Genomic DNA, 115,490 nt, shown 5'->3' with positions numbered 1-115,490 from the left:
GTGTAGCTACATCAGTTAACTATCAGTTACATATAAAACACGTTTTAGAAAGGAATGCACAATATGAACACATACATTGCATATGAAACAACTGAAAATTGAAAGAAAAAAAATGCAATTAATTAAATTGAATTCTACAACAAGATTATATATTAAACATAATTTAAACAACATAATTCAATAACGTAAAACGACATAATAAAACACATACAAGATCATATGGTATGTCCATGCAAATCTTGATTTCTTCGTAGGTTCCGAACCGAATCAAACTTCCCTGGATATCTTGGAAAGATTTGACCAAAGAAGTGTTCAACTTTGATCAGTCTTTTAGAACTGTCTTGACCAAATTCAAGAACATGGTTCCCACGTCGTTGTCGTTCTTGAGCTTCATGTGAGTGAACTAGACGCTTACATATAAGTTGGTCGATGAACGTCGATACTCAACACTGTCTACCCACCTTGTGTCTCTGAGATTGAGTCGACGGTTAATTTGGTCCAACTGATCCTTCAAGCAAGACAATATGACATCAACCCGAACCCTAAACTACATGTAAACTTGGTGCATATATCTACTGAAAATATGTTCATAATTTTGAGGTTGATTTGTTGGAGTTTCGAAGGAGTTCGGTTTGTGTTTATGTGTTTTTCAATATGCGGAATATGTTGTTTTGTTCTCATATATGACCAAAATGTAATTACAGTTAATTGTCGTTGATGAACGAAAGATTAACAATTGGATACCAACGAACAATAGTTAACTATGTTGATGGTAAAATGGTCAGTTTACGATGCTTGAGAGCAAACCGAAAATTCCAAAGAGTAATTTGCATAGATAAATAGGTTTCGCAACCCAATAAATAAATGGTCTTGTTAACTAGTGCCCTGGAAGTTAAATATGGAAAGCTTTTATTGGAAACAACAACTGTTTGACTTTTAAAAAGTTGAATATTCACTTTTTCACAATTCTCAATACAATCTTTCTAATTTTGTGTTCTTAACTAGTCCTCCGATGGTACTAGTTAACATTTCCCATAAATAAATACTACGCTAGAATGATATGAAAACGCTTCAGAAACAAAAAGCAAAGCCAACTGTAGGATTTTTTACTTTTTTTAGGAATACGATTTTGAGCCAAAAAATACGAATAAATTCTATTTTGACGAAAAATAATACGAAAAGTTTTTCTTATAGGAAAAAATACAAAAACAAAAAATTGAAGGAAAAAAAAAATATAAAAAGGTAACATTAATTTGTCTAGGAGAATTTAATTAAAAATCAAATGGTGCCATAAATCCCGAAATTACCCGACTATAATTATTTTGGTGCAACTCGTTAAAAATGATATATTGATTTCATTGTTAATAATCACATTTTCACACTACCAAAAAAATAAACACGATTTCCCTTTTGACACGAAATATTTGATTAGAAGCAAAATATACAACAGTTATTATACATTCCACACACGGAATCTTTCTTTCAACTTTTTAGTTTCCTTCAAAATTACTCAAAAAGTCATTTTCATTAGAAAATTTTCACTAAAGAGCTTGAACACATAATTAAATCTAGACGGCACCGTTTGGAGTGTTATTGGGGTCTCTCTAGTGAGTGGTCCACTTAATTATTTTTTTGACATAAGTCCACTTAATATTTTAGAAGTTTACCATTTTTTTTGGTAAAACATATGATTTCTTTTCTTATTTCTAATGATATATGCTTGTTGTAACCAAAATAATAATAATAATGATATATGCTTGTGAGGTAGAATTATAGTCATGTCCTTAAGATAGTGTTTTTTTTCCTTTAATTATAGTCATTTGTTATCAACACATTTTTTCGGATCATGTTCCAATTGTGTTGTGTGACATGCAACTTAATTGGGGATCTCATCCATCTCACTTTGAAGACATGGTAACTAGATTATAGAGTTGTTAGAGTCTTGGGAGTATTTTTTGTGGGTAATGCAAAAAGCTCATTCCTTTACATATTGGATTGTAATCCTTCCTTTGTAACTCAACTCTAATTTATCAATTAACCAATGATGTTTTAATTCATATTGCATTCCATTTTATTTCCATGTGTTAAGCTCAGTATGAGCTAAACTAATTTTATGGTTGAGACATGATGATGTTATGAATATGTCAGCTTGAGTTTGGTCATTACATACTTAAACTTCTTTTAAACAAGTTTTGAAAATGCTAATCTTTGAAGTAAAACTTGGTCAACTTTATTTTATTGTCAAGTTCCTTTAGATCAAAAGAGGATGGGAATGAAACTATTTGTTTAATGAGATATGTTTTTAGTCTTGAGAGAGATAAATATGTTGAAAGGCTAAAAATTGAGTTTAATATTGTTTCATGGTTAACTTGACGGTCACGAATTTCGAGAGACAGTACCCTTAAGTAAATGATGATGATTGTATTGAAAACCCCTTTGATCACTTGTCTCCAAGAAAGTTGTACAAAGTTGTAACTTTCCATTACTTTACATACGTCATGTTCTTAACGTTCTTAACAACACTTTTATCTCTGAGATTTACAAGTACATTACAACTTAAACTTTACTTTCATTGTTAAATCATTGAATGATTTATTTTATTTTTGCACAAACAAGTTTTTTCGTTGAAAATCTTCAGAAAGTAACATCGCCCCAATCCATATGCGTTCAATCTTTTTATAATATAACTTGAGATAATATATAATTGCACTAGTTTATGTGTTGACAAATATACTATTTTAACACACATCATTGGTCAAAAGCAGGAATAAGAATAATGTTATTCCAAGCTTATCTATTAATGATGCAAGGGTAGAATAGGTGAAAGAAGATAAAAGTGACGTCTTTCATAACTTTAAAATGAATTTCAAGAAGAGAAATTTGTGTAGGCCTTTGCTATTTTCAATGCCTATACATAGTTGGAGCTTGTTAACTCATTAGTTTACCTTGGAGGGAAAAAAACAATCAGTCTAGGATTGTGACACCTTTAAAAGAATTTTGGGAAATGCTTATATAAGATTTCTTGAAGTTTTTAAATGATTTTGACGACAATGGAAAATTGGTGTGAGGATTAAATAGTACTTTTATAGCTTGATTAAAAAAAAAAAAATCCCAATCTTCATCAAATTTTAGACCTATATCTTTACTCTGTTGTGTGTATAATATTCTTTCAAAATGTTTGGCCAACATATTAAAAAAACTTATTGGCAAGGTGGTGTCGGAACTCAATCTTAGAAGGGCCTTGATTGCAAATGAGGTTGTAGGCAATGCTAAGAAGAAGAAAAGAGAGTTAATTATGTGTAAAGTTGATTTTGAAAAAAACTTATAATTTTGTTGATTGGTCTTACCTTTCTCGAAAAGAACAGTGATATTTGTACATTTATTTAATGACAATTTTGTTTTTATCTCTTTTGATTGATCAAAAACAATGGAGAGAGAAAAAGGAAGAGAAAATATAACAACATCATGTGAGTATGAGAGAGAAAGTTGTAAAAAATTTGTAGCAAAATGATTGTACAAATATCATTTCTCCTATGAGAATGATGAATTTTCCATCTAAATGGAGGTGTTGGATGTATGAATAGTTAAGTACAACCACATCACCCCCTTCTTGCCAATGGCAGCCCGATTGACAAATTTTTTATGGGATCCTTTTTCCCCTTTTATGTTCCTCCTTGAAGTTAAAGGATTTAAATCTTTATTTTCGTAGGTGATCGAGTTGGAAAAGTTTTGTGGATTTTAAGTGGGAAAGAGAGATTTTTTCAAAGTTACTCACCTTAAATTCGCATATGATACATTAATCATTGGTAAAAAAAAGTTGTAGTATCTGTATCATAAAAGACAATATTTTACTTTTTGAGTTGTTTTTCTGATAGAAGGTAAATTTTTACAAAAGTATGTTTGTTCATGTTAATATCAAGTCATATTGGTTACATGAGGCAACCTTTATGTTGAATTTCAAAGTGGGGTCCTTACCTTCAAATATTCGGAGCTGCCAATTCTTAATAATCCTAGTAAATTATTCTTTTAGAATATTGTGGTTGCTCAATTTGTCAAAACCTTTTGATGGGTGTTCGTCTAATCTTCTTGAAATAAACTCTTTGCCGGTATACTTTATCTTTTATTTTTAAAGCTCATTCAGATACCATTCTTTAAATAAAGTCTCCTTTTAAATCATTTTTGTGGGGTGGGAGTGAAGAGGCTCGTAAAATTCATTGGGTTCATTTGAACAAAGTGTCTTTACATAAAGAGAAAAGAGGTTTACATGTGAGGAATTTAATTTAATTTTTTTTTTTTAATTTAGCTCTTTTAGGGAAGGGGTTGATAAGGGCAAAAGTTATTATGCATAAGTCATTTCCTTATGCACCATGCATAAACACTTCACAACCATCATATTTTCTTCACACTTTCACAGTCTGATCGCACACACGCCTCCGAAGCCTTGCTCGCTCGCTCCGACCTGATTTTCACCCTTGTTCACCGCTCCAACGTGATTTATCCGGCGAGGTTGCACGGATTTCTCCAGCGACATTCCTTTCCTCCTCCAAAACTGCTGGAAACCATTAAGTACATCTAATAGTTTTGGAGTACAACTCACATAAACCATTTCTTTCCTCCTCCTCCAATTGTGTCAGTCCAAAACTGAATGATGACAATGGCTCTAGGTCCTTAGTATTTTTACCTGTTGGAAACCATTAAGTGCATCTAATGGTTTTGGAGTACAACTCACAGAAACCATTTCTGAATTTATGCAGGGTGCATACGGATTTCCTTATGCACCATAACCGCACCCGTTGATAAGTGTCAAATTACTGTAATTTTTCTATCACTTATCGACTTGTTTGCAAGTAATCTAGTATAAAACTCCCATTTATATGTAAATATAGTTTATATTACAAAATCATGCCAAAAAACTATTATGTTCTATTTTCCATACCTTTTTGTAGGTTTTTGACATGATTACAATGGAACATAACAATGCGATGCAAATACACTCGCTGGAAGCCAAGCCAAAGCATCTCAAAGGAATTTGAGTAAATCTTGGTTCCATAGGTGAGTTGTAGCGAAGTGAAAGCAAGCCAAAACAGAGAGTTCCAAGGAGCAGCAAGAGCAACTAGCTATATGGAGCTGAGCCTCAAATTTATAAGGGCCTCAAATATTTTTAAGGGTGTGAGTATAAGTGTTGGGGTGTAGGGTAAAGTTTTCTTTTATTATAATGGTAGATAGACCCAAATCAAACACTTACTATTTGATAAAAAAAAGAGTAAATGAACATTTTAGGGCCAACCCAACCCACACACATCCAAAAACCACAACAAAACAAAAAATTAAAACCAAAATGACGTTTATTTTAAATTTATAATTGTTTAAAATACCACTAATTATTTTAACAAGGATCCACTTTAATATTGGAGCAGTGCCTCTAATTTGATTGAGATGATCGTCCCAAAGAGAAATGTCAAAGTCAATTTGTTAGGCGAGCAACAATTCGTTAGACAAACAAAGACATTTTTAGAAAATATCAACGGAGAACTAAATTTTCCTTCCAAAGGAGAAAGCTCGATTCGATAGGCGAGCAACAGTTCGTTAGACAAACTAATGCATTTTTACATTTCAGAAACACTGTAAATAGGCTGCGTAATCAAAATATTTAGCTATCACTTATATTATACCACTTTTAGAGAAAGGAATAGAGAGAGAGAAAGGCGTGAGCAACACCATAAGAGGGCTAGGGAGATTGGATTCAAGCTTGTTGATGTTTCTCCAACATTTATCAATCTTTATTTGTTAGTTATGCTCTCTATGGTAAATGAACTCTATTTTTTGTTAGGATTAGATGTAGATAGTTAGGGTTCTATGTAGAACTTGTAATCTGGCTTGTTGTATATGATTTTTGCATTCAATATAATATTTAGTTTAAATCTATTCTTAATGCTTATGTGGACGAGCACTCTACAAATGAAATTTTGATTTAGTATGAGTGAAGAATCGACTTATTATCTAAAGGATCCGGTTTACAATCTGTATAGGTACTAATACTCTAGATATAATGATTAGGTCTATATCGGAAGTCAGTTGGTTCAACGGATCTCACATCGTCATATTATAATGGAGGCGTATGATGAGGGATAGGTTGAGTTATATCTGAAGCATAAAAAGTATACAATCGATTAACAAGAACCAATAGATAATAACAAACTATATATCCAAATGTAATCCCAACACAACTTTCTCTAAACTTGTCATATTTTACTTGCGATCCTGCTACCAAAACAACTTTTACAAACTTAATTTAGAATTTCTTTGAATTTTAGAAATATCAAAAACTATGAGGAGTCTCTGTGGTTTGATACGATTTATTTATGATAAAATCAACATAATACTTACTGTTGTACGAGGATAGATAAAAGCGTGTTTTTCAAATGGCGTCGTTTCCTAGGACTGCTTCAAATTAGTTTTGATATTGCTGGTTTACAATTTTTTGAAGTTGTACAATATTTGTTTCTCTACTAAATGCTTTACACGAAGCTAGTTCGGTGAGCAAAAAAATAGAACTTGTAAAAATTATTAGTTTAGTTTTACTTCTGTTATTCATCATATAACACACTTGGATACTAATTATTGGTATGGTTGCTTGATTGTCTTTGTATGGGAGGCAAGACACCTTCGAGTCAACTGCTTTTTGATCCCGATATATTGGAAGGACAAAAAGGAATAACATGAACCAAACAAGGAGAAGGAATAAATGAGCCCTTCAATAATCAGCAACAATCAATATTTCCAAGAAATACGAACACCAGAGATGAACAACAATCTAAGGAGGTTCGCTCGATCAGCAAAACCTTGAAACAATCAAAGGCATACGAAGATCAAGATAGGAGTCATTCAACTCTTGAACTCAAATCCATTCATCGGAATAGACCGTGAAGATCGCATTAATCACCTTGTGAAGTTTTATAAAATCTTCCAAAGTCCATGAGCATTAGAAGGCGTAGAAGGAAACTTGTATTTGAGGTTATTCCCTCATTCTCTCATTGAATGCGCCAAAGACCGGTACTTGGATCAACAAACAACATCTTTGACAAGTTGGAACACTTTGGAAGATAAATTTATCAAAAGATTATTTCCACGTAGCAGAATTCATGATGCTAATACACCAATCATTGTTTTTACTTAAGGTTCCAATGAAACACTCTCCGAGGAACATGAACGATTCAAATTAATGCTCTTAAAATGCCTTGTCCATGGATTTGATGACATCACTCAAATCCATATCTTCCAAAATGGTCTTCAGCGACAACATCACTCGTGTCAAAGAGTTCAACTAATTCCATCAAGATCATATAATCTATGGCCGTCAAATGATCAAAAGTTAGAGTATAGCCAAGGTGATCATACAAAGAAGCCGACATTCTGGAGCTCGATACCAATGATGCTATATTCGCACAATGCATGATTCTACCCAGCACTATAGAAAAATTAACCAAATAGATCGCAAAGACTCCACTACAACTCAAAAATATTCAAAAGAAGAAATCTAAGCAAGTTTTGAAATGTGATATATGCTCTAAGTCTAAGTAATTTAATTTTCACTTGTTTTAGGGTCATTTGTCTGTTTTGCATTGTATCTGCTGATATTTTGATGTGTTTCTGGAACATAGGATGTAAAAAGAAAAAATGAAAAAAAAAATGAAAAGAAAGAAATCATGACTGACGTAATAAACCTAATAATCTTTGGCAATTTTTCTGCACATGGAAGACTTTTCTGCTAAAGAATTAAACTATAAAAATACGTTGAAACACTCATTATAAGAAAAAAACCTAGGTACCATAATTTACATATAGTTTCAGAACCCTTATTTTCGAGAGAAATTCAATTTCAGTTTGGCTTTAACCTTTTTGAATTCATGCTAGCTACCGCATAATATAGAACCTTGAGAACTTTTTACAATTATTTTAATCAATTCCAATTCTTGTTAGTTTTCAATGCCCTGTCAATTCATTCCCAATCCCATTAATTCCATTGCTGCCGTGCCTTTACATATAAGCAATGTTCCATAAATCGAGTGTTAACTCATTGAGTTTATCGAGTTTACGTTTTTAGGTACCAAAATCGTGTCAACTCGGAGGTAAACTCAATTTCTGGTAAAATCGAAATGTTTGACGAATTTGACTCGAGTTAACTCGGTCAAACTTGGGTAAAATTGAGTTAACTTGTGAAGCTTGCCTTTTGGATGGTTTAGACTTACGAGACTTATGATTTTGCAAGTTTATTTTGTATTTTGATGTTTAGTTGAATATAATGCTTTATTTTGGTGGTTGAAAACCTTTAAAATTTAGTCATATTTTGCACGATTGGACTATTTACAATATTATATTAGTTTACATATGCCATGTAAATAATAAATTTTATTTAATTTTAATTTTAGGTAAATTCGTACGAGTTCTCGACTCAAGTTTACCTGGGCAAAACGAATTGTGGTAAACTCTCGAGTTATAAAACGTATAACTTAATGAATCGGTTACTCTGATGCACCAATTCTACTCTAGTAATTATATTATTAGTTAGTTGTTTGCTTCCATGTTCGATAATTTTATTGCTGATTGAGTTCGGTTGTTGCTGCGTATTTGCCTTGGTGGTGTTGTCTTTGTTTTCATAATCTTGGTCAATGCCTGCCGTGGCTTATTTCTTCTTTATTTAAAGTTTCAAACTTTTTACAGGTTCGATCCTTTCGTTATTTATTTGTTTTCTCTTTAATATGAATTCAGCAGAAGTAAATTTAGTGCATAATTTAATTATGAGTGAGTAGTCTAAATTGAATCCAAAACGAAAGGAACGTTGTACCAACAAACCTCATGTAACCGCACACCTCTTTTTTTAGCGAGGATAGAAAGCATTTGTTTTGAAAATTTTGTTGTGCACCTTAAAAAGCTAGAGACACTAATATATCGTTTACGCGTCGAACGAGCGGAACGAAAACGATATCCAACTTAAAAAATTTGAATTTTTAATTGAAAAGGTTAAAGCAAAAACATTTTTTTTTCTTTTAATTAAGAATTTATTGAATCAAAAAAAGAGATTTATTAAACTTTTAACTATACACTACAAAGTTACGTGCCTAAATAGAGTCTCTTGTTTAATATTTTTTTACAAAAGTTTTATTTTTCTTGTATAAATTAATTTAGCGCAAAGTTACGTGAGTGGCGAAGGTCAACGGAAACCATCATTTTGGTCTCTATCATTCATATATTTAATTAAAATCAATATTTTTTATGCGCGAAACCCAACTATTTTGAATTTTGCCCTAGATGAACATAGAAACAACAAAAAACGGTACTTATTATACTTATTAAATTGATCTCTTGTGATACAAGACTTTTTATACTAAAACCGACGTAGTCGTACACTTGCAGCTTATCAACTATTAAGCACGTTCCACCCTAGGTTAACGAAAAGCAGAATAATAATTCAATACCTAGTCAAGGGTAAATAACTAAAAAAACATTTTTGCGACTAATTAAAAAATAAATTTGTTTAATCCAAAAAGAAAATTGAAAAATAGTTGCCATCAACATGACTAACTTACTTGAGATAAAGTCAGAATGAAAAAGTTCAGCAATAAAAACCAGAATATAATTCCCTTAACAAAAAAAAAAACAGAATATATGGTAACTATGATCTTAGGACGGACTCTCCACCATCTCCTTCGCCGCCTCCATGCCCTCCTCCGCCATGATGATCGCCATGTCAATGACCTTCATCCTCTCCTTGATTTTCAGCTTTAGAGACTTGGGCACCATTATTCTTAGTCTCTTTTACTTTTGAGGCACCTTGAATATCATGCAGCTCGCGAAGCTTTTTTATTCTTGAAGCAAAGTCTTCATTGCTTGTGCTTGTGTTGTGATTTGACACAAAGTTCTAGGGTATATATACACACAAGTGATATACTAAACTTTCGTAACAAAGTAACAAACCAAACAAATGGGATCAACTTCTAAATTAAATTGTTGTGAATCCCCGAGCCTCCAAGGACCGGATCGAACCACACCAATACAAAGAATAATGATGTGTGGAGCGACGGAGAGTGATAACCACCAAACAAAGCTTATTGAGCAAGCAAGAAACAACAAAACACCACCTAAATCCAATCTAGGAAACAAGTGTGAAACAAAGCAACTAAACACAAGATAAACAAAGGAGAGGGAAGAAGAAAACAATAAACACAAAGAGATTGGTCACCCAGTTCGGTCCAAACTTGACCTACTCTGGAGGAGAGTTTGTACTCTCCAATCCACTATCAAATGAGTTCTTTACAAAAGGGATACAAGAGGTTACAAGAAATTAGCTTGACAATGTTCACTATGAACAAACCCTAATTTCTACCCCTTTCCTAATCTCACCAAGACACTCAATGATTCTCTCTACAAGGTGTTTCCCATGTTTTCAACCCAAGAGATACTCTAATCAAAGAACCCTAAACCCTAGAGCTTCCCCTTTGATTTCCCAAGTCTCTCTCTTCCAACCTCTTGCCTTCAAATCTGCACAAGAACACTTAAGTACTAGTCTTCCTCTGTTCCAATCGTGTCACGATTTTCCCAATCGTGTCACGATTTGCGTCCGTCCCAAGGAACGACCAGTCCTTATCAAGGATACTTAACGAGCAAGTTTCACGATCGTGTCACGATTTTCCCAAATCGTGTCACGAATTTGCACCCTGCAACCCTAGCTCACGGCACCTCCAATCGTGTCACGATTCCAAAATCGTGGCACGATTTCCCTGTTCTTCCAAACCACAAATTTGAAGACAATCTCAACATTTCTCCACCTTGACTTCTAATTTGGTGATGATGCCACTTTAACCATCAACCACCCCTTTTCTTTTTTCCCTTGCATCCAACTCTACACCAAGTTGCTCCACAAGTCTTCACCAAACCATCTTCAACTACGGAACGTCTCCCGCCTCCTTGAAGATCACCTTGCATCCGATCACCTTTGGTCTTTTAGGCAATCACACAAGCCACCCCAAACATTCTTCAAACCCCGGAATACCTTCCGTCCTCATGAAGAATTCACATGCTCACCACTAGAGCATAAACTCCCAAAGCCCCCATAGCCGTACCATTCCCGGTGTCATCAACTCCACCTCAAGTTGAGCTTTCGCTACCTCAACTTCCAAATGAGTACTTCCACTATGCTTCCGCCTTGCCACTCCACCTCAAAGGTTGATCACGAGTATTGTTACCACCGCCTCTCCAGACTAACCATGAGTATTCTCACCACCGCCTCTCCAGGCTGACGTTGAGTGTTTAACGTCTCTCCAGACGAACCACACTGTCTACAAGGAATCAATACCAAGGTGAGAACCCTCACCTTCACCTTCCTCCCAACAACTCACCGTCAAAGCACCCACATCTCCATACTCCTCGGACACAACTTGCGCGGAGCTATCATCTTCCTCCGGACAATCCCTCTTGAAGTGTCCCAACTTGTGACACTTAAAGCACTTATACTTATCCTTGTTTCCGCTCTTTGAGCTTCCCCGGCTGCCTCTACCTCCACCATTTCCTTTTGACACACTAAGGCCTTCACTGTTTTCATCCGCTCTCAAGTCCTTGGACTTGGTCAACTCCTTGGTTCTTAAAGCCGCTTGAACTTCTTCCAAGGTGACAGTGCCTTCTTTGCCATAGAGCATGGTATCCTTAAAGGATTCAAATGACCTCGGTAGTGCGCACAACAAGAGTATAGCCTTGTCTTCGTCCTCAAGTTGCACCTCAATGTTCTCCAAATCGTCGAGGATCTTGTTGAACTCCGCCAATTGCTCCATCACGGTCTTTGACTCCACCATCTTGAATGAGTAGAGTTGTTGCTTAAGGAATTGCCTATGAGCCAACGACTTGTTGGTCATATACAACGATTCCAACTTAGACCATATCGATGCCGCGGTTGGTTCCTTCGCGACATCCCTCAAAACTTTGTCCCCGAGGCACAAGACAATGGCGCTCCTCGCCTTGTCCACCATCTCGGTCTTCTCCTCTTGTGACATGGTGTCCGGCAAACCACCTTCACCCTTCAAAGCTTTCTCACACTTTTGTTGAATCAACACCGCTTGCATCTTCACCTTCCACAACCCAAAATCGTTGAGCCCGGTGAACTTCTCAATATCCCACTTTGAACCCATGGTACACACTAAACCAAATCACTACCGTTGCCCCACGGTGGGCGCCAATTGTTGTGAATCCCCGAGCCTCCAAGGACCGGATCGAACCACACCAATACAAAGAATAATGATGTGTGGAGCGACGGAGAGTGGTAACCACCAAACAAAGCTTATTGAGCAAGCAAGAAACAACAAAACACCACCTAGATCCAATCTAGGAAACAAGTGTGAAACAAAGCAACTAAACACAAGATAAACAAAGGAGAGGGAAGAAGAAAACAATAAACACAAAGAGATTGGTCACCCAGTTCGGTCCAAACTTGACCTACTCTGGAGGAGAGTTTGTACTCTCCAATCCACTATCAAATGAGTTCTTTACAAAAGGGATACAAGAGGTTATGAGAAATTAGCTTGACAATGTTCACTATGAACAAACCCTAATTTCTACCCCTTTCCCAATCTCACCAAGACACTCAATGATTCTCTCTACAAGGTGTTTCCCATGTTTTCAACCCAAGAGATACTCTAATCAAAGAACCCTAAACCCTAGAGCTTCCCCTTTGATTTCCCAAGTCTCTCTCTTCCAACCTCTTGCCTTCAAATCTGCACAAGAACACTTAAGTACTAGTCTTCCTCTGTTCCAATCGTGTCACGATTTTCCCAATCGTGTCACGATTTGCGTCCGTCCCAAGGAACGACCAGTCCTTATCAAGGATACTTAACGAGCAAGTTTCACGATCGTGTCACGATTTTCCCAAATCGTGTCACGAATTTGCACCCTGTAACCCTAGCTCACAGCACCTCCAATCGTGTCACGATTCCAAAATCGTGGCACGATTTCCCTGTTCTTCCAAACCACAAATTTGAAGACAATCTCAACATAAATTGTATTGTTAATTTGAACTTTTAATATAATAAGATTATAGTCCCACACAAGTGATATACACTATCGTAACAAAATTCTATTTTTTTGTTAAGGCGTAAAAAAATTGTATTTTTTTTTTGGGGAAAATTGTATTTTTAATTTGAATTTTTATTATAAAATTTTGTTTCGAATTTAAAGGACCACAAGAGTCTGACATCTCAAATCTTTATGGTATCCATCTCACTTTACTGCTTGCAGCTTTTCTATTTATTTATTTTAGGCAGTGTTTATAACTATTTTTTGGAAGTTTTTCACTAAAATAAAGAAGCTAATTTCTGGAAGAAAAATGAGATATGGTTTATTTTTAACAAAAAAAAAATAAAGTATAATTAGAAGTAGATAGTGGATAAGCTAGTCCCCTTAATAAAAGAAAGAAGGATAAGTACGCCCTCTGTTTCTTTTTAAATTTCCTTCTTTTTTTATTTTCAATGTAGATAGGATCTTAAAAAAAAAAAAACGCAAATAGATAATATAAAAATTAACAATTAGAACTATATTTCCGATAATTAAGGAGCATATTTCGAATTAGTTATTAATTGTATTTTTTGGCTGAAAGAAAAAAGAAATTGGCTACAAGAATTTTTAACTAACAATTTATTAATCTGTATATATTTAAATTTGAAAAATAGGATTTCCCGAATTTGTTGACTGGTAAATTAAAATAAAGATTTTTTTCTTAACAGGCAAGTATCTCTAAAGAAGATAAGAATTCGATCTAAGCTTTAGTGTTTTCCTATATATAGAAACAATATATATTGTATCCCAAACAAATTGAACCGAACTCGAAAACCCTAAACCATTCTAATTTCTTCTTTGAACCTTGCCCTAAAGAATTGATTGTTAATTCTTCTTTAAACCTTGCCCTAAAGAATTAGCTCAACCATGGAAACCTTCATCAACCTAGATGTGAGTCCTGTCACCGAACCAATCTTATCTAAGTCACAAGACATTTCTTGTCTAAGAAATTGCTTCTATGTTGATTTTGATTTCACCAACATAGTTGTGTCCGATGTCGAAACTACAATCAACAAAGGTTTCTTGATTCCTTGTGAAATCTTATGTAATAGTACGGAAGAGAATCATAAGACTGCCTTGTACAATATTTTTGGTTGCGTCCCTCCTAACGTATTAGATGAGATTCTACATAGTGTGGAAGAATGTGCTAGACAAATGGTTGCGAATAAAGATGAAAGTTGTGACATATTGGAGATGGATCTATGGGTTTATGTTACCACAAGACCAATAAATTGAAGAGGAAGAAGATGATAATAGTCAAAGACAGCCAATTCTGGGTTTGTTGGAGAAATTGGAAATTGGTCATGCTTCTTCATAAGAGATATCTAGCTTTGTGTTTTCTAATTGGTATTGTAATCCTCTTGTATGTTTAAAAAGCATATAAAGATTTATTTTGTAAGGGTTTGAGTACCCCCTTGTACTCATTGTTTAATACCAGAGCAAACAACTATTGTAGTTTTTCTTTCAAAAAAAGGAAAGAAAGTATTGTAGTTTCTGAAAGTATAACATGTTACATTCGTTCTTAATTTAAACAAAAAACCAGATTTTTTTTTTTTTGAAACAAGACAAAAACCCAACTAAAAGTTCTACTTTTCAATTTATTAATCCCATATTTATGTGTACATGGACCAACATGAATGATAGCATAATTATGGGTACATGGACCAACATGAATGATAGCATGAATTTCTTCCCCTTAAATTTCTTCTCCATTATTTATCTCTTCAACCTTATAGTGAGTGGTTTTATATGAACCACATTGTTGGACTCTTATTGCCTTCTGAGTAAAAATTTATCACTATATGCTCCATTTGCTTGCGAATAATAATGATATTTGTACAATTATTTCATGATAACTTTTACGACAATTTTCTTTTGCTCTTTTTATGTTTTTTGATAAAATAATTTTTAAAAAAAAATAATTTTTATGTTTATTTCTCCACTCCTCATGTCATAATACAACATATGATTGTTGCTGCTTGGGATACCAACAAAAACATGGCCTTCCTTATGGCATGATGCTTACCAAGATCTTTCACAAGTTTGAGGTCCCTCTCGAAGGTGAAGAATTCATTTTTGAGGTTTCAAAATTAACCCCAAAAAATATTAGTCACATGAAAACCGAACTCATTCAGCTAAAAGATGGTTTTGCTACATCTTTAACCAAATCTCAAAGTCCTCCATCAGAACGTCCACCGAACGTTCGCCATGGCCAGAATGTTCTCGGCTACTTCATCCAGTGTTAGAGGAACATCAGGAACTTCTGGCTGAGTTTGGAAATCATCACACTGCCTCCTTCAATGATGTTTAGACAACTGAGGTGTTAAAAAGCATTACCTCAAAAAATTCTCCACCCACAAAATTTTCAAAATCCAGTTATCTTTTCATGTCACTACCTCAAACAAATTATTCATCTATATATGTTTAATGATGACTCTGTAAGTCAAATCTTTGCTTCTATGCCTAGATTTGATTCTTCAGTTAAAATCACAAACATATAATTTTATAAATAATATTATAAAAAAGATATTGTGAATAATTTAAACACATTAGTACAATAAAAAGAGCAGACAAACGGGCGCAAAGAGCTGTATAGAGAATAGTAGTAACATACTTATTTAGTTGAGATATTTATGACACATAAAAATAAAGCAATTTTGAAAAATAGAGAGTAATTTGAAATTTATTAAAAAATAGTGGATAAGATAAAAGTAATATATGTGGTTTGTTGATATTTATATGTCAAATAAAAACACAGTTTTGAAAAATATAAAGTTATTATAAATCTATACTATATATAAAATACAATGAGTTTGGGAGTAAGATCAAAGTAATATGTTCAGTTAGTTGAGATATTTATGCCACATAAAAAAAATCAATTTCGAAAAATAAAAATTGATTAGAAATTAATTAAAAAATTAAATAAAATTTGTAGTGGATATAATTAAAATAATATATGTAGTTTGTTGAGATATTTATGTCAAATAAAGTCTTTGTGAGCTTGGTTTAGTTGGTAAGGACACCACCAAATTTATGTCAAATAAAGAATGAGTTTTAGAAAAGAGAAAGTTGTTATAGAAATTACTAAATACATAAACGAAATATTAAGTATTTAAGATCAAAGTAATATTTCTAATTAGTTGAGATTATGCAAAATAAAAAAACAATTTTGGAAAATAGAAATTTATTAGAAATTAATCAAAAAAGAAATGAAATATTTAATGGATAAGATCAATGGAATAAATGTTTATACCACTTCAAAATATCATGTTTTAATTTAAATAAGAAAAAAATTCAAATATACACATAAAAAGATTTTTTTTTGCACCCATAAAAAAGATTTTATCAATAAAAAAAAGGAAACTAAATCAAGAGAAGATCTTGACGGTTAATAAAAAAAAGATAAACTCATAAAATATCTTTTTTGCTTGGCCCTATATATATAGAACAAGAACAATATTATCTGAAACAAATTGAACCAAACTCATAAATCAGTATAATATTTTCTTAGTACTTTGCGATAGCTCATCCATGGATCGGTCCTTCTTCAGCCTAAGTGTGAGTCCTGTCCATGGAGCAATCTTATATAATCCACAAGACATTACTTTTTTGACGGGTTGCTTCTTGATTGATTTTAATTTCACTCACGTAATTTTACCTCCAGAACATGATGCGACAAACAATTTGTCCAACTTTACGATTAGAATCAACAAAGTCTTGGCGATTCCTATTGAAATCTTATGTAATTGCATGTATGTTGTACATAACACCATCGTGTACGACATTTTTTCTTTTCTTCCAACTAATATATTACATATGATTCTACCAAATATGGAAGAATGTGCTCGACAAATAGTCGCACGCAACAATGAAGGACGTGACATATTAGAGATGAATATGTCACTTCATGTTGACACAATATCAGAGATGAATATGTCGGACGCAGAAATGGTAGAAGAGGAAGAAGACGATTATATAAGTCCAGATGATAATGGCCAACAAGTCCAACAAATTATGGGTTTGTTGGAAAATTTAGAAAATAATTGTCCTTCTCGTGACTTTGGAGAGCAGTGTTCAATTTGTTTGGAGGAGTTTTGTACTAAGTCAGAACTTGCTTATACAAAATGCTCACATGTCTTTCATAAAGAATGTATTGTTCCATGGATTCAGGAATGCGTCAACAATTCATCTTCTTACTCTTGTCCATTGTGTAGAAGTTATATAATATGAACAATGAAGGAATTACTTGTTTTTTTAGGGGATTGTTAATTATGTTGCACTCTTGTTCTTTAGAGTATATAGTCTTCATTTGTGAACTTTTATAATAGAATTGGTTTTTCTTTTTGACAATTTTAATAATAGAATTAGTTTTTTTTTTTTTTTTTGACAAATTATAATAGAATTAGTTGCTAATAGCTTTTCTGCTTTATGTTTATGTTTACTAGCGAAAAGAAGTACATCATGTGCTCGTCTTTCCGTTTTTTTATTGCGCTAACACATATAGGTTGACGAAGGACCGATCCATGACACCAACAATATAACAAAAAATATAATTTATAGTTTTTTTTAATGACACCAACAACAATCATCACCATAGAAAAAATTGTTTAAGGATGTAATTGGGATAATGAAAAAGTAAGTATAAATATATTCATCTAGTTTGTTAAACTTTTTAAATGATAAAGAAAAAAAAGAAATATATATATATATATATATATATATATATATATATATATATATATTGTTATATTTTTAATATTTAAATTTATTCTTATCAATTTGTTACATGTGTTATTTGTGTTGAAAATTGAGGGTATTTTTGGAAAGGAAAAAGTCAGCCTAAAAATGCCGAAGGAGGTAGTTATATATATATATATATATATATATATATATATATATATATATATATATATAGGATCCATGGATTCGTTGACACCAAATCTTAAACGTTCATTTCTTTTAATCTAGGGTCAATAATTATTCATCAAAATCTTAACGTGGGCATTTAGTATTTCATATCTCCTTTATTAAAAATCCTCTCGTTTCCTAAACAAACCTAAGCATACAACTAACGCTTCTCATGTCTTCGTTCTTTCGTTCTTATGCTATCTATGATTTTCATTCATCTCCTTCACCACTAGGTGCACTTGTAGGGACATTTCATCAGTCTAATGATGCTTTTAGAAATTAAAAATCCTCTATTCAATTAATGATGGAGTTGAATTGAAAAATATATTGAAATACATATGTTTAACCTAATATCTTTTTACAAATCTAATCTATATGTTTAACCTAATATCTTTTTACAAATCTAATCTCTGCAATCCATCATTCCATCTATCCTTAGATATTCCAAAACAATTAGCTTTTTGTTTTATTTTGAGGGAAAACAATATGTTCTTTCTCCCAAATATAATAATGTTGCACTCCAATAACTAACAAAAGAAACAAAGCTCGTGAATGAATGAAATCGACAATCAAAATTTGTATGTACAATTATTTTCTCGAGAATCTCAACAAGATGGGAATTAAAGAAATAGAACAGCAAAACTTCATAGCATTCATCATCGCAAGGGAAATAACAAAATAGGCGAAGAAACGTCCAGGAATCTAGTACAAAAGGAGATTTGTGTGGGATTAAGTGAATTAACTAGATTTTTGACGCGTGCTCCGCTCGGGTTTATTGTAGAGGGATTGACATACGAATAATAAAATGCAATATATGATAGGTAATGGTGAAAAAATAATACGTGATAATTCATAGTAGACAAAATAAAACACTTCATACAATGTATAAAATCTGTAAATATTATAAAACATTTCATAAAAATGTATGCAATATTTTGATTGGTACATCCCATTGTTTTCGATGGTTTTTCTTGGCACACCTTGTGCTAGTTGAACCTTTTTGATTAGTCATATTTTATTTTGACTTCCTAAAATAAAATGTAATTGTTTTTTATATTCTTTTAAAAAAAAATCGTTTTTTATATATTTACCAAAATCACACGGGTCTTTGACTAGTTTGAGATGAAAATTTAGATCTATTTCGTAGATAGGATCTTTAAAAAAAAAAAAAAAAAAGCGCAAATAGATAATATAAAAATTAGCAATCAGAACAATATTTCCGTTAATTAAGGAGCATATTTCGAGCCTGACCAAAAATAAAAGGAGCATATTTCGAATTTGTTATTAATTGTATTTTTTGGCTGAAAGAAAAAAGAAATTGGCTACAAGAATTTTTAACTAACTATTACTTTTTATTAATCTGTATATATTTAAATTTGAAAAACAGGATTTTCCGATTTTGTTGACCGGTAAATTAAAATAAAGATTTTTTTCTTAACAGGCAAGTCTAAAGAAGATAAGAATTTGAATAATCTTATAAGATTTATAGATCGGTCTAAGCTTTAGTGTTTCCTTATATATAGAAACAATATATATTGTATCCCAAATAAATTGAACCGAACTCGAAAACCCTAAACCATTCTAATTTCTTATTTGAACCTTGCCCTAAAGAATTGATCGTTAATTCTTCTTTGAACCTTGCCTTAAAGAATTGATCGTTAGCTCAACCATGGAAACCTTCATCAACCTAGATGTGAGTCCCGTCACCAAACCAATCTTATCTAAGTCACAAGACATTTCTTGTCTAAGTAATTGCTTCTATGTTGATTTTGATTTCACCAACATAGTTGTGTCCGATGTCGAAACTACAATCAACAAAGGCTTCTTGATTCCTTGTGAAATCTTATGTAATAGTACGGAAGAGAATCATAAAACTGCCTTGTACAATATTTTTGGTTGCGTCCCTACTAACGTATTAGATGAGATTCTACATAGTGTGGAAGAATGCGCTATGTAACAGCCCGATTTTTAGCTAGATTTATTTTAATTACTTTTATTATGTGTTTGTGTGTGATTATTTGTGCTTGTGTGTATTTAATTGTCATCGGGTGCATTTTCATGGGTTTTCGTATTAGAAGGGTATTTTGGTAATTTTGTGAGGATGGGTAAAATTATAATTTTTAGTGGGAATTGCTTTAGTAATTAGTGAGAATGGTTATTTCATTAAGTTACTAGAGAAAGTCGAGATTTTACCGTTAGTGACATTTTACCGTTATTAATTAAAATATCGTTTGGAGTGTAGTAATATTTTTGGTTTGAATAGAAACGGGTTAAGCCCACTAGAAACTAAGTTAAGCCCATTAGTAGAGATAACACTAGGGTAGTGTTAGAAGAACCAAATCATTTTCATTTCACAAAACATTTCTAGAGAGAGAAAGTGGGAAGAGAAGATAAGGGTTTGGAGAGAAGAACTTGAAGAATCCAATTGGGAAAGCTTAGGAGCTAAATTGAAGCCTAGGTTTGGTCTAATCTTCATCTAAGATAAGGGGGTTAGTCTTTATCATAATCATGTTCATTCTTTGCAATTTTTCATGATTTGGATGAAATGGGTTGAAATGAATGAATGGATAATTGTTGCTAAATTCGTGCTCCAACTTTGATGATATGTTTGTATGCATGAATTTATAATAATTGTATGATTGTTGGTTAAATTACATGTTTGAATATGTGAAAATGAAAAGTTATGAAAATTGTGCAAAATGGATGAATTTGACATGTTGTTGTTGAATTATGATGGAGGGTATGATTGTATGTTATGATTGTAGTTGATTGATGATGTTGATCTCATTTCATGACTTGGGTATGATTTATGTTGAGATGTTGTTGAGAATTGTGTTGAATTTGAAGAGATGAATTGTGGTTGTTTGAGAACTTATTGTTTTGAGAAAAATTATTTTAAACAATTTCATAACTTGTACAAATGCCTCGAAACGAGCGAGTTCGATGTGTTAGAGCCTCGGGTTATGCCTCAGATCTCTTTTAATGATTGATGATTTTAAACGTTCGATTTTTGATCGAAATTGGCGAAAACCCGCGGCCGAGACACGCGAAAACGCGCGTTTACGGAGCGCTGCGCCTGTAGTGGAGCGCTGGGCGCCCACTTACAGGGAGTCAGCGCTTGGGCGCTGCACCTCTAGCGCCAGGCGCCCAGGACAGGACAACGGGAACGTTGTTCCGTGTCCGGGTGCTTGGGGGTGGTCGTGCAGGGGTCCTAGGCGATCGTTTTGAAGTGTTCTTTTGCTGTTTTCACCTACTTTTCTACTGGAACACATTTGGCTTTGTCGAAACTTTAATTTTCTAAATGGTTTGAAACTTGAGTTTGTTTCGTTTCGGTTTTTCGGAAATTGTTGGAACTTGGTCTTTGTGAACAAAAGGAGTTGCAAGCTTAGTCTACAGTTCTTATGGGCTTAGGCAATGCTTGTAAGGTTGGTACAATGTCTTAATCATGTCAAATTTGATTTTCGGGTGGGAATGTGGAATGTATAAACTTGGGATTTTCTCATACGAACTTAGGCTAACCTTTGGACTAATGATCGATAGTTCGTAAGTGGCCTATGCTCATACTTTTATGATTGATTAAGATTGAATTGTAGGATTTCAAACTTGAATAAGTTGCCTAGCTTTGAAAATTATCAATGTTGGCCGTTTGCCACATGATTTGGATTTTTGTCGGAAATGTTTCTTTAACAAATTGTCTTGTGAGTTATTGAGATTATTCTTGTATGACTAAGTGAAGTTGTATGAATGAATGATTGTATTGAATATGATGTTTATCATGAGATGTGTATGCTATCTTACTTAGAATGTAAGAAATGCTTAAATGGTGAAACTATATGTGATAGTTGATGTTGAATGACATTGTTGATTATTGATAATCATGTTGATGTGTGATGGTGAATACTATGATTTGATTGTATATGGGCATGTTTTCTTGATAATGCAAATGATGTGGAGATGAACAATATAATTGGGTGTTGTCCTATATATTGTGGAGAAAATTGTGATTGTTGTCGCATTATCAAGTCTTGTTACATGTCCATGCATCATAGTCGTTGTTGCTGTAAAAGGGATGACTCTTTTACTTCGAGATTATTGTAAGGCAGAGGTGAGCCTTACATGCGATGTTGACTTGTCCATCGGAGGTGACGACCTTGTTGAGATTTGGTACCACATGCATTTATGTGTCAATAAGTGCATATCATAGCATGAGTCCTATGTGAACTATGTGATTGGAGATTGTGAATGAATAATTGTGAATTGATAATTGTTCATGAAATATGATTAATGATTGTGCATGGCTTATGATTGGTGATTGTTCATGATGTATATGATCGGTGATTGTTCATGATGTATATGATTGGTGATTGCGTATGAATAACTGTGAATAGATAATTGTTCATGATACATTTAATTGGTGATTTTCCATGAAACGTGATTAATGATTATTCATGATAAATGTGATTGGTGATTGTGAATGAATAATTGTAAATTGATAATTGTTCATATGATTGATGAATATTGATGTGAGACTTCGGGGTGTGATGTAAGTATTAATGTGTAATTATTGTTGATCAAGTGCATGATGTTTAAATTGAAATATCCATGTTAATTATTATCTGGATTATGATAATGTAATGCTTACCCCCAGTGGTTTTAACCGCCTACTTGCCTGTATGGGTGAGTAGACGTTGTGCAGGAGTAGTCTCGGTGAGTCTTTTCTTGGGATATCGGGAGCTTCCTCCGATATCGGTGTCGTGTCGGCTCTGATCTAGGCTTGTCGTGTCGGTCTAGATTAGGTTGTTTATATTTTCGTTTGGATTATTATTTTGTTGATGACTACCCGTATGTTTGGGTTTTGAGATTTATCTTTGGGATATGATTTATTTGCTCATGACATGTATATATTTGATCACTCTGATTTATATTCCGCTGTAACTGTTGAGGTTTACATACATGTCTATCGGTTTTTGAATTTTGATAAGACGTAATCTCTATTTCTTGAATAAATGTATTATTCGCATGTTTAATTGCTTTAATAGAAATTGGAGCGTTACACGCTAGACAAATGGTTGCGAATAAAGATGAAAGTTGTGACATATTGGAGATGGATCTATGGGTTTATGTTACCACAAGACCAATAAATTGAAGAGGAAGAAGATGATAATAGTCAAAGACAGCCAATTCTGGGTTTGTTGGAGAAATTGGAAATTGGTCATGCTTCTTCATAAGAGATATCTAGCTTTGTGTTTTCTAATTAATATTGTAATCCTCTTGTATGTTTAAAAAGCATATAAAGATGGCTTAAATATGCTTTTCATCCCTATAATTATAGGCCGTTTGATTTTTCATCTCTGAACTTATTAATCCTTCCATTTTGCCCCTGTAATTACTAATCATTTGAAAGTTCGTCCCTCTTCCCGGATAATCACTGCCACGTCATTAAATTAGCAAAATGGCATGGGAATTGACAAAAATACCCCTGGCTTATTTTTAAAAATTTAAAAATCTGAAAATAATTTTAAAAAATAAAAAAAAATAATTTTTTGAAATATGAAAAAAATATAAAATTATATAATTTTTTAAAATCTGAATATATAATTTCGAAAATTATTAAAAAATATGATTTTTTTAAAAATCATAATAATAATTTCGAAAAAATTTACGATTATATAATTTTAAAAAATATATTTTTTGAAATATGAAAAAAAATGGAAAATTATATATTTTTTTTAAAATCAGAATATATAATTTCGAAAATTATTAAAAAATCTGATTTTTTTAAAAATCAGAATATTAATTTCGAAAAAATCTGATTATATATTTTTTAAAATTATGTGAAAAATTATTTCATTTTTTTTCAAAATATTTTTAGAATTTTTTTATTTTTTAAAATTATTTTCAGATTTTTTAATTTATAAAAACAATTTTTAGAATTTTAAAAATAAGCCAGGGGTATTTTTGTGAATTCCCATGCCATTTTGCTAATTTAATGACGTGGCAGTGATTATCCGGGAAGAGGGACGAACTTTCAAATGATTAGTAATTACAGGGGCAAAATGGAAGGATTAATAAGTTCAGGGATGAAAAATCAAACGGCCTATAATTACAGGGATGAAAAGCATATTTTTCCCTATAAAGATTTATTTTGTAAGGGTTTGAGTACCCCCTTGTACTCATTGTTTAATACCAGAGCAAACAACTATTGTAGTTTTTCTTTCAAAAAAAAGAAAGATAGTATTGTAGTTTCTGAAAGTATAACATGTTACATTCGTTCTTAATTTAAACAAAAAACCAGATTTTTTTTTGAAAAAAGACAAAAACCCAACTAAAAGTTCTACTTTTCAATTTATTAATCCCATATGTATGTGTACATGGACCAACATGAATGATAGCATAATTATGTAATGGACCAATAAGAATGATAGCATAAATTTCTTCTCCATTATTTGTCTCTTCAACCTTATAGTGAGTGGTTTTATATGAACAACATTGTTGGATTCTCATTGCCTTCTGAGTAAAAATTTATGGATATCCAACATCTCAACTCACTTTCCAGTTCTTCATTTGAGAACTTAAAACGATACTAACTGAGGTGCCATTATACGCTCAATTTGCTTGCGAATAATAATGATATTTGTACCATTATTTCATGATAACTTTTACGACAATTTTCTTTTTCTCTTTTTATGTTTTTTGATAAAATAATTTTTTTTTAAAAAAATTTATGTTTATTTCTCCACTCCTCATGTCATAATACAACATATGATTGTTGCTGCTTGGGATACCAACAAAAACATGGCCTTCCTTATGGCATGATGCTTACCAAGATCTTTCACAAGTTTGAGGTCCCTCTCGAAGGTGAAGAATTCATTTTTGAGGTTTCAAAATTAACCCCAAAAAATATTAGTCACATGAAAACCGAACTCATTCAGCTAAAAGATGGTTTTGCTACATCTTTAACCAAATCTCAAAGTCCTCCATCAGAACGTCCACCGAACGTTCACCATGGCCAGAATCTAAAAACCAGTCATCTTTTCATGTCACCACCTCAAACAAATTATTCATCTATATATGTTTAATGATGACTCTGTAAGTCAATTCTTTGCTTCTATGCCTAGATTTGATTCTTCAGTTGAAATCACAACTTGAAATCACAAACATATAATTTTATAAAAAAAATTATAAAAAAAAATATTGTGAATAATTTAAACACATTAGTACAATAAAAAGAGCACATAAACGGGCACAAAGAACCGTATAGAGAATAGTAGTAACATACGTATTTAATTGAGATATTTATGACACATAAAAATAAAGCAATTTTGAAAAATAGAAAGTAATTTGAAATTTATTAAAAAATAGTGGATAAGATAAAGTAATATATGTGGTTAGTTGATATTTATATGTCAAATAAAAACAGTTTTGAAAAATATAAAGTTATTATAAATCTATACTATATATCTTGTCAAAAAAAAAACTATACTATATATAAAATACAATGAGTTTGGGAGTAAGATCAAAGTAATATGTTCAGTTTGTTGAGATATTTATGCCACATAAAAAAATATCAATTTTGAAAAATAAAAACTGATTAGAAATTAATTAAGAAATTAAATAAAATTTGTAGTGGATAGAATCAAAATAATATATATAGTTTGTTGAAATATTTATGTCAAATAAAGTCTCTGTGAGCTTGGTTCAGTTGGTAAGGACAATGCATAATATATGCAAGGTCCATAGTTCGAATTCCGGACACCACCAAATTTATGTCAAATAAAGAATGAGTTTTAGAAAAGAGAAAATTGTTATAGAAATTACTAAATACATAAATGAAATATTAAGTAGATAAGATCAAAGTAATATTTCTAATTTGTTGAGATATTTATGCAAAATACAAAAACAAATTTGGAAAATAGAAATTTATTAGAAATTAATCAAAAAAGAAATAAAATATTTAATGGATAAGATCAATGGAATAAATGTTTATACCACTTCAAAATATCATGTTTTAATTTAAATAAGAAAAAAATTAAAACACACACATAAAAAGATTTTTTTTCCACCCAAAAAAAAAAAGATTTTATCAATAAAAAAGAGAAACTAAATTAAGAGAAGATCTTGACGGTTAATAAAAAAAAGATAAACTCATAAAATATATTTTTTGCTTGGCCCTATATATATAGAACAAGAACAATATTATCTGAAACAAATTGAACCAAACTCATAAATCAGTATAATATTTTCTTAGTACTTTGCGATAGCTCATCCATGGATCGGTCCTTCTTCAGCCTAAGTGTGAGTCCTGTCCATGGAGCAATCTTATATAATCCACAAGACATTACTTTTTTGACGGGTTGCTTCTTGATTGATTTTAATTTCACTCACGTAATTTTACCTCCAGAACATGATGCGACAAACAATTTGTCCAACTTTACGATTAGAATCAACAAAGTCTTGGCGATTCCTATTGAAATCTTATGTAATTGCATGTATGTTGTACATAACACCATCGTGTACGACATTTTTTCTTTTCTTCCAACTAATATATTACATATGATTCTACCAAATATGGAAGAATGTGCTCGACAAATAGTCGCACGCAACAATGAAGGACGTGACATATTAGAGATGAATATGTCACTTCATGTTGACACAATATCAGAGATGAATATGTCGGACGCAGCAATGGTAGAAGAGGAAGAAGAAGATTATGTAAGTTCAGATGATAATGGCCAACAAGTCCAACAAATTTTGGGTTTGCTGGAAAATTTAGAAAATAATTGTCCTTCTCGTGACTTTGGAGAGCAGTGTTCAATTTGTTTGGAGGAGTTTTGTACTAAGTCGGAACTTGCTTATACAAAATGCTCACATGTCTTTCATAAAGAATGTATTGTTCCATGGATTCAGGTATGCGTCAACAATTCATCTTCTTACTCTTGTCCATTGTGTAGAAGTTACATAATATGAACAATGAAGGAATTACTTGTTTTTTTTTAGGGGATTGTTAATTATGTTGCACTCTTGTTCTTTAGAGTATATAGTCTTCATTTGTGAACTTTTATAATAGAATTGGTTTTTCTTTTTGACAATTATAATAATAGAATTAGTTTTTTTTTTTTTTTGACAAATTATAATAGAATTAGTTGTTTATAGCTTTTCTGTTTTATGTTTATGTTTACTAGCGATGGAGTTGAATTGAAAAATATATTGAAATACATATGTTTAATCTAATATCTTTTTACAAATATAATCTCTGCAATCCATCATTCCATCTATGCTTAGAAATTCTGAAACAATTAGCTTTTTGTTTTATTTTGAGGGGAAAACAATTTGTTCTTTCTCCCAAATATAATAATGTTGCACTCCAATAACTAACAAAAGAATAAAGCTCGTGAATTTTCAATCAAAATTTGTATGTATCCTACAATTGTTTTCTCGAGAACCTCAACAAGATGGGAATTAAAGAAATAGAACAGCAGAACTTCATAGCATTTACCAACGCAAGGGAAATAACAAAATAGGCGAAGAAACGTCCACGAATCTAGTACAAAAGGAGATTTGTGTGGGATTAAGTGAATTAACTGGATTTTTGATCCGTGCTCCGCTCGAGTTTATTGTAAAGGGATTGACATACGAATAATGAAATGCAATATATGATAGGTAACGGTGAAAAAATAACACGTGATAATCCATAGTAGACAAAATAAAACACTTCATAAAATATATGAAATCTGAAAATATTAAAAATGAAAATTCGGTAATCCCATCAGGTACGATGTATTTTTTTTAGATGGAATTTGTTACGTTAAATAATTGCAAATCTAATAAAGCAAATGAGCGCGAAAAAATTAGGTTAAATTGCTGCAGACGTAACAAAATTAATAAATAAGGATAAGTGTAGAAAATATTTTCTTAAAAAAAAAAAGGCAAAAGGATATGAATGAAATTGGTGCGATGAATTTTTTTAGATTAAATTTGTTAGGTTAAATAATTGCAAACCTAATAAGGCAAATGAGCAGGAAAATTAGGTTAAATTGCTGCAGACGTAACAAAATTAATAAATAAGGATAAGTGTAGAAAATATTTTCTTAAAAAAAAAAAGGCAAAAGGATAGGAATGAAATTGGTGCGATGAATTTTTTTAGATGGAAGTTGTTAGGTTAAATATTTGCAAACCTAATAAGGCAAATGAGCGGGAAAAAATTAGGTTAAATTGCTGCAGACGTAACAAACAAAATTAATAAATAAGGATAAGTGTAGAAAATATTTTCTTCAAAAAATAAGGCAAGAGGATAGGAATGAAATTGGTGCGATGCATTTTTTTAGATAGAATTTGTTAGGTTAAATAATTGCAAACCTAATAAAGCAAATGAGCGGGAAAATGTTAGGTTAAATTGTTGTAGACGTAACAAAATTAATAAATAAGAATAAATGTAAACAATATTTTCTTCAAAAAAAAAAAGGCAAGAGGATAGCAATGAAATTGGTGCGATGCATCTTCTTATATATTAAAGTTAACAAGTAAGCCCTAATTTTAACCTAAACCCTATTGCATAATTTTACTGTTTTAACCCTAATGTTCACACCTAATCTCCTATTTTCATGAACAATCATATTGCTCTCACCTAATCTTCTTATATATTAGAGTTAACAAGTAAGCCCTAATTTTAACCTAAACCCTATTGCATAATTTTACTGTTTTAACCCTAATGTTCACACCTAATCTCCTATTTTCATGAACAATCCTAATACTCTCTCCTAATCTTCTTATATATTAAAGTTAACAAGTAAGCCCTAATTTTAACCTAAATCCTATTGCATAATTTTACTGTTTTAACCCTAATGTTCACACCTAATCTCCTATTTTCATGAACAATCTTCTTATATATTAAAGTTAACATGTAAGCCCTAATTTTAACCTAAACCTTATTGCATAATTTTACTGTTTTAACCCTAATGTTCACACCTAATCTCCTATTTTCATGAACAATCCTAATGCTCTCTCCTAATCTTCTTATATATTAAAGTTAACAAGTAAGCCCTAATTTTAACCTAAACCCTATTGCATAATTTTACTGTTTTAACCCTAATGTTCACACCTAATCTCCTATTTTCATGAACAATCCTATTGCTCTCACCTAATCTTCTTATCTTCTTATATATTAAAGTTAACAAGTAAGCCCTAATTTTAACCTAAACCCTATTGCATAATTTTACTGTTTTAACCCTAATGTTCACACCTAATCTCCTATTTTCATGAACAATCCTAATGCTCTCTCCTAATCTTCTTATATATTAAAGTTAACAAGTAAGCCCTAATTTTAACCTAAATCCTATTGCATAATTTTACTGTTTTAACCCTAATGTTCACACCTAATCTCCTATTTTCATGAACAATCTTCTTATATATTAAAGTTAACATGTAAGCCCTAATTTTAACTTAAACCCTATTGCATAATTTTACTGTTTTAACCCTAATCTTCACGCCTAATCTCCTATTTTCATGAACAATCCTAATGCTCTCTCCTAATCTTCTTATATATTAAAGTTAACAAGTAAGCCCTAATTTTAACCTAAACCCTATTGCATAATTTTACTGTTTTAACCCTAATGTTCACACCTAATCTCCTATTTTCATGAACAATCCTATTGCTCTCACCTAATCTTCTTATATATTAAAGGTAACCCGTAAGCCCTAATTTTAACCTAAATCCTATTGCATAATTTTACCGTTTTAACCCTAATGCTCACACCTAATCTTATATTTTCATGAACAACCCTAATGCTCACACCTAATCTCATATTTTCATGAGCCCTAATTTTAACCTAAACCCTGGTGCATAATTTTACCGTTTTAACCCTAATGCTCACACCTAATCTTATATTTTCATGAACAACCCTAATGCTCACACCTAATCTCATATTTTCATGAGCCCTAATTTTAACCTAAACCCTGTTGCATAATTTTACCGTTTTAACCCTAATGCTCACATCTAATCTTCTATTTTCATGAACAACGCTAATGATCACACCTAATCTCCTATTTTCATGAACAAAATAAATCGGCATCGCTTTATTTCCCCTATTTCTTCAAAACAAATCGCCCTATTTCTTCAACAAAACAAATCGCCCTATTGGAATAAAAGGGTTTTGAAAGATTATAGCAACATTTTTTTTGTTAATATTACACTTTTCATCCAAATTAGAACTGAACTCTCTTTGTTAAATATTTAACACAAAATGCACCTGAATTTTGCAATCTATATAAACAGGTGGAAGAAACATTTCAACAAACAGTTAAAGGGTATCATTTACGGTAAAGGCCAAATATTCGATAAAAGGAAAATTATTTAAATAAAACATTTTACATGTTGAGGTTAAGAATGAACTATTTTTAGGTACATAATATAACATTAACATATAATTTTTACAAAAGAATGAAGTAACATTTTTTCAAAAAAAAAGAAGAAGAATATGAAGTAACATACCAATAATATAATATTGACATATAATTTTAACAAAAGAACGAAGTAACACACGATTGATAAAAATTAATATTTTTTTGGTGAATAAGCGTGGTGTCTGAGGTTCGAATTCCAACATCTGCATATATTTGGGACCACATATTTCATTCTCTTTGATATGCATTGAGATTTGTTTTTGTCTACTATATCTACAATGTATATGACCCGTGCGGCAGCACGGGTGGAAAGTCTAGTTTTTTTTAAATGGAATTTGTTAGGTTAAATAATTGCAAACCTAATAAAGCAAATGAGTGAAAAAAAATTAGGTTAAATTGATGCAGACGTAACAAAATTTAATAAATAAGGATAAGAGCCATTTGATGGAATGAAATCAAGGGTTAGGGTTAGGGTTAGTATAGATAGTATAAATATAAAAAAGAAAATAAATACAACAGTTGCTCCCTTATTATTTTCAATATGACTCGGTGCGTGGAATTTAAATTATTGGCTAGTATATGTTATGTATTTATACAGAAACATTCTTGTATCTTTGACCGGAAAAGTACCTATATGGGTAGTCTTCTCTCTTTCTTTTTTTTTTTTTTTTGGTACAATAGTCTTCACTTTTTTAATTACGAATTTAGTGACTATCACAAATACAATCTTGCCCATTTAATTATTTGACACATCATCAAAATTATATTTTTTGTATCTTTGGTTTCAATCTCCCATATTATTTCTCTCTTTAAAAAATGCAAATTAAAACAAACTAAAACAAATTCAGTCAATTAAAACAAACTTACTCCCAATCAAAACCAATTCTCCTATAATAAACTCACTTTTTTAGAGGTGAGGAAAATACACAAGAAGAGGGTTGAATTGTGTATGCTTTTTGTGATTTTGTTTTTCTTTGTGTTAACAACTTGATTAGAATATGAGGTACATATGTTCTGATGCAAAGTATGAATACAATGGATAAGTTACAGAACACAAAGATAAAGAGACAGAGAAAGCATATACAAAATAATTTTATACTGATTCCTCCTACAATCCATAGGTAGTCTAGTCCCCTTGCACTTCTAAGAGATTTCACTATAAATATCACACATGATTACAAATTGCTCAAAGACTTCTATGCTCTAAGACTCTACCTAAAGACTTTTTCTCAAGGACAACTTCAAAAGACTTCCCTCTGCTTAAGTACAACTGCTTAAGACTTTCCCTTTCTCAATCACAATTGATTGAAACTCCTAGGTGCTCAAGGTTTCACCAAAAGACTTATATGTTCAAGCACGCAAGCGAGAGATTTTCTTAAATGTTTGCCCCAACTACAAACAACTTAATTTGTTCTTACACTGGATTTAACAATGGTAATGTAAACTGAACAAATGAACAAACTCCTTAGGATTTCAAAGATATAAACCGAAAAAAGTGCAAGGATCAATGCCAAATTTTTTACAAAGTGCAGGTAGCCAAACAGAAAAAAAGCCAAAAATTGGTGAAAGTGCAGGGACCAATGACATATTAAACCCTACCAAATATGATTAGCTCATACTCGTGCTTCATATCTTGTTCAGTATCTGACTATCATAAGAAAATTTGGGTAGAAGTATTTTTTAGATCTGTAGAAATAAGTTATTGTTAAAAGAAACTGTTTTTAATAGAACGTTCAAAGAAAAGTTTCTCCTTCTACAGACCTTGAACTTGTCATAAGGATAGCTACACAGATTCTCATATAAATAGTCTAAGCTTAGCTAGATATTTACAGATCCATATATGAAAAAACTATGTACAAGAGAAGTAATTGCCTCATTATCAAAATCTGACTCAAACTCAGCATCTGATGCAGTTGTGGCTATCACACCTATGTTTCCTTATTCTTTATCATATTCTTTCTTTTCATCAAGTTTATCCCATGTGATCATGAGACTTTTCTTCGACTTGCCCTGGTAGTTTTCCTCCTTTGAGCTCCTTTGCTTGTGCCTCGGTAATTCCATACATTCAGCAATGGAATGCCCAACCTTCATTTTATCTAGCAACCATTGCCACGAGATATGTTTAATCTTATCCAACACATATTTGACATTTGAAGTAATCCTATAGAAAATGAGATCATACTGAGCCCTAATAGACCACAATGTTGTGTGTCAAATTAGTAGCAACCCCTTGACTTTCTTCTTATACCATAGGTAGAAACAAGGACTTTCTAGAAAAACTAAAGGTTCACAGGAAAAACCAAGTACATACCTAATCAATGGAAAACCATGGGAAAGGAGAAATTATGATTAATAACAATAGAACTAATTGTTATTTTACAAATGTCACAAGTGATATTTCAACAATGTCTTGAGATTGCAAAATCAATCTCTTATAATATTTATACACAAACTTATGTTTTAATAAGCATTAAACATAAAGTTGATCATCAAAAAGTTAAATTGTATACCTTAAAAATTCAAAATTATTATCTACATATTTTGATTAACTTGAAATGTGATAGTATCTCATACTGAGGTGGAGGAGAGGGTGAGAAACAATATAATTTTATTTAAAAATCAAAAATATTTTTGTACTTTCCTTTATAAAAAAAAATTAAATTTCTTTTGTAGGATGGGTCATGGCTGATGCACACTTTCGTGTTTAATTTGATTAGCGTAGTTGCACAATGACAAGTGTACCAGTCGTTTTCATCAAGTAATAAAGTTCGTAAGTAGAGTATTGTATCCACAGGGTTTGTCCTTTCGTCCGAACAATTATTGTTACTTAGTTTTGTAAGTTTGACAGTTTAAAAGTAGTTGCAATTTTTATCTGTTTGCAACAGAGCGAATTTACCTGTTTTTTGTTATAGAAAAGTAAGCAGCGGTTAGGATTCTTTGAATCCCCTCTATATATTTAATGTTGGATAATACGTAATATAAGTGTCGCGTTTATTTATCTCTTGGTGACTGTAGAAGTGATAAGGTCGGTGGGAGTTTTCTAAATAGGTAGGGCACCACCTGACCCAATGGGTTTTAGCCACTGGGTACCTAATTTTGCATTTACCTTTGATGGCTAACTACACCTGCTGATCACACGGTTATCCTTACGGTTAGGATTCTTCGAATCCCCTCTATATATTTATTGTTGGATAATACGTAATATAAATGTCGCGTTTATTTATCTCTTGGTGACTATAGAAGTGATAAGGTCGTTGGGAGTTTCCTAAATAGGTAGGGCACCACCCCACCCAATGGGTTTTAGCCACTGGGTACCTAATTTTGCATTTACCTTTGATGGCTAACTGCACCTGCTGATCGCACGGTTATCCTTACATGCGGGGTCTAATTGCTAATTCAAAGGTAATTGTAACATAGACTTAAATTGGCTTTCCAGTATTTCCCAAGGCAATGAAGGCCAAGGTTCCCTTAGGTCTGCCTATCTATGAATCTTAGGACACTCATAACACACTCTATTTACGCTTAATTAGTTAGTAGTTCTACAAACAGGCAGACCTAATCTATGTCTACCTTACTAAGGGTTTCAAGAGAATGGTCTTACTAGGTTATAGCTTTAAGTCGGACAACTAGGTTCTTGTTTCACTATATACTAACCAGTTAATTCCTAGCTTCGGTGATGCACGAACCAATGGGTTCTAGCCACTGGGTACCTACGTCTAAGGTCAACATTTCCTATGGTATCTTTGGCTAATTAATAACTACTTACTTCCTCGACATATAGTTGACGGTAAAAGGATATAAATATTAAGATATAAGCATCTAGTTAGTGAAAACAATATTAGGTCCTGTCACAACCTAAGTATCTAATCTAGGGTTGCACCTCTAACACAAATAAAGACTATAATCTAATAAAACTCTATAGTAGACAAAAGCATAAATAAAATAAATAAACAACAAATTAAATTAAATAAATATCCAACAAAAATATACAGAGGATCATCTTAGAACGCTAACCTAAAAAGATTTAGTTACACGTGGTAACTAAAAACAAATTACTAAAGATAAAAACATACCCTAGAAAATCAAGGAGAAGGTAGAAACTCTCCCGAAGCTCCAAAGTTTCCTTCCTCTTGAACTGCTCCAGTTCTGATCGAGAAGTTCTGAATGAGGAAGGCTGATATTTGTAGTGAGAGTTTCTACCTGGGTTTAGGCTAATAGTGTGGGCTTTACCCATTTCAGAAGTATAGGAAAAGACAGTTGCACCCCGACTTTTTGCGTGCACGCGGCGCATACTGCAAATTTTTTTGCATGCCCTGGGCGCATGGAATGAATTTTCATGCCCTAGGCGCATTCTGTCTCTCTTCCGGGCCCAATCTCCAATTTTCTGTCGTTTTTAGGTCTTCGACTTTAAATAACTTGCCTCGGTACTTTGGGAACAAAATTCCTCCCACCTGTAAGTCTTTTGAGGCCTCTTGAATCTTCACAATTCTTCGGTTGTTCTTGATTTTCCGATTTGCATGATTTCTTCATGAATTACTTCAAAACCCCCCTCCAAATTGCTATGTTTCGGGAAAACTAGAATTACAGATTCAAATATAGAAAACATTGCAAAAGTCCCAAAATCATAGGCAATCGTTCTAATACTCCTCCATTTTGCTGCTATTTCCTACTAAAAAATTAAATACCGAAAAACTTGCTAAGAATAACGTAAGATGACCTCTCATCAGTGGCACACTGAACCCTAAAGGGGCTCTGCCTCTGACTAAACTAACACCTCTTAAAAGAAACAAAAGATTATTGCTTTTGACAAAACAAAGCATTATGTTTACACTTATTAAGTTTTACACAACCCATAATGACACACATTCAAAGTGCAAATAGGTAGGATAAACTGTAACATCTTTTCATCTTTATGGAAACTTACTAGCATTGGATTTTGTTTACGTGATGAAGACGATACTTATGTGCTTCCTCAAACTATGAACTTCCATACAAAGTATTATGTTGACGTGGGTGAAGCTCTTGGTTTCTTAATGCACTACAAGGGTTAGCAGGTCGCAGTTTGATAGTATGGATTTTGAGGAAGATTCGAAGAACAGCTGGTGCTTTCAATTCTAATCGTCATGATGTATCAAAGTATGGTCACGTCATTACCAACGTCAAAATATCTTCTCCTTTTATTTTAGGTTTAATTGCACTTTTGGACCCCTAACTAATTTAAATACAAAACAGCCCCCTATGTTTTGATTCTTTGACAGTTTTGGACCCCCAAGGCAAAAAAAAAAAAAAAAAAATTGACATGTGGCACCTCACTTAGGGTGCCACGTCAGCGTTGACCGAGTCAGCAATGGACCGGGGGTCCAAAACTGCCAAAGAATCAAAACATAGGGGGCTGTTTTGTATTTAAATTAGTTAGGGGTCCATAACCGCAACTTTTGGAAAGATAGGGGTCCAAAAGTGCAATTAAGCCTTTATTTTACAAACTCTAAGATGAAGTTTAATCGGTGACAAGCAAATGTGGTTGCAATTGTTCTTGCAGACGAAACCACTTTGTCAACTAATTTCCCACAATTTACTTTGATGTATTTGATTGTATTAACATTTTTATTATCAAAGAAATACTATAAACATCTTTCTCTAAAAAAAAAAAAGTGCACTTCATGGTTTGAGGAGGGATACACTCATAACATTGAAAATTAATGTCAAAAGTAATTAGGCAAAATGATTTGATGTGTAATAACTTTAAAAAAAATGTTACTCAAAAGAGATGAAAGATTGTTCATTAAATAAAAGAATCTATATTTAGAGAGAAAAACTGAGATAGAACAAACACAGAAGAAAATGTTGAAGTCCTACAACAAGCTAACTCACACCACCAATGAAACTGCAGCATGCCCCTTACTATTATTATACATTTAGGATTATTATTATTTTTTTATGGAACATTTGGGATTATTTTTTGTCCATCATGAAACCCTAACATATAAATAAAAATAATCATGAATGGTTGATGAAAAAAAGAATGACCTCTCATGACCACCGATAATTTGTTGTGTGTTGCTTACAAAGGTTATATGATCATTTATGTAAGCTACAAGACAGACATATACATCGAAGAACTTAACAGACATTTCCTAAGATTATTTTTTTTTAAACAATTTTTTTTTGCAACTCCAAAAGTGCAAAACATTTAACATTATAAAATGATCAAATAATTTCATTTTTATTATATGCAAGGAGAATAAACATGACTAAATTTCTCAAATTGATTTATGCTACGATTTACCTTCTTTTCTTGTTTCTTGTTGCAACTCACTGCACTGCCAAGGGTAAGCTCATTTTTTCCTTTCTAAATTTTAACTTTTTACTTTTATTACAACATTTCTTCTCTTTTGAATAACATTATTTTAATCTTGATTTTCCAGTTTTAAAGTGTACTCCTCCTGAAGTCGTGAAGTGCACTTGTCTATGTGGGAAGCGAACACTTTATTAGATGAAAAAAATAATGCCTTGTTTTATCAAATATAATTGTAACCTTTGTTTTCTTATGTATCAATAAAAAATATAATTGTTTGAGTTCTTCCAACTAATGACAAAGATTGAACCCTAAATCAAATCTACAATCTTTTTCTCGCATAAATAAAGTCATGTTTCCGTTCCTTTAACACCTTTTTAAGAGTGTTGCAGCGATCGGGAGGTATCTGAGCAACAAAGAAAGGGTGATGCAAAATCATTTGTGAGCAAGTGGATGAGTCACAATGTAATAAAATAAACCACAAAGTTGATCATCAAAAAATTAAATTACATAACTTAAATATTCAAAATAATTATATATCTATTTCGAGTTTGATAATAATGCATACTGATATGGAGAAGTGGATGAGTCACAATGTAATTTTATTTAAAAGTCAAAGATATTTTCATAATTTAACCTATAATTTTTATTTTTTTTATAATTTAACTTACAAATGGTATGAGTTCGTCTTGTGTAGAAATTTGGTTATTAACAATATTTGCTCCAAGTTACGCTTTAAAGATAGTCTTGCCTATTTAGAAGTATTTTGATATAATCATATGTTTTACCTCTTAATTATGTTTTGTTGGTCAAGTAATTTAATGGCTGAAGGTTACACATATTTTTTTTTTGAAGAAATCAGTCATACATATTAAATGTGGAAAAGTCTCGGTTCTGACATAAAATTGTCCTTATAACTACCAATTAAGTTGTGTCTACGTAAATACTTGTGTTAATTATTTATATCCTTGGACATGGCTTTCTTATTGCCTTTTATTTCTTTCACCTGGTATTTTTTATGTCTCACTCCCTCTTATGTTAAAAGCTGAATGACGAAACTTATGGAGAGAATGATACTAGAAGAAATGATGGTTTTAATTCATATAACATATTTTGTCCAAATATTTGTATACAAAGTCTCACAAGATAGACAAGTTTGTTAGCGGTTTATATCAAATTCTCATTGCTTGTTCCTTTTAAGGGTAATTTGTTTTACAAACTACTTATATTTTGTTGGGGAATGTCAATGAATGCTTCCGGACACTCTTTAAGGACCACAAGCAGTAAATATTTATGAAAAAAAATGTGTAATCAATGCATTACCAATCGAAACATTTACATTTTTTAAAAAATAATTGCTAATTTTAAAATGTTTACAGAATGTTCGGGGTACTCGTTAACAATTTTTTTTAATACTTTATTTATGTGGTTTTGGGTAGAGAAGACATTGTTCTTGCTCCTAGATAGAGATATACCTTACATGCAACGGGTGTGCATTTTTTTTTTTAAATCAGCAAATTAGAAGAGTACAAGTAATACTCAACAAATATACAACCATGAACAATTTTTTTTTGGGGAAAGTTCAATATAAGAAGGATTTTACGATCATTTGCACGGTAGTAAGTATATATTGTGTTGGTTTATTAAAGAATTACATCGAACTACAGAGCCGTATTTTTATTTGATTTGTTTTTAATTACATTGTGTTACAATTAATTAAATTAATCTGTGGTATATTAATCAAAACAATACATTTTACAGGCCATTTGGTTTGCTACTGTTTAGGAAATTTAGAAAGAAAGAAACAACAGGGTCTTGAATGAGAAAAATTGCTCGATCAACAAATGGTTGACAAGATTAAGTCGGCAACTTTTATGTGGTTGAAGGGGAAATATATCAATCTTCCCCTCAATTACCATGGTTAGTGGCTTAGTCCGTTCACCACTCTAGACATTGGTTAATTGTTAGTTTCTTTTTTGTTTTTACTTTCGCTTTGGCGGAGTGGCTTTGCCTTGTAAATATATAATGTGTAAATGTTTGAATTTTGGTGTTTCTTCCTTAGCACACCTTGTGCAGGGAAGACCTTTTTGAAATGGTAATACAATTTCGTTTTAGCTTTTTCAAAAAAAAAAAAACTAGCCTAAATATGTTTTTCTTGGTACCCGATATTTGTACACCTTTAATCGAACACATCTATTTGACCACCCTTTAAAAATCAAATAATAATAATAATAATAAAATAAACACAAAAAAGCATGTCTCCCTCCCTCCTCTGCCTTCTCTATATCTATTTGCCTTCATCCCCTCCTCTCCCCCACCACTCCTCTCCTTCGGCCTCTACGCTCATTTCTCTTCCGCCTTATTTGTTTATCCCTGATCTTCTCTTGTTGCTTCCTCACCGTCTTTGTCTTCATTGGCTTCAATATCGTGGATCTTGTTGTCGGCCTTGACAACGTCGATCTGACCTCCAGGTCATTTGTTAATGCTCTCACCACCAATATTGGCGCCATTATCTTAATGCATAGTAATAAAGTCGGTAACATGTAGTGGGTTTGGTGTCGAGCCCGATCTAGACGAGGAGGAGGGAACCATGCGGTGGGGGTGGAAAAAACCTAATAGAAGACATAGAAGAAAGGGAGAGATCTAGCTAAGTAGTTGAGAGGGAGCAAGAATTGGTTTCTTTGATTTTTTTTTATATTTTCTTTTTTGTTTTATTTTTATTTTAATAATTTATTTGATTTTTCAATATTTTGGATGAGAGATAGAGTGGGGGGTTGAATGGGTGGATGGACTCAATGGGGCGTCCAAGGAACATTTTTCTTTGACACCCAATGATGCTCCACTCACAATTAGAGGGATATGAGAATGGATAAAAGAGATATGAGTGAATGTAATAGGTAGATGATTGAGAGATAGAGAAAATGAGAAATGTTAGATGAGAATGGATTGTTGCCACCGTTCACAGCATTATAAGCTTTCAGTTTTTTGTTGCATTCACCCATTTTTTAGGGTTTGAATCCTTTCCTTAATTTAAATGCATCACAATATTCAATCACTCAGAAAATATTTTTTACTAGCTTATATCAAATCCCATTTTTATGCTAAATACAAAAACATGATCTTTGGTCTTTATTTGTTTAAAAAGATAAATATTTTACATACAAATATTTAAATGGCTAATTGTAAGTGTACAGTGTGACATTTTCCTTTCCGAACCGTGCTATATCTCCAGAAAGAGAGCATAACGATTTCTTTAAGAATAAAGAGCAGTCAATCATAATTCACTGCTTGCAACAATACACGGAGATGTTGCTGAATAATAGAGAGTGAACAAATAAATCATGAAATTAAAACTTGCCAGCTGTATCGAGTAAAATTCGCAAGCATAATAATATGTTCTCCCTTCATTCTAAAAGCTAATAAAGGATACAAATTCGGATAATACAATTAAGACACTTCTAAGCTTGTCAAAGCAATTAAAGTGTGAGAAACAACACATTAATATTACTTTTGACAAAACAAAACATTATTTTTAAACATAAGTGTTGTGCTACACATAGTGAAATAATTTCAGAGTGCATTTCTTGGTTTTAGGAAGGATGCTTATAACCTGAAAATCAATGTCAAAAGTAAACAGACAAATATTGTGATGTAAAATAAAATTAAATGAATGTTTTCAAAAGATATGAAATAGTTTATATAGTAACAAAAAATATTAAAAAGGAAAATAAAATAAATGAACCTACTCCATCCTTCACTGTAGCAGTTGCACCCATTTGAAGTGCACTTCATGATATCAGGAGGGATACAATCAAGAACTAGAAAATCAATGTCAAAAGTAATCAGAAAAAAAAACATAATGTAAAAGAGATGAAAGATGGTGTATAAAGTAAAAAAAAAAATAGGCTTACCCTCTCCTAAGCCTTCACAGTAACACCCTTTGAGAGTGCACCTCAAAATTTCTAAAGGGCCACACTTAAGACCTAGAAAACCAATATCAAAAGTAATCAAAGGATGTGATGTAACACAGGATTAAGAGAATGTTACTCAAAAGAGATTAAATATTGTTTATAAAGTAAAATATAAATTTTAAAAACAAAAACAAAAATTGGTTTACTACCGTTTGTGGTGTCAATTACTATAAGAAAGAGGGAATGAAGGAGAATTGTAGCATAAACCAATTTCTGCAATTTAGTCATGTTTTTTTCCCTTTGAATAGAATAAACATGAAATTTTTTATCACTTTATAATAGCAAATCATGTACACTCGATTTATTACATACAAATAGTTTTCAGCACTTTCAGAGAGTTGCAAAACACTCTTTCCAAAGATAAATTCTTATTAAATATCTTTTAAGTTCATCGATGTAATTTTTTGTCCTTGTAGATCACTTCATGAATCATTTGACCTTTGTAATCATCTAACGTCAAAGTGTTAGAGGCTCGTAAACCTTTGTAATGTTTCATGATAGACACTAGAAAAATCCCCAAAGGACAATAATAGTATTCGGGGCCGTTCCTATGAAATAGGAGGTTCGGTTCTATTTTTAAAATAGGCCCGAGTAAAATAAAAACGCATTTTTTTGTGTGTAGCTAAGCTTCATGAAAAAGTCAGAATGAGAAGAACTTTAAAACATGAAACAAAACAAAATAAAATTAAGTGAAAAAGAGGTGAAATTTAGCTAATGGTGTCATTTGGAATGTCACTCCTACATCGTAGAAAAGGGAAAAAAGAAATAATTGTTGTGATTCTTTCAATAAAATAATTTTTCAAATTGATTGATTAAGTGATTATTAAAATTGATGGTGTTTTAATAGCATCAAATTTATGTCTAGAAAGTAGAACTAAAGTTTAAAAAAAGCTCATACGTGTACTGAAGAAAAAAAAGTAACATGTAATTTTTTAATTTAAGTGGGGGTAGGTATCATAATTTTTTTTGAAGCCGATAGTTTTTGGAGGCTCAGTTCGGTAGAACCTCTTGCACTCTCCAGGATCTGGCCCTGATAGTATTCAATAATGGCAAAGTTAGTTGTACAATGAATCGAAGAGAAAACCCATTAATGCAAAAATTAAAATTATCACCACATCAATGTTAATTCATACCATATATTATGATAATTATAATAAAGAGACAATTATGCACACTCTAAGAGTGTGTTTGGATGAGAGAATGTTTTTAGGGAATGTAATGTTTTGAGGGAATTCAACTTCTTTGAGGTGAATTCTATAAGGTGAATTCTATTGTTAGAATTCACCTCAAAGAAGTTGAATTCCCTCAAAACCTTACATTCCCTCAAAACATTCTCCATCCAAACACATTATAAGGGATTTGGAAATGTTGTATTTCCTTAGCTCTCAAATCATTCTTATATATAATTATTATGATTGGATTAATCATTTTTCTTTTGAGAAAGATGGGCAACTCTTTCTGATTGCCTTTTGGTTCATTCAGAAAGCTCGTCATGAAGAGATTTTTCTAAAACATCTTGGAAAGACTCGAAAGTTTTGGTTCTAACTACACACAAGGAACAACATTTTTTACTTGGAAACCTCCATCGGGTGCAGAGGCTTAAATTAAATGTTGACGATAACTCTTTTTGTAATTCGGGACTCATTGGTTTAGTCTATGAACTTAATGGCAATTGATTATTGGGTTTTTCTTGTGGATGTGATATTACTACCAACATGAATGAAAAGTTACAAGCTATCTTTCACAACCTTGAGATGACTTGGGGTCATGGTTACCGACATGTTTGAATGTGAATCATATTGTCAATTGGCATTGAAATTAATTAAGGAAGGTAATAGATGCGCAAATTGATTTACTAAAAATACGAAGCAATGTAGGATGGTAAATTTATCTCTTGGGGACAATGTGCAAATGAGAAAACCTTCTTTCAACTTCTCTACTTGCACATAGATTTGTACTTAGCTTTCTCCGATTATAGTTTGTCTCCTTTTCATTTTGTTCCTAGTTTTTTATACACCCCTTTAAGTGTAAGATTGTTGTTCTGACATTCAATATGTTAGAGACATAAGTAAATGATCAAAAAAACCTAACGACAGTTAACTGTTGTCGGGTTTCTAGTTATAAAGTCAGCGGTAGTTAACTACCGCTAAAGGTGTTTTAGTATTTTACTTGTGTTTTTAGGAATTTTTGGATGTTAGAATAGCAATTGTCTAAGTGTAAGCCCAATCAAGTCATCGATGAGCCCAATAGAGATGAGAAGTCCAATAACCCAACACTCAGAAAGAGACGGACCCGTTACTGCTTTTATCTTCTATTATTATTTGACTATTACTTTTCCCACCCTGCTGCCTTCTCGCGCGCCCTGCAAAATTTCCAAAAATACCTTTGATCCGGATTACATAATCCGGATCAGATTGTTAGTGATTTTCGAAAACAGAAATCCGGACCATATGTTATGTAATTTTCTGTGTCTTTCTTTGATGTCAAGGGTCTCTGGTGACCGTTATATAAACCCCACACAAGCTGCAATGCATTGCAATTGCAGGGTTCCTATTAACGGTCAACAATGACCATGACACCATTGACACCCCTAAAAAACTAAAAAAACAATTGAAGAAAATGGAAGAAAAGAGGTGAAGTGAAGAATGAAGGTATTTGTTGAAAATTGAAGCCTATTTATAGTTTAAAACAAGTCATAGGTCATTAATACAGTCGATGAAAACGTGTTAGTGGTTGTTGTAACGTACAAAACCACAATAATGGCTCTGAATCTTTCTGGAGTTTACATTCCGGAATGTCCTTAGCCCTATAGGAAGTGCCAACTTTTCTCTCGTTCGCCACCATTATCGCATTAATCCGGAAAATATATTCCGGAAAACAGGTGTGCATTCCGTATTTTATATTCCGAAAAGCATCAGTCATGGCCGGTGGTCTGCATCACACGTTTTTGTCGGTGTTTAAGTAAAAAAAAAGTGGTAAAACGCATTTTTTGACTGCATTTATGGCCTCCCAACCATTTTTGACCCACTCCTCCCTATAAATAGCCTTCCAAACCCCACAATTTCTCACACCATCCTCTCCCACCCTCTCCTCCTCTTCTTCCTTCTACAACTATGGTTTTCCATCGTTGGCCTTTCATAGATAAGGGCCTCGTTGAAAACTTTCAGGGTTTGTATGAACAGTCAATGAGGATGGAACCGCGCTGCAACGAAGCGCGGTTCATCCGAGGGTCATGTGGGTCAGTGTGATTCTTAGCTTGGCCTGTCTGGGTGTAATTTGAGCACCCCCCATCTCCCTCAGGGGCATTGTTATCTTCTTCCTGCCTTCCTCTTCCCTCCTCCTTCGGTTTTCCTCCAATAGGCAAACTACTGGTATGTTTCATCACATACCAGTGGTTAGGCTCTTAGGAGATTAGAATTAGGCTCATAGGAGATTAGAAATAGATTTAGGATCTTATGTAATAAGCTTAAAAAGCTTGAAAATTATTGTAATGTATTGTTCATATATTAATAAAATGAGTTGTTTTTATGTTTGTGTCTTTTTATTTCTGTTTTTTATTTTATTTACATTTTATTTTATGAATTTTGAAGATTAAAATTGCAAAAATTCTAGTAAAACATTATTTCGGATTTGAAAATCCGGAAACATCTGCAAAATTCTAACAATGCAATCCGAAAAACGAAATCCGGACCAAAGATAAAATTGGAAGAAAAAAAATAAGGCGTGCGAGGAAAAGCATAGGGTGGGAAAAGTAATAGTCTTATTATTTAGTTCCATAAATTAAGAAAGTTTCTTTTGCTACACTTGCATTATATAAGATGTAGTTGAAACCCTTTATGCTTATGCTGAATGAAAAAAGAAGTTTCTATTCTTCCCTAAAATTCTCTTCTCTCTTCCTTATTTTCTATGGACTTTACACTCACTTGAAGAATTCTGCCATTATAATACAATATGAGTACTGCGGGTTATATCATTGGTGCTTTCATTTTGATCTCATGTCCGGCGGACCAATGTCTATGGCTAACCAATATTGCCTCCATCTCAAATTTGGAAGTTGAATTAGATTTTCTTGTGTACTCTTATTCGGATTCCATGGCTTAAATGAGTCTTAATTGCTCTGAGGGTATATTTGAAGCCATCACAACCCATCTCCCATGTTTATCGCCACCACCACATCCTTTAGACAATCCCCACCCCTACTTGATGATTATTTCACCAACTTCACTAAAGATTCGACGATCATAGTAATTATTATTTCCTCTACTCCCAATTTGGCATGTTCTTCTCACTTGATGTTTCTCAAAACCCTACGAGTATTTTAAGGTGAAAAGACTTAGTGCAAGTATACAATGTCCAAATTATAGGATAAACAAATATTGATTCAACAGAGACTGAAGAGCTATAGCTCTTTATAGCTTTCCGGTAATAAACTTGTTTGCAAGAAAATAAAATAAATCATTTGTCACAACAATAAAAATAAAAAGTTAAAGGTTTGGGAAAACAGTTAAAAAGATTTATAAATTCTGAAAGTTAAAAGTGTGATGTGAATCAAGCTTCAGTTATGAAAGAGCTTTCCTATGATATATAGAGATATAGATCTCTATGGCTTCCTGGCAATTCGGTGGTCAGTGGGAGTGTTGTGCTCCCAGCCTTCATGTTAAGCACTTGAAGACTATCGGTTGGAGTAAAATCATATAATCTAACATGCAACATTGCTAGGTTAGGTCATCGATATTACCCACCGAAGTGTTACTATGTTGAGCCTTTGGCCTATGACAAGAGTCCTAATTAGATCTCAATTGTTAAAAAGCTCTTCCAAGATCTAGTACTCGTACAAATTGGTCTCTCTTGATATTTTCACCGCTCGATGCATATGGACTAACTCATATCAAACAAACATGTTGTATTCACATACCCTCACAGTCTCAGGGAACTATAACATTGAAAGCAAAAGAGGTCAAATTTTATTTTCAAAGATTTTTAGTTAAATAAGTTTGTTTGAAAGAAGCGCGACACTAGACCTTTATAAATCTTAACCAAAGAGTATCATAACCTCATCATGGCTAAACCACAAAAAAGGGGTTTAGCTCATGGTGAGTTGAACCACAAAGGTGAAGATGAAATAAAACATAAATGAAAACATGAAAAGCTAAATTGATAGATAAATAAAGCTAGTACAAGATTACAATCCTTGAAGGGGGACTGGTGTGCTAAAAGCATCAATAAGTAATCCTAACTTTAATTTATTAAAACCTAGCGGTCATGCACATTTGTGGAGAAGATGAGATGGAATGAGAACTATAAAGCTATTACCCTAGCTAGAACTCTGCCTCGAAATTCACTATCAATTTTTCGAACCTTTAACACCAACATGTAGTTGTCCTTTTATAGTACAAGGCAAACCATTACAAATTGTACCCTCTGGTTATTTTTCCTCTGAGTTGTCCTTTTTTTATCCTACCTAATATATATATATATATTCCTTATTCCTTGTAATCAAATCATTGGCGTCAACTCATAATTCTTAACCCTTAAGCAAAGGCTAGAAGTAGTCCCATGAGTTCGTACTAGTTTTCCAACCCCACTAGTGATCCAGGGTGTTGCATCTTTCAATTTCTTCAGCGAAGCATCCTAATCCACGATGCAACTTCCTAGAACTCCATTACTAATCCTCATCTTGATTAAATAACACTAAAAACTAATTAAAATTATAAAAACTTAAATAGGCACTGATTATATGCTTTAACGCATGCATTCGCTCAATTTCTCATTCATTATGGGAAATAAGTGCAACGTGATAACCAACTATTTTTAGATTCAACACTCTATCTAGGATCATTTGTAGAAGGATTTACTTTTCACCTACTAATGTAATTGTGGGGGTTATTTCTCAAACAATCAAGGTTCAAGGGGATCGAAGTAGAGACATAGCATTGAAGATTTCTCAGAGTATTAGATCAATGGATTGCATGAAAATTTAAAATTTGAAGACCTTGGGATTATCCAATTTTAAGAGGTCTTGAAGATTGGATGCATTGTGCGATTTTTTAAGATAGAAAATTCAGATTTGGAATTGAAGGAATCTTTGTAATCATACACTTGTAAATATTTTCAACATCATAGTGGAAGAGGCGTTTTCTTCTATGAAGAGTGGATGTACCTTTAATGAAGATGAAAAAGAGGAATCACCGTAAATCATGGTGTTTTTCTTTCCCTCAACTCTTTAAATTTCAGAACATTTAATTCTATATATGATTAGCCTAATTACCTTTATAATTGTGATTGAATATTTACGTAAAACCTAATTTTCATTATGCTTGTTGACATCAATTCAAGACAAACGATCACCTTTCATTTCTTGCTAAATATTAGGTTTAAATAATTAAGTGTTTTGTTGATTATCTTGAGTAATAATAATGTACTGTCTTATTGCAATTCAAGTGCGAATTTCTCGTTCAAATTGAATTGCCTTTTTATGCATTGTTTATCCTTTTATCATTTGTATTCAATGTACGATTTCAAATAGCCATTCACTTGATCAGAACTACACTTTTGAAACAATTTTAAACGGAAAAGCTATTCACCCCCTCCCTAACTCATTGTTGCCTTTGTCATATTGACCAACAAAAAATACACACTTGTTACTATTCTAACAAATTTTAAACATAAGATTATTTAGTAAATTTAGGGAAAAATTGGAATGTTTTATTGAAAAATAAAATTTAGTGTAATTACTAAATTATTCTTTATTTTAAATTGGTTGAATGGGGCAAGTAGTTTTTTTTGTCTGAATGAAAAAGTGAACACTTGCTAACTTAGATCTTAAATATTTTAAGTTGGTCTAAAAATATTAAGGTTTAAGTTAGCAAGTGTGCATCTTTTGATTTTGACAAAAATACCCACTTGCTACTATTCACATTTTAAACAGAAGCCTATTTTTGTAAATTTAGAAAACAATTTTGTGGAATATTTTACCACAATATCTAGCTTGTTGTGGTAATTTTTTTCTTCTTCGAGTCAAATTTGGTGTTAAAATGTTACACATGACAAATTTTCATTTTTTTATAACTTAATTGTACATGCATATCTTTATCTATTTTTAATTAATTTATGATCCAATGACAATTTCAATTTTGTGCATTCAGTTATTATAGTTTCATTAATTTCAATTTATGCATATATTTGATGGGATAGGGTGGACCAAGCGGTCACAAATTAATGGTATAAGTTGGATGCCTTCAATTACCATATTTTAAATGCAAAAATAAAATAAGGAAAACTCTACATTTTATCCACCGATGATAATACTAGTATTTATTAACTTGTGATCTTTTGACCCATCTTACAACTAACTTTTCAATCATTAAATACTACTATCATACTTTTGGGATTTTTCACTTATCTATCATGAAACATTAACAAATAAATAAAAATAAAATAATAAATAAGAAAGATAATTTCTTTAAAAAAAAAAAAAGAAGAAGAAGAGAATAACCATCATGATCACCGTCCTTCAAAAAAAAAAAAAAAAACTACCATGATCACCGATACTTTGATGTATGATGCTTACAAAGGTCAAATTAATGATCATTTAATTTAAGTGAGCTACAAAGACAAACAGATACATCGATGAACCAAAAAGACATTTAATATTAATTAAATAAATTTTGAATGATTTTTTTATCAATTTCAAAAGTTCTAAAAACCATATAAATGCAGTAAATCAAGCGTGGGGGATTTTCACTACCAAAAAACGTACAATTTCTTTTTTTTTTTTTGTTGAAGAATTTCATGTTAATTATATGCAAATTGAAAGGGAAAAAAATATGACTAAGTTTCTTAAGTTGGTTTATGCTTCAATTTTTCTTCTTTACCTCATTCTTGGTTTAAGAGACGGTGCAAGCCAGAGTAAGCTCATTTATGTTTTTCTTCTTTACCTCATTCATCTTATTTCGGTAACATTCTTTTAACCTTGTTTTAGATGACATGATCATTTTGTGTTAACGTTTATTTTCCAGCTCATGAGTGTATCTCTTCTAGAGTCATGAGGTGCACTGAGAATGGGTGTCGATGTGAAGGTGCAAACGGGAGTTAGCCCTTTTTTTTTTTTTTTTTTTTACTTTAAACGCAATCATTCATCTCATTTGAGTAACATTCTTTATTACTTTTGACATTTATTTTCTAGGTCATGGTTGTATCCCTCCTGGAGTCTTGAAGTGCACTCAGGATGGGTGTCGATGTGAAGGTGCTCGAGGAAGTTAACTCTTTTTTTCCCTTTTAGAATTTCTTTTTTAGAGTAACAATGTTTTTATTTTATTTTACATTACTTTATTTTGTTTGATTACTTTTGATATTAATTTTTCAGCTTATGAGTGCATCCCTCCTGAAGTCTTGAAGTGCACTCGAGATGGGTGTCATTGTGGGTAGCATAACACCTTATTGTAAAATTGTTGAGTTATTTTGTGAAAAGAAAACAATAATACTATGTTTGTCACCCTCTTTCATTGACAAGCTTAGAGCATGTTCATTGTATTATCAAAGTTTGTATCTTTTGTTTGTTTTTTGAATAAAATAACAACATATTATGTTTAAATTTCAATGGTCACAATACACAAAATAAGAACATATATAAAAACGACAAGACATATTTTGATTTATGTTTAAACAAAAATGAATTTAAACGAAGTTATTAGATGGTTAAGTTACTAACTTTAAACTAAAGTATTTATAATTTACCTAAGAGTATTTTGATGAGATGAGAAAGAATATATTTTAGTTTAACTAGATGTCTTGGGTTCGAATCCACCAAAGTAAATGCAACACTGTTAAATATATAGAGGGAGAGTTTTTCCATCTATTACAGTACAACCCGACTTGAAGGACTAGTCTATGCAGTTGGAAAATGGTTGGGCCTTTCCATGGTCTTTGTACGACCTCCATACGACATCATCAACCTCTAGATGATCAAACGACAACCGGTATATCTTCACATTAGAATGTCCCTTGTAGGAATTCATCTGCCAACGCATGACCAATGTGAGGTATACTATGGATTAGGTACTCTTGGGTAAGGACCTGGTAAATGCTCCAAAATTCAACCCGGCGAAAAACAAACACAGTTATAATTTATTACCATTAGGAGGGTGATGTTGCTACACATCGTCTTCGTCGAAGCTAAGGTGGACTCATGTAGATAATGATATAAATGAGCCAACGTCATCCCTCCCCACAACCAGTGATCCATCCTAGCTAAGTCCTCCATCGCCTCAAGAAATATTAACTCCATGTGTTTGTTGCTCTTACCAGCAAACAACGTACATCCGAGGAGATATAACAAGAAACTCCTCACACAACACTGCATACGCCTATTTCTCTCCTCTAACTCCTCCCTTGTCTGTGGCACCGCCAATCTAGTAGCTAATTAAAGTAATCCTCATAAAGTTGCTTCAACCAAGTTTAAGTAATATAAGCACCAAACTCGTCCTTGCACTCCTTCACTGCAGCAGCCTCAGAAACACCTAACCACCTCACCATCAACTCTACTCCACTATCCTGAGTCACCTTTCTATCATAGCACATCATTCTCCCTTCAATGGGGATGTGTAGAAGATAAGCTACATTGTCCAATGTGAGGTCATCTCTCTAACTCGTAGATGCAAACTGCTAGTCTCGGGGTGCCACCTCTCGCACAAAGCGCAAATCATGACATGAGTTATAGACGGGTACCATGTATACAACAAATCATGCAACCCAGACGCCCTTATCAGATCCCAAAACCATCTCTGATTTTCTGCTGGGTGGTTAACTTCACCCACCTTATGCCCATGATTTATGCATCGAAATTTGCGCGTAAAGCAAATCTGAAACAAAAAAAAAAAACAACTTAAACACTTAAACATTTAATCACTTAACACTTAAGACAATAAAATTAATTACTTAAACACCGAACACTTAACACTATAAATCAATAAAATTACAATGATATTAAACAATTAACAAGAGCGTAAAAACAATTATAACACTTGACAAATAAAAATTTAAAAGAATAAAAAGACTTACATTATTAGCATTGTTTCAGAGCGGCACTGCAACATGACGACGGTACCTGGACGAAACAGAGAAAATCCTTAGGACCTCCAGGAAAGGGAAGCCACCACAGGGAAGGCTCGTGGGGCTGCCTCATCCTGCTGCTGATCCTAATCCTCCTCTACCTCCGACGGCTGAGAGTAAGGATCCTAAGGCCCATCAACGTAGTGATACTCAGTAAGATCGTATACGGTGTCCTGAGTCTCATACACATGCGGGTGTATAGGATCAATCAGATGTGACTGGGCCGCCTGTGAGCCCTCTTTTCCATCCGGGTTCCTATGCCATCTACCCCTCTTAGACATATGAGGGTTTTTCGCCATCCTCTCATGCCTAGCACTATTTGTCATGGTCTCCTTGCCTGGCCGTCTTCTACGTAGATTCCTAGACTAGACATATCTACACAAAAACAAAAGAAAAATAATCAATGAAATATTCATTTAGACATTTTATCAAACACTATGAGTGCAAAAGATAAAACAATGATTCATTGTGTTAATTCAACTTCTACATAACCATGTTGTACATAAATCTACTCTAAACAACATTCACAACAACAACATTCAAATATTACATCTTAAACTAACAAAAAAATTCAATATTTAAACTAACCCTAAACACTGACATCTTACTAAAAAAATTTTTTTAAAAAAAAAAACTTATACAAACTACATTATATATTAATAGGATTAAATTCATACGTGTGATTTTTTTTGAAAGAATCTGGTTGATTTTCTTTAAAATGAGATTGGAGGGAGTTTGGAGGTTTTTTTGCTCATAATATGCAATGCAGAACTGATGTTGCTTTCTGGAATATGTTCAGATCACAACGCTAGTTAATTGCAATTGGCAAATGAGCGAACAGTAGTTAACTACCGTTGAAAAGATCGAGCGGTAGTTTGCTACTGTTGATCATTCCCATTCATAACACCTTCTTAAACTGTCCAATCTAAAGCCCAACTTCAAAACATACCCTAAGGATCCAAGCAATATGTGTTCAAATATATTTAACTTGTTATTTTGTCTTTTATTTTTCACATCGTATGCGTTTCTCACGCTCCCTATATTTGTTAAGAAAATACACTTTGTTTGGATTATATAATCGAAACAGTTTTTAGAAATTTTTAAATTATATAATCTGAAATGTTTATATATAATCAACAATCAGAATTACTGTCATTTCGACCGTTGCAAATTTTTCTTTCAAATACAATAAAAAGTAAAAAAAAAATGATAAATCTTGTCAGATAATATAAAAAAATTGGATGAATAGGTCTTTACCCCCCTGTAATATAGGTCATTTTCGGTTTTCCCCACTGTAATTTTTTTTTATTTACCCCCTGTAAAAAAATTGTTTTGATTTACCCCCTAATAGGCTAAACAAAAACAAAAATTTCTTGAAAAAAATAATAAAATTGGTTTTTGTTTGGCCTGTTAGGGGGGTAAATAAAAAAAAAAAAAATTACAGGTGGGTAAATAATAAAAAAAATTTACAGGGGGAAAAACCGAAAATGACATATATTACAGGGGGATAAAGACCTATTAACCCAAAAAAAATATAAAAATACCACAAAAAAAATCTAAAATTAGAGTAAAGGTAATGCAGTTTTTTCGAAGTTTTACGAGAATATCAAAATTTTATAAAATGAAAAATGGGTCTAAATATTAAAATTTTGTATTTGAGGGGTGGAGTCCCGTAAGAAGTCTCTTCTAAGGAGTCTAAATCATTGATTTTTTCCGATTGCTTAGGTAAGCTTCAGAGCAATCCGATCAAATATCTTGAAAACCGGATTTTCGACCGGGACATAGCGGGAACAACTAACAATGATCGAAATCAAAAAGATCATGGTTAAGATGATTAGTATGGTTTCTTAACTGATTATTCCTATCACAAACGGACTTAGTCTTTGTCGTGATACAATTCGCATTATATAATCCAAACTTGTTTTCCTCTGAATTCTTGGCACAAGAGGAGTTATAATGGTAGTTCGGATTTTATAATCCAAAAAAAACAAAGAACACACCTTATTATTTGAGGTGTTCGCATAATAAAATATAAACTACTTATTTGTTTGGATTTTATAATCTGAATTGATGATAAATTCATTTGTCCACTCAAAAATAAGGAAAAAACTAGTTTCGGATTATAAAATCAAAAAATTCTCAAGAGCATTTTTGAGGTAAAAAAAATAGAACACACGAAAAATACCCAGGATATTAAAAGTAAAAACTTTTGATTAGTTATTTGATTGAGATAAAGATCTCCACATGTGGTCCAATATATTGACAAATGAAGCTTTCTTGCTATATTTATCAAAAGAGTCAAGAGGGCAGGACAAATGAAAAACAAAAATAGAAAAATATCAACGAGTGTCTCAATAGTATTTGTTAAAGAATAAACTATATTAAAATTATCATAAAATTGTATAATCAACCTTTTAAAAATGTAAAAGTAATCTTTCTAATACAATATTTACTTTTTTCTTCTTCTTTAACAAGTGCGTTAGAGACATCAGTTAACATGGAAAAAAAAATACTGCCGTTAATTCTGTCGACAAGTTGAATTGGAATATTATTACATACATACACGTTTGTAAGTTACTTGCACTGAAAATAATCTGATACTTTTCACACATATATGAAGAAGAGTTGACTGACATTTTAACTTGTTCCTGCTATTCAGGGGAACTAAATTAGACAAAAAAATGTTCAATTGAAATTAAACCAATAATATTCATGTAGTGTCATTATTTTATATTATCTTTCACTCGAAATATGTAATGTTACTTGCTGTCTATGATAGATTTCTACGAAATCAATTGGTGTTATATAAAGTTTTTTGACTAATGGTGTCATATAATGTTGTTTATGGACCATGTAATAATCGATTTAAATCATTAAACACGTATATTTGTAGAGATTAGTTTGAATGCACCTATGATTTATATTTCTTTTTTACACATCATTTAATTAAGTCATGCCAAATAGATATATGTTGAGATTTTAGAAATTAATTTTAAAAAAATAGTGATTTGATAAAAAAAAATTATATCATTGGTATATAAAAATTAAATCTTCATATGTAGTCATAATTACTTTTAAAGTGACACGTTAATTGATTGTAATTTGTCAGCATCGTAAATTATTTTACACTAATAGTGTACCAAAATTAAATTTTATAACATCTTCCATAAATCTAAGACTTTGTAGGCAAGTCAGTAAAACTAATATAGTTTCTAGTATTTTTAAATTTGTTGCGAAATTAATATTGTTTTACAAGTTTACCCTTTAAACAGATAATTAGCTAATGTTTTATGATAGTATTTTTTACATAACAGAAATAAAAAATCTAACATAATTAGAGAATATTAGTTAAGAAACAATTAATAAAGTTGAAAATTCAAAATATGTCAAACGCTACAACTTCACAAGCCATCTTCATTCTTGCTTAACAAGGTTTCAAATCAAAACCTACATAGACTACAATCTTGTGAGAGGGGATGAAATATCAAACGCACTTCTTAGGGCAATCGAGGAATCAAAGCTTTCTGTGGTTGTTTTGTCTGAAAACTATGCTAATTCAAAGTGGTGTTTGGATGAACTTGTGAAAATACTTGATTGTAAAAGGAATAAGCTAAGGGACAAGTTGTAGTGCCTGTTTTTTATGGTATTGATCCTTCTAGTGTTCGTAATCAAACGGGAAGTTATGGAATTGCTTTTGCTAAACATGAAAAACAATTTAGAAACAATATGAATAAGGTGCTATTAAGGTGGAGAAGTGCTTTGGCTGAAGTTACTAATTTAGCTGGCTGGGATTGCTCTATTACTAGGTAAATCAATTAATAGTTAATACCATGAAATTTTTTGCTTTGATAATAAAAATAGTTTATAATTTTTAGAAATGAGCATAAAATTAATTTTTTGACTTGGATTTTTACATGATGTGACTTTAATGATAATTATTAGCAACATTATTTATCTTTATTTTTATTTTTATTCCATCATATTATTGAATGATGGAATAAAAATAAAATTTCAATTACATAGTTTTTTTATAGATAAATATTAGCAACGTTACGATTTGTTTCATAGCAAATCAATGATTTTCTTGTAGTGTTATATTAGTTTTGGAGATCGAACCAGGACCTCGTCTGAATTACCTATGCAACCATTCAATACCAATATATTTAGTAGAATGAATGAGTTGAACCAAGTCCAATAGGGTTCCATACAGGTGTGTTTGGATTGAGGGTTTAGGAGGGAAAGAGAGGGGAGAAATTACTTTTATTTTTTAAATTACGGACTATATATCATATTTTTTCTAAAATAAATCAAGTGTGATTAAAGTTTTATATGATCATTTATTATGTTAATATGTTAACTTTTAAAAAAACATTTCATAATGTCCGTAATTTAAAAATGAAAACTAAATCCGCCCCTCCTAATTAAACCCTCCTAAACCCTCCATCCAAACACAACCTTAGAGTTTGAGCTTGACTTGTGAAACTGGCTTAACTAAATACTTTGTATTGATCTTACCAAAACAAAACAAAACAAAAAAAAAATTGTCTCAACTTTGTTGACTATTAAGCCAGGGTTTATCTAATTGTTAAGCTCATTTATATATAATTTTTATTTTTTTCACAATTATACATATTTTTCTTAATTTTTATTACAATGAAACAAATTCAAATTAATTTTAATAGAAAGTTTGGTATAACCCCACCACTTTAATATTTATAGACAAAGGAAAAATTCATTATTTTAATAATCATGTCGGTGATTTGAAGATGATATAATTCACATTCGAAATATTATACCTTGGAATGGTAGTTATTTTTATTACTATTTAATTAAATAAAAGGAGTATACTATTTTGCTTATCATTAAACTTAGTGTTCATGACAATTTTTTCAAACATTTTATTTGTGTAAAACAGTATGTTGGTAGGGATGTGTATGTTGGTGACATAGATGAGGAAATCAACAAATATGAGCAACTATCAAACCTACAATCTATGAATCTCATGCTTGGAAGTGGATTCAATACTCAGCTTTGGCATGATCTTCAAGCAACCAACCAGCATCTTGGGCAGCTTAGAATGAAGAAAAACGTTATTCTACTTAGATTGCCACGTGGTGTGTAGTTTTCATTGAGTGTGATTAGGGTTCATACTTTTACGTAAATTTATGTGTATATTTCAAAATAATATAGTTAAATGTAAGTTGGATATGATGTAATTTATTTTGATACTTTTATTTAAGGGAAACAAACTTCAGTCAATAATGATAAACAATGTCAATATACAACATCAAATTGAAACAGATATGTATTGGGAGATGGGACACTTCTCATTTCATGCACATTTTAAGTTTAGAACGCATAAGCCTCTTAAAAAAAAGTTTAGAACGGATAACTAAGTTGGCTGAATATGCATGAACAAAACACCTAAAGAGAATAAAAGTCAAAAGAATCTCTTCATATCAAAAGCTTCATCCTAACGATCAAACAACTTTTTTTGACACTCGTAAAGCCATTGGCCAACGAAAAAAAAAAGAATCTACTGTCTTTAATATCATTAATTTCTTTATACTCCATCCGTCTTAAAATATAAGTAAAAATTAAACAACATAAATTGATGTATCTGGATTAAATTTTGAACCAATTACATTAATTTTTGTTGAACAATTTTTGCTTACATTTGTGGACGGATGAAGTACTTTTTTCAAACTTTTTTGTGTTCTTATCTCTCCAAATGAAAGAAATGGAGAGGAACATAAATGAAGATGATATTCACTCTCAATAAACATAATTGATCGTGATATATACTCCTCGTAGTCAAACCTGATGGCCACCCGCACCTCTAGTAATTAAGTAACTAGCTCGTTACTTTACTCAAATATATAAATTTGGAATTTATGTTTCGTTTTCTTAGGTCAATTTCAGTTAAAATAGTATAAATATATCAGCAATATATTCATGGCATTGACTAATTCAAAGACAATTCTTTTATCCGTTTTCACACATAAAGTCAATAATTTGTATTCTTCTTCAACTTGCTCATCAATTTATTTCCGGATAAGTACAAAGTATGTACCCATGAAATTCAAAGCCGCATGACATATATATACCCTACCTTAGGAACAGCCTGACTTTGTAGGAAGGTTCATAATTCATTATTTTTATTGGTTCTCACATTACTAAATCATATTGTTATAAAAGAAACTTCACATACTACTTAAATTCACACGAAGCTAGACTTAAATTCCCCTGAAAATTAAGCTAGCTAGAAAATTATAAACATGGCATGGTCAACCTCTTCCAATACTCCTCAACAAAAACATGAAGTGTTCCTTAGCTTTAGAGGCGAGGACACACGCTACACCTTCACTAGCCATCTTCACGCTACTTTGACCAGACTTGACGTCGGAACATATATAGATTATCATCTTCAAAGAGGGGATGAGATATCGTCCGCACTTCTTAGGGCCATTGAGGAGGCAAGCCTTTCCGTCGTTGTTTTCTCCAAAAACTACGGAAACTCTAAGTGGTGTTTGGACGAGCTTGTGAAAATACTAGAATGTAAGAAGATGAGGGGGCAAATTGTTTTGCCAATTTTTTATGATATAGAACCGTCTGATGTTCGCAACCAAACGGGAAGTTATGCGGATGCATTCGTTAAACATGAGGAGCGATTTCATGGGAATTTGGAGAGGGTGCAAAAGTGGAGGGAGGCTTTGAGAGAAGCAGCCAATCTCTCTGGCTGGGATTGCTCTACCAATAGGTAAATATCTTATATCCCTAGGTATTCCAAATCTTATAGTATAGTAGAAGCTTTCTATTTTTTAAAATGATACTCACTTCATCCCTGCATGTAAACACCATTTGCATCTAATAAAAGGGTGCTTAAATATACAGACGAAAGGAGTATATACTTGACATTTACCTTTGTAGTTTCCTAGTAAAAAAATTGTAATTTCTCACTAGCTATACGGTAACTTTAATCATGGTGTTTTTTACAGGATGGAATCTGAACTTCTTGAGAAAATTGCGAAGGATGTATTGGAAAAATTAAATCGAGTTTATGTTGGTGACTTAGATCAAAAAATTGCAAAGTATGAGGAACTTGCGAAGCTACAATATCAATTCTTTGTGAGCACACTGAACACCGTTGATTTGAACAAACATAACGCAACTGTTGCACGTATCACAGAACTTAAAATGGAGAGAAGTCTTCGTTTGCTTCGCGTGACTCCTGACATGCTTTAAATGTTGGAAACTAATCATCAAGTGATGATGAATTTCTTCCATTTCAATGTATGAGTTTTATGAGAAATCAATTGTTAGTTTTATGTTTATAAAGAAAATCAACTGTTAGTTATTCAGTAAAAGTTTGACATTTTATTATCAATAGGTGAAGTTTAAAATAGAATGTTGGTTATCAGTTGGCAAATTCTCTTTTATCCATATTTTGTTGATGGATAATATAGTTGTCATCTTTTTAATTTAGTGACGTTTATATAATATCTTTTAAATTTATGCAATAGGTTTAGGTTAAAATTAGAGCTAAAATATGCTTATGTGTTAACTTTAATATATAAGAAGATAAGTAGATATATATAAGAAGGGAATTTAACATCAGGGTTAAAATAGTAAATTTATGCAATAGGTTTAGGTTAAAATTAGGGCTAAAATATGCTTCAGTGTTAACTTTAATATATAAGAAGATATATCGAGAAATTGAGAAGGGGGAAAATTCAATAAGGTTAAACAAAGGAATTTAGCATCAGAGTTAAAATAGTAAATTTATGCAATAGGTTTAGGTTAAAATTAGGGATAAAATATGCTTCTGTGTTAACTTTAATATATAAGAAGATGTATCGAGAAATTGAGAAGGGGGAAAATTCAATAAGGTTAAACATAGGAATTTAGCATCAGGGTTAAAATAGTAAATTTATGCAATAGGTTTAGGTTAAAATTAGGACTAAAATATGCTTCTGTGTTAACTTTAATATATAAGAAGATATTCCTCATGTGTTTCCACTTAATTGATTGTATAATTTTTACGCCTTAGATACAACTCCACCTACCACAACCGAAATTGTTGTCTTTTGTGAATTTTTCGATATCTTACTTCGTACCCATGATGCTCGCCTAATGATTTGTCTGATTACCCCAAACAGTGCATGCCAACTATTATGAATTCAGATAAAAACTCACACCAATACTTTGATGTGTGGAACGAAATTGACAGCTTTCAAAATCGGAAAGAGATGGATTAGAGTTACCTAAGGATTTCCGTTTTAATAACCCTAGTCCACTATGTTGAAACTACCTTTTATTGATTTGGTTGCGCATATGCGCCCGACCGTAAACAGGTTGCGCCTTGCAGTGTTTCAACAAATCGAGTGTTAACTCGTAAACTCATTTGAGTTTACGTTTTTAGGTGCCAAAAATGTGTTAATTCAAAGATAAACTCGATTTTTGCTGAAATCGGAATGTTTGACGAGTTTGACCGACTTAACATGTGTTAAACTCATGTAAAATCGACAGAGTTTACGAATTTTCTTAAAAAAAACACTTTTTTTTTTTATTTTTTTTATTTTGTGCAATTTTTTTTTGGTCCATTTTCTTTCAAAACCCAATTCTTTTTCCAAGTCCAAGGTACTAATGTTGAAAGGAGTTCAAGCCATGTATAGGTTTATTAACAACTTTAGCAACTTGTGAAACTTGCTTTTTTGGATGGTTAGAGTCTTATGAAACTTATGATTTTGCAAGTTAATTTTGTATTTTGATGCTAAGTTGAACATAACTCTTTATTATGATGGTTTATGTATACTTTGTCTTTATAATTAAGTCATATCTTGCATTATTAACATATTTACAATATTATATTAATTTTAGGTAAACTCGTACGAGTTTATGAGTCGAGTTTACGATTTTAGTTTACTTAGATAAAACGAGTTGAGACAAACTCTTGAGTTGTAAAACTTGGCGCCTTAGCTTAAAACAACAACCCTGAAACATGCCTCTTGTAGGTCTTATGCGCCTGAGCGCAAAATGGTAGAATCAACCAAAAAAAAAAAACAGATGTTAAGCACTGTTCAACAAGATTAAACAATTAATTACCACATCAATATCTTCTTTAGGCATTGGATGACAAATTAAACAATTGATTAAATTTGCTTGCATTTTGTATAGACAAAAAAAAAATGATATAGAAGATAGTACTTTAATTTGCATACAGTGGCAAGGAAGAAGCATCTAAAAGAGGCAATTAACATGACTACCACAAAAATATAACTGGATAACAACTAGCTTTTAGTTTTTAGGCTTAATTGCTTCAATTTGTTCGATTTTGACGTCATAATTTTTTGTCTAAACTCTCGATATCCATAAGTCACATTTCAATCCAACTAATTTAATTCAACCTTCCGTCTCTATGTCTAAACTCTCATTTTATTTTATTTTTTGTCCTTAAATGTAAATCCCCTTTCATATTACTAGATGCATTTATATATTTTTTCTTTTTTTTTTGGTAGATAGACGAAATGGCAAAGCCATTATAAACTCACACACACAAGTGGAGGTACCGGGGTTCGAACCCCGGTCATGGCATCCGGCCTAACAATTTCGACATTTTGCCAGTTGAACTAGGACTTCTGGATTTTATATATTTTTTCTTAAACATACCTTTAACTAATACTATTAACTTATCTTGAAATATGAAAAGTCAAATTTAATATACATACAAACAAAGGATAATTTGGTAATATTAATACACAAATAGACATAATAATTACACTAACAACTTTTGGTAAGAAATGTGAAAAGAAATGTGAAAAATGTAAAGGAGGCTTAAATACAAGGAGAGAGAGTATTAAACAATTCAATCAATTACGTAATTATTTTTTGAAGCCATTGACTTTGTAATATAAATATTTAAATCAATACAACTTTTTTATTAATAAAAGTTTTTTATCTCAACAGAAAATTTCTAAGAATTGAATCTACCTTAGCTGAGGGAGTACTACTAAAAAAAACTACATTGAAAGTCAAACATTAAGTCTATCTATATGTAATTATTAATTAGGGAATTTCTACGGTACATTCATAAAATGAGATGTATTAGTACTCTTTCTTCATAATTTAATAAATTAACGACAATTTTTTATAAAATAAATAACTTTTATCAATATTTATATTTTATAGAACATTATTTCATAAGAAAAAACATCAGTTCATTGTTTATAAGAATCATAGTAATTTTTTTACATATTATCGTAAAATATAATCAATATTCTCAATTATGAGTACTAAAAATTAAAAAAAAATAACAATTTTATTTCGTTAACACTTCTGATGAATAAGATTTAGTTATTATAAATAGTAATGATAGAAAATAATATTTTTCTTCAAAAAACAACTCTTTTAACCATTAATTTGAAGAGTGGGTGCACCGGTATACTCAAATATATTGGATATACCATAAATTTTGCCTATTAATTAATCCATTAAAAAAAACATGTACATTTTGTCCAACTAGTGCCAACTTGCACTTAAAGATTGAACTTGCCGCGTTTTGTGTATAACTTGTATTCTTTTCACACATAAAGTGTTGACTTTACCATAAGCTTATTCATTTGACCCGGATGCACCTAAATTTTATTTTTTAAAATAGGTTTTGATTGATTCTATTTTATTTTTTTTGACAAGATTTTGATTGATTCTATATAATGCATAAAACAAAAAAATTTGTTGAGTTAACACATATCTTACTATTAACAAATGTTAGCTCAAATCATAATGACCACTTTAATGGATGATTTGTAAATACATTGTAATATCTGGACCTTGATTCCCTGTAGTCGGGCAGATAATACAGTCACGCAGTCAGAGTATTGTCGGCCTTACGATTGAAATTGGATTGGGAATGTTTAAAGATCAGAAGTGAAATAAAAACTGTTCTAATAGATCAGACGGCTGATATCATTCTAGAGTCACTATTTGACTGCAGAGAATCATTTTCGGTAATATCTCTTTGAGTTTTAAAGCTTGTTCAAACTTTCGTAAGTTTGAAGAACCCTTCAACCTTCATAAAAAATAAAATAAAAGAGAAAAAAACAGACATATCTTACTTTTGCACTATGGTACTAGACTTAAAAAAAAAAAATGTCTAACCTAAAATGGTCAAATATAACTTATTTTTATTGATATAGCCACGAAATTCAAACTGAGTTGTCACAAACAACCAACTTGCCTTATCTTTCTTCCATGGCAGGGTACAGAGAATCATAAACCATTAAAATTAAAAGGAGTATTCATATTTCAGTGTTACAAATCTTGCTATATACTAGTAAAGTATAGTCACATACACTTTAACATCGTTATGGCATGGTCATATTCATCCTCCACTTCCTCATCCAACAATACTCCTCAAGAAAAACATGAAGTGTTCATAAGTTTTAGAAGTGAGGACACTCGAAACAATTTCACAAGCCATCTTAATGGTGCTTTGAAAAGATTAGATATAAGAACCTATATAGACAACAATCTTAATAGTGGTGATGAAATATCAACTACTCTTGTTAGGGCTATCGAAGAAGCCGAGCTCTCCGTTATTGTTTTCTCTAAAAACTATGCGGCGTCTAAATTTTGTTTGGATGAGCTTATGAAAATTCTTGAATGTAAAAGGATGAAAGGGAAAATGGTAGTGCCTATTTTCTATGATGTTGATCCTACCGATGTTAGGAACCAGAGAGGAAGCTATGCTGAGGCTTTTGCTAAGCATGAGAAGAATTCTGAAGAGAAGATTAAGGTGCAAGAATGGAGGAATGGTTTGATGGAAGCTGCTAATTACTCTGGTTGGGATTGCAATGTTAACAGGTAACTTTTTATCAATCAACTTGTTTCAATCATTTTTTTAGTTTTAATTCTCAATTCCTAAGAGAAATGAGTCTTGATAATGATACTTTAAAATTCGGACTAAATAGAACGGTTCAATTGGTTAAACTGAGAACCAACTATTTCAATTGTCGATTTGATTTTGATTGTACGGCAATCTAGTTGAATTAGATTGAATCGAGGTTGAACCATGTTATACTAGTCGTATGTGGCATGGCGTCAATGTGGCATGCCATGGTGGACGAAAAAACTCCACCCAAATAAAAAAAGAACTAAATTTTTATTTGATGGTTCACTTACGTGTCCCGATTTATTTTTGTAAGAGATTAAAAGTGTATTTGAACTTGGGTCCTCGACAATTTTCTATAAAAGAACCCTTTGAGTCTTAGCTTATCTTTTATCATTTTGGCAACTATGAAAAAATAATTTTATCAATGGTTTGTTCTATTGTGAAACTTTAGATCTTTACATACATTTTTGTCAATGTTTGAGAACAGGACAGAACTGGAATTAGTTGAGGAAATCGCTATGGACGTTCTAAACAAGATCAATCGAGTATATGTTGGTGACCTAGATCACCAAATTGCTAAGTATGAGGAACTTGCAAAGCTACAATATCAATTCTTTGTAAGCACACTGAACACCGTTGATTTGAACAAGCATAACGCAACTGTTGCACGCATCACAGAACTTAAAATGGAGAGAAGTCTTCGTCTGCTTCGATTGTCATCTGATATGCTTTCAGATTTAGAGAACTCAAACAAGGATAAAAGATACCCCTTTTAGATTAATGTACTAGATTTATGAGAAATCAATTGTGGTTTATCAATTTTATGAAGTTTGATTTTAATCAGCATAATGATGAAATTTCTTAATAAAGTGACTATTTTGTGAAGTCTGAAGTGAACAAAATCAATGTTGATATCTCATTTCACAGATGATTTGCTATACAGATATGCATATATAAGCTATTTATTTGTTCATAACGGTTGGATTTATCCAAAGGCTTTTGACAAGTTTAGAGCAGTAGCACAACTACATTAATTGGAAGTTGAGAACCTAGACTATACGCGTTTTTTTTTTTTTTTTTTTAAGCAGCCTCTTCAATGTGACACTCCTAAGAATGCACTATCCTTCGAGAGTTGACATCCTCGACGACTTTCACTCAAGGGTTATGACATTTCACTCGGCTTTATCTAGTTAGAACCTTCGCCTGTTAGAATACGTGGGTTGCCACATATTTGTTTGAGAAGTTAACTCTCTCAACAAAAGCATCAATGTTAGGAATGTTAGGCGGGTACGCTTCAAGGAGAGCCGAATCCAAAAGATTGTCCCATTTGATGAGAGATCCATTTAACTTACTAACGTGTGACTCCTAACATGGTGTTTCAACATTAAGACATTGTTTATGGATCAAGGATGTTAATGGGGAGGAATAATTCTGGATAAATGAGTTGAAACAAGTAAACAACACACCTTTCTATAGAGCTCCAAGTAGTAGCTTGATGAAGAGCATAATCAGATCAAACCAAATATTCTAAAAATCACAATTTCTTATACTTAAACCAAATAATTAATATACAGATATAATCTTAAACCAATCCCAACATTGTCAACCAGAAGATGAAAATTGATATCCAAAACCAACTATTCCATTCATAATAGTGTCATACATTGCAGGAAAATTAGGTTGACAAATGTAATACAGAAATTTTAAGGGAGAATAATGACACAAATATTAAGTACAAACAACAAAGGTTTCTAATCGTAATTCCGATCACAGCGACAACAACAGCAACGACAAAACACAAATTTTTCTAATTGTAATTCCGGCAAGATGACACAAACCTCCTCCTCATCGGCAACCTCCAAAATCGAGTTTTATCCTTCCCTCGCTGTTTCAAACTTTAAGAATCACATTCCTATTGTTCTTGAGATGGAGAAAGACCAATATGGCACCTCGGTCGAGCTCTTCTGCATTCATGCCCGTTCTCATTGTGTTACTTTAGCTTCTGCCCAGAATTTCTGTTTTAATTTTCTGTACTGGTGTAATCCGGATTATATAATACGGACAACATAGTTGAATTTCGGATTATATAATCCGAAAGGGTAGCATTTACGCCCCATGCAAGTGCATTTAAGGCTCATGCAAAGGGTGTATCGGGAAGTTCCGGATTTGCATATGCGTCCCGGATTTTGAAATCCGGACCGTATCAGTGCACATACTAGAATGCATGTTTCTGCCTATTTTCCAGCAACAACCAAAATGACAGTTTTTTTACACATTGCAGGCTCGATTCAAGGACGCCGATTACAACATGAAGTTGCATATAAAGGAACAATTTCGAAAATTTGTTTTACCAGAGACCACCTCTATGCGTCCACCGCCAAATAAGTTCACCACCAAAGGAGCTCCAAAGAAAGATAAGCAAAGCATTCGATCGACAAGGCGGTCCCCTTCCCTATGGGAGATTGTTGACTCCCAGGAGCAAGAGACACAGGGTTCACTGACAAAATCAACAGGGACGAGTAGAAAGAGTGCACGGAAAAGCAACATGTCTCATACTCCTCCTAAGCCAATTCCCAAAAATCCGAAGAAGTCAACACCCGTTAAAGTCTATATACCACACAAAGACCAAATCCCAATTTGGATGCATGACTTTATTGAAAAGGTTAGGGATGTACCCGGTGATGGCCATTGTGGGTTCCAGCAGTTGCGGTCCTACATAACTTGACTGTTGATGATCACCAACTAATCCGGTACAACCTTTACAAAGAGCTTGTCAGTGTAGAAAATGCCCGCTATCGGAGGATGATTAATGATGATAGGAGGTATAAAGAGGTCTAAGACGCTCTATCCTATGGAGGTATTGGGAATGCACCATGGGATAAATGGATGACCATGCCGGATATGGGTTTCCTCATCGCACAAAAATTCAACCAAACGGTTGTTGTGTTGTCCATTGGGAAATCATAAACCTATTTCCCTCTATGTGGTCCACCGTTGCCGCCAAGTATCGATCCGTTAATGTGTCTGGCATATGCGAATGACAACCATTTTAAGGCATTTGATTTGAAGGATGATTGTCTGATTCCTCCCACTTCCGCTCTATGGAGACGATACCATTGAGAGGATGCAGACACATGGCCTGATAGTTATGTCAGCCGGATGACAGATTATAATGAGCTAAGTCGGGCGACGGGTGTAGACGTGATAGAAGAAGACGAAGAATTGTACGTTATTGAAAATCTTGATCCGGATGAGAGGGTTGGTCATGGTCCTTGTGTGAAGTGGATGATAGTCCCATTGATCTTTCGGCGCCATATATTAGATATATATATATATATATATATATACATCCCTTTTATGAAGGTGTCTTTTAGCAAAGTTATAACTAAAAAGTGAAAATCACACCTTGAGGTGTGGATTGCTAAAATACATCTCCAGCGATGGCTTCTAGCAAAACTCTCTCACACACACACACACACACACACACACACACATATATATATATATATATATATATATATATATATATATATATAGGTTTTGCTAGAAGACACCTTTTATGAAGATGTCTTTTACCAAAGTTATACTAAAAAGTGGAAATCACACCTTAAGGTGTGGGTTGCTAAAAGACACTTTGAAACACAATGATAAAAACGACAATGACATGCAAATCTATTTCAGTTATGTGTACTGGTGCAATCTGAATTATATAATCTAGAATGTATGAGGATAATTTTGGAAAAAAATAGGGCGCGCAAGGAAAGGCATAGGATGGGAAAAGTAAAACTCAATTTTAATCTTACAAATTAGGCCTGATAAAAACTAAAGTATTGTTCCCTAAAAAAAATATTGAACTTAAAAAAAAACATTAAATATTATATTATTAAAACCCCCTCTTTTCTAATTATGAAATCCGAAGGAGATTGTAGGGGGTTTTCATTATATAATTTGAAACCTAGCAAAACAACGAAAATATCTCGTAATCGATATCAAAGGTCCATGTTGACCGTCGTATGGTTCGCAACGATCATGATATCATAAACACTCATAACTGAAAAAAGAGATAGAAAAAGTAAGAAAGGATGAGAAGTGAAGAATGAATTAATATGTTATAACATGCAAGACTATTTATAGCCATAAAATTATCCTAGACTGTAACTACATTCAAAGGATACGTTTACGATGCCTAAACCGACCAAAAATACATTAAACACACCACAAACCGTCAAAACCTTTGGTGTAATGCCATCATCCATAATCTGGGATGGCTCAGAATATATATGCCGAAAATCTCAATAACCGTTCGGATTATATAATTCGAATTGTTCGAGACTGTGTTTCAATACCTTCTTTGGAGGGTTCTCATGATGAATAGCATTAGAAAAAAAATTAAGTAAACATAGTTCAACGTGTAAAATAACGAAATAACATAAAGTCATGGACATAAGAGGTTATTGGTACAAAATTGTATGTAAATGACCCATCCTCGGACTCGATATTGGTTTATGATCTTAAAGACTCCAACCTCCAAAGGCAGAGGTGTTGGTTGAACTTCTAAGAAGAAGGCCACCAGGATCAAGTATAGTTAGACCTATTATGCTGAAATTCTAACTCAACTTGTTTACTCTGACCGTTTCAATGTTAACCCAGCATATGCTAAGCCACCTAAGCTTACAAGCTTTGAGCCACCTAGTTGATCCTGATTCAAAAGACTCCAACATTGCTCCTATCAATAGTGGTGCTGCATTAAGATGTGTAGCAATCTTTAAAACACTCTTGAGAGATATATAGGCAGTATCAGAGTTATGTCGATGATGGTAAAGATGCTAAGTCATTTATTCCAGTCTAGAGGACAAAAAAATTAGTGCCTTCAAACCTACGCTAAAAGTGAATACTTATAAAAAAATAATGATGTCGCTTATTTTGTACTTATCATGAATATTATTCGGTATATTCTTAGCTTTAGTTCAGTTCAGTCCATTAACTAAAATTGAAATAGTTCGGTTCAGTTCAAAATAGTTCAGTTCAGTTCACTAACTAAAATTTGATTTCATTTGGTTTTTTTTTTTTTATATATATTTTTTAATGGTGTCAATAATAACAGTTTGGTTCCATTTGGAACAGTTCGGTTCAGTTTAAAATACAAACCGTTTGATTCAGTTCAATTATTTTAAATTTAATAAATAATTCAGTTCGGTTCGGTTCAGTTTTCATCCCAAACAAACTATGCCCATCACTTATTGCAGCCATGCCTATGTTAAAGTATATACTCTTTGTTTGCCATAAATAAAATAAGTTCTAAATCTAATTTAGTGCTAGAGAAAAATTGTGAATTTTAAATAAATACTGTGTAAAATAACATGTCTATCCAATCAAATCACACTGTATATATTTTCGTAAGGATACGTTAGACATTGCCTAAAAAGTGACTTGATTTTATACCTAAATTAAGTTTCATAGCTTTCATATTTAGAATTAAAAAAAAAAAGGAATATTTTTAATCTTGATTTACTTTTTATATATTTACTTTTCGATTAAGTTATGACAAATGATATGATAATATCTTCTCAATTAAGTTTGTCCCGTTACTTCTCAATTAAGTATTTCGGGAAAAAGTATCTTAAAATACATTTCATCAAATATTAATTTGTTTTTATATAAATTCAATCCAAATCCCAATTAAGCCGCCTGAAAGAACTTTTAGCTTTTCCCACACCTGTCATATGAGTAAACTGCACCAAGTGATCTGCAATAATATTAGAGTCCACCCCAAAAAAATCAATCCAGTCGCGCACCAGTTGCCACAAAGATGCAAACGTAGAACACGATAGAAATAAGTGATCGGCCGTCTCCACGTGACCACACCCTGAAACACAAAAGATATCATCAGCAGGAATAAACCACGAATAGCCAAGTTAGCTTTCGTAGGTAGTCGATCCTGAATAAGTCTCCAAACAAAAACTGAGACCTTCAAAGGAACTTGATGATGTCAAACCAACTCAAAAGGTATGCCCATCTGAGAAACATCACCGTTAGATAACAAATTGTAGGCACCTCTCACGGAGTACCCCACAGCAGTATCAGGTATGACACCAAAAATATGATATTCTTATAACAAAATTTGTTATACAGTATAATTGGAAAAGAAAAAACAAACTATTCTCTAGCTTAGCTCAGTTGATATAGACAATGTATAAATATATGCAATGTCGCAGGTTCGAACCCCGGACATCACAAAAAAAAAAAAAAAAAACTTTTTACTTAAAGAACTTTATTTTAACTTTATTTTAAAGTAGCTTTTAGACCAAAAATAAGTATGGTCAAACGGTATCTAAATTAAATTTCTTAGCTTTTATATTTAGAATTAAAAAAAAAAAGGAATATTTTTAATCTTGATTTAATTTTTATATATTTATTTTTCGATTAAGTTATGACAAATGATATGATAATATCTTCTCAATTAAGTTTGTCCCGTTACTTCTCAATTAAGTGTATACTCAGGAAAAAGTATCTTAAAATACATTTCATCAAATATTAATTTGTTTTTATATAAATTCAATCCAAATCCCAATTAACAATACTTTTGCGTTTGTGATCGCTTAATCTCATTTGCATCAGCTTTCAGATTCCAATTTGCAAATGGGGAGAAGCCAGTCACATATATCTAATGATCTTTTCTTCTCTCTTCTCTCAAAACTACCTATCAAATCTTTGAAGAGGTTTGGATGCGTACACAAATCATGGTCGCTTTTATTTGATAACCCACATTTCATGACTATGTATCGCAATAATCTCTTAACAAAGGATCATTCTTATTATCATGATACGTCTTTTCTACTACATCAAACATTTTCTCCTTTTGAGGGTTATTATCACGATGAAACATTTGATTTGTATTCTCTTGCTGGTAAGAGGTTTGAGAATAGGATCAAATTAGATTGGCCAAGTGTCAAATTAGATCCTATATATCGGGATCAAACGGAGTATGATTCTGGTTTTAATATATTAGGATCTGGCAGCGTTCTTGGAACTCTGTGTCTGTTTTGTGCATCCCATGTGAATATTTTATTGTGGAATCCATCTACTATGGAATTTAAGCACATTCCTCCCAGCCCTTTAGATTCTGAACCTAATTGCCATGTGTTTCATCATGCATTTGGTTATGATTTTGTCAACAACGACTATAAAGTGATTCGCCAAGGAACAGTTGTTGATAAAACTGGTTATATATGGGAGATATATAGTCTAAGAAACAACTCTTGGAGAAAACTTGATGTCGATATGCAAAAGTCGCCTATGTGTGAAAACCAATTGTACATAGATGGACTCTCACACTGGTTGTGTTATGGTGAAACACATAATGAAACACATTTATTGTCATTTGATTGGAGCAATGAGGTTTTCCTTACCACACCCATACCTTCAGACATGGATGATAATAGATTTGATTGTAATTCGGTGTGGAGACACTTGGTGCTATTAGATGGGTCTATTGCTTTCATCTTAAATTACATAGAGACGGGTACATTTCACATTTCAATTTTAGGTGAATTTGGTGTAAAGAAATCATGGATTAAGATCTTCATTTTAGGGCCCTTACCTTATCTTGAGTATCCTATTGGAGCCGGAAAGAAGGGTGATATGTTGTTCAGAAAAAAAGACGACGACAACTACGGTGAACTAGTTTGGTTTGATTTAAATACCCAAATGATTGAAGATCTTGGCATTACAACAGAGAGATTTTCTTGTAAGATAGTAATACATAAAGAAAGCATTATTCCACTTGAAGGAGCAAATATTTAACTTTTTGCTTGTTATTTTCACCCTGAGGTATATGATTGTGGTTATTAAAATTCTTTTACCTAGTACATGAAGTGGCTTGTCACTTAGACCTAGCTATCATAATTATTATCAATAATATTTTTGTCTGTTTTGAATATTTATTCTCCTTCTATCCGCAAAAGTATATGATTTCTCTTTCAATTGTAACAATGATCTATTGTTTAGCTTATATTTGATAAATTAATCTAATGAAATTTCTCGGCATTGAAATCCAGAAGCTGCAGCTCTTCTATGCTTTATTGATTCCTCTGCGTCAAATTTCCTTTAACAAACTGTCAATTTTCTCTTTCTTGTGTTTTCTTAGGGTTGGTATAAAATTACACTCAATTATTAAAATATGATTCAGTTTTAATTTTTTTAGAACCCTTTTGTACCTTCAAATCACAAGAAGGTCATGTGGGAATATAAAAAATTGATTCATTTTTAATTTTTTTACATACATTATATTTTTTTAAATCCTTTTGTTTTTTTTTTCTTTTTCCGTGAGCTTAACTAAGTCGGTAAAGACAATACATAATATATGCAAGGTCCAAGGTTCGAACCTTTGAACACCACAGAAAAAAAAATCACATGAAGGTCAAGTGGAAATATTGGGGTTAGTATTCCTTAAAAAAATAATATTGGGGTTAGTATAGAGTTACACTCAATTATAAAAAAAATTGATTCACCCTCGTTAGATCTAAGAAGTCTTCTATGTTTTTGTTACTAGTGTAACGCCCCGTGCCAAGCACGGGATACATTTTATTTAAAATATTTTAACAGGGTTTACACATAATAAGTTTTTTAGATATTATTTGACTTTTTTAGTTTGATTTGATTCAGAATTTTGATATTATGTGGTACTTTATCTTCATATTTAAAATTGAGACAGAGTTGGCAGGTACATGCCAACTCTGCTTAAAATAGTGAGAAAAAGTACGACTATGCTTAAAATATAAAAATACTATAAATAATTACTATATTCTTAAAAATATATCTAATTAATAAGAGGTATGATTACCTCTGTTATAATCTACCATTATGGCTCTGCCCTCTCTTTAGAAATCTTCCGCCACCTCACCCCCTTTTTTCGATACCTTCATCACTTACGATGTAGCAACATGCAACGATGGTGCGATGAGTGGCGTCGTCCCCCCGCACCACCCTTTTTCCGGTTCCCACAACAATTCGTGTCGTTGGTTTTCGATTCAACCAGTACCGCATTTGCTACGGGTGGTGGTTGTTGAGTTGTTGGTATTCATAAATTGTTGGTTGTCACCGGCGATCTTGTTTGGTTCTATGTGTTGGCTTCTCAATGGCTGAACCCCGCGTTGGTTTGGTTGAAACTCGAAATTGTCCGTTCTTTATCCTTTATTTTGCCACCGTTTTAGACCTTTTTCGCAGCCGTGTGGATTGGTTATGGTGGGTCATTCGAATCCGTCATCTCCTCCCTTTCTTTGGAGGTAGTTGCGGTTCTATGTTGGGCCAGAAATGACTGTTAATTTGATGTTGATCATAGCAGTAAACTGTTAGTGTGTGTGGATTTGTTAATTACCGTGTTGGCGGTTGAATCTACTCCACACTCTCAAGAATATGTATGTGTTTCGTATCCCATTAATCCTTGATTGACATGAGACTGTGTGGACTTAAAAGAGTTGTTAATGCTTGTTGCCGTTGTTGCAGGGAGTTGATGGCACGTGATCCGATTTTGTGTTGAAGATCGATCAATTCGCCAAATTATAGACCCGCTTTGCCCTCACAAACGTCTATCGTTAATGGTATTCGTTTGTTAGAATTAATTAGGGTTGAATCCACTTTGTTGATCTTTTTTTATGTATTTCCCGTTAGGTTGGATCTACTTGGATTGACTGGACCAGATTTTTTGTCCTCCCAAATTTCATATAATTTTTTTTCTTTTTTTAATAATATATATGAGCAACTGACAATCGATTAAAGCAGGGTACCAACTTAATTCAGATTATTCTTTTTGCTCTTGTCTTATGAAAATATAATAAAAAATCTACCATTTTGAATAAAGCTATTATTATTTTTATTTAATCACAATACTCTCTCGGATTTCAATTATTAAAAAGATATCTAAGTTAAAAAATGTACTTATATGCAATTAGTTTTCTCGAATGTTTCTAAAAAAAGATAAATTTGTGAAAAGTACCATCTATTGGAACTTGTTTCATGAGAATAAAAAAATATTAAAAATAAAACTTACATAAATTAAAATGTATATTAGGATAAATAACATTAAATAGAGTCAAAGTAAGTTATATATTTTTTTTAATTTAAGATAATAAAAGGTAGTTGTTTATTTTTTATATCTAAGATTGGAGAGAGTTCCTAAAAAAATATTGGAGAGAGTGAGTATTTCTCTCGGAAGCAAATTATCTCTAGTGAGAAAAATTTGAGAAAACAATTTTATTTAATCTTCTCTCTTCATTTTTTTTAATTAGAGATCAAGGGTCACAAATTAAAACAATCTAACCTAATTTCGTTATGTTTTAGTGTAGTTATGATTTCGAATTCATCATTTCCTCTTTTTTCCAAGCAAACACTTCCTCCTTCTTAATGTTCCTAACCAAAATCCACAAACTAAAACCTCCATCAAACATGGGAACAAAAAGGTAGGAGATCTATGTCAACCCACTCAATTTCATGCAAGTTCTTCAACTCCTCAATGGCGATCCTAAGAGTAAGGTTAAAAAAATTCTTCTGGTATGCTAATGTGGGATAGATCAGGCAACTAAAAATAAAGGTAATTGTTTTACCATTTATTAGAAAATGTATTTACTAAAAGGATTGTGGAAAAAATCTCCTTCATCAAAATAAGCATACATTTTCTTTAGTTCTTTTTGTCTCCATAATTTAACGGTTGAATTTGATCTTAGTTGATTGAAAAGAATTTTGTAACATCGTTTTCCAATCTCTAAAGAAACAAATAAAATGGTTCAAGTAAATGAATAAATATGTACGTTTCAATGGTATTAAATAAGTTATAAATACATACCTAGGAACAACTTAACTTTTGCCAACAAAATTGTCAGATTCGCCTTTTTAAATTTATCGGAAGATAGAAAAAAGAGTACGTACAAACAGATATCTCTTAAAAATTAATCGACAAATAATTAAAATAATAATAAAATATCATAATTTATTATACTAGTGTAACGCCCCGTGCCAAGCACGGGATACATTTTATTTAAATTTTTTTTAACTAGGTTTACACATAAATAAGTTTTTTTAGATATTATTTGACTTTTTTATTTTGATTTCATTCAGAATTTTGATATTATGTAGTACTTTATTTTCATATTTAAAATTGAGACAGAGTTGGCAGAGACATGCCAACTCTGCTTAAAATATTGAGAAAAAGTACAACTATACTTAAAATATAAAAATACTATAAATAATTAGTATATTCTTAAAAATATATCTAATTAATAAGAGGTATGATTACCCCTGCTATAATCTACCATTATGGCTCTGCCCTGTCTTTAGAAATCTTCCGCCACCTCGCCCCCTTTTTTTTGAAACCTTCATCACTTACGATGTACCAACATTCAACGATGGTGTGATGAGTGGCGTCGTCCCCCCGCACCACCCTTTTTCCGATTCCCGCAACAATTCGTGTCGTTCGTTTCTGATTCAACCAGTACCGCATCTGCTACGGGTGGTGGTTGCTTAGTTGTTGGTATTCGTAAATTGTTGGTTGTCACCGGCAATCATGTTTAGTTTTGTGTGTTGGCTTCTCAATAGCAGAACCCCGCATTGGTTTGGTTGAAACCCGAAAGGGTCCGTTCTTTATCCTCTATTTTGCCACCATTTTAGACATTTTTCGCCGCCGTGTGGATTGATTATGGTGGGTCATTCGAATCCGCCATCTCCTCCCTTTCTTTGGAGGTGGTTGAGGTTCTATATTGGGCCATAAATGACTGTTAATTTGATGTTGATCATAGCAGTAAACAGTTAGTGCGTGTGAATCTGTTAATTACCGTGTTGGCGGTTGAATCTACTTCCCACTCTCAAGAATATGTATGTGTTTCGTATCCCATTAATCCTTGATTGACATGAGACTGTGTGGACTTGAAAGAGTCGTTAATGCTTGTTGTCGTTGTTGCAGGGAGTTGATAGCACGTGATCCGATTTTGTGTTGAAGATCGATCAATTCGCCAAATTATAGGCCCGATTGGCCATCACAAACGTCTATCGTTAATGGTATTCGTTTGTTAGAATTAATTAGGGTTGAATCCACTTTGTTGATCTTTTTTTTTATATATATTACTCGTTAGGGTGGATCCACTTGGATTGACTGAATCATATTTTTTGTCCTCCCAGATTTTATATAATTTTTTCCTTTTTTTAATAATATATATGAGCAACTGGTGATCGATTAAAGTAGGGTACCAACTTAATTGAGATTATTCTTTTTGCTCTTGTCTTATAAAAATATAATAAAAAACCTACCACTTTGAATAAAGTTATTACTTTTTTTATTTAATCACTCTCTCGGATTTCAATTATAAAAAAAATATCTAAGTTCAAAAATTTACTTATATGCAATTAGTTTTCTCGAATGTTTCTAAAAAAATATAAAATTATGAAAAGTACCATCTATTGGAACTTGTTTCATGAGAATAAAAAAATATTAAAAATAAAACTTACATGAATTAAAATGTATATTAGGAGAAATAACATTAAATAGAGTCAAAGTAAGTTATATATTTTTTTTAATTTAAGATAATAAAATGTAGTTGTTTATTTGTTATATCTAAGATTGGAGAGAGTCCCTAACCTAATTAAAACAATCTAACCTAATTTCGTTATATTTTAGTGTAGTTATGATTTCCAATTCATCGTTTCCCCTTTTTTCCAAGCAAACATTTCCTCCTTCTTAATATTCCTAACCGAAATCCACAAACTAAAACCTCCACAAACATGGGGAAGAAAAAGGTAGGAGATCTATGTCAACCCACTCAATTTCATGCATGTTCTTTAACTCCAATGGTGATCCTAAGAGTAAGAGTAAAAAATTCTTCAGGTATGCTAATGTGGGATAGATCAGGCAACTAAAAATAAAGGTAATTGTTTTACCATTTATTAGAAAATGTATTTACTAAAAGGATTGTGGAAAAAAAATCTCCTTCATCAAAATAAGCATACATTTTCTTTAGTTCTTTTTGTCTCCATAATTTAATGGTTGAATTTGATCTTAGTTGATTGAAAAGAATTTTGTAACATCGTTTTCCAATCTCTAAAGAAACAAATAAAATGGTTCAACTAAATGAATAAATATGTAGTTTTTAATGGTATTAAATAATCAAGTTGATAGTTATAAATACTTACCTAGGAACAACTTAACTTTTGCAACAAAATTATCAGATTCGCCTTTTTAAATTTACCAGAAAATAGAAAAAAGAGTACGTTCAAACTGATATCTCTTAAAAATTATTTGACAAATAATTAAAATAATAATTAAATATCATAATGTATTATATATTAAAAATGAAAATAAATCGATTGCACCCATTCGAATTCAATTCAATATTCTTCTAATGTATCTTTGTATTCTCTTTCAATATCCACCACAATTGGTTTAATTTCTTTCATTCTTCAAGGCTTACTTAAGTAAAAATTATTTTATTGAATCCTTATTATTTTTAGTGTGGAGAGAGTGCGGAAGCTATTAAAGTCAATTGGTTTAAGTGAGATAAGGTGTGTCTTGGTCGATATAGTTGTTGCTTGAGGGTTCATATAATGTAGAATTTTAACTTATCTTTGTTACATGAATAGTTTTGGAGGCTGATATGGATCAATGAGTTTGCATTTTAGAGTTTTAGCTTCTTAGAATAGGTTGGGTGAGTTCATGTGAAGAGTGGGGACAATTAGGAGTGTGTGTGGTAAAATTACTTCCATGATGTTAAAATAGGGGCGGAGATGGGGATTAGAAATTGGTTTGATGACAACTTGATGATAGTGGAGAGTAATGAGAAAAAATACTCCTTTTTTTTTTGCAATGATTCGTGGTTGTAGAGTGGTCCTTTGTGTGATATATTTAGAAGAACTTTTGAGTTATATGAGAATAACTCTATGCCATTTAAGGAGATACGTAGGTTAGGGTTGGATGGGGTGGAGACGATGTCATAGAGTTTTTCTTGGAATGAGGTGCAGGGGATATATTGTTGTTATTTGGTGGACAACATTATTTTTCAGGCTAGCATTTTTTTATAAGTTTCTTTAAAGTTGATCATGGTGAAAGTTACTCTGACAAAGGGGTATATCATCTAGTTGCAAGTGGAGCATGATGAACCTATGGCTCTAAAAAATCTCATTAGGAACAAAGTAGCTCCTCTAAATGCCTCTCTCTTTTCGCGGAGGCTCTTGAATATCTGAATTCTAATAAATGGCAACTTAGCTTGATGGAGTATTTAAAATATGGACTTATTTTTATGTTCTGGCAGATGTGAAAAAGAGGAAAATTATCTTTTTTATTTTTAGTGTGAATTCTTTGGTAGAATATGACATAATATTCTAAAGTGGTTGGAATTATTGTGTTCTTCCAATTAATTATTGAGGGTACTCTTCATTTCAGTGGTTCTCAATTGTTCCAAAAAAAGTTCGTTTTAGTTTTCAGTTGATTTTGCTGACTTGCATTTGGATTATTTGGAAAGACAAAAATTCTTACATTTTTGTCACAAGAACCAGTTTATGGTGTTGTTAGATAAATTATATTTCTTGTTTACTGGATACAAAATGCTAAGCAATCATGTATGTATTTTGAGTTGAAATATTGGTGAAATAATCTTTCTACTTGTCTTGGTTATTCTACCTCATGATTTGGTTCTTTTGTATCTATGCATCTTGAACTTTGTATTTTCCTTTATTGGGTACATCTTGTGCTTGAAGGGTTTTTAATATAATTGATTTGAGGTCTTCATTAAAACAAAATCCACCTCAGTCAAGACACCAACTACATTAATATATAATTTAGTTCATGTTGTTAGAAAGGGATGAGGGTTTCAAATTAGTTTGATGATAAAAATATGATTCAAATTACATTTCATGTCGTAAGAATCATTGAAAACATCATATGCAGTGTAAACGAATACATGTTTGTAGGGACCAAAGAAGATTTAAATATTTTGATTTTTGTGTTAATTGTAAAATTCAGTTTGTATTCGTTGTGTGATGGTCTATACAAACCACTGTTGCAAGCAAAATCAAATAAGGAAATCGTGAACGTCATTCCCTCTTGGAGCTGCTCCTTGAACTTGTAGATCAATGTTCTTCGTATAAACACACATATTCGATCACCCTAGATAACAAATATTAAAATACTATACTTTAAACAAAGCAAAACAAAAAACGGTATGAAAAAAGTCAATTTCGATCCATTAGAACCAACTCCATAGAAAATGGTAGTTTTTATTTTTATTTTTGTAGTCTTGAACAAACCAAGCACGAACAACCCTCACAACCAATGTCCACGATTATTTTCTTGGCGAAACATTAGAGATGAAGTCGTGTTTCGTAGACGTTTTTCTTTGCAATAGAAAAAATTAAAGAAATTACTTAGAATATAGATATCAGAGAACCATAGAATAGAAAAAGAAGAACTATATTTTGTGATTGTTGTGTACTCGTACCTAAAAGCGCTACTATTTATATAAAAAAAATAGTACCATAACGGTTAATATCTACTAATTATTAATTTGACCGTTTTAAAATTAATATTATCAACGTAATTAATATTATAAAATGTGCATTAATGATTAGATTATATTTCATCTAACCTACAAAAAATTAACTTCATAACATTTAAAATTCAATAATATCTTATTAATATTAAGTAATATAATTTTGTAACGAATAAAAATTAATTATATAATCTTAAAAACTAATTACTACAATTAAATTTTTAATTAGTAGGTTACTGTTATAGTGTAACGGACCAAAATTCAAAATATAATTTATTCAAGTTAATTATTATAATTTTGTAACCTACCAAATTTTTAATGTACCATATAAATGTTAATTGAATAATAATTATATTAATAATCATTTGATTGTAACGTACAAATTTTTAATGTAACATATAAATTTTAATCGAAACAATTATTATATTAATAATGATTTTATTGTAACCAACTGTGTATTTTATGTACCATTTAATGATTAATAAAAAATGGTTTTTAATAATATTTATTTATAATTATTAAGCTTGTATTAAAAATTAGAAGAAATTTTTGGAACAAATGCCAATTAGGATTATGATGATGTGGACATCTTTAGAGGAGAGGATTTTGAAATAGGCTATTTCTAAAAACTCTAAATTGTTAGTATAAAGATATTCAATATATCAAATGGATATGATTACCTATGTTTTAATTTTTCACTCTTAATAAAAATATTAATTTTTTACTTACTCACAATGATCTCTACGATCACAATTATAAATAAAAAAAACCTAATTCAAAATTTTAGTTACATCTATTATTTTTATTGGTTTCATAAATAATATTCATTGACATTATTTTTTTAATTTATGAAAATAAGCACATTTTTGAATAAAATTTACCTCATAAATATATGTATATTTTGTACTTCATTAAAAAAAATGAATTTTTGTATTTACTTTAGAATTTGTGTAAAGTTTAAGACAAAAGTAAATTGAAAATATGGAAACTGTTTTTTTTTTTTTTATTGAAGTGTCAATACATGCAACAAAAACGCTTTGTTTAATTGAAAATTGAAATTCCCAAGACAATAAAAGAGGTGCCCTACATCACCATACAAAATAACATTATACCAAAAGGTGTGCAAACTTTACCAAAATAGACCTGTAATAAAAATAAAAAAAAGCTTATTAACATTCTTCAACTCCTCAATAGTGGTCCTAGGAGTAAGTAAGAGAAACTCCTCATGTACAGATATGCAAGATGAATTTGGTAACTGGATCAATCCCGATGCAGGAGAATTTGTATTTGCACTAAGAAAGCTGTAATAAAAAGTATCAATCAATAATATTATAACTTAAGAAAAAAAATGTTATATTAAAAAAAATATATATACCTTTTCCTTAGTTCCTTTGTTTCACCAATTTAAGGATTGAATGTGATTCTAGTGGAAGAAAATGCATTTTGCAATGCTGGTTTTCCTATCATTAAGATTCAAAAGTATATGAATCAAGTATATATATTCGTATAAACAAACAATCACAATTGCTAGTCATAAATTATTACCTTGAAACAATTTAACTTTTGTCAACATAATGGCTACAACAGCATTTTGAGATTCACCGGAAGATAGGAAAGAGTTCAGCTACAACTCAATGACATTCATATTTTAGTTTTTACACCATCTCTTTCGTACTCTCTTTCAACTCCAACTCCAATCATGACTCCAATTACATCTGCATATATAACACACATTAAAATATCAATCAAATTACTATTTATTATTAAAAGAATATAACGTACAATTGAATCATATTAAACAAAACATTATTAATTCAATATATAAATTATTGTGTTATTTTTTGTAAGCAAAAATAATATTTAAAAAAATCTACATAAAGAAAATTATAGTCACTTACCAACTAAGTAGTTGTTGTCGTTGCTCAAAAAAAAAAGTAGTTGTTGTCGTAAAATTCATTGAAAACATCAGGTGCAGGTGTAAACGAATACACGTTTGTTGGGACCAAAACAGTTATAGATAGTTTCACTTTTGTGTTGATTGTGAAATTCAGTTTGTATTCTTTGCGTGATGGTCGATACAAATCATTGTTGCTAGCAACATTAAATGAGGAAATCGTGAACACCATTCCCTCTTGGAGTTGATTCTTGAACTTGTAGATCAATGTTCTTCGTATAGACGCACCAATTTGATCACCCTAGATAAAAAAGATGAGAACACTATAATTTAAACAAAAAAATACTAAAAAAAACAAAAAAGAAAAACAATATGAAAAAGGTAACTTTCGATCCATTAGAACCAACTCCATGGAAAATGGTAGTTTTTTATTTTTGTAGTCTTGACCAAACCAAGCACGAACAACCTTCACAACCAATGTCCACGATTGTTTTCTTGGCGAAACATTAGAGATGAAGTTGTGTTTCGTTGACATTTTCCTTTGCAATAGAAAAATTATAGAAATAGTTTAGAATATAGATATCAGAGCACCAAAGAACAGAAAACGAAGAACTATATTTTGTGATTGTTGTGTACTCATACCCAAAATATCTACTATTTATATAGAAAAATAGTATCATAACGGTTAATATAAATTAATTATCAATTTAACCGTTTTAAAATTAATATTATCAACGTCTTTAATATTATAAAACGTGCATTAAACGATTAAATTATATTTCATGTAACGTACAAAAAATTAACTTCATAACATTTGAAATTTAATTTAATATTTAATAATATCTTATAAATAATTATGTAATATAGTTTTGTAACAAACAAAAATTAATTATATAACCTTAAAAACTAATTAATACAATGAATTTTTTAATTATTAAGTTAATGCCTTAGTGTAACGTCCCAAAATTCAAAATATAATTTATTTAGTTTATTTATTATAATTTTGTAACCAACCAAATTTTGAATGTTACATATAAATGTTAATTGAATACTAATTAGATTAATAATTATTTGATTTGTAACGTTCAAATTTTTATTGTAAAATATAAATTTTAATCGAAACAGTAATTATATTAATCATTATCTGATTGTAACCAACTATTTACTTTATGTACAATTTAATGTTAAATAAAAAACGGTTTTTAATAATAATTAAAACTATTAAACTTGTATTAAAAATTAGGAGGAAATTTAGGAACATATGCCAAGTAGGCTTTTGATGAGGTGGACATCCTTAGAGGAAAGGAATTTGAATTAGGCTATTTCTAAGAACTCTAAATTGTTAGTATAAAGATTACATGAAATAACGATAGGTTTTTGTTTTTGTTTTTGTTTTTGTTTTTGTTATTACATGAAATAACGATAGGTTGTTATTTACTATGACTCTGTTTGGTAAAAATAGTGGATAGCTTATAGCTTATAGCTGACGACTGATAGCTGATAAGCTAATTAAAGTGTTTGGTAAAATTAGCGGTTCAACTAACTAATAAAGGTAAAATGACTTAAAAGGACAATTGATTTTTAATTTAATACATATTTTATATATTATTAAATTATTGTTTTTTAAGTTTTATTTTAAATTTATTCTTTTTTTCAGTTTTTATAATTTATAAAAATTTATTTTTAAAATAAAATATAAAACATATATTTCTTATCAAAAAGAAAAAATTATAATCGTATATATACGTATCACTGTTGTATTTTATTTTAGCAAAATCTAACACAATTGTATAAAAATCATGATAAAAGATTAAAAACACAAATGTTACATTCTATGATGCAATTTTTTTTTTAACCAAAGGTTATATTCTTTTAAATGTACAGTATAAATTATATTCATTTAAATCTAAGAGACTTTTTTAAGGCATGGTATTTATTACAATAATAAGGGTATAAATGGTTTTTAGATAAAATAATAAGGGTATAAATGGAAGAAAAGATGATAAGCTATAAGCTATAAGCTCAAACGCTACTTGGAATAGCTTCTAAAAAATAGCTTATAATCTCGTGAAATAAACTATAAGCTCGTGGTAAGAGACCATTACCAAACAGAGCTATTTTTGTCAAACGAGTTTATAAGCTATAAGCTATAAGCTCATTTAATGGGCTTACCAAACAGACTATGTAGAACTGAGAACTATGAAGTCTTCTAAGAACTCATTTTTCTTTTATTTTTGTATACTATAGTTGGTTTAATATTTTTATAAATAAGGGCACTTTGAGAAGTCATGACATTGACATCCAACAAAATGGACATTGACATCCATACTGTAATTGCATTTATACATGTACGTTGTCTATTTGTCACTTAAGTATGTGTTACCTTTTTTTTAATGAAATTTTGCGCCATGCATTTTTATATGTTTCCTTGGTTATTGTTCCTAAATTAAACTGTAGATTGTTAAATTAGATTGTCTACTTATTTTATGAGAGAGATTGTCTACTTTTATATTACTGTCAATTTTAAAAGAATACTTAATTTTTTAAGTTTGATTTCTGAATAGAACAATTATAAATAGAAATCAACAAAATTTAAATATTCAACTTTTGAATTCAAGATCTTTTCTTTTTAGCACTATATCGATATCTTTAAATTGAAAATAGGTTTTCTTGTTTAAGAAAATACTTTGAGAGATAATATTAAATAATGAAAGGAAAATGTTTGTTCTTACGAATTGGCTATCCACAAAAACCACGACTTGTTATCTCACATCCATTATCACCAACACATACCATGATTTCCATTAAATCCGAACTTGATAGTTTTCCATTTCTTAAAACAGCAACGCATTACATTCTTAATATTCGTTTGTGAATTCTTCGTGGAAAATAGCACTTCTCGTTAAGAAATATTCTCATTTTTCTATAAAAAAAAAAAAAAAGACATTCACATCGTATATATTTTCATCATTCAATAAAATAAGACATTCACATCATAAACAATAAAAATATCCTAAAATTGACCCGTGTATCACAAGGGTAGACGTCCAATTATTTTTCCTTGTTAATATTATAAGCACCGGGGTCGTATAACGAATTAACCTTAAATTTTAAACTCTGAGGCCTAACTGTCAGAAACAACGACTTGTCATAGTTTTACCATTATATATACACTAGTAACTATAGTAAAATAATACACATTAGCATTATTATGGCATGGCCATATTCATCCTCCTCCTCTTCATCCAACAATGCTCCTCAAGAAAAGCACGAAGTTTTTATCAGTTTTAGAGGTGAGGATACTCGCAACAATTTCACAAGCCATCTTAATGGTGCTTTGAAAAGATTAGATATAAGAACCTATATAGACAATGATCTTAATAGGGGTGATGAAATACCAACCACCCTTATTAGGGCCATTGAAGAAGCCAAGGTCTCTGTTATTGTTTTCTCTAAAAACTATGCGGTGTCGAAATGGTGTTTGGAAGAGCTTATGAAAATACTGGAAATTAAAAAGATGAAAGGGCAAATTGTAGTGCCTATTTTCTATGACGTTGATCCTTCTGATGTTAGGAACCAGAGAGGAAGCTATGCTGAGGCTTTTAATAACCACGAGAGGAACTTTAAGAAGAAGATAAAAGTGCAAGAATGGAGGAATGGTTTGATGGAAGCTGCAAATTATGCTGGATGGGATTGCAATGTCAACAGGTAACTTTATATCAATCAACTTCTTTCGTCGTTATTTTGGTTTAAGTTTTTCATTTATAACTGAAAATGAGCCTTGATAACAATATTCTAATGGAGAAAACTTAGGTACAATTCCTTAGATGCTTTTCGTATGGTTCTTAACTAAAAATATCATGATTTCCTCAAATCCATAATTTTCTCAAAGTTTGTTATATCAAAAAAATATGTATTTTTAGTTAAGAACCATACGAAAAGCATCTAAGGAATTGTACCTAAGTTTTCTCCTATTCTAATCCCTAAAAAAAAAAAACAATATTCTAATAATCCGATGAACCGACCAATCCAATGTTGAACATGGAACTAACCAATTCACTAGTTTGTTTGATTTTGGTCAAGGCCCGATTGTTTAAACTCACTTGTAAAGTTGTCAGATTCGCGAGTTTACATAGACTCAAAAATGATATATAAACTCGACAGGTAAACTCGATTTGTAGACTCGTATGAGTCTATGGAAAATTAAAGTTGACTTTAAAAAATATGAAAGTGACACATAAATGATATATATATTTATAATAGAACACCAATTAACATAAAAAAATAAAATTTCGAATGTAATAACAAACTTTAAAAAAAACATATTAGAGCAAGCAATGTAGATAAGGTCCTAATTTCTTTCTAATTGGCTACTATATACACCCAAAAATCATAAAAGTCTATTTAAAATTTTGTTCATCATCAAAATGACCACCATCACCATCATCTTCACCAACAACCTAACTATCATATCAAACTCAGCCCCAGACAAAACATCTTATTCACCATTAACCATAATCTAATTTGGATTATTTTAACTTCCACCTAATTCAACATTGCCTCTACCACCACTTTGAGCATCATTATATTATAAAAAAAATAAAAATTAGTGACGGAAATTTAGAGAGGAAAAAAGTGGAATCGCTCTCTAATTCTGTCACTAAACTTTTGCGACCAACGAATTTTTGAAGGATTTTATTTTTTTCGACACTAATTTCCTCCCAAATTTTGCTTTTTCTAGTAGTATTATTAGCAACATCAATTTCCACAATATTTCGATACACAACAAAAGAATGTCATCGTCGATGAAGAAAGAAAAAATTGTCGTCAACGTAGGTGAGTATGACCTGAATTCTTCTATTTTTGGTGAGAGTGAGAGATTTGTTTCTAAATTGAGAGTGAGACCGAAAAAGAAATTAAGAGGATTCTAAGTAAGTTTTTTTCCTTTAAATTTTTGTTTAGTTTGAGCTTTTTTTCAAAAACAAATTGTTTTTTCAAAAAAACTCATAGACTTGTAAACTCATCATAAACTCACGAGTCTATGCGAGTCTACACGAGTCTAGCTCAAAAAATATTCTATGCGCGATTCCACTTAGTTGTGCCTTCTAGACTCGTAACTTGTGCGAGTATACTCGTGAGTTTGACAACCATACACACTTGAATGATTATTCAAGTTCCGATGTGATGATTGCCTGGACCCTTGTTCAAGTTCCGATGTGATGATCGACCTGCTCTTTGTGTCGAAAGTCTTATAGACCAAGGGTGTTCAGGTGGCGTGACCCGTTCAGATCGGCAACAAAGGTACAAGTACAACGGGATAGAAAACTTCTGGTTGATTGAGGGGGAGATAGAAAACTGAATGTTGAACACTTTATAAGGGACATGACTCATATACCTAGTGTGGTGTCAACCTCTCATTCAGCTAACTGTCTTTATCATTTTGGCAACTTAGAATTGTTTTATGATTGGTTTGTTCCGTTGTGAAATTTGAGATCTTTACATGTGTTGTATTATGCTTGATGTTTGTGTACAGAACAGAATTGGCATTGGTTGAGGAAATTGCTGTGGATGTATTAAACAAGATCAATGGAGTATATGTTGGAGACCTAGATCAACAGATTGGTAAGTATGAGGAACTTGCGAAGCTCCAATTTCAGTTCCATGAAAGCACAACTAAACTTATAGATTTGAACAACTATAAAGCAACTGTTAAACGTATCACAGAACTTAAAATGGAGAGAAGTCTTCGTTTGCTTCGCTTGTCACCTGATATGCTTTCACATTTAGAGAACTCATCAGACAATAAGAATTTTAAGCTAACCAAAAAGAAGAAAAAGAAAAAAAAGTTGTTTCTATTTTAAGCTAATTAATGTACTAGTTTTCTGAGGAATCAATTGTCAATTGTGACTATTGGTGGACAAAGTAAAATAGAATAAAATGTAAATGTAAAACTACACAAAACAAGAAATAAAGATAAAAGAAAATGGTATTATATAAAACAGTGTAGAGTTACATATATTGTTCAATTTCTTGTCAAAAAAAAAAAAAATATTGTTCAATTCAAGCAGCCAGTAACATATGTTATCTTGTAAGGACGGATGTGTTTATCTAGTAGGTTTATTTTACAGAACGAAAATAAATTAATTTGCATGATGTTTGATTCTACTATTCAATAAAAAGAAATAAACAAACTTCTAAAATGCGTGGATCTCAAGTGTCCTTTAACCATCTTGAAAATTTCTCTTGCAAGTCTCTTCATCTATTCGAGTCTTGGGTGTTGAAGTTCTCTTAAATCTATTGATATGACAGCTTTGGGAAGTTAGAGACTTTTAACCTTGAATGACTCTTATAATATTTGTCTTTGAATTGCTTTATGTTGATCTTCGAAAATGGCCTTTGAACTCTCGTACCTATGGTAGAAAAAATCTTACTCGGGGACGGAGCCTTTAGGAGGGACCAAACTTAAAAAGTATATTTGTTTGCCTGTGTTTTTGGCAAACGAACTAGTTCTTATTATTACAAGCGAGACCGAACTAGAGATCTCAGAATCATGTTGTGTAAAGGTTTTGATTGAAAAAAGGTTTTGAAAACGGCCACGAGAAGCACTCAGGTTACTTAGAGGGTAGGTTTAGAAACAAAAAATACACCATCTCTCGACAGGTTTGAGATTGCTTTCAAATTAGAAGTTTATGAACGGCTACAAGATTAATGTTCACGTTGTCAGATGATTGAGCACAATGTTACGGCTTGTCGTTGGCTACACCCTGAGCAGGTTGTTGAAAAAGTTGATCGCGCTGCTACTCAGAAATATGTCGAAAAACATAACCAAATGGGATTGGGCCCTCGAAAGCATTTGAAGTACCTCATATTACTAATATAATACCAGTTATATCTCATGCAGAACATGTCGTCCCTAGTGCAGATCAAGATGTTACAATCATCACACCTATAGAACCATCATTGCAACAAAGTACAAAAGGTCAGATTGTATCATATGAACATGTTTCCTCTCAGATAATTAACTCGTATTGAACAGCCTCCAAACTCAAGCACCTCTTTTCATTTTCCATTATCAAATGTCAACGATGATATTGTCGATTCTTCTGCCTTGGTTGGATAGAATGGTAATGAGGAACATTTTATTTTGGAACCAGTAGAAAAATATGGTAATTGTTAAGTCTCCTAGCATGATCATTCCTACAGAAGCAATTATGCCTTTGGAGCCTATAGAGGTAGCATCACATATTGATCCACAACTTTAGAAGGAACTTGACTTTGTTAGAGAATATCTTATTCGAGGTAAAGATGTGGACGTCCCCTTTACACCTTTTTTAATGAAGAAGCAAAAAGTAAACTTTATTCGTACAACACTCGATCCAAGGGGGAACCCAAGGGTGGTTGAGCAGTACCTTCTCTTCTATGGCCACTTTTCTTTAATTTTCTTATTTATTTTTTTATTTCATTTTCTTCTTTTTCCTTGATTTTTAAAGGTTTTGGTCCCCCACCCCATTTCCATTTTTTAATAATATATTATGAGTAGGTAAGATATGGGTCTGTATTTCATACATACCTTGATGTATCACCTATCTCTTTGCCTATCAAAAAAATAAATAATAAAATTGAATATTATATTCATGCTATAAAGCAAATTTTTAATTTCAAAACAAATAAAAATTGACTCTTTTACAAAAAAAAAAAAAAAATATTATTTATGGTGTGCAACAATTCTTGGTTAGGACATGCTTTACATACCTTTCGGTCGAACTCTAAATTACTAGGGTATCTTTTCCCTTTGAACAAGAGGGTTAACACACCAAAAAAAAAAAATTTATGCCACCTTTGGTTCATATATATACATCGAATAATTATGTAAATATAGAAACAAATATTTTATTCTAAAAAAGGAAACAAATATGTATATGTTTTGCTAAAAAGAATATTCTATGGGAACAAATATTTGGTTAATATATACATCACAAATTCAATATATACAAAACTTCATATACTTGATTTCATAGCCATTTTTTATAGAATTTTTTTTTTGTATAAAACCATAGGTGGATTATAAGGTGATGGTGCAATTGAATCCCTCATCAATGGAGCATAGAAAATAAACTGTTAGATATAATCAACACTACATATTCTTTAAAATTAAAATTAAGAACATCTAAACATCTACACATTCTCACATACAATCTTGTCCTCAATACAAAATCCAGTGAGAAGTTTTTGATTCATGGACCTTAATCAATTCTTCAACAATAGTTCGGTGGTTCTTCAAGACAGAGATATCGATTCACAATAAGATTAATTCAGATTCTAATAGTGGTGATCCATCATTCATAACATGAGAAATTTAAGATTAACATTAGTGTTAATATTAATAGTTATGGTGCTGGTTTTTGCTCTCATGTTATATGAAAAATAAAATTTATGCGTGTGCCATTTGTTTGAGAATTTTCACGTAGTCAGCACTTAGTAAACATATAATACTGGATCAACAACAATGGTAACGGTCACATAAAACTCCAAGGTTCAACAATAGTAACTAACATAATTCAAGTATTGAACTTTTTAATTCAAGAGGCCTTTTATTTTCATCAGTAGATGGATCTCTTTAAATTTAAAATAGGTTTTGTTGTTTATGAAAATACTTTGAGAGATACTAATAAAATATAGTTTGATATATATTCTCATTGTTCTATACAAAAAATATTCACATCGTAAATATACTCATAGTTCTATATAAATAAAAAAAAAAAAAAAACATTCACATCGTAAATATTCTTATCATTCAATAAAATAAGATATTCATGTCATAAACAATAAAAATATTATAGAATTGACCCGCACATCGCACGGGTGGACGTCTCTTAAAACGAGGTGTTATATTCTTTTTCGTGTATCTTTACATTCTGCACTTTACCGGTATAACCACATTCAGAAAACGAACAAAAAAAGGGAACACAAATCTAAAACAAAATGCAAATTTTCTCTTTCTTGCGTTTTTGTTAGGATTGGTATAAAATTACACTCAATTATTAAAATATTATTCAGTTTTAATTTTTTTAGAACCCTTTTGTACCTTCAAATCACACGAAGGTCCTGTGAAAATAGTGGGAATAGTATAGAGTTACAATCGAATATAAAAACTTGATTCATTTTTAATTTTTGAAAATCCTTTTGTTTTTTCAAATTACACGAAGGTCAAGTGGGAATATTAGGGTTAGTATAGAGTTACACTCAATTATAAAAAATTTGATTTACTGTTGAGAGAACTAAGAAGTCTTCTAAGATTTTTGTTTTGTTTTTGTTATTGCATAAAATAACGATAGGTTTTTTATTTTTCAAATTCTTATGTTGTTATTTACTACTGGTGTATTTATCTGGCGTTGCCCGGGTTAGACATATTCAAGAAGATAAAAAAATTATATGTATGTTATTCGCAAATAAAATTTATCACGGATTGGAATAGGATGAATATCTTAATAAAAATACAAACAAACATAATAAAATATACCATATTATAAAATACTCGTTAATTTATAGATGCACATACAGATAAAATTAATTGGATTTAGTAAAAATATTAACACATATATAATAAAATTAACTTTTAGGAATTTGTGTTATTTCTGTTGAGATATTTCTGTTACATAAAATTTTAGGAATCAATGAAAAAGTAAGTAAAATATTTAATAGATAAGATCAAAAGTTTGTTGAGATATTTATGCCAAATCAAATATTGGTTTTAAAAAATAAAAAAATAATAAAAATATTGCGAATATACGTGGAAATGACACGTGGCATAAAAAACCTTACTTTATATATATACTATTAATGTGAGAACTGATAAAAAAAGTCTTCTAAGCGCTATTTTCTCTTTTATATTTTTTTTATATTGTAGTTGGTTTAATATTTTATAAATAAGGGCACTTTGATAAGTCAAGACATTGTAAGTAATTGCATTCGTATATGTACGTTGTCTATTTTCTTATTTTGTGGTGGCTGGATTTTAATCCCGGATCTTGCATATATTAATGCATTGTTCGTACCAACTTAGTTAAGCTCACGAGAACAGTACGATGTCTATTTATTAGTTAAGTATGTATTTCCTTTTTATTTTTAGGCTTAATTGCACTTTTCCCCCCTATATTTTGCTAATTGTGCGATTTTGCATCAACTTTTTTTTGAGCGATTTTGCACCCCATCTTTTTTGTAAATATTCTCATAGTTCTATAAAAAATGACATTCACATCATAAATATTCTCATCATTCAATAAAATAAGATATTCACATCATAAACAATAAAAATCTCCTAAAATTAACCCGTGCATCACACGGGTGGACATCCAATTATTTTTGCTTGTAAATATTATAAGTACCGGGGTCGTACATCGAATTAACCATAAAATTCAAACCCTGAGGCCTGAGTTGTCGGAAACAACGATTATTCGTAGTTTTACCTATATACTCTAGTAACTATAGTCAAATACACATTAGCATTATTATGGCATGGTCATATTCATCTTCCTCCTCTTCATTCAACAATGCTCCTCTAGAAAAGCACGAAGTGTTTATTAGTTTTAGAGGTGAGGATACTCGCAACAATTTCACAAGCCATCTTAATGGTGCTTTGAAAAGATTAGATATAAGAACCTATATAGACAATGATCTTAATAGTGGTGATGAAATACCAACCACCCTTGTTAGGGCCATCGAAGAAGCCAAGCTCTCCGTTATTGTTTTCTCTAAAAACTATGCGGTGTCAAAATGGTGTTTGGAAGAGCTTATGAAAATACTCGAAATTAAAAAGATGAAAGGGCAAATTGTAGTGCCTGTTTTCTATGACGTTGATCCTTCTGATGTTAGGAACCAGAGAGGAAGCTATGCTGAGGCTTTTGCTAAGCATGAGAACAACTTTGAGGGGAAGATAAAGGTGCAAGAATGGAGGAATGGTTTGTTGGAAGCTGCAAATTATGCTGGTTGGGATTGTAATGTCAATAGGTAACTTTATAGCAATCAACTTCTTTCGTCATTATTTTGGTTTAAGTTTTTCATTTATAAGTGAAAATGAGCCTTGATAACAATATTCTAATAATCCAATGAACAGACCAGTCCAATGTTGAACATGGAACTAACCAATTCACTATTTTTTTTATTTTGGTCAAGGCCTGATATGATTGTTTAAACTCACTTGTAAGGTTGTCAGACTCGCGAGTTTACATAGCCTCGAAAAGGGTATGTAGACACTCGACTGATAAACTTGACTTGTAGACTCGTATGAGTTTATGAAAAATTAAAATTGACTGTAAAAAATATTAAAGTGACACATAAATGACATATATATTTATGATAGAACACCAATTATCATAAAAAATAGAACTTCAAACTTAATAACAAACTTTTTAACAAAAAAAAAATATTAGAGCAAGCAATGTAGAAAAGTATGTAGATAAGGTCCTAATTACTTTCTAATTGGCTACTGTATATACCCAAAAATCATAAAATGCCTATGTAAAAATCTTGTTCATCATCAAAATGACAACCATCGTCATTATCATCTTCACCAACATTCTGACTATCATATCAAATTCATCCCTAGATAAAACACCTTATTCATCATTGACTGTAACCTAACTTGGATTATCTTAACTTCCATCTAATTCAACATTCCCTCTACCACCACATTGAGCATCATTATTAGCAACATCAATTTCAACAATATTTCGATACACAGCAAGAGAACGTCGTCGTCGATGAAGGAAGAAGAAAATGTCGTCAGCGAAGGTGAGTATGACCTGAATTCTTGTATCTTTGGTGAAAGTGAGAGATTTGTTTCTAAATTGAGAGTGAGATCGAAAAAGAAATTAAAAGGATTATAAGTTTGTTTCCTTTCAAATTTTGTTTAGTTTGAGCTCTTTTCAGAAACAAATTGTTTTTTCAATAAAACTTAGACTCATAAACTCATCATAGACTCGCGAGTCTACACGAGTATGTCGATCTAGCTCAAAAAAGATTATATGTGTGATTCCACTCGTTTGTGCCTTCTAGATTCATAAACCCATCATAGACTCGCAAGTTTAACAACCATACTCACTTGTATGATTATTCAAGTTCCGATATGATGATCGCATGGACCCTTGTTCAAGTTCCCACTACTAGGAAAGGCAAAATTAGGGAGGGAAATTAGTGACGGAAATAGAGAGGAATTTCATGTTTTCCCTCACTAATTTTTGTTTTTTTAGTAGTGATCCAATGTGATGATCGACCGGCTCCTTGTGTTGAAAGTCTTATTGACCAAGGGTGTTCATTTGGCGTGTCCCGATCAGATCGGCAACGACAGGACAAGTACAAGTGGATAGAAAAGCTTTTGGTTGGTTGAGGGGGAGATGGAAAACTGAATGTTGAACACTTTTAAGTGTGGTGTCAACCTCTCATTCAGCTAACTGTCTATCATTTTGGCAACTTAGAATTGTTTATGATTGGTTTATTCCGTTGTGAAATTTGAGATCTTTACATGTGCTGTATTTTTCTTGATGTTTGTGTACAGAACAGAATTGGCATTGGTTGAGGAAATTGCTGTGGATGTACTAAACAAGATCAATGGAGTATATGTTGGAGACCTAGATCAACAGATTGGTAAGTATGAGGAACTTGCGAAGCTCCAATTTCAGTTCCATGAAAGCACAACTAGACTTGTAGATTTGAACAACTATAATGCAACTGTTAAACGTATCACAGAACTTAAAATGGAGAGAAGTCTTCGTTTGCTTCGCTTGTCACCAGATATGCTTTCACATTTAGAGAACTCATCAAACAATAATAATTTAGTTCCGCTAACCGAAAAGAAGAAAAAGAAAAAAAAGTTGTTTCTATTTTAAGCTAATTAATGTACTAGTTTTCTGAGGAATTGTTATTAATTTTGCAAGGTTTTAATTTGTGGTGTATGATAGATGTTGGTGAGGAAATATATCCTTCCAAGTTCCAACAACAAATGAACTTGAAAGATTAATATATTACTGTTTAATGCTACAAGTTTTATTAGTTTACAACACAATAAACATGTGACTATTAGTGGACAAAGTAAAATAGAAGAAAATGTAAATGTAAAACTACACGAAACAAGAAATAAAGATAAAAGAAAATGGTATTGTATAAAATATAGTGTAGAGTTACATATACTGTTCAATTCGAACAGCCAGTAACCTATGTTATCTTGTAAGGACGGATGTGTTTATCAGTGAATGATTTGATTTTCAAGGCCGAGTAAGCAGAGAAAAATAAAACCTGAGATGGTGCCTATTTGATGTAATACCGAACATGTACTGGCTAAGCTGATGTGCTGCAAACTATAAGTCAGAACGTATTGTAATTAGATATAGAAGCTTCCTGATGAGACGAGAACATCAGCTAGGGTCCACAAAAGGAGACTCTTCAGCGGAAGACGAGTGCGAAGACATAAACATGGGTGTAGACACCCGTTTAGCACCCAAGACACCAGTTTCAATCAATAAATTTGAGCCATATTGACGTTGGCACATTGAAATACAAAGAGAACTAAGAATGAGCCGCAAAGAACTATCTAATTGGTTCTTCACAAGGGTAATTTCTGCTAATCATTCCCTGGCAGAATGAGATTATCCACAAAGATAAGTATAACAGTAAAGTTCTTCTGATTATGAATTTTAGTAAACAAGGAGTGACCAGATTGTGATTGAGCATATCCAAGAGAGGTGAGGAAGGAAGACGGGCATGGCAAGCTATAACTTGCTGACCTGATTGAGACCATAAAGAGACTTCAAGAGTCGGTATAAACTTGGTTAAGAGCATGATGAGAATAAAAGGGAGGAACCACCATGTAGACCTTCTCATCCAATTCACCATGGATGAATGTATCGTTGACATCCAATTGATGGAGATGTCAATATTGGGTGGTTGCAATGGCAAGAAGTAGAAAAAGTACACCGGTGAGAAAGTTCCCATAAAGTCAATACCTCCAATCCAAGTGTAACACTCCGCAACAAGGCGAGCTTTATATCGTTCTATGGGTCCACCAGACTTGTACTCAATCTTGTAAACTCATTTACAACTAATGTGTTTCTTTCCAAAAGGGAGAAATGTTAGCTCCCAAGTGTTGTCATGTTCTTAGGCTTGCAATTCAGCTTGTGGATCCAAATTTAAGCAAGACAGTTTTGAGGCTTGTTGATATGTAGTATGATACAACTCCAAAAATTATATCCAACCTGAGACCTTCAGAAGAAGCACACTTCTAGGTTCCAAACCAATACCGTCAAGCCAACCCAACTGAGTTCCCACATAATTAGAGTTGTCAAAATGGATCAGGCCCATCATACTGGCCCTTCGGATCTCTATTTTAGTGTGGGTCGGGCCGTAAAAAAGACATGAAAAAACGACCCTATCTTTTTGGACCAGCCCATCGGGCCTACATTTTAGATGGGCCGACTTGGGCTAGGATGTTGGGCTTGCAGGGTGGCCCTATTAAAAAATAAAAATTGTTAAAAATTATTGTATACACATTTGATACAGCTGAAAAACACATGTAAAAGACGAAAAGCTCCGGCGGCAGTTAACTGCCGAATTGTTGAAAGAACCGGCGGTAGTTAACTGTCGAGGAACCCATCCAAAATTTACTAAAATCTCTCAAAATTTCTCCAAAATTTTAGTAGATTTAGGATTAATTGTAGTGTTATTAACTTACAAGTAAGTAACATGCCACAAGTAATCATAGTAATCATAGTGTTACTAAATTTGGTTGCGGCTTTTAGAGAGATTTTGAGAGAGATTTGGAAAATTTTGGAGATTGAGAGTAATAATGGATGAGAGAGTTTCTGCCAGATCTGTACCAGGAGCGCATCGGCAGTTAACTGTCGATGGATTCCTTGACAGTTAATTGCCGCCAGTTCTTTCAACAATTCGGCAGCTAACTGCCGCGGGGCTTTTTGTCTTTTACATGTGTTTTTCAGTTGTATCAAATGTGTATACATCAATTTTCAAAATAGTTTATAAATAGTTTTATTAAGTAAGAGTGAATTATTTTATTATGTAATATTGAATTTTGTTGTCTTCAAGGTTCACTTTGTGAGTTATGATAAATACTCTACTTTTGCATTTGATTCTTTTGTGCTATTTATCCTTATGGATGTTGATTTAATAGACGTTTTATATATAATTTAACTAAGTTTACGAAGACATGTGATTTAGTTGATGTATAATAATTTAAGTAATATGTTTCTATTAAAAAAAATGTGATATGTAGCTTTATTGTTCATTCCATCGATTATTTTCTAAAAAAAACAAAATAATACATTTTGAAATATGGGTCGGGCTAGCCTATCAGGCCGTGTAGCCCACTACTAATTGGGCTTGGCTCAGTTTTGATAGCCCATGAATGAATTGGGCCGACCCACTCAAACCCATTTATACGAGCTGGCCCACCAGGCAGAGACGGGCTGGGTCAGGCCAGCCCATTTGACAGCTCTAGAGATAATTGGTACTTACATTTTTTTTATTTATGCTATCATATAAAATATTTGTATACCAATTTAAAAAAAAAAAAATACAACACTATTAAACTATTACACATTTCTAATAAAAATGTTTATTAATAACATAATGTAAACACAATGTGAATATGCCAACAAAGATTTGAACTTTGGTCAAGCGTAGTTAGGTTAGGTTACATTTACCCACAAATATATAAATTTGACAGTTTAATATATATTTTTTCGACGACCTTGAATAATTATTATTAATTTTTTCCATTTGTCGGTGTCACACATAAAGTTAAGAATATACCCTAACCTAGGAAGAGCCCGACTTGGTAGGAAGGTTCATAATTCATTCTTTTATTAGGTTCTCACATAACTAAACCATGTTGTTATAACAATAACTTCACTTAGTGTTTAAATTCACATGAAGCTAGATTTAAAATTTTCATTCATATCACCATTTTCTCCTTACTGTTAAGCTAGATAACCAATAAACATGTCATGGTCAACCTCTTTCCCTCCTCATCACCAAAAGCATGGTCAAGTGTTCCTCAGCTTTAGAGGTGAGGACACACGCTACACCTTCACTAGCCATCTTCACGCCACTTTGACCAGACTTAAGGTCGGAACATATATAGATTACAATCTTCAAAGAGGGGATGAGATATCGTCCACACTTCTTATGGCCATTGAGGAGGCAAAGGTTTCCATTGTTATATTTTCAAAAAACTACGGAAACTCTAAGTGGTGTTTGGATGAGCTCGTGAAAATACTGGAATGTAAGAAGATGAAGGGGCAAATTCTTTTGCCGATTTTCTATGATATAGATCCATCTCATGTGCGCAACCAAACAGGAAGTTATGCTGAAGCTTTTGTTAAACATGAGAAACAATTTCAGGGAAAACTGGAGAAGGTTCAAACATGGAGACATGCTTTAAGAGAAGCAGCCAATATTTCTGGTTGGGAATGCTCAGTTAACAGGTAACTACTTTTTTTCAAAGGTTTAATATGTTTTTACTTCCGATAAAAACAACTGACTTTCATTTGAGTTTCTATAAAATATTTCGTCGACTTTTAATCTCCAAAATATTGCAATTTCTGACTGTGAAAGCAGGATGGAATCTGAACTTCTTGAGAAAATTGCAAAGGATGTAATAGAAAAACTAAATCGAGTAAATGATGGTGACCTAGATCGTAAGATTGAGAAGATCATGAATCTTGCTAAACTCTAATATCAATTCTTTCAAAGCATTTATAGCCTTGAAAATTTGAACAAGTATCAAGCAACTATTCAACGTAATGCAGAATGCAAATGGAGAGAAGTATTTCTTTACTTCGCTGCTTTCACATTGGGAGAACTAATCGTAGAATGATAATGATTTTCCATTTTAATGTACCAGTCATTAAAGTAAATCGATTGTTGTTATTATGTTTATGAAGTTTGAATTTTCCAGATTATTATTAATATCCTACTTCACTTTAATTTGTCGATGTGTTACTCTTCTTTGGCATGATTTACATATATGGTGTTTGCTTTATTTGGAACTTTTAGTTTGGTGCAATTAATCTTCCATCTAGGCCAAAATAGAAAATTAACTTATGCACCTATGTGGCGAAATGCTTCTAGTTATTATGCCAAGAACCACACTTAACAAAAGAGTGCTAGATGGAAGAAACACTACCAAAGGAGTTGAATAGCTCAACTTATTTGAGTTAAAGGAAAATGAGTTGAAGATTGTGGGTTCAAACTCAGACGAATAAGATTAATCTAACAAAATAACTTATTAACTACTAACATTTACCTTTCAAAAAAAAAAAATCATTATGTACAATTGGCATAAATAAATATTATACTCTGATACCCTCCAGACAGAGAGTGAAGATTGTGCACACCCAGCTTTGAAAGATATAGTGAAAATGGTCGAGGATCAAAATATTTGTCAGCTGAGTAGTACTAGGCAGAGGAAAATGTGAAACAAGCGAGCTGCAGCTTCTCGCGAACCACAAGACATGAAAAATAGAGTTGACAGAATGCACGTAGGCTTAAGATACCACTAGTCGCATACATGCATCACAGTTAATATCAAATGAAGTTCTCAAAATCATTTAGTAAGATGATCCAAAGGATCGATTCTCTCAAACACGCGGAATGATCCAACAATATTTTTAACATAACCAAATAGAGAGAAACAAGACAGAACATAACACTAAAATCCCCCCTAGTATCATAATCAGAGCATTTAGAGTAAAGCTCACATTGTTCACATAGCATAAGGCTCACTTAATCGTATTCGCATAACACTTTGACAATTACACAGTTACTATGATGCACATGTATGTACACTTGACACTTCTATTTAACTTCAGAACCATTCTAACTTTAAACACACGTCAAGGAACATTATCAATTCTCACTCAAGAGGCGAACACATTCAAGTCATCATCTACTCGCTCAATCGCAAACCATATAAGTGTCCCACCAAAGCACACAAGGCTTACATGAAACCAACTATTGGCAACCATAAAGAGGACTAGCATAAAACTTATCATCCAAATGCAATTGAATTAGCACAATCATCTTTTAAAACAATATATTTTGGCGTAATTTTTAAAACCAACTATTCCATCAATAAAAGTGTATATCATAGAGGAAAATTAGGTTGACAAATGAAATAGAACTTTAAGGGACAACCGACAAAAAATATTCAGTACAAAGGTTATTTATCAAATTTGCAGTAGCAAATACAACAACAACCATTGCAGTAGAAAATATAGAAATTTAATATTTGCAAATAGATCAAAAGTTTAACTACACATAAGATACAGTAAAAGACAATATGATTTAATTTTAATCCGTTGTAGTTTTGTAAGTATAGAGCTTCTTCACAAATAATGTGTTGACATATCATTAAGAGACTGATTATCAAAGATACTTTTTTTTAATGACAAATGTTGGTATGTTAATTGTTATGTCAGTTTGTCAAAAAAAATAAAAATTGTTATGTTAGTATTTTCTCCCTTGTCAGGGTTTGGATGGACCTTTAACTCCTTTAATCCCTTATATCAACTAAGTTACTCATCCCCCAATATCATCAAAGATACTACCCACGCGGTCAAACTCTTTCAACATTGTGTTCACATATCTTTGGAGGATACTGTAAAAAATTCAAATTAAGACCCTATTTCAATAAATTGCTTAATTAAGCACTTATAGCAGAAGTACAAGGGCCTTCTTGGATAAAAAGCTTATTTGCAGCTTATTTATGGAACAAGCTCTTATCCTGATAAGTGCTTATATATAAGCTTGCATAAGCTATTTTTATAGCAAAAGATAAAATAACTTAAATTGTTTTTGTATATGCTATAAGTTGTTTTTATGAGCTAAATTGGAGAACTTGTGAAAATAAACTGAAAAGAGCTTATGAAAACTGTCATAAGCTGTTTTCATAAGTTCTCCCAAACAGTCTCACAAAACTTTTTTATTTTGAAGAACCTAAACTAGCCCACGCAAATTGGCACCGGGGAGAATTGAACATGAGACCTTGAGGAGGAGCACACTCCAAGGTCCCAAGCCAATACCACCAGGCCAACCTAAGTGGGTTCAGTCTGACAAAATTTATGCTAGTAGATGAACTAAAATAAGCCAATCCAAATAAACCCTTATTATAGGTGCATGTTGATAACATATTTTCATAATAAAAAAATAAAGTTAAACTGTTTTTATATAAACTATAGGCTATTTTCATAACCTAACCTTTCATAAATTGAAATAAGCTGAAAACAACTTATGAACATGTCACAATTTGTTTCCATATGCTCTTCCAAACAGTCTCACAAGTCACAAGTGCTCATGTCAGTAGATAAACTGAAATAAAACAATCCAAACAAACCTTAAATAGAACCAAAATTAAACTCATCCAATTTTTACTAGGCAAACTAGGATGTAACCAATCACTAATATTACTCAAAGTACAAAATGTAAACTATTAGAAGATGTAAGAATTGGAAGTGACATAAGCATTCCTACTTTGTCTTAAAAGTTTTATGAGCACTCAAATTCAGTTTGAAGAACCATAATCATATATGGTGTGTTTTTAATCTTCAATTTCTATATTCACATTTAAAAACGAAAATAAAATGAGTAAAACAAAAATGCACCACAAACGTGATAATTTGAATAGGTTTCAAGGTTCCCACCAAGTGCCCAAGATTGGGGAAAAATTATAATATCCAGGGTTGTCTGCAACAAGGAACATCAATAAGTCAAAACTCTTAATTTCCCCAAAATTGTGATTTTACACATATCAAGGAAAAGTGGATCGATGGTATTGATTCTAAATTAAGGCTGTGGTTGCAGTTATGCTGCAAACCTTGATATTGCGGAAAAATCCAGCCATATGTTACCGATGTGGCTGCAATTGCCGTTGAGAAGACCACTAAAACCTAAATATTGTGGCCGCAATTTAAAACTATATGGATGCACATAAAATATTAGACATTTCAATCGTACATATTATTATTTACATAAATTTAAACTCATAAAAACCAATGAATAGAATAAAGAACAAAACTTTTAACAATTGTCTTTGTATTGATAAAGAAAACTAAGAGTCTACGACATTTTAAAAGTCAATTTGATGAGCTAAAACCTTTTTTAAGATTTCTAAGGATGGTCCACATGAATGTGGAAACAAAGAAAAGGATGATACCAGTAATGATGGCATACTTCAGACCAAGATTCACTAGCAAATTTACGAGCATCCCGGCAAATACAACGCCGAAGAAATTCGCAGACACTGCTGGCCAAAACGGCATATCAAGGATTGATGCTATAATGGCTCCAGACCATGCTCCTGTGCCGGGAAACGGGACAGCGACAAAGAGCATCAGACCAAGCCACTGAAACTCCTCCACTGGTCCAGCCTTTGCTTTGGCATTCTTGAACAAAATGTCGAGGAATCGTGATGCCGAAGGGCTCTTGGAAGCGAGGAAAGATGCAAATCGTTTCAGGTAGAGTATGATGAACGGCACAGGTACCATGTTCCTGCATCAATTGTACAAAACTCGTTAATTAAACCACAAAAGAACTCCCATTACTACCAATAAATAAATTAAATATGTCAACAAGCCAGAATTGTCAGTTACAGATTGCGAAATATAATGATATGTTTAAATTCCACAACGGTACAGTGTTTGATAGGAATGTGAATGAGGAAATGGGCTGTGACTATGGGCCCAAACCTAAGATATGGAGAGTTTATACTAGGAAAAGAGGAAAAGGGAAGGAATGATGAGGTGGCAGTGTTGGTGTATGGGATGCATGAGTTTTAGTAGCTATATAAGTAATAGTAAGTCAGAGAATAGGTAGCTAAGTATTCTGTTATTCTGTGGGGTCACTTTGTTAGTGATTTGGGAGCACTGCGTGCTATCAGGGACTGATAGTATCTCACTATCAGTTTGTTACTCCTTATTTCTCTTGTAATTGTTCATCACCATTAATACAATTACAATCTTTTTCTTCACTATTTCATTGATATTGTTACTGTTTTATTCACATTTTATATACATCTCCAACAGTGTTACAGTGCTACCATAGCCAGTATTTGCCAACATTTTGTACATAATAGTGTATCGTAGATCAATAGTGATTTATTAAAATCCCAGTTAGCTATAGCGCCGCTATGGCCGGCAACTGAAACACTGCTACAAGCATTAAAGATTCTATGCAGCATGGGCACTTCTCCTGTTTCATATCTAACAAAACATAGTGTAACAAATCAAACCCATTTTTAAAATGTGAATACTAAAACCTCTCCGCAACATAAAGTTAAAATTACATAGTAAAATGTACTCTAATATAAATTATTCTTATAAAAAAAAATTAATATAACTATTCAAAGTGAAGGTGCAAATTCTATCTATGGTAACAATATCACAACAGCAGCAAAAACACATTATCTTAAACCATAACCACGACAAATTGTACAAAGCCCATTAATAGCAAATGGAAAGCATGATTACAGTGAATTTCAAGAATACATCATATAAACCCGGCTGAGAGTGGCAACTCAACTTATGAGTTCTGGAATGTGTATACGTTTAACTATTGAAGGTCATGAGTTTTATCCCATCTCATCCCACCAGGGTTTTCAACATCCTAAACCCAATCCGAGCCGTGACATAACAGTTTTGAATGTTGTCGAAACCACAATGCGACAACAATTGAGGCCACATCGGCCACAGATCTTCGGAATATCAATAATTGTGACGCAACTGCTATTTAAAACCATGCACCTCACTAACAAACAAGCACTAACAATTAACCAACAAACATTTGATGCTAAAAAAATTAAATACATCATCTTAAGTCGTGATTTTTTCACACCTAAATATTTAGGTCTATCTTACCTCTATAGAGGTGACATGCATAATGTTTCAAAATTTCTTTATAAAACACAAAAACCAAACCACAGAAATAAAGAGCCTACCCCACCTTCTATGCCATTTTTCCTATCCCTCTATTTCCTACCTTTACAAAAGTGAAGAAAAAAAGAGCATTTTTTGCATCACAATAAGTTAACATAAAGGGTACTAAAAACACAACAACAACAACAATCAAGCCTTAACCCACTCAGTGGGGTCGGTATCACATCCCAATCCAACTCATTAATATCTACATCCTTCTTAATAGGTGCTACCCCTACTCCCCTCTCTATTATTCTCATTTCTATTCTATCATGTCTAGTTTTACCAAACATCCAATGCATCATCCTCATCTCTGCTACACTTACTTTACTCTCGTGTTGGTTCTTTATCGCTCAACACTCCCGTCTCATACAGCATTGTTGGTCTAACAGTTGTACAAAAAGGATACTTAAAAAATAACAAAAAAAAAATCATTTTCTCCTACAAAAGAAGAAGAAACTAACCCAAGAATGGACAACACAGTCAAACTCGCAGGGTCAAGTTGCAACCAATAACCAACAGGTATAGCCCCACGAAGCTCAAGAACAGGAAGAGTAGCAAGAGTAAACACAACAACCCAATCAGGCCAACCCAATTTCCTCAACGAATTCGCAATCTTCAATCCAAATCCAGAAGCTTTAATAGAATCAACAGCACCAGTACCAGCAGCAGCATTAGCATCCTTTGAATAAGCAAACCAAGCCAAAGACATAGAAGCCCAAAAAATAACCCATAAAGCAAATTTCACCGGTTTTTCCTCATAAAAAATCAACCTTTCAGGTTCATCAATAGCATCTAAGTATTCAGTAGAAGAAGCTTTGAATTGGGTAGGAGCTATTTTTGTTAAAGAATGCGTTAAAAGAGAAGAACCATGGTGAAGGGTTAAGGAGGGTTTTGGTTTAAGAGAATGGTGTTTGAAAAGTGGGATTTTTTTATGGGGTTTTGTGAAGTGAAATGGGGGTGTTAATAATAAAGCTGAAGAAGAAGCCATTAGAGACTAAAAAATGAGGTGAAATGAAAATTTGGTTTGAAGTAAGATTGAGTTATTTTTGTTAAAAAGGTTGGTATTGAGATTCATGTTGTGAAGTGGGCATTAGAGAACAAAAATAAACGGAGTTCACAAGGTGGTTCTGAGTTGTAACCGAAGAGAAGAGAATGACGCTAGGGAAGTGAATAGCAGAAATATTTTGGAACTACCACACCAGCTAACAATAAAAGGAAATAGTTTTTTTTTTTTTTGACAAAAAAAAAAAAAGAAAAAGAAAAAAGAAGAAAATATTTTATAATTAAAGTACAAACCAGAAATGTTTTCTTCTTTTAAATGCTAAAATTTTTACGATAATTTATTTATTTAATTTATTAAAATTGAAGTATTTTCCCTAAAAAAAATTGAAGCATTTAATTGTTTTTAAAAATAATGTTTTTAATTTAGAATTCTTAAACGGAGGACAAGACCTTTTTTGCATACAAATCAAATTTGTATATTAATATTTTTTTTTGTCTTAACTCTTTGATTCTTATAGGAAGAGAACCCTTAATTCGGTCCAAAAATATATATTAATATTTGGGTTAAATATGTTTTTAGTCCCTATAAATATATCAATTTTTCGTTTTAGTCCCTCTAAAAATTTTCTTCAACTTATAGTCACTATAAAATTTTCAATCATTACTTTTGGTCCCTCTTTTAAATTAAACTCATATGTAGAATTCACATTTTTAAATAAAAATTTTCAGAAAAATGTATAATATTATAATGATCTCTTCCAAAAAATTAATTTTTTTTACCAAAACATGAATTAAATATGAATTTTTATATTTTTGGCAGTAAAAAATTTATATTTAATTCATGTTTTGTTAAAAAAATTCTAAATTTTTTTGGGAGTAATTTTTACAATATTCTGCACAATTTCATTAAAAAATAAAAATATATACTTAAAAATAGGGACCAAAAATAGTGATTGAAAATTTTATAGGGACTAAAACTTGAAGGAAAATTTTAGAAGGATTAAAACGAAAAATTAACATATTTATCGGGACAAACACATAATTAACCCTTAATATTTTGATGTGTGAATATTATTTTATGATGTAAAAAAAAAATTAAAAATTGATGGTAATCGGCATCTACCGTTCAAGTATCTCAAATCTTGTTAACATTGTTACTTGTTGTTAATACAATGTTTCACAGTAAAATAATTTTTGTTTTTACGTAAGATAAAAATGAATCTCCTTATTTACCTTTAAAAATGTGAATTCTAATCACTAGACTAAAAAAAATGGATCTACTTAATGTTCTACATGTCTAAAACACGGCCAGGGTGTTTGGCTACACGACCAGTTTTGGATTTGAAATCCGTTTGGATTGGTTAGCGTTTGGAATTAATTAAACTAGGATCAATTTTAAACCTAACTTTGAACTTGATAGTCACATTAGGGTTTAGAATTAACTTAAAGTCAATTATATCTAAATATTTGAACTTGCTGCTCTTTCATGGTTTGTGTTGTAAATTCGAGCTCAAAATGACACTAAAGAAAATAAATTAGATGTGTGGAGTAAAGGAAAATAGTAACCAATATTAACGTAAACACAAGCAACAACAATAACAACAGTTAGATCTAATCTAGGAATCAAATTGAAAAGCTCAAAACCACAAGCAAAAAAATAAAGGAAGAGAAGATAAACAAACACACCAAGAAATGTTTACCCAGTTCGGTCCAACTTGACCTACTCTGGGGGAGAGATTTATCTCTCCAATCCACTATGAATGAGTTCTTACAAAGAGATACAAATGGGTTACAAGAAATTAGCTTCAACAAGCTCAGAAAGAACAAACTTAATTTCTACCCATTTTTCCAATCTCATCAATGAACAAGACACTCAATGATTGTCACTTACCAAGGTGTTTACAATGTTTCCGAACCCAAGAGAACTCTAATCAAAGATCCTCAACCCTAAAGTTACCTCCTTTGATTTCCCAAGTTTTCCTCTCTTGAAGCTCTTCCTCAAAAATGAACTGAAATGCTTATATAGAACACAGTGACAAACAAAATCGTGTCGCGCCTGTGAAAAATCGTACCACGATTTAAGCGTATGACCCAATGTACAACAGCCTTATCCAGAAATCGCGTCACGCCTGTACAAAATCGCGCCACGATATTTCTTCAGCAGAAACCATCCATTCTGCCAAGAAAATCGCGACACGCCTCCCAAAATCGCACTATGATTTTGGCATTTCACAGCATCACAATTTGAAATCAAATTCAACGGTTTGGACGCTCCTTTCCTAAATGTGTGAAATAAAGAATGAATGTGCCATGGCTATTGTCAATGATCTCTCGACGAAGGTGTAGATATTCCCTAAACATCATTAAGATTTGTGGAGAAAACCATTGGACGAATGTACCTCCACAAACCTAACATAAAAATAAATACAGATACCGTGTCAAGATTGATGGTGTTCATTTTTTAATAGAACAAAGCTGTAATGAGAAGCAAATAAAATTAGCTGTAATACAGATACCTGAATACTTAACTAACAGAGAAGCAAAAGATAAAATGTTCTTTTTCTAGAAGTACAGACTACATTGTGTTCTATAACTATTGAAACATAATGTTTTGATTAACAGAACAGATCCACAATACATAAGTTCTGTTTTGATTATCAGTAAAAGGATCATAAGAAGTCCTCGTACTTTAAAACTGTCAGATAACCAGTTCCAAATTAGAAAAGGTGGCAAAAAAATTATTTGGAATTACTGTGCCAGAGAGGGACAAAAGAAAAACTCACTAAATTAATTTTGATAGACCAGATCATTAACCGTAGCAATTTGAGCAGCATCTTTAACAAGCTCCATCCCAACACAATTGATCTCAAAATCGCTCATTTTCTTAAAAAAGAAAATTTGTATCTCATTTTCTAAATCCTGCAAGATACTTGAAGAGAGACTGGAGTAAATAATAACAACATGTAAATCTACATCAGAGACAACTCATTAACAAAAATGTTGTAAGAACTAAACTGAGGCTTCAACAAAGGTCACTTGCATGAAACGCCTAACATAGAGACAGACGGAGTACCTAATTCATTTTGATCAAATCACTATTTCTCCTTATCATCCACTCTTGATCGATAAAACAGTTACTGAACTAGCTTCCGGGCAAGCATCTGTGTTTTGCCTCTTGTAACAAGCATGGGTGACGGTAAATGCATGTCTGCTTGAAAAATTATTGTGTTATATTGTATTCTGATATAAAAGTTAACTAATCTTATTTATTGATGGAAAAATAACAAACAAGAGAGAGGCAGGTTCAAGAAAGAAAGATGAGCATTAGAACATGCACGTTGTAAAAGGAGTAATCCTAAAACCTATCAAAGAGGAAATTTATACCTTAGATTCCACTGCGGCCATCTTGTTGCAAGCAATCAATCCCACTTGAAGCCCTTAGTAAATTTTCAAGCTGGATAAAATATTTCAAAAACAAAGACTAACTAAGCCACGAATTCTGGTATATGAAATTGTAAACAACTAAACATTGTCTAGAAATTCAGAATCAAATAACTTTCTTTTTGGGAAAAAAAACATATTTCTTCATATCTTATCAATTTGAGGTGGTGTAAGGAAAAAACATAATGGCTTTATCTATGAATGCACACACACAAAATACAAAGGTTTATAGAACGAAGACAGTAAGTAACAAAGGTTCAATGTAATGGTGAATTCTACAACCTAGGAGAGGACCAAAGTTTAATCTCATGTACTATAATCCTAAACTATTCCTATGATGCAATTCAGACATTCATAAATATTTTCCATATATTTTAAAAATCTGAAGGAAAAAAAGGTTGAAAAAAGAAAGGTAAAAGGCTAATCACCTTAAGGAACATATCAAAAAGAAAGGGTTCTAATTGACCAACATCATGAAAAAATATTATACTAATAGATTCAAGACGAATTTAACTCATGATTGAAAAGTTTGATACAAATTACGATCAATGCATTAAAACCAACTCATTAAATTGATATGATGTCAAATAGACAAAAAGAGTACCAAACATATTTGCGGCAGGTGTTGTTTCTCCTTTTCATCTGTTCATGATTAGTAAAACATTGACTGGACTTGGTTGCAGGTTGTACATGAAAATTTGACTTCTCACAACAGCAATATTGGGCAGAAGTAGGGGTGACAGAGAATACAATTCTATGAATTGAAAAAAATGAGTAATTGTTGTTATATTGTATTTTGATGTAACTATTGAAAATAAAAATATTAATTGATGATCACATAAGAAAGGAACAAAAAAGAAGTATTTCACTGACTCACCCAGATAAGAAACTCATGTGATAAGTTCATCATCGATAACTATGGAGGGAATATGAGCAATCTTACGCCACTCTTTCCCTCGCTTCCTGCGCACACTTGCTTCTAGTAATGGACACCGAGTCATACTTAGCACTGAAAGAGAGGAAGGAAATCCTTTTTTAGGAAACATCTTGAGTTTGGGAGCATTAATAATCTCAAGTTTTTGGAGAGAGACGAGATGTTGAAGCCACTTCCCATCAATGCGTGTATCAGTAAGACCACAGATGCATAGTGTCAGAAGCGATGCAGGTAGAGATGGCCCCATCAGTGTCTTCACCGTATCAGCACCATTAATTCGCAACACTGAAAGACAAGTCAGATGTTCCCAAGTTGGCTCCGTATTCCACATAATCACTCCAACAGAGCCAACAGTAAGTTCCTGTAAACTGACAGGCAAATCATCTATGATTAAAGATTGAAGATTTGGTAGATTATCAATTTCCATTTCTTGAAGGTTGGTTAGAGTGTTCATTGGTTCTGGCAGTGAATGAAGCTTCTCACACTGCCACACTGCAATATAAATGAGGTTTGGAGTGGGCAATCCACCTGTGGGAAATGACTTCAGCTCGTTACAGTCCCATATTTTGATGCTTCTAAGAAATGAGAGACTATTTTGGGAGTCGTCTTCTGCAATTAATATCGATTTCAGATTTTTACAACCCTCAATGAACAAACTCTTGAGGACAGGGAGAGCGCCCAAGGTAAATGATACCATTGAATTACAGCTATAAGATATTGTTAATTCCTCAAGAGATGTAAAATTGTGATTGCGCAAGTAGTCATGAGGAGGGAACTCTAGATTCTCACAATTACTGATTATCAGAAATTTCAAGGTTTTCTGTAGACCGTCTGTTGGGAAAGACATCGGAGATGAAAAGCCATCTATGGTTAGCTGTCGAAGATGATTCGAAGGGAACATCAGTTGCCTGAATACACGATCTAATGATGGCATTGATTGCACCAGTAGAGGACATTCTCTCAACTCAAGTTCAGTTAAGGAAGGAAATTTGTTAGGCATGTTTCCTACGCTAAGTTTTGGGCACTTACTCAATAATAAAGTTTTTAAACTAGGAAACTTTGTTGTTGTACCTCCATTCAAGTCCCATTCCTCCCACTCTTCCATATCCTCAAAGTGTAGAGTCACCAAGGAGGGGAATGGTTGAAATGAAGACCGATCACTTCCATAGAACTCAGTACCAATTGTCTGTATTGATTGCATCCCTTTAATAATGAGCTCTTTTAGATTACCCAACTGTCCAAGGGGAGGAAGCCATAAACAAGCATCACAATTCGAGATCCTTAAAGACATCATGTTGCTAAATAAAATATCACCCAACCAATTTGGAAAGCTGATTCCACCATAGCCTTTGATGGTGAGACTTTTCAAATTTGTCGAGGGTCGCAAATTTTCAAGTACAACACTTTGTATTTTTGAATCTGAAAAATTACTACCACAATCCCATTCTAAAGCTAACTCGTCTATTCTTTCTTTCATCATCATATTAGCTAGAGAAGCTTCCAATGGGTCATTAACATTTTGTAGCTGTGAGATTGCAAGTTTTCCATGTAGTTGGGGAAATTTTCCTAGCTCTGCAATCTTCAATCCACTGCTGACAACAAAGTCAGACAAACTTTGGAGATTTTGTAGTTTGGCTATTTGTTCGGGCATCTCCCTCAATGCAGTGTCACTAATGTTAAGGTGGAGTAGATTAACTAATTTTCCCATGTCTTCCGGCAATTCAGTGAGCCTTTTACAGCCTGACAACAACAAGAACTGTAGATTGTAAAGCTTGCATGTTTTAGAAGGCAACCTTTCAATCTGTGTGTGAGAAAGATTTAGGTACCGCAGGTATATCAAACTTCCAATAGAGTTGGGAACCTCAGTGATACTTCTGTAGTTTGACAAAGATAACACCCGTAACTTCTTCATCCTTGGCAGCATTGCATGTATGACCTTGTTCGATAGTAGACAAAGAGGAGATTGTTCTTGAAATGGTAATGCTAGAAAGGTACGTAGACCTTTTAATTCATGCAATTTATCAAATTTATTTAATGAGTCATAATCCCCTCTAGTGTAAGAGAAATTATGTTTTAGAGTCCACAAGTCATATTGTGATGAAACCGTTGTACCTAAGTCATGCATGAAGTTATTAATTTCAAAGTTTGCTTCCTCATCATCGATAGATCGTAGTTGTATCAACAACCTCGACACTAGTAGATCAAAGTATTCTTCTCCAACTTTTTCCCAACACTCCTGACTTGTGGACGATTCTACTAAACCTTCTGCAATCCACAACTGAATTATCGTCTTCTTTTCTAAGATGGAATTCTTTGGAAAATTTGAACAATATGCAAAGCATTCTTTTAGAGGAAGCAACAGATAATGTAAGCTCAATCGTAAAGCCTCTTGCACCTCAGAATCTGTCAATTCCCAAATGTTAGTTTCTAGCACATAATTCCAGTAATCTGGGGAAATTTTGCTGCGAAGAAGAGTCCCAAGTGCTAGTGCAATATATGGCAATCCACCACATTTTTTTGCAATTTCCCTGCCAATTTCTTCTAGATTGGTTCTTTCTTGGTAGTTACATGGTCCAAATGCATGTCTGGCAATTAAAGACCAGCAATCTTCACTTTCGAGAGGTCTCAAATAGTGAACATAAAGAGAGTATTTCATGGACATAGCAACTTTTTCATTCCGAGTTGTAACAATGATCCTACTTCCCATTTCCCCAGCAATAAAGATATCCATCTGATATATTCGATTGACAATTTCTGCATCCCTCGCGTCGTCCAGTACGAGCAAAACTTTTGGGTAAATGATTTTCGCATCACTTGTGTCAGTTTTTTGTCTATTCAAGTTATCATCGCTGATTTTTTTTGAAGCAATAGATTCAAGAATGGTTTCAAAAACACTAAAATCATTAACATGTTCAAAAGCATTTGAGATATTTGCCCACAGTTTTAACTCAAATTTTTCTCTTACTTCGGGATCATAGTAAAGCAGTTTAGCAAGGGATGTTTTACCAATCCCTCCCATACCCACAATGGAAATAATTCCTACTTTACTATTATCAAAACCAGTAGATAATAAAAGATGTTTAAGTTTCTTTCTATCATCATCTCTTCCATAAATAGAAGATTCATCTACCCGAGCAGAACGTGCAGAAGATTCACCTAGCTCTTTGATCCCTTTATTTTCAACTTCTAAGACAACACATCTCAGCATATCCAACCGTTGGTTGAAAGTAGGATTGGTGATCTCTTTATTTATTTTTTTTGAACGGGTGATGATCCCTTTCCCCTCAATAAATAAAGTGGTGAGCCCTTTTTTCTTTTTTGAACAAGTGGTGAACCCTTTATTCTCGTCAATATAAAGTACATATTCAATAGTCATCAGTGTTTTCTTCAGCTTTGTCAAGAGTGAATCGTCAAGCTTTGTGCTCCGAAAATCATCCACGAACTCACCAGAAACAAGCTTTTCTAACAACACCTCTACAGAATTTGAGATCATTTTTTCTCCCACAATAGCTGCCATTAGTTAGATTTGTTTGTAGAATAAGAACAATAGCTTCAGCTTCAGAGAAATCACAACAAAATGAAAGTGTGTAAACTCTGCTCCTCTTTGATTTTAGTGAAGTCTCCGTGTAAAAGTCAAAGAAAGAGAAAAACGCCTAGTGAGCTATAAATGCTATGGCCCAATGGTAAAGTACGTTAGGAAGATCCTAAGAAAGTACACCCTCCGGTCAGATATATAAGCAAAAAAAACATCTTTCACGGTGATTAAGAAATACTGTTAAGTGTAATTAATTTTCTAGAATTTGTGTAAAACATAAGTCAAATGGACTATATTGCCCTTTTCTTAAAATTAACACTTTGCAGGAGCTTGTCATTACACCTTCCAGTTTCCCACCACACGTGAGAATATGCAGAGCCGTAAGTTACTTTTCTGTTGGAAACATCAATTAATCAATTAACCTCACAATTATTTCAAACTTCACCCATTTTCAAATCAGATTTTTAAACACCAAATTTTTGGTGTAGGCGCCAAAATTTTCATTTGAATGACACTTTAATTTTCATTCCATATCATATTCCTATAAATAGTTTATGAACATGTTCACTATCACCATCTATGAGTGTTCTTCAATATGGCTTTTGATATTGACTTGAACGAACCTTATAATGATTCCGACGGAGTTGCCGATAGGTCACCGGTAAATGAAAACAGAGCTATGTTACCCATCGACTTAAATGTGCAGCCTTCCGATGAAGAATACATTTTCGACTTGAACGTTGCTCCGTCACTTGAAGATGAATGCGGAAATGATGTTGAAAATGTCACTGGTGGCCATGGTTTAGACAACAACATTCATGATATCTTTGGAAGTGAAGCTGATGATATAGGTAAGTTAGTTAGTTTCATTGAAATTAATTCAAATGAGTTTTCTTTTTCTTTCTTTCTTGAATTTTTATAAACTTTTTGTTCCAGGGACCCAAGATGATATAAATGGTGGAGATGAAGACATGCATGACTTATTTGGTGAAGAAGATGAAGATATGGGTGATGCATTAAATGAAGGTGAGACAATTGATTCAAACTATTATACATCATTGTTTGAGATATAACGTTGCTAAAGTTAAACTTGAGATATTAATATTGCTGGTTGTATTGAAGAAGATTCAAATAAAGTGGTGTAGTAGTATTAAAGTTAAAATATTAGTTTCTGATGTGTTATAGTGCTGCTGGTCATGTATTAAAATTAGTTTCATGTATTAAAATTAAAACATTAGATTCAAAAAGGGGAGTTTCATGTATTTGGTGTTTTTTCAGTGTTTGTTGTGTTGCTGGTCTATTATAGCGCTTCTGTATTTGGCCTTTGTAATCATGTCTTTGTTCTTTTGCAAGCTGAGTTTTTCTCTTACTATCAGGAGTGTTACGGTTCTGTTTTTTATTCTATCTTCTATTTAGTAACAACAAAAACTTCTTTTATTAATCATGCAGAGGCAATTATCGTTGAGGAAATTCAACGATCTAATAACAAGCGTTCTTTTTTGGACAACAATCAACGGAAGCTTATTTCTCATTTGTTGTTAAATACAAGTTATAATGGAAAACTTTGTAAAGGGATTGTCAAAACATTGGCATCTTATTTTTCAGTCTCCAAAGATGTTATTTATCGGATTTGGAGGCAAATAAAAAAAACAGCTGATCCGTGTCATAAGAAAACAAAAAATTGTGGTCGAAAAAGGATCCAAATAGATTTTGACAAAATGCGCAATGTTTCGTTAGCTAAGCGTAGCACTCTTCGATCTTTACAAACTGTCTTGGGTCTCAAAACCAAGACAACTTTGCTGAAATACATAAAAGAAGGGGTCTTACGCCGACATTCGAATGTGTTGAAACCATATTTGAATGATAGTAATAAGAAAGCTCGTATTGAATTCTGCTTGGATATGCTTGAGGAGAGTAGCATACCACATGATCCAGTGTTTAAACCTATGTATAATGTTGTTCACATAGATGAAAAATGGTTCTACATAACCAAAAAGTCATCCAGCTATTACCTTCTTGGAGATGAGGATGAGCCACATCGTATGTGTAGGAACAAAAATTACATTGGTAAGGTAATGTTTTTAGTTGTCGTGGCTAGGCCAAGATTTGATGATGATGGTAACGAGACATTCTCAGGAAAAATTGGTTGCTTTCCTATAGTTCACAAGGTAGCAGCACAAAGGTCTAGCATCAATAGGCCTGCCGGGACACTTGAAACAAAACCAATCATTTCTATAAACAGAGAAGTCACTAGAATGATGTATATCAACGAAGTTTTACCGGCCCTCAAAGAAAAATGGCCACAAGAACATGCACATGAAACAATTTACATCCAACAAGATAATGCACCTTGTCACGTGCCTTTAGAAGATGAAGAGTTTTGTAGAGCGGCTGCCGATGGGGGTTTTGACATTCGTTTAACTTTTCAACCTCCTAACTCTCCCGATTTAAATGTATTGGATTTGGGCTTTTTTTCTGCTATTCAATCATTGCAGCAACAGGAAGTAACTAATTCGGTTGATGCACTTATTGAAGCTGTGCAAAAATCTTTTGATGCTTTTTCCGCCCAAAGTTCGAACAACATTTTTCTCACACTTCAATCTTGTATGACTGAGATCATGAAGGTGAAAGGATCCAACAACTACAAAATTCCTCACATGGAGAAAGAGAAGTTGCTTAGGAGAGGCATGTTACCCACTCAATTAACATGTGACCCAGAACTATTTCAAGAAACTTTTGAGTACTTGTATAATGTTGATGAAATGTGAGGACAGAAACTTTTGAGTACTTGTATTTCATGATATTTTTTGGTGTACTAGTATAATGTTGTGGAGACTTTTTTATTTCAAGAAATTATTGAGTATTTTTATCGTGTCTTTTGGTGTAATTATTGTTTCTTCATTTGCATAAATATAAAATATTATGCCAACTTTAGAGTGAAGATAAATTTGTACAAGGCTTTCAAGTAACACTTTCTAACTTACACAGAGTTGTCAAGGCGTGACACAAGTGTCTCAACAAAGGCGTGTATGCTTACTAGGTGTGACACCTTGCATGCAAAATTTGCAAGATTAAAAAAATTAAAAATGGAGAAGATGCATGGTTTTTGAGTCTACTGTTGCCATGCTAGATAAGAACAACAAAGACTAGTAAGCATGGTATATAATCCAAAAGTACGATTGTTAGAATAATAGTGAGAACAACATTATCTTGATTTGTCACTTGGAAAGGTGAGGAGTTATAAGTAAATGAAAGAAAAAAAAAATAATAATAAGGACAAATAAAATTTTGATAAAGAGGTGTAGCTTCATTATGAAAAAGGATTAACTAAAGAGAACATGTTACAGCAACAAGTTTATTCCAGTACACAAAAACATCAACTCTTTCTATGCCACGCCTAGTTCATTGAATCTATGTATATTTTCAGCACATCTTCAATCCCTTTCTGCAACTCTTCATTCTTCAATTCCTCAATCTCAAGTCCATTCTCCAACTCTTCATCATTCAACTCCTCAAACTCAACTCCATTCTCCAACTCTTCATCATCCAACTCCTCAATCTCAAGTCCATTCTTCAACTCTTCATCATCCAACTCATCAATCTCAAGTCCATTCTCCAACTCTTCATCCTTCAACTCCTCAATCTCAGCTCCAAAGTCCATTGTTTCAACTGGAACTTCATTCAGATCAAAGTTTTCCATGTTTAAGTCCAAAAAAGCTCTCTCACATGGTTGGACAATTTTTTTGCGCAGATTCTTCACTCTACCAGATTGCATGACCTCTTGAGCTTCACCGCAATCACTCACATAAGATCCATCTTCATTAGGGGCTTTGTTCAAGTCGAAATTGTTCTTGTACTGCTCTCCAAATGCTACATCTTCAAACACCAATGTTTGCTCTGTTGTGACCTTGTCATTACTTTTAGACATCACTTCACCTTCAAACAAAGTATCTTGAATTAGGTTGGTATCGCTGTCCCCATCGAGTGAATCTTCAACAACAAGAAGGGAAAGATCTTCCGGGTTGCTATCAATGCCCAAATCAAATGAGGGTACTTCATTAAACCAATTTTGTGGTGATGCCATTTTTTTTTTTTTTTTGAGTTGAAAAGAAGAAGATGTGTGTACAGCCAAAAGAAGCCAAAAGAAGACGTAAATTGCTTCAAAGGAAAATGTGTTTTTATAATACTAGGTGTTATGGGAAAATGTATCGTTCAGTGATTGCAAGTGGAAGACGTAAAAGCATAATGAAAACGTGTGATGGAAAAAGGTGTGATTTTAACTTGTGTTGAAAATCACACTTGACTTTAAGAGGGGTATATTAGGAATAGTAGTATTAAAAAGTGTGCAGGTGGTTTTTTTTGCTTATATTTGTGACCAAAGATTGATGTATTTTTTTGCTTATAATAGTGACCGGAGGGTGTAGGAAAATTGCTGTAAAGTATTGTTTGGATCCATTGAAAGTGTGTAGAAACTAAGTAGAAAGTAGAATGATTATTTAGTTGTTT

The 115,490-nt window shown here is 32.2% G+C and overlaps 9 protein-coding genes, 1 long non-coding RNA gene and 2 pseudogenes across 11 annotated transcripts; 10 read left to right on the top strand and 2 right to left on the bottom strand.

The window, feature by feature from the left end:
* Nucleotides 1-16,929: 16,929 nt before the first annotated feature.
* LOC11422631 (probable E3 ubiquitin-protein ligase XERICO) lies at nt 16,930-17,328 on the top strand. The gene has a single exon (XM_003613492.1). The coding sequence runs from the start codon at nt 16,930-16,932 to the stop codon at nt 17,326-17,328; it is 399 nt and encodes a 132-aa protein (XP_003613540.1).
* A 9,246-nt stretch (nt 17,329-26,574) lies between these two features.
* Nucleotides 26,575-27,200, top strand: LOC11408857 (probable E3 ubiquitin-protein ligase XERICO). Its single transcript, XM_003613490.2, has 2 exons — nt 26,575-26,913; nt 27,189-27,200. The coding sequence occupies exons 1-2, from the start codon at nt 26,575-26,577 to the stop codon at nt 27,198-27,200; spliced, it is 351 nt and encodes a 116-aa protein (XP_003613538.2).
* A 9,374-nt stretch (nt 27,201-36,574) lies between these two features.
* LOC25494620 (uncharacterized) lies at nt 36,575-36,995 on the top strand. Its single transcript, XR_003012587.2, has 2 exons — nt 36,575-36,734; nt 36,831-36,995. It is a non-coding gene; the product is annotated as an uncharacterized lncRNA (long non-coding RNA).
* A 19,920-nt stretch (nt 36,996-56,915) lies between these two features.
* LOC11417531 (disease resistance protein RPV1) lies at nt 56,916-58,276 on the top strand. The gene is made up of 2 exons (XM_003613481.4): nt 56,916-57,541; nt 57,780-58,276. Exons 1-2 carry the CDS (start codon nt 57,060-57,062, stop codon nt 58,024-58,026), a joined length of 729 nt encoding a protein of 242 aa, XP_003613529.1. The 5' UTR covers nt 56,916-57,059; the 3' UTR covers nt 58,027-58,276.
* A 3,710-nt stretch (nt 58,277-61,986) lies between these two features.
* On the top strand, nt 61,987-63,577 carry LOC11427712 (disease resistance protein RPV1). Its single transcript, XM_003613480.4, has 2 exons — nt 61,987-62,643; nt 63,159-63,577. The coding sequence occupies exons 1-2, from the start codon at nt 62,147-62,149 to the stop codon at nt 63,445-63,447; spliced, it is 786 nt and encodes a 261-aa protein (XP_003613528.1). The 5' UTR covers nt 61,987-62,146; the 3' UTR covers nt 63,448-63,577.
* A 5,871-nt stretch (nt 63,578-69,448) lies between these two features.
* On the top strand, nt 69,449-70,474 carry LOC11422629 (F-box/kelch-repeat protein At3g06240). Its single transcript, XM_024784767.1, has one exon. It carries the CDS (start codon nt 69,449-69,451, stop codon nt 70,472-70,474), a length of 1,026 nt encoding a protein of 341 aa, XP_024640535.1.
* A 12,825-nt stretch (nt 70,475-83,299) lies between these two features.
* LOC11422628 (disease resistance protein RPV1-like) lies at nt 83,300-86,118 on the top strand (annotated as a pseudogene).
* A 4,338-nt stretch (nt 86,119-90,456) lies between these two features.
* On the top strand, nt 90,457-93,031 carry LOC11408856 (disease resistance protein RPV1-like; annotated as a pseudogene). The gene is made up of 2 exons (XR_003012073.2): nt 90,457-91,099; nt 92,646-93,031. The product of XR_003012073.2 is annotated as a disease resistance protein RPV1-like (transcript).
* A 2,974-nt stretch (nt 93,032-96,005) lies between these two features.
* LOC11411410 (disease resistance protein RPV1) lies at nt 96,006-97,087 on the top strand. The gene is made up of 2 exons (XM_003613473.4): nt 96,006-96,585; nt 96,719-97,087. The coding sequence occupies exons 1-2, from the start codon at nt 96,101-96,103 to the stop codon at nt 96,834-96,836; spliced, it is 603 nt and encodes a 200-aa protein (XP_003613521.1). The 5' UTR covers nt 96,006-96,100; the 3' UTR covers nt 96,837-97,087.
* A 3,046-nt stretch (nt 97,088-100,133) lies between these two features.
* LOC11414720 (uncharacterized) lies at nt 100,134-103,260 on the bottom strand. Its single transcript, XM_003613472.4, has 2 exons — nt 102,534-103,260; nt 100,134-100,648 (listed from the first exon to the last, which is right to left on the bottom strand). The coding sequence occupies exons 1-2, from the start codon at nt 103,058-103,060 to the stop codon at nt 100,234-100,236; spliced, it is 942 nt and encodes a 313-aa protein (XP_003613520.2). The 5' UTR covers nt 103,061-103,260; the 3' UTR covers nt 100,134-100,233.
* A 2,123-nt stretch (nt 103,261-105,383) lies between these two features.
* Nucleotides 105,384-111,057, bottom strand: LOC11414719 (putative disease resistance protein At3g14460). Its single transcript, XM_003613471.2, has 6 exons — nt 107,393-111,057; nt 107,120-107,269; nt 106,459-106,528; nt 106,148-106,282; nt 105,858-106,015; nt 105,384-105,483 (listed from the first exon to the last, which is right to left on the bottom strand). The coding sequence occupies exon 1, from the start codon at nt 110,964-110,966 to the stop codon at nt 107,406-107,408; it is 3,561 nt and encodes a 1,186-aa protein (XP_003613519.1). The 5' UTR covers nt 110,967-111,057; the 3' UTR covers nt 105,384-105,483; nt 105,858-106,015; nt 106,148-106,282; nt 106,459-106,528; nt 107,120-107,269; nt 107,393-107,405.
* A 522-nt stretch (nt 111,058-111,579) lies between these two features.
* On the top strand, nt 111,580-113,752 carry LOC112422049 (uncharacterized). Its single transcript, XM_024784766.1, has 3 exons — nt 111,580-111,835; nt 111,921-112,010; nt 112,434-113,752. Exons 1-3 carry the CDS (start codon nt 111,580-111,582, stop codon nt 113,750-113,752), a joined length of 1,665 nt encoding a protein of 554 aa, XP_024640534.1.
* Nucleotides 113,753-115,490: the final 1,738 nt, after the last annotated feature.

The sequence above is a fragment of the Medicago truncatula genome, chromosome 5 (assembly GCF_003473485.1).
Source record: "Medicago truncatula cultivar Jemalong A17 chromosome 5, MtrunA17r5.0-ANR, whole genome shotgun sequence".
NCBI lineage: Eukaryota > Viridiplantae > Streptophyta > Magnoliopsida > Fabales > Fabaceae > Medicago > Medicago truncatula.
This window is presented reverse-complemented; position numbering and strand designations above follow the sequence as displayed.

Coding starts and splice junctions, on each gene's coding strand:
- LOC11414720 (XM_003613472.4), bottom strand. CDS start 103,060: ATGGCTTCTTCTTCAGCTTTATTATTAACACCCCCATTTCACTTCACA. Junction 100,649..102,533: donor ACTGTGTTGTCCATTCTTGG/GTTAGTTTCTTC, acceptor CAATTGATGCAG/GAACATGGTACCTGTGCCGT.
- LOC11422631 (XM_003613492.1), top strand. CDS start 16,930: ATGGAAGAATGTGCTCGACAAATAGTCGCACGCAACAATGAAGGACGT.
- LOC11408857 (XM_003613490.2), top strand. CDS start 26,575: ATGGAAGAATGTGCTCGACAAATAGTCGCACGCAACAATGAAGGACGT.
- LOC11414719 (XM_003613471.2), bottom strand. CDS start 110,966: ATGGCAGCTATTGTGGGAGAAAAAATGATCTCAAATTCTGTAGAGGTG.
- LOC11427712 (XM_003613480.4), top strand. CDS start 62,147: ATGGCATGGTCATATTCATCCTCCACTTCCTCATCCAACAATACTCCT. Junction 62,644..63,158: donor TGGGATTGCAATGTTAACAG/GTAACTTTTTAT, acceptor GTTTGAGAACAG/GACAGAACTGGAATTAGTTG.
- LOC11411410 (XM_003613473.4), top strand. CDS start 96,101: ATGTCATGGTCAACCTCTTTCCCTCCTCATCACCAAAAGCATGGTCAA. Junction 96,586..96,718: donor TGGGAATGCTCAGTTAACAG/GTAACTACTTTT, acceptor CTGTGAAAGCAG/GATGGAATCTGAACTTCTTG.
- LOC112422049 (XM_024784766.1), top strand. CDS start 111,580: ATGGCTTTTGATATTGACTTGAACGAACCTTATAATGATTCCGACGGA. Junction 111,836..111,920: donor AAGTGAAGCTGATGATATAG/GTAAGTTAGTTA, acceptor TTTTTGTTCCAG/GGACCCAAGATGATATAAAT. Junction 112,011..112,433: donor GGGTGATGCATTAAATGAAG/GTGAGACAATTG, acceptor TTAATCATGCAG/AGGCAATTATCGTTGAGGAA.
- LOC11422629 (XM_024784767.1), top strand. CDS start 69,449: ATGTATCGCAATAATCTCTTAACAAAGGATCATTCTTATTATCATGAT.
- LOC11417531 (XM_003613481.4), top strand. CDS start 57,060: ATGGCATGGTCAACCTCTTCCAATACTCCTCAACAAAAACATGAAGTG. Junction 57,542..57,779: donor TGGGATTGCTCTACCAATAG/GTAAATATCTTA, acceptor TGTTTTTTACAG/GATGGAATCTGAACTTCTTG.